The sequence below is a fragment of the Gopherus evgoodei genome, chromosome 1 (genome assembly GCF_007399415.2).
Source record: "Gopherus evgoodei ecotype Sinaloan lineage chromosome 1, rGopEvg1_v1.p, whole genome shotgun sequence".
Taxonomy (NCBI): Eukaryota; Metazoa; Chordata; order Testudines; family Testudinidae; genus Gopherus; species Gopherus evgoodei.
In genome coordinates, this window is record NC_044322.1 from 239,908,241 (window position 1) to 240,052,419 (window position 144,179).

General features: G+C 41.6%; 2 protein-coding genes across 3 annotated transcripts in view; both read right to left on the minus strand.

Annotated features, from left to right (window-relative positions):
• Positions 1-457: 457 nt before the first annotated feature.
• On the minus strand, positions 458-67,343 carry ARNTL2 (aryl hydrocarbon receptor nuclear translocator like 2). Its single transcript, XM_030540715.1, has 16 exons — positions 67,175-67,343; positions 46,441-46,588; positions 41,756-41,794; positions 39,619-39,776; positions 33,931-34,010; positions 32,908-33,000; positions 31,503-31,620; positions 30,581-30,724; positions 28,517-28,757; positions 26,642-26,748; positions 25,689-25,839; positions 19,370-19,428; positions 15,202-15,310; positions 6,447-6,534; positions 4,531-4,639; positions 458-3,527 (listed from the first exon to the last, which is right to left on the minus strand). Exons 1-16 carry the CDS (start codon positions 67,248-67,250, stop codon positions 3,391-3,393), a joined length of 1,857 nt encoding a protein of 618 aa, XP_030396575.1. The 5' UTR covers positions 67,251-67,343; the 3' UTR covers positions 458-3,390.
• A 31,423-nt stretch (positions 67,344-98,766) lies between these two features.
• STK38L (serine/threonine kinase 38 like) overlaps positions 98,767-144,179 on the minus strand; it is a 56,679-nt gene continuing 11,266 nt past the window's right edge. The window contains exons 2-15 of one of the 2 annotated variants that reach the window (XM_030540737.1): positions 123,995-124,200; positions 123,129-123,273; positions 121,738-121,789; positions 119,302-119,424; positions 118,770-118,853; positions 113,789-113,912; positions 112,944-113,098; positions 111,889-111,991; positions 110,987-111,048; positions 108,948-109,065; positions 108,392-108,515; positions 105,239-105,334; positions 103,144-103,235; positions 98,767-101,575 (exon numbers count right to left, since the gene is read on the minus strand). In XM_030540737.1, the coding sequence (XP_030396597.1) occupies positions 101,448-101,575; positions 103,144-103,235; positions 105,239-105,334; positions 108,392-108,515; positions 108,948-109,065; positions 110,987-111,048; positions 111,889-111,991; positions 112,944-113,098; positions 113,789-113,912; positions 118,770-118,853; positions 119,302-119,424; positions 121,738-121,789; positions 123,129-123,273; positions 123,995-124,007 (1,419 nt within the window). In that variant the 5' untranslated portion in view covers positions 124,008-124,200 and the 3' untranslated portion in view covers positions 98,767-101,447. The remainder of the gene's footprint in view (positions 101,576-103,143; positions 103,236-105,238; positions 105,335-108,391; positions 108,516-108,947; positions 109,066-110,986; positions 111,049-111,888; positions 111,992-112,943; positions 113,099-113,788; positions 113,913-118,769; positions 118,854-119,301; positions 119,425-121,737; positions 121,790-123,128; positions 123,274-123,994; positions 124,201-144,179) is intronic. The other variant, XM_030540728.1, reaches the window with a different exon arrangement.

Sequence of the window (144,179 nt, forward strand, 5' to 3'; positions counted from 1 at the left end):
TTTAAGTCATCAGGAACAATGGTTACCTTGACAGTAACATTGTATCATTTTCAGCATTCAAACATTTTTAAACCTTCAGTTGCTATTTATACAAACATTACCACTTTTAAGAAATATTACAAATAAATTGAACCCCCCACCACCACTTAATTTCATACATCACATTGCTCTAATATGTTTTAAAAAGGGGATTCAAAGAAAATGTCAGGCATGAGCAAACATCTGGGCGAGTGGTACTTTTTCAAACCATCAGAACTAATATTTTTCCTCACCAAAAACTGCCATGGAACGTTCAAGCAGCTCATCAAATTGATCCTCAAACTCCAGACACAGACTTTTAGAGACCCCCTTTTCATACCCGTTAAAATAGAAATCCTGGCACAATCTTAACTATTATAGTTCTACCACATCCACCATAAAAACACTGGGCTTTAAACAAACACACAATTACCTCAAATTTGTATAAAATATATTTTAATTTCCCCTCCCCATTTATCATAAATATTTACAAAAGACATTGTACAACGTAGAACAGTGTGAAATCCGCAAGTTTGACAAATGGTTTTGCAAATAGAAAAGCGTCAAGCAAGCAGCTAATGGACACATGTACTATACACGTTGCTGATTACAAAGGGCTCAGCAAACTAGCGGAATAAAACTAGTTCTACAATGGATTTGCCTGTAAGATAAAAGATTTTCCAGGAGTAATCTGGGAGGAATCTCAAAACAGCGGTTTGATTATGCATGGTAATATTGTCTCTCGTAAGAATCAATACTCTCATTCTTCATGGAAGTATCTGGACTCTTCTTTGAACAATCTGGTTTTAAACTGTGTATTTCTCTGAGTTACCTACAGAACTTGTTTTAATTAGAATTTATTTTTACTTTAAATGTTCAATTAGCAAATGCAGAATAAGGAAAACAGCCATTGTGTTTCATAGCTTTCCCTACAATTAAAGTAATAATTAGAATCCATCTTTCAAAAACAATTATAAAAACAGAATCCGATCACAATTCTGAGAAAGAGTCCTGATTTTCTGTGTTGCTCCATATCAAGGGCCAAATTCAGCTCTAGCAGTAAAATTATATCAGATATTATTGACCCCAGGGTCAGAAATGTATACATTTCAGACATCTCAGTAATTTTCTCTAATGTCTATACAGTATACAGCTGTTCCAGTTAAGTATAGGAGTTAATACATCCCAAACAATTATGGTATCCCACCTTTCAGAGACAAATAATTGCGAAATAGAGGAAGTTTGACATCTAGTGGCTATTTAGGGTAATTACTTATTTTTTTTTATTGAAATATCCTAGGAAATTTTCTATACACCATTCTACACTCTTATCTAGATGCATTTCACATCTGCTGAGTATCCACTATCACCTTTAATGTTAGGCACATGTCTACATCAGTTGCAATCTCTTCCATTAAACTAACAGTATTCATAATTGTACATTTAGAAGACACACTACTTACAAACTGAACCTGTGTTTTCAAATTGTAAAAAAATATTCTAAAACAAAAGACCTACACATCTCAAACATTTTCAGTGCTTCTCTTTCATTTCACAAATTTGGAGGGGAAGCATATATGGCATAATCCTTTGACTGACTCACTCATTTATCTGCACATACAGCATGCGAGGTAAGACATCCATATCTGGATACTAACACCATATTGTTTTAATGCAACATATTAACGGGGCTGCACTCAAGGGTGATCTATCATAACTAGACCACATGTTTTGCAAGAAGATTATAAAATTAGAAATAAGAATGCAAAATACAGCAATTATATATTAAAGGATCGTAGCAGCACAAAAAAGTATTTGCAGCTAATATTAAGTAATACAAAACTCTCTTGATTTCTCCAAAATACAAGTACTATAAAAGGTATTATATAATTAAGTGCCCTTTCCACAAAATTTAATACACCCCTATATTGCCACTTGCAAACCACTTATAGCCAATACATACACACACGTTTCTCCCACTACTTTGTGCAGTTACATAACTCAACTGTAGTTCCAGCAATCTCAATTAATAGATAGAGATAAAGGCCAGGATTCTTTCAAAAGTGGCTAGTGAATTTGGATGCCTCAGTGTTTAGGTCCCCAACCTGAAACACCTAATATTGTTGGGCAAAGCTTGCAAAACTGTATTTATATAAGACATTACGCAGGAAAAGGCCATTTAAGTCCAACATACTTTACCACTTCTGACTAGTCTCATTCCCACTTTATTACTTTTTAACGTCTCCAGCTCCTCATTTCCCACTTTTCTCCAGACATAAAATTAGTCAATATAATCTTACATCTGCTCTCTTTAAATAGCTATGCTCTATAACAGTGTTTTCAGCCTGTGGTCCATGGACCCCTGGAGGTCCGCAGACTATGTCTAAGATTTCCAAGGGGATCCATCCCTCCATTCAAAATTTTTTAGGGAACTGCAAATGAAAAGAGGTTGAAATCCACTGCTTTAAACACATATTTCCAAGGCAATAATATCCCTCAAACTATAGTGACCAAGTTGCTTTATTACAGTTACAGTATTACTACATTGGGTTTGTGTTCCATCCCTCTACTAATATATTTAAATAATAATACTTTGTATTGAACTATTTTGTCTCTCTCCTTCCCCACCAGTCACATTTGCGCTGTGGGACAACGTTTAACATTGTTTGTCCAGAACTCTCAAATCCTTTTCCTGGTCAGCATACTGGATAATTTAACACAAATCCTCTAACTTGGTTTCTTGCTCCCAGACCAGTGTTTTTTCTTTTGTTTTTTACTTGACTACAAAAATTGTATACAATACTTCTAAAAAGGGCAAAGAATTGTAAACCGCAGGGTCCCCTTTTGTACTATAGGACTTTATCTTACAATTTTGCAGTGTGGAAACCAAATTTTCAAAGAAAGCTTAGAGGTACAAAAACAAACATATCTCAAAGTGTGCAAGTAGAGAAAGTCCTACAGAAGTGACATGGATAAATACTTTTTCACCCAATTCTCAAAAGAAAATTACAAATAAAAGTTTTTTCTTTAAGTATTAAAACATTCAGATGAACAGAGTTATTCCTATACATTGTACGTATCTTTGGGTTAAAGCTTTTTAGCAAAAATATAACCATGTGTTGTAAGCACTCTAGTTAGATATGGATCAATACAATTTTGAGGTTCTCTGTCATGAAAAAAATCACATTTTTTCTATATGTGCAGAACAAGCCATTTCTTTGTGAACAAGGCATAAAAGTCTTAGCAAATACACAGATAGTAAATATGAATTAAAATAAAAACCTTAAAAATTACCAATACAGTACTTGAGGATGTGCGGTTGTTGTGCATTACAGAATTTTACATTCTTCTCATTTGTATAAAAAAGAACCACTAGGGAGTCCATGGTATATCACTAAGCTCTGTTGGATCCCCAAGGCCTCCTTCAGCTTCCAAGTAATTCATGAAAGAAGCCATGGCAGTATCATCATTTTCACACACTGCATCAAAATCCAGCTGGCAACTGTCACCTAGGAAATAATTAAACAACACTATTTATGCAGCAAAACACTTACAGAACAAGGTCACTTCTCCAACAAATTTACTTTTAAAACAGCAGCTGTCCTTGAAGGCAAAGGGCACTTTACATTCTTACATGTGTTCAAAGATGGGTAAATTGAAGCAAGTTTTGGATTCAGGAGAGATGCTTAGTCAAAAGAATAGGTAACTTGATTTGGGGACTAAATTTATGCCACTCCAGAGGCGCATCTTAAACTTCATGCTAATAAAATGACAAATTTCAATCCATGCCAGTTAACTGGTAAACTTCATGCCACACCGTTTAAGCTGAAAACTTTATTCCAGGTCATGCTACTTAAGCAGGAAGCTCACCTGTCACAGCACACAAAAGAAGAGCTTATCAATTTTTTTCTTCTTGGTTAAAAAAATGGCCTTATTTTAAATAATCAAAATTTCAAAAGACATTGTTGCTTTTAGATTGTAAAAATGAAAACAATGTTTTCCACATTTTTATTTTAAAACTTTTCAGAATTTTGTATTTACCAAAATCTCAGTTTTTGATAGAAAACAAGATTTTAAAATAAAAAGAAAAATGGGTCAGTTTCCGACTATGTGAAATGGAAACAACTTCAAAATTCCAACCCATATTGCAAAATGTTTATGTTTCAATCAGCTCTTCACACACAAGCATCCGTACTTTTTACATAGAGGGTCTGCACATCATGGCAGATTATATTCAGTTCCCTTAATCCTGCACAGCTCCTGTTTCTGGCAGGAAGAACTGCAAAGCATCTATTTGTGAGTCTTGGAGACCAAGAGAACGGATAGTGAACTTCTGCTCCAGGCTCTCACTGCTATCATGGGGTATAATAAAAATAGAAACCATGATAATCTCTCAAAACTGGCAGAATCTTTGAACACATCTACTATACTACCTTGTTGTGATAAAACTGCAACCATTAACAGAGTTTTCTTTAAAGAATTAGCCATGAATTCCAGTAAAAGAGCTCTTACTGAGAAGAGGTTCATTGCTTGGGAATGAAACCGTGCCCTGATTTTGCCCCAACGTCTCCAAGTCCTCCATTTCTGAAGGACATAACTGAATCAACTCTTTATTTGGCACCTGAAAGTACAAAATAATGAAAATAATAAAGTTAGGTTATAAATTGTTTAAGACCACCATACAAAGTAATGAATTTCTCTGAGTCTAAAAACCAATCAAGGCTCACATTTTTCCACTTCACGTGACATAATCTCTACAAGCTTACTGTAACAATAAAAATGTATTTTCATAAAAAATATATCCTAGCTTTAAAAAAAAGATCCACCACATTTGGAATGTGAAAATTTGTTTTAAAAAATACTGGTATTTCTGTTATATTTTAAATCTTTTGTTCAGCATGCTAAGATTTTAAATGGTTTTTAGTGCTTACAAGGAGTCTAGGAGTGCCAGGTTGACAGCCGTGGAAACTGAAGGCTTTTCACCACGTTGGTTTGGCAGTAAACCACTTTTCCGTTAGGGCAGTGCTTTTCAAGCTATCCAATGTGGGGGACCGGTGATTTTTTCTTCCAATGTGCCAGGGACCGGTACCATATTATTATCCTATTTGACACTCTTATGAGGAAACTCGCTGCAGACCGGCAGCCGACCACCACTTTGAGAAGCACTGCTTTAGGGGACTGTCCCTAGGGGCAAGAGGCAGTGATAGCTCTGCCACTGTGGCTATGGAAGCAGTTTCCCATATAGAAAAATGAAAAGAGTCCCAGTAAAATAAGTTTGTTTTCATCCCTAGTCCATGCACTATTCATGTAATGTAAACAGAGTAGCTCTCTGAGCTCTGTTATCTTGGATTCTATGGTGCACATTACAGTAGTGGAAGAGAAAACAACAAGACTTCACTGAAGTAACCAGGAAGAACATTAAGTGACACATTCAAAGACAACCTTTAAATCAACACAATATATAGCTGAAGTGCTGGAAAGTGCTTTTATGACCGTAAGCTGCACTAATTAAAAGGGTAGTTCAATATCTGTGAGCCAATCAGTTCTAAGAAGGACAGACCTACAGAAATCCATGGGTGGAATGGACATCAGGTATAAAAGAGGGAGAAAGGGCAAAAAAAAATCAGTGCAGCACAATGTTGCTGAAAGAAACTCAGAATCAGAGAAGAAAAGCTATGTATAAGTGGAAAGACAGCGACTGGATTCGCAACTATGTTGTTGGAGGGAAAGAAATAAATGATTGGGAGTATGGTGTACACTGATAACTGTAAGGGCAGTTTTGTACAATCTTGCAAGAAGATTCTTTATGCATACCTGCCCCCAGGCTGTAACATCAGTCAACATGACTCTTGGGTTAGATAGAATGGTAGAGAGTCATAGAATATGCTGCTTCTCTACACTTCTCTTAAAAAAAAAAAAAAAAAAAGGATTTAAAATTCAGAGGCTACAACTCAATGGATTACAATTGTTTAACAGTAGAGGGGGGTGAAAGGTATAGATGAATGGTCATAGTAACCAGACATTTATCTTCATATTGCTAAACTGAATTCAGCCTAGGTGAATATTTTTTAACTATCTGATGGCTCCGGGTGGTGGTTTCAATTAATTTCCAAGTTTAGAAAAGTCCACATCACAAAAAAAATACCCTCCCCATATCTAGCATTTTTTGTAGCCTCAGCCCTGAGGGATGGTCCCTCAAGGCTTGAACTGAGGCTCACTGGTGGTGTAGCGAAGAGAAGTTCGTACTCTTGCTGCCCGTGTCATACCGCTTCTGTGAACAGAAGACTTCAATACACAGGATTGTCAGAAACTTTGCACTGGCACGAATTCACATGCAAAAATCAGTTTTAAGATAGATCAAATGTAGGCTCTGAATTATTTGATAGTGACCTTTCACTGAAAGTTCTTGGAGTCAATGATATACTTACATTGCTGCATATTGGAGTTAAAATTGGAGAAGATTTCCTCATAAGATCAGATGGACTTAACTCACCAACAGATGGAGAACAATGTAACCTAAAAAAATATACATATGCATATAGTACAATACATTCACTGTTGAGTATGAGCTTCAATCCCTTCCATTTTAAAATGAGAAACTTATTTAGTCAGAGCATAGCAGTACCCACCAAAAAACCACAGGTGATAAGCTTTGAGACTTCAGACAACACTGTTTTGTCAAAAGCGAAGATTAAATTCTGTCACAGTTTACACACTTCCTGCTCCAAATTTTGGTAAAGAAAGAGGACCAGTGGATCATCACAACATAGGATGATAATTAGTAGAACATATTTTTGCTTTTTGTCAATTATCAAAATTAACAGACTTCAGGAAAAACTGTCACAAACACTTCAGTACAAAATTACTCACTCTGGAGCACATAGCTTCGAAATACAGCTGTTTGGAAATATTGGTACATAATAGGGCAGCGGGGGAGGAAAAAGGGGGAGGATGTACCCTCCACATCTCTTCGTGATATTTGCTTTTACTTCAAGTGTTATTTCATGAAGTTCTAGCCTTTCCTTAAATTATGGCTGGAAAGTGAAAGTTACCTCTTTGAGATGGACTCTGTACATTTGCTCCTGAGAGCCATGGTGATGCAGCACAGATGGTAGAACAATCTTGTAGCAGTGCTGCTGGAGCGCTCCTATGCCTTTTCCTGCACCTCCCCTCACTGTTCCTGGACATTCTGAGTAAGAGGCTATAAAAGGTGGGCCATGCAGCTCCAGCTTCCCAGATTCAAAGTTGCAATTAGGACTCTGCGTTAAAGGGGAAGGTGGGCAGGGAGTGTGAATAGGCAGACTCCTTTTAGATGAGTACCAGTTATAGGGGAATAAACTTTATTTCTTTGGCCTGGGCTACAGTAGCCGGGGGGTAGGGGGGAGGTTTGCACCAAGATAGGCAACTTCAACTTCAGCTACTCGAATAGCGTAGCTGAAGTATCTTAGTTAGACCTACCTGGCCATCCTCATGGCAGCGAGTCAACTGCTGCTGCTCCATCGACTACGTTTACTCCTCCTGCCGAGGTGGAGTACGGGCATCGATTAGCAGATTGATTTATCGCCTCCAGACAAGATGCAATAAATTGATCCTTGATACATCGAACACTACCTGCCGATCTGGCAGGTAGTATAGACACACTCTTTGAGTGGGCTCTGTGCATTTGTCGTCGGATAGTTTGACAAGCAGTACTACAGTCTCTAGAGGGTGAGGTGCAGAGTCCTAATTGAATTATCATTGTAATACTGCTGTACCAAACTGAGCATCAACTAGGACGCTAGATCTAGCGAGTAGTGCTTTGTGAAAGCATGAATAGAGCTTCAAGTTGCAGTTCTGCCTTCTTCTAAAAACTGGGATATGCCTGAGGCATGCCATGAAATCCACCTTTGCTATTTGGAGTGTTATCTAAGCTACAATGGGAAAGAAATAGATTTGCTTGTAGCTTTCCTCTATACAAAACTAAACTATTTCAATAAATGCTGAGATATACTTGGCTGTCCTTTATTATCACTACAACTATATGGAATTAAAGCTTTGGTGACTTTCTAAATTCCTGAGAACCAATTAGGTAGAAGGCTATTGCCCTCTTGGCATCCAAAGTATGCAGTTTTACTACATCTGGATGTGACCAAGGTCTGGATGGACTGATGGAGGTGTGTAGGAGAGTGGACTCAATTGTTGGAGTACCTGCTCACAGGTGGGGTGGGGTGGGGTGGAGCAGCTCTTTTTTTTCCTAATGCCCCCTGCTGATGGTTGCTCTGGTCCCGCAGCAGTCTGCTGCTTCTTGCGACTCAGCCATCCAACCGGGTCATCTTTTATTTCTACTCATTTCAGACTAATAAAAAGTCCAACAAATAGTCCCAATCCTTACATCTGGTCTTTGACCCTCAGCTCTGGATCCCACCATTGCTACATCCCTGCACTCAGAACTTTCAGTTGCCTTTACCCCCTTCTTAGTGGCCTCATGTCACCTTCCCCAGTGACTGTTCAGGGAATCCAGGCCCTCCTACTACACTGGGGTCCAATCCAAGGACCTTGTAATCAGCAGCTGAGGTCTGCTCAATCACACATTTTCTGCTACCTCCCTGGACTTCTTCCTTTTTCCAAGTCCCTTTCTGGGCTCTTGTAATGAGCAATGCCTCCCAGGACTTCTCCCTGGGTGTTTGGTTCTGTCCCTTGGCAGCATTGCAGATCCACCACAAACCTCATGTCAGGGCTCCCGCAAACAGGCTCCCTGCAGTATTCTACTCCCAAGTTCCTTCCATCTAGTAGTTCTACCCCTGTCAAAATCCTCCAGGGTCACCCTCCTGCTCTTGAGTTTGGCCCCTCCCTGGTTGAGCCAGTTCTTCTCCTTTAGTTTGCGGCCCTACATGAGCCTTCTACTCAGTGGGATATCCCAGCTCTAGTCAGTTCCATCACAACTTCCTTTGCGTCAACTCCTGCTCTTCTGCTCTTCACTACCAAGAGGGGGACTGCAGGGTTCCTTTCCCTTTCTCCCTGCAGCCCCCTTATGCTGGGGACCTCCTACTTGTATAGCACCACCCAGCTCTTTCCCAGCTGGGCTTCATCTTGAATTAGGCTTTGCTCACCACCCAGGTACAAGCAGGTTAGTTAACTGGCCTCTTAAGCCCACTTTCAAACTTAGGGTGGGGTATTCATCACACTACCCCTCAAGACTGTACCCTGCCTGCTACAGGGTCTTTTTGCCTTAGGAAGGAACCTTCTTTAAGTGTGCCTATTATTCACCTGTGCATCCCCCCTTATCTTCCAGGAGCATTATCTGAAACTCCAACTTAAACTTCTCTTTAGCTCCCACCTCTCTCTCTTCAGGGCTCCCACAAAGACTTTTCTTCTATTGCTAGTTTTTCTCTTAGATTTGTTGCCTCCAATATCACATCATCAGTCTCAACCCCCTTAGGTGCTTCTGCCACCAAGGCCTCTGGCTTTTCCACACAGCCCTTGTGTCGCTGATTGGGGGTGGGGGGTTTAATAGTTGTCCACAGATCCCATGTATTTTTTAGGGGCAGCAATCTGCCTCTCCACAAACATATTATTCAGACTCTGTATTTACCCCAACTTTCACCCAATTTGTTGCAGTGGTAGTACTCCTCCGTGTTCCCTCAAGCCTCCAACTAAAAGGGTTTAGTTAGTTGTCAGGGCCACATCCACATCTGTTTTACCTGCAACCATTATAATGGCACTGCAGGACACTCACTCCTTCTCTTCCCCATTGCTCAGGCCCCAGTCTCTCTCTAGTTGCTGTTCACTTTCCCTTGAGGGCAATGCCTGTTTAAATGCCCCACTACCACAACAAAAGTCTCCTTGCCCATGCTTTGGCAATAGGTAAAGCCTTTTCAGTTATTCTCATGCTTTCCCCCCTAAAGCAACACTTCATGTCAAAATTTTCATAGGGGAAGGCCTTTCTAATGGGTCTTTCCCTGTCCACCAGCTTAGCACACCACCCTGGTTGGTCCTCAGCACTCCTGGCTCCCAAATAATTTTTCTTTACCCTATGCCTGTGGCAACTGAGTGCTTCCTTTTTCAGGCTCTCCAGCAGGTTTGTTGCTCCTTCTCCAACGAGGACAGTCATTCTGTAGATCCAAATGGCACCTGCCATTTGCCAGCGTTGGTTCTCCAGGAACTGCAACAGTGCCCAGGTCTGCTTTGGGTGCTTAGTCTTTTCCTGAAACAAACCCAGGAAATCTGGCAACCATATACTGTCCCCTCCATGCTCCAGAGCGAGATAGTAGCCCTTTCAAGAAGGCCTCAGTATATACTAACTCCATCCTTCTTTTTTTCTTTCCCCTTTCCTCTTTTCCTTTGCACCAATGACCCTTCTCACTCTCTCCTTATTTGAGGGGTGACTGTTCTGCCTGCATTCTTCGCCTATGTAGAAGAGCAAACTTACAATTGGAGCATCCCCTCACAGCTGGGCATGGTGTAGGAGCTCTTTCTTCTTCAACTTCCCCTGCCAATGGTCACTCTAGGCCTCTTCTAGCAACAACATACGTCCTACGTACATAGTAGAATGAGGAGGAAAGATATTGTTATTTAAAGGCCAGAATACCAATTCTTCTTGACGGTTAGTAGATCTCAAGAGATCTAGCTGTAGATCTAGTGTCATTCAGATTTTTTAAGACTGCATCTGGTTTTGTACTGAACAGACCATCTCCTTAAAAGGCAAGGTCTACCATGTGTGTTCTTATTTCTGGTGAAGGTCAGATGATCTCAGCCATGAATGTTGCTTTAATGTGACTGCTGACATGACTGCCCTGGCTGCTGAGTCTCAGGAGTCAAACATGGCTCAGGACTTTCACCAGCTTTTACTAATCTTCAGGAAGAGATGTGACAAAAATAGCCTTCTCTCACAGATAGTATGGGTAGTTGGACATAACATGATGATTAGAAACCCTAACATCCACTGATGCTGAAGGGAAGACTTTTTTCTGCTGAAGGCATCAAGCTTTTTCCCTTTTTTGTTGGATGGGGTGAAATATGTCTGTCCTTTTGTTCTAGGAAACAGCAGCAACCACCAGTGAACTGGGAGCTGGATGTTTGTGGAAAAGTGAAAAATCTTTCATATAGTACTTAAAGTAGAAAAGTTTATCAGACATTACTTGACCAGTTGCAGGATTTGACCATATAATTTTGGACAGCTGCAATAATGGTTCTAAAATGAGGAGTGAGATTTTACTGCTGGAAGAAACTTCCAAAATAACACGCAGGATGAGAAGTCTCTTCCACTGTGAATATTTTCAACATTGTAGCCATTCTTTCTACTAGTTCATGAAACTGAATATCATCTTCTGATGAAGCAGCTGAGGACACCCCATATAAGAACATAAGAATGGCAATGGTCGTTCTGACCAGTGGTCCATCTAGCCCAGTATCGTCTTCCCACAGTGAATGGTACCAGATGCTTCAGAGGGAATGAACAGAACAGGGCAATTTATTATAGAGTGATCCATCGACTGTCATTCATTCACAGCTTTTGGCATTCAGAGATTTAAGAACACCCAGAGCATGTGGTTGCATCCCTGACTATCTTGACTAATAGCCACTGATGGACCTATCCTTCATGAACTTCTCTAATTCTTTTTTGAACACAGTTGTACTTTTATATCATCAGGAGACACTGGTTAACCGGTTCCATGCCCATGTTCTGGAATTCAGTGAGACTTTCTGGTTCATCTTCTGATAAGAAATCAGGGACTAACATTGGACAAGGGTCCCTCTGAAGTGGAGATGTAGATTGATCCAGATGAGTTCAATCCAACATGCAAAGTTTATCCTGTTCCCTCTGAGGAGAGGGGATCTTTGTAAAGATGGGACTGGTCAGCATTCCTTTAATAGCTAGGCAAAGGCCAGTAAGGTCATCTAACCCAAGGTGGTATATTTCATTCTTGACAGTATTCAGCATCAGATTCTCCATCCTATACTCCTCGGAGAATTATGCACCACCGTGTGTGTGCAGAATTCATGTCCGCTGCAGATTTCTTTGCTTCCTCGCACAAAAATGTCTTGCCAACAGGAAAACTGCAAGAGCAGTTAGGCACCGCTGCGCAGGTACATCATTTCAAGCACCCAGAGGAGAGGTAAATCACTGCAGGGCTGCGGACATCCCAGCCAGTGGCTCCTACCCTGAGCCAGAGTCAGCTGCTAGTCCCAGCTGGGCTGGAGACAGGGGAGGACGGGATTTCCTCTTCCCCTGCAAAGAGTGGCTGAGGGTCAGACCCATCCCCAGAGACCTCTCCCAGCAGCAGGAAGCTCAGCATCGTCCCCTGCTTCCTGCCCCCATCGCTCTTCAGCTGTAGGGGGAGGGGTCACTGTATGGGAGCTGCTCCCCCATCCACCCAACCCACATGCATATGGACCTTTCACACCCAGACACCTCTGCCAATCCTCACCCTATACACCCAGAAGACCCCTAGCTCTCCTTACCCAACCCCTACCCCATTGTACCTCAACCCCTGCATCTGGAGCCCCTTGCACCCAGTCCTCCTCCCTCCAGACCCCCACCCCTGCACCCAGCCCATTCCCCACTGAACTCCCTGCACTCAACCCCCCACCCTGAGCCCCATCCCTCTAAGTCCCACATCCAGACCCCCATGCCACTGACTCCCAACCAGCTGCATCCAGACCCCCATTCCCCCAGCACCCAGACACCTCCCCCCCCGGCTGAGATCCCCACACCTAGACCCATCCACTGAGCCCCAAACGCTTCCACCTGGAAGCCCCTGCAGAGTCCCATTGCCGCTGCACCTGGAACCCCTCCCCCCACCAAGCCTCTATGCATCCAGATCCTCTGACACCTAGACTCTCCACTGAGCTGCCTGCACCCATATTGTCCCACTCAGAATCCTCTCACTCACACCTGGATCCTCCCACACTTGGATCCTGCCTGGTTAAGCCTGCCTGCTCCACACCTGGTGCACCGAGCACAGAGGGACTAGGCTCCAGGGTGTTTCTAGGGTAGGCCCAGGCCTTGTGCTCTGTCAGGGTTGGGTGCAACCTCACCACTGAGTCCATGTCCTAGGGCTGGGGAGGCTACAGGAGATCGCCCACCTTCGCACAACTAGTGGCCTGTGCTTCCCACTGCCCTGCTGGTCCCTTTGCATTTTTTTTATTGATAAATAAATCTTGCACGCTTTTAAAATATTGAGCATATAATTTTTAATTTTGGGTGCAGAATGCCCTCATGAGTAATCCTAATATCCCTGTTGGATAAGAGTATTCTGTTTGTCTAAATTATCTGTATGTTATGTTAGTTTAATGTTTTCTAGCGTATCTGAGCCACTCCTGAGAGAAAAAAAGGGTGGCAAGTTAACAGGTCTGTACTGGCCTGAGTCGTCTGACTGTGGATCCCAATGCAGATTAGAGAGAATTCAAACTGGAGACAATATTAGTCTTGGTAAGTATAGTACAGAAAATGGTGAGGCAAACTTCCCTGGGGACCCTGTAGGAGTCCTGAGGAATGTAGCAAAACTTCAGGGGACACCTGTAACTGGGAAGAGGGTTTTTTACTTTATCCCAATGGGGAAGATGGAGGAGGGATACCCAACGTTTTAATCTTTTTTTTTTTTTTTTTTTTTTTTTTTTAAGATTCCCTTACCTTTCTGCCCAGAGCATCCCTGAACTGGGGTGGCCTTTGGCAGTAGTAGAGTTCTGGAATTGACTTATGAACTTGGGCCACCACTGCAGTAGTGGCAGCAGACAACACTGAGGAGTCTGAAGTTGTGTCTGGAGACTTTTCTGGCCTCTTTTTTTGGGGAAGGGTGGGGGGGCGGCAGATATGTTTGTTACATTGGGGTATGACCCTTCTTTCCAGATTTATTGTCACCTGGCTCCTTTATTTTTGGTTTGGGCTCTGAAGGTCTTGGAATTGAGACCACGGGATCTGAGGGGGTCTTAATGTACAGACTGGCCAGCTAACAGAAGCCAATGGCTGCAGCATTTCTTTTGCTCAGAAAAGAAGGTGCTGGATCCCAACGATTGCATTCCTGAGACCTGGTTCTGTCATCAAAGGTCAACACAGGCAGGAGCCCATCTTGCTGAATGGTCAGATCTGATGGCTGCAGACTCATTGGTACTGTGATGATAGATTTTACCCCAGTAACGGAGGTCAGTAGTTTGGACAGGACTGTATACTCTTAAATCCTTGAAGGAGCTGGGGCTGAAGTAGGCCTATCTGTATTCATGGATTCTAAAAACCTGGAATCAGAAGACTTAGCCATTAAGGCTTCCTGGAGAAGTAATTCCAGAATATTTGGAACTGGTTTTCACATACTTCATGAGTTATCAGGGTGACGGTGTGCCATATGGCACAGCAAGATGGAGAATACCTTCTCCCAGCTAAGTCAAATACCTTGCATGGGTGTCTGAAGCTGGGAACAAAGCAGGAGAAGAAGCACACCTCTTAAATCCTAGCCTTTTCTCTTTTGGATCTGTGGATTTATGCTGAGGCACAGGAATTGACTTAAATGAATTTAAAAACTCTTTATTTAGAAGAAATTAAACATAAATGGTTAATTCTACACCAACAGAGCTAGCCAAGGCACTGAGTTTTGAGTCAATGATTCCCAGCTGGAATGATATGGTGAGGTTCATGGTCTGGCTGCAACTGTGCTTGGAAGAAACTGAGGTGGCTGGAATGCCAGCCCACCATTTAGAACCTCACCCTCACAATATTCAAGAACACTGAGTAGAGGGATGGATTGTAAGGGCTTTCCAACAGCACTGCTACAAGAAGGTTCCATGTCAGAGCTGCACTGATGGCACATCTCTTAAGCATGAGCAGGCAGAGGTCATTTGAAGATAACATTATTTCTAGTCCCCAGGGTGTCTGTTCTAATCTAATTAAAGTGAAGATGTAACAAATCCAGAATAATACAATTTTTAGAAATCTGGGTGAATAAGCAAACTTTTAAAAATAAAGAATGACTAGCAAACTACTGAAAAGGTTATCAGGTCAGTGCTCTGCACTGTCATGCAGGAATCTCAGGTTAAGTTGCTATAACTGGTCTCTAAGGCGGTGCACCCATGCTGAACAAAAAAACACCTACTCATATGACATAAAATAAAAGCAGTACACTAGTGCATTCCCATTTAATTACTTATGCTTCCCGCATCACATTCTACTCTTCTTTGCTTAAAAGCTTAAAATACAATTTCAATTTTCATTACCTTTCTAAGTTTAATACTTTATTTGCAATCTCAGTTCCTATGCTTCCAGCACCAAGTACTGTTCCAGTGGGCATCCCAGGTACACTGGGAAAAGACTGCTTTGAAGTATCTACAATTACAAAAAGAAAACTAAGTTGAAGTTCATTAAATAGTTAAGATATTTTCACTATACAGCAGGAAACAATTAACCCATCTTTTCTCAACCTTTATTAACCTCTTATTTACATAAAACAGATTCCTTACTTGTGTTACTAACAACTTAGAAAGAATTTTATAAATCTAATTTAATTTTCATTGTGCAACTTATCTTTGCATTTCACTAAGCTTGACCAATGAAACTATACATTTCATTTATAATCAGTGTGGACCACTTTAAATCACAATTTAAATTGGCAATCATTTTGCATTTGTATTTTTTAGTTATTTTCCTAAAGAAAGGTTAATTCTCAATAATTAATAACCATTAAAACACATTGCTGTGCAATAAAATATAGCACTACACTAAGCTTTCGTGCCTTTTTTTTTTTTTAAGCGCTAACCAGGAAGATACAGTGTATCTACACAAGTTTATTTAAGCTATTATACAGCTTAATTTACATTTATTCAGATTCTTAATTTTTACATCTTTTATTTATGTTAGAAAATAGTGAACAATGCACTTATTACATGCTGATTTTTTACTTGTAATTTGTGTCAAGTTCTATATGACGAAAATTATAAATTAATTTTTATTAGCTAAATGTGCTGGATATCTAAGAAAAAAGTTTTACGAAGTTTATCAGAACATGTTTTGCATTTAAAACTGACTGATTTATTAAACAAAGGAAGCATTATCTGTAGTTGGTGACTAGAAACAGTGTGTTCAGTTCACTATGTCCTTCAAGATTGCCACTGAACTGAACTGGTTAAATAAACGAAGAAAATATTCTCCCTGCACTTGCACAAGACTCATGCAAATGGGCATACTGGGTCAGTCCAATGGTATATCTAGCACAGCATCCTGTCTGACAGCAACTAATGCCAGATGCTTCAGAGAGAATGAAAAGAACAGGGCAACTGAGTGATCCATCTCCTGTCATCCAGTCCCTGCTTCTGGCAGTTAGAGGCTATAGACACCCAGAACATGGGGTTGCATCCCTGACCATCTTGGCTAACAGCTACTGATGGACCTAACCCCCATGAACTTATCTAATTCCCCTTTGAATCCAGTTATACTTTTGGCCTTCACAAGACCCTTTGGCAATGAGTTCCACAGGCTGACTGTGCATTGGTGAATAAATTACTTGTTTGTTTTAAACCTGCTGCCTATCAATTTCATTGGGTAATCCCTGGTGCTTGTATTATGTGAAGGAGTAAATACCACTTGCTTATTCACTTTCTCCATACCACTCATGATTTCACAGACCTCTATCATATCTCCCCTTATTCATCTCTTTTCTAAGCTGAAAAGTCCTAGTCTTTTTAATACCTCAGCACATGGAAGCTATTCCATACCTTTAATCATTTTTGTTGTCCTTCTCTATACCTTTTCCAATTCTAATATCTTTTTTGAGACGAGGTGACCAGAACTGCACTCAGTATCCAAGGTGTGGGCATACCATGGATTTATATAGTGACATTATGATATTTACTGTCTTATTACCTATTGCTTTCCTAACAGTTCCCAACATTGTATTAGCCTTTTTTGACTGCTACTGCGCATTGAGCAGATATTTTCAGAAAGCCATCCACAATGACTCTAAGAACGCTTTGTTGAGTTGTAACACCTAATTAGCCTGTCCCACTGATTTATCATTCTTCCACCAAGTTTACGTGATGCCTATTATATCAATGTCCTCATTTAATACCAGTCACTCAAGTTCACCCTTACTAGTATTCAGATTTCTAGTATTTGTATACAAGCACTTATAAAGTTTGTCAAGTTTTAGCTGTCTGCCATTATGTGATGTAACTGAATAGAATAGTTTCATTTAACTATTTCTCTTCAGCTCCTACCTGTACTTTAGCAACTTCTATCCTCTCCTCTTTACTAGGATATAGAGAATCCCTGTTAAAGATCCTCCCCAATGGATGTTTCTGTCCAAACCGTGTGCTCCTCTCCACTGTCAGCTTTCTTGCAGCCCTTAGGTTGTAGAGGAGTTTTTAAACTTTTTAATTTTACATGTTAGCAATCTGATTCCATTTTGGTTTATGTGGAGCCTATACAGCAAGGATGCCAAATCTTTGCCAAAAGATTCCCTAGAAAACCTAAACTTCTCCTTCCTACACCATCATCTCATCCACGCATTAAGATCCTGCAGCTCTGCCTAACTGGCCCTGTGTATGGAACTGCAAGCATGCTACCATGAATGTCCTGGACTTTTAGGCAAGAGACCTAGCAGCCTAAATTTGACTTTCAAGATCTCTCTCGTACCTTTCCCTGCTATCTATGTGTACCATGACACCAGCTCCTCCCCAGCACTGCACATGAGCTTGTCTAGACGTCTCGAGAAACCCACAACCTTCGCACACAATAGGCAGTTCACCATGCCATTCTCCTGGTCATCACAAACCCAGCTAGATAATCATCAAATCCCTCATTACTATTATCTGTCTCTTTCTAATAACTAGGATTCCATGTGAGAGGATACCATGACACCATCTGGAAGGAGGGTCCCAACTATGGGATTGTTTCCCTCCATTTCACTTTGTTGTTCTCCTTCCCTAAGGCTTTCATCCTCCTCAACAGCACAGAGGCTGAGAGAATGCGGGTGGGACTGATATGTCCCAGAAAGTCTCATCTATGTGCCTCTTTCTCTGTCTTCCTCAGCGACTCCAGTTCAACCACTCTGGTCTTCAGAGCCCGCACCTGGTCTGAGGGCCACAACCCCCTGCACTGAATGCACACATACACCACCACATGTAATCATACATGCTGTATTCAGTACAACAAACAGGACAGCCCCCTACTCTGCTGCTGGACTTCTGCCTGAATTCTTTTTACTCCTGCAGCTTTTTTTGTTTTTGTTTCCTATTTCTGTCAAAAGCTGACTTAGCACTTCAGCAAACTCTGGTTCCAGGTGCATTGCCTATGACTTCCACCAGTTCAGTGGTTTTACTTTCTTTAAAACTTCAGCAGCAAATATGTACTGCTTAATTGTTTTAAATTTACATTATCTTCATAAATTATAGTAAATTTAGGCCTTAACATAAGTTGCCTGAATTTAAATTTAAATTTTAAATAGTTTTTTTTAAAAAAGCTACATTTCAATAAAAATCTGATTTTAAACAAAAAACTGATTTTAATGTGTTTTTAAAGCACTGATTTTTATCCATCCTGCTTACAATCAATTTCATGTTTTTCTACACATGCACTGTGCTGCAGTTTACTAAACTGCAAAAGGAATGTTTAAAAATTGTGGTTTCTTTTAAAGTCACCTTTTATTAGTCTTGCAGGTTCTGTAACCCTAACCCTCCTTTTCCTTGAAAAAACACAAACATTTAAATATAAATACTCATACGGTCTGTGCTTTGTTTCCTATCAAGAGTGCAAATAGCATAAGAATTTTTTTTTTTTAAAGTAAAATGAAAAAATAAATCAATTATCTGTGTACAAAGCCCAGCTAAAAGAGGATGAGTGAAAAAGAAAAGGTCTGTGGCTTGATGACATAGCAAGTAAGGAAGCAGGTAGACAGCTGATTCTATTTACAGCATATAAACACAAAGATAAATTTATCAGTATCATCCTACATGCCATAATTGGATATAAGTAAACATCTCAACATTATAATACCAACTAATATTAAACAAATATTACCATTATTAAACTCAGAATGCACCATTCAGCTTTTCTTTTGAACTTGGCTCTGTGGAAGCAGTGTATCATTCTGCCTCACTCAAAATCCAGGTTTAGGAGCAGGCGAATAAGGGAGATCAGGCATGTAATCATGATACTTTGGATCACATGGGGATGCAGTGAGCTACATGAGCTAGAGATGCTATGTTTAATTACAGAGCATCACGTGAACTGACTTTGAGAAAGCTTATTGTCCTCACAAACCCCACCTGGATCAGATGGTCACAGGACCCAAATTATTCCAATACCATATACTAATTGCTTATGGAATGATCTTGTAAGAAATGTACATACTACAATGATAACATTTTGTGAACTAAAAACTGTACTTGCCTTCTGAGGACTGGGAACTACAGGGTAGTAATGCTTCTTCTCCTGACTCTTTGTGACCCCTTAGAATTTAATAGCATAGGGGAAAAAAAACAGTCAAATTTAAAAACACAATACACAGTATACTTGGTATTCGAATTAAAGCAGTACATGAAACAGAGTAAAACATGTCACAATTCTGAACACATGACAAAGTTATATATGTTTGATCCTTTTGCACCAGAAAAACTGAATTCCTACTGCTAAATAGCAATGACCTGTGTGATATTGCTTTGTGCCATGACAATCCCACTTTCTGTGGCATCAGGTGAAAGATTTAGCTCCACTTATTTGCCAGTTTTGTTTAGGTTATATTTTACAGCTAGCGACGGAAGCTGGAGCAACAGAAAACACACGGAATTAGACCGTACTTCTCTATCATGAGGCAGCGAGGAATGCACTTCATCTAAAATCTGTCCAGGCACATGACACACCAGGATGGGCAATCCTAATGCGCAAGGGGACCCATGTTTGATCTGCAGATTGGTGAAGCAGAGCTGGCTAGGCCCACGTCTGAGGAAAGTCACAAAAATGCCTCCAAGCACCTCAGGATGGCTCTGTGCTCCCTTCTTCCCAACTTAAAGAGTAGTAAATTCCATACAAACTTCTGCCAGGAAGGGCAGAGAAATAAGGTTTTTTTCTTGTGTCTCTATGGAAAAGCTACCTCTATATTCTCTAGGATGTGTTTTGTGGTTGTGGATGTGTTTCTCTCTCATTCTCAGCCCCAGTTACCAAGGGAATCGGGATAGTTCACTGAAATGGGCCCCATCTCGGGCTGAAAAAAGTTTGGGGGCACATATCCACTCTGTTAGACTGACAGCCACGGAGGAACTTCACCCAACCTGCTGTTGAGACATCAGAGAATTACTACCTCTCCTGATATATATGGCTGGTCAGGCACTGGGGACTGGCAACAGGTGGGTTGGACAGTCATCTTTGCTGGAGGAGGGTTATGTTCCCTTTGACATTCAGTAGGTGTCTGTGGCTGGAGAATCCAGTAAAGTCATGAAGCTGTTAAGGTGTCCATACCACTTACAGATGAAGTCAATACTGGTTGTCCATTTATGTACCTTACCACCTATTGAACTTTGCCAAATTGTTACAGAGGGAGCAACTGTGTATCATTCCCTACAGTACCATGAGACCTTAAGATAAGAACACAAACTAATTCACAGAAACTGAACAAACTCCTCGGGGTGAGAAAAGGAGTTTTGGCTAGCTGGATTTATCACTGCATAATTTTACACTGATGGAGAAATGACTGAACAGCTCAAGTAAAAAGTAAAGATAACCATGATCTTCTATTAACACCCACATGGAAGCAAATAGAGTTAAGGTTGCAAAATGTTTTGTTTCAAATTTTAACATTGAATTTTCACTCATAAATAACTGTGTAAGAAAGCCCCTTTTAGCAAGATTTGGCAATATGAAAACTGTACATAGGTCACAGAATAAATAGTGTCAACTAGGTTGAGGTCTCATGGTGTAGTATGGTAATAGTAACTGACTGGTGCCTCTTATCCAAGCCAATCTGCATGTGCTGATCAAGTGCATAAGAATGAAATAGACACAGGAATTTCAAGTGGGAGGCAGCAACTTAATAAAGTTTTAACTTGAATACCAGGCATTTACTCAGGTCCATCATAGTGCCTCTTGCTAAATAAGTATTCAGGTTTGACCCCCATCTTGTGCTGCCTCAGGTGGTTAACTGGTGCTGTGCGACCAAACGCCCGTCTGTTCCTTTTCTACTGCAGAGACTAAGTATTAAACTCCGAAGTAGAGGGGAGGAGGGAACGGAGGGTGAGTAGTGGAGCACCCACAGGGAAACATCTCAAGGAACCTACATTACTGCACACAGTGAGTAACTTTTTCTTCGAGTGCTGTCCCTGTGGGTGCTCCACTTTAGGTGACTTCAAAGCAGTGCCCTCTGGTGGAAGAACAGGGCTTTGGAGTTGAAGGAGTAAGAGAAGACAGTACAGTGAGCACAAAGAAGGCATCGGATGTTGCCTGTTGTTGTAATGCATAATGTTGCATGAATGTACGGACTGAGGCCCAGGTTGCAGCCCTACAAATGTCAGTGATGGGCATGTTGTTAAGGAAAGCAACAGAGATCGAGAGGGCTCTGGTGGAATGTGTGCGAATCCCCACGGGGGTTGCCATTCACACTGATGGTAGCATAATTTTATGCAATTGGAGATCTGCTTGCAGAGCCTGTGCTTGGCTATGGCACTCTCTTTGGAGCATTCAGTGATGGAGATCACTAGTCTGGGTGATTTATGAAATGGTCTTGTTGAGAGTATGGTGTGGTGTGTTTTTTATTGTCATGAGGTTTAGGGTAGAATGTCAGTAGGTAAATGGGTTGATTAAGGTGGAAGGTTGAGACGACTTTAGATAAAAACTTGGGGTGCAGTCTCAGGATACTTTATCTTTAAAAAAGACTGTATATGGGGGTCTGCCATGAAAGCACTCAACTCTCCTAAATGTCTAGCAGATGTAGTGGCCTCTAGAAATGCCACCTTCATGGAAAGGTGTAGGAGTGAGCATGTAGCCGTAGGTTCAAGTAGGGAACTAGTGAGGACCCCAAGGAGGCGGAGGGATAGCTCAGTGGTTTGAGCATTGGCTTGCTAAACCCAGGGTTGGTAAGTGCAATCCTTGAGGGGGCCATTTAGGGATCTGGGGCAAAAATCTGTTTGGGGATTGGTCCTGCTTTGAGTAGCAGGTTAGACTAGATGATCTCCTGAGGTCCCTTCCAACTCTGATATTCTATGATTTATGGACTAGGTTGAGGCCCTACATGAGCTAGAGATGCTATGTTTAACTACAGACATCACGTGAATTGGCTTTGAGAAAGCTTGTTTTCCTCACACACCTCACTTGGACCAGATGGTCACAGGACCCAGATTAGTCCAATACCATATACTAATCGCTTACGGAATGATCTGACACAGTAGAGACTCATGAGATGGGTCCCTGAAGACAGATGGAGAGGGAGAGCGGGTAGGGGGGTTGAAAAGAAAGGGGATGGAGTAATCAGTTCATACGATTTCTAGCACCCATTGGTTGGATGTGATGGTTTTCCAGACTGGATAAATGGTCAAGAGAGAGTAGATGTCTCCAGCACAGACAGACATGGGGTTCTCGGGCTCTTGGCCAAGGCTTCAAATTTTGTTGCCTGGATGTTGATGGCCACAACAAAGCTAGAGGAGGACTAGGCTGGGTCGCCTTGATGGCCTCTGTTTGCAGCCCTGTGACTCATACTGCTGATGTTGTGAATACGGAGTATGACAGAAATGTTGAGCGTTTAACAACTCCGGTCTTTTCTTGGGTCTAGGCGTATAGATCCCCAGAGATCGCAGTGTGGCTCGTGAATCTTTGAGCATGTGAAGAGTCTCATCAGTCTTTTCGGCAAAGAGTTTGGGCCCTTCAAATGGTAAGTCTTCGACTGTGGATTGTACTTCCTTAGGAAAGCTGGAGAGGTGGAGCCATGAGGCCCTTTGCATCACCTCTGCAGTTGCCACTGAACTTGCAGCTGTGTCTGCAGAGTCCAGTGCAACTTGAAGGGCTGTTCTGGAGATCAGTTGTCCCTCTCATACAAGTGCTGCGAATTGTTCTCTCTTGTCTTCTGGAATAAAATCAATAAATTCAGAAAAACTTTGTGTAGTTATTGTAATGACATTTTGCCAGAGAGGCATTGTAATTAGCTATGTGGAGGTGTAGTATAGCCGAAGAGCAAGATTTGTGGACAAAATGGTCGAGACTTTTCCAGTCCTTATCATGAAGTGTGGTCTTGGGCTGTTGTCTGCCACGTTCACGGACTGCGTCGACCACCAGTGAATTGGGTGTCGGATGGAAGAAGAGGACTCCATCTCTAGAGAGATGTCCAGAGAGCTAGCCACTCTTTTAAATAGGTTCGAATTCATCCCCTGTATCAGGGGGAGAAGGCATAACGTGGGTAGGTGGTGCCCTTTCCTGGTATGTTGGTTCTTCCTCCTCTTCCTCTCCTTCTCCAGCCAGTTCCAGAAGTCCAGGCACCAAAGATGCAGGTGATTGCTATGTGCTGAGTCTAGAAGTGGTGGGTAATCCTTGTTGTGAGGGGTAAATTGCCCATGGGTTCCAGTATGCCCATTGGGGTGGGACAGACATAGGTGGACCCCAGGGTTAGCCATACCATTGTAGATGTTTGGATCAGTGTAGTACGCCCCCTGAAAGGATCCTGATTTGGGTGGCTCATGGTGGGCAGGAGATTGCGGAGGAGAATCTATTTGTCCCTCCTCGTTGTCCTCATCCTCACTCGAAAAAGGTGGCGCAGAGCATGATGGAATGGCAATGAGACTCTGTGCCAAATGTGCTGGGATCATGTCAGGGCCGAGGATGGCAGAGTCAGACGTAGATCTGATTAAGAGATCTTTGTGCCGTATGAGCTGCTGTGGTGTCTGCATGATCTGCACCAGGGGCTGTTATTGCAGCAGTGCCGGGAGCCACGGCACATATGTCGGCACTGTAGGCTGTGTCGGTGTGTACACAGAGCGTCCACTGAGGTTCGAGGACTGAGCCACGGTCTGCACTGGTGCTGCACTGCTGTGTGTTGATTGTGGCTTTGGTTGAGTCGGAGCCGAGGCCTTGGGTTTTGATTTCTCCTTAGCACCTGTGTCTGAGTTGGCTCTTTAGAGTCCTTAGCTCTCACGGTACTGGTGGTGCCAGATGGTCCCACTCTCTCAGCTCCAGGCACTGAAGGTGCAGTCGGTGCCAATGCAGTTTGCTTGATTGCAGAATGGCACTTTGTGGCTGATTTGGGGATGTAGTTACCCACTTTTTAAGACCCTTTTTAGTGGGTTCATCACAAGTCTGTATGGAGGAGGGACCCTTATCAGAAGCCATGGTTGGCGAGGCTTGTCCAGGAGAAGTCCAGGCTTCAGGCTCAGAAGCAGGCCTGAGACACTTCTCCATTTGAATGAGTTTGACTTGCAAGTCTCTAGCCTTTCTTGAAAGCTGGAGTAGTAGAAATGGGATGATATTTAATAGTGCAAAGTGCAAGGTCATGCACTTGGGGACTAACAACAAGAATTTTTGCTATCAGCTGGACACTTAGTTGGAAGTGACAGGAGGAGAAAGTCTTGGGTGTACTGGTTGATCACAGGATGACTATGAGCTGCCTATGTGATGCAGCTGTGAAAAAGGCATCCTAGGATCATATTAGCATCAGGCAAGATATTTCCAGTAATGATTGAGAAGTGTTATTACCACTATACAAGGCACTGGTGAGACCTCACTGGGAATATTGTGTGCAGTTCCGATCTCCCATGTTTAAGAAAGATGAATTCAAACTGGAACAGATGCAGAGAAGGGCTACTAGTATGATCAGAGGAATGGAAAACCTACCTTATGAGGAGACTCAAAGAGCTTGGCTTGGCTAACCAAAAGAAGTCTGAAGGGAGATATGTTTGCTCTCTATAAATACATCAGAGGGACAAATACCACAGAGGGAGATGAATAATTTAAGTGCTAGTGCTGATACAAGAATAAATGGATATAAATTGGCCATCAACATGTTTAGAGTTGATGTTAAGGTTTCTAACCCTCCGAGGAGTGAAGATCTGGAACAGCTTTCTGGAGCAGCAGGGGCAAAAAATCTAACTGGTTTGAAGGGTGTGTTTGGTAAGTTCATGGAGGGGATGGTATGATGAGACTACCTACAATGGCATACGGCCAATTTGTGACTGCTAGCAGCAAATATCACCAGCAGCTAGAGATGGGACATGAAATGGGGAGGGTTCCAAATTACTACAGTGAATTCTCTCTTAGGTGTCTGGCTGGTGGGTCTTGTTGACTTGCTCAGGGCTAACTGATCACTATACCTGGGGTTGAGAAGGAATTTTCCCCAAGATCAGAGTGACAGAGACCCTGGGGGGGGTTTCACCTTCCTCTGCAGCACGGGGCATGAGTCACTTGCAGATTTAACATTAGAGTAAAGGGTGGATTCCCTGTAACTTGAAGTCTTTACATCATGATTTGAAGACTTCAGTATTTCAGCCAGAGGTTCTGTGTTTATTACAGCAGTAGGTGGCTGAGGTTCTGTGGCCTGTGATGTGCAGGAGATCAAAAAACTAGATGATCATGATGGTCTGTTCTGGTCTTATATCTATGATTCAACTAATTGCACAGAGTTTGTATTTTCTAGCCCCGTTTTTCTCGTTAATCTTTTTTTAAATGAATAGCTTTATACTAATGATATTCCTAATTAAGACAAAAAATAAGATGCAGATTCACATCACCAATTACTTACAACACTACAGTGTTGGTTGATACAATGTACTCCAGTTCTTTGGTCCATGGATTGATGAAACTAAACCATTGACTCATCAATGTAATGAAAGTTCCATCTTTTGCTCTGAATTTGTAGGAGTTTGTAAATATTTTTTCTTTACTCTGCAACACTAAATAAGAAAAAACATAAGCAGCTTATCCTGAGCTGTATTCACAGGACGACACAACCAACTTTATAAATTTGTTTTGATAACTACGTTTTGGTAGCCACACAACCAATAAAACAGTTTCAATTTTATACAGTGTCAACAATGTGCTTGGTACTTTCCAGATAAGCACAAAGTCTGGGTTCCAATTAAATTTCAAACTTAGCCATCTGATCAGACATGAAGCATTACCTGGGCTCTTGCAAGTTAACAGTGGGAAGATCTGAGGCTTGGCGGTTCTTTAAATTCAATATTTAATTACATGACTACTATCTGCTATATAGGACCTCTGCTTCATTCAGTGCACAGAGTGAACAGAGATTGAGGCAGTGCGTTAAGGGAACAGAAAGAATATTCTCTTGTGTTTAAGCCACTGGACGGGATCCAGGACAGAGGGCTCTACTACAGATATTATATGTGACACAAGGCAATACTTAATAAGGGCCTTATTTCTAACATTTCCTAACTCGAGTACTTGATTTTCTTTTCTTTTAACATCGCGTTTGTATGTATAGGTGAGTCTCATCTTACGCACATTTAAACATGCACGAATTCAGCTTTGCGCAGTTAGCAAAAACAAAAACAAAAACAAAGAAAAATAATTGAAATACTGTACATGTAGTGTGGGCGATTCCACCCACCATTACACTCAATGTTATTTTGGCTATATGCAATTTTCGCTTTATGCGATGACAGCGGAATGTAACCCTAGCTTAACATGAGACTCGCTAGTAATTTATATAGGGAAGTACCAAGCATTTCATACCTGCTTTGTGTTTATCAGCTAGATGATTGTGATCATCTTGATGGAAGTACTCATAACAAGAAGTTCCTAGAAGCTCTTGCGGCAGATACCCTAAAATTGCTGTTGCACTGTTAGGCAACAAGAAGAGAGCATTCACACATAATTAAAAACACTTAATTCAGCAAATTATGCCAATATCATACAAAACAGAAAACGCATATTTAAAGGGGATGTTTATTTGCGTTTGAAAACAAAATTCTACCACCACAAGTACAGATCTAAGCAAGAACAAAAAATAAACGATGGTTAAGCAGTAGATTACCTTGAATCTATCTGCAATAGAAACAAGATATTAACATTGTTATGTTAGCCAGTACCGTCAGACACAAAATAGTTCAAACCCATATTTCGCAGAGAACATTTGTATCATGTACACATTTAAACAATTAGTATGTACTGCACTGTTAGTTCTACAAGTCAGCTCACTATACAGAGAAGAAGCTGATTTAAATTATTTAGAAATCCCACCGTTCAATGAATCTTAAAAAAATGGATATATTTTAAGTTATTGATTTGAATTCTTCTAGTGAGGATAAAGTACTTAGCTTTGTCTCCAAGTGTTACAAGTCAATATTACTTGAAATAATGGTGTTTTAACAGTTACTTTAATTCTATATTAACAGGCTTCATTCTCACAGATGAAAAGCAGAATTGTCTAGATATAGTACAGTAAAGCAACCTTATAGTATTTCTAGTTAAAGTACTGAGATAAAAAGTAAGAAAAACTGACAACTGAATCCACCATAAAGTATTTTTTTTTTAAACAAACTAGTAACACATGGACAAACTCTCATGCTTATTAAATAATTTGTTGGCATAATTTAAATGTGCTGCATGAATTTTAAGAAGCAAGATCTAAATGCTAACTGCTGACACTTATGTTTAGTTTTCTCAAATTCTAATTGAGATTTGTGATGAATTAGTTTAAAAGCACTGTGATTGACTGTGCTCCTCACACGAGCCCTGCAAGAACTGAATTGGGCCAGGTGGGTCCAATTAGCTAATTAGGCTGCAGACAGGGGCCCTTTAGAGGCTGGGGGCTCACCTGTGCAGGAACAGAGAGGGTATATAAAAAGCCAGGAAGCTGGCAACAGACAGGGGCTGCTAGGAAATTGAGAGCTGCTGGGAAAGGTTGCAGGCAGCAGTCACTCCTTGGGAAGAGGGTTTGCAGCTGGTACATCCAAGGCAAGGAGAGAAACCAGGAGTTGTAGGAAGTAGTCCAGGTAAGGAGGAGTGAGGGCTGGGAGAGGAAAGCCCAGAACTGCTGGGCTGAGGGTCTCTGGACTGGAACCTGAAATAGTGGGCAGGCCCAGGTTTTATCATCAGCCACTAATGCCATGGCAAAGACCAGACGCAGGGAAGTCAACTGGAAGACAATCTAGGTCACTATGGGAGTGACAGATTTGAAGGACCGTACCCTGGAAGGAGGGGAAGGCTCAGTAACCTAGCCAGAGGGCTGAGTCACAAAGATGCTGCTGCAGTTCCTAGGACCAGAGAGGAGCTGCAAACCAGAGAGAAACACAGATAGACAGCGTGATGGTATGTGACCATGTGAAGGGGCATCAGCCTCGAGAGCTAATCCCCAAAGCGATCATGAGGAGGCATCAGATCAGTGTGAGTGATGCCTCTCTTGATAAGCATGATAACATTATGATGTGTGCTTTAATCTTGTCAATAAATTCTTTAGTGTAAGGTAATACAACACTTTTTTATATGATGTCTTACATACCCAAGTCCTGGCTCAACAAGTTTTGTTCTGCATAACAGAAAACATTAGGCAACCTACATAAGGAGTCACTATTGGCTCTTTCTATAATAAGAAAACAAAATGCTTACCGTAGATCTACATAAACAAATTTTCCATCAATGGCAAAGCGTGTAACAAATTCTGTTGGTTTAACCTTTATCTCACCACTCTTTTGTGGAACAATATAAGGATGCAATCTCCCAACTGCAACAAGACAGTTAAAGTTACTGCTGTCTTTTTCTGCATTCTCCTCCTCTTCCACTCCCACCTTTGTAGGAGGCCAGCTCTTCAGATAGCCAGTACAATGGATTGTACGGTACTTTTTGTGCTCTAATTAAAAAAAGTGAAAAAGAAGAGTTAAATTCCCAAATGAAAATTCATTTTAAATTCCTTTTCCAGCTGTTATGTTTGTGCCTACATACAGGTCTGAGCCCTACAGAGCTGTAAATAATGTCACTGAATAGCGTCTTAAATGTTCTCACACATAAGAAGAAAATTAAACCAACAGTTTAGTAATACATATTGCTTTCATTTACTGAAAATATTTTATGCAGTTTCTTTTGTACTGTGAATTATATTAAGCTAAAGAGACATTCTGTAACTTGAATATTTTAATTTTAAAGAAGGAGACTGAGATATGGTTATCGAAGTGTAATTGCTAAGACTAAGAAATTTTCAGCAAAATGTAAACGCTTAATTTCTGTTTCTTGAATTTATAGTATATACTGCAATTCATTCCAGTGGATCTCTCACCATTTAATTATGTAACATTCAGGAACCACTACACTCACCATGAGACGGATGCAGGACTGCAGCTAAGACGACTATAATCATACTACACAAGAGGGAATAGATGGGGATATTTTGCCCAAAGACACCGGGGCAAACTTTTATCATTCCAAAAAGTGCCACGGGATTGTTAGTATCCATGCACTACAAACAGGAACTCTGGGTTTTAGAGTCCTATACAAAGATGCTTTGCCCCAAAGTAAACCCCATGGAACTCAATTTATCTACCTTTGGAAAATGAAAGGCTGAGTCATTTCCATTGGTGTTTCAACATGGGTTTTGGGGCATGTATAGATGTTTAGTTCATTAAATCATTGTTTTCTTAGGTACTGATATATGCAGTTTCAGAATGAAATGCTGGCCCCTTTACAGACAATAGGAGTTTTGCCACTGACTTCAATATGGCCAGGATTTTACACTAAATGTTATGAAAGAGTCAGAGTAAATTAGAATAGTTCCATGGTTAATAACAAAACCAGCTTTACATTTAACATAAAAATGACAAATTTTGGAATCTTTGACAATTTTAGTAAACAGTGCAAAAATCTATTTTAAATATAGAATCTAAAACAAAAGCTTTGTTTAAATAAAGTGTCCAAATACACTGAAAATATGACAAGTGTTTACTATCACTCATGGAAACCAAAAAAAGCTATAAAAATATGGGATGTTAAATGAGCTAAAAATTACACTAAAGAATTAAAGAGACAGAGTGGATAAAGTAATATATTTTATTGGACCAACTTCTTTTGGTGAGAAACAAGCTTTCAAACCGTGCCCTGAAGAAGAGCCGTGTATGGCTCGAAAGCTTGTCTCTCTCATCAACAGAAACTGGTCCAATAAAAGATATTACTTCATCCACCTTGTGTCTCTAATTTCCGGGGCCTGACATGGCTACAATTACACTGCATATTAAAGAATTAACTTTGGTAGTTTTTATAATAAAAGGAAAAATCATACCTGATACATACAACAATGCATTTTTAGGAGAGGGAGAGAATTTTTTTTTCCCCCCACCACTTAAGTTATCCTCTCCAAAACAGCAGATTTTGCAACCCTATTAATAGTTATCTCCTTGACAGATATTTCTTCTTTGCTCCTACGCTTTGAACTGCTCCAGTTCCATTCAGTAATTTTCCTCAGGCTTCAAGATCTCACTGAATCTTTTTTTTTCCCCCCTAGGGGGATAACTAAAGCAGGTTTTTCCGAGATCATAAAAACAGGGTCTTATCATGTATATCTTATTCCCTATAATTATTCTGTGAAGTCATTGCTACCTGTTTAGACCCCGTAACTGATTCAGAACTTAAATATACCATATTTAAAAACAGAAATCCTCCAAACTCAGCCAGACTTGGAGATACCTTTCTGCTTTGCGTTGGGCAAGCATTTATTTTCTTCCTTCACTGTGATCCTACTACACTTTATCCGACAGAAGAAGGAACGCCGAGCACCAGAATGCAGTCGAGTTGATCCAGCTTGAAAATCCATATGTACTTGCAAACCAGCTTGCAAAAGTTGAATAAGACAGTCAGAAAATGGCCTTTGGCCTACAGAGAATTATTTGCATTTAAATCATTAATATAGTCTCCCTTAATTGTACATGCAAAAATGTAAGAGTAACTACGAAAAAACTTAAATGAATTAAATAAGATGAACAAAACATGATTGTGAAAAGTGGAAGGTAACAAAATATTTTAATATACTATTCAATGCTATGCAATCTTATTTAGTAAGTTAAGATTTTAAAAACTTTCAATTTCTATTTGGTAGGGGGCAAGTTGCAAAGCCGCTCATAAAAAACACTATAAAATAGTGATCAGCTGCACAGTACATAATGTTCTTCATACTAGCCAAATAAGACTTGGTTAAATTAGGATTGACACTTAGCATTTTCAGAGAAGACAGTGACTCTTGGTATTGAAGCATTTTATCCCATGCTCGACTACATCAGGTCTTTTGTATTGACAAGACCTATCAAATACAAGAAAAAAAAAGTAGTATGCCTGGTTACAAAAAAAATTCATACCAACTCTTGGTAAATGTCTAACAATGTAAACTTCAATCATTCTTATTACCTAAAATGAGTTCCTTTCTGATGTAGCTATCAACTTGTTTGTGTATTCTAAGCAGCAGGTATGCATTCAAACATGTTTTGTTTGTATAAATCATATGAACGAGTTTGAATATATACGCATGCATGAATTTGCCTTACATAATAACAGAATTTAAAAACAAATGAAGGTATTACATTAAAAATCTGAGTATATTTAAATAGACACTTACTTTTGGCATCTATAAGCTTTTCTCTTGGTGAAGTGTCTGAAGATGATAGTTGCTCCTTCACTTTGGCAACATCTTTTGGATGCAAGTAGTCAAATAAACTTTGTCCAATCAAGCTGGCCTAGTGAAAAAATGTTAATTTAAAAGCTGTGCATCATACACACTATTCCACATCTCCTCACCAAGTAACTTAATGTTCAAGGCTGTTTTAGAAAAGGTCAGTATTCCCAGATTATCTGAATTATTCTGTCTAAACTGTAACATTTATCCATTGAATTTGCTGTCAAACAACAGCTTTGTTGAATTCTTATTTTTGTTTCAATATTTTAATTAAAAGAATATGGACAGTATAGAAATTAGTAAAAAACATGGTAGCAGAAATGCAATTCTCTCTTACCCATTAAGTTAAATGGTAAACTTGGAAAATCATAGAATGATAGAATATCAGGGCTGGAAGGGACCTCAGGAGGTCATCTAGTCCAACCCCCTGCTCAGAGCAGGACCAATCCCCAGACAGATTTTTGCCCCAGATCCCTAAATGGCCGCCTCAAGGACTGAACTCACAACCCTTGGTTTAGCAGGCCAGTGCTCAAACCACTGAGCTATCCCTCTCTCCATTCATTCATGCTGTTTTCCTAGTTCTCAGTTTTTAATTTAAGGGTTGATGGTGTCTCTTACGGCTGGCCAGAAAAGGGTAACGGGGCAGAAAGCCTGGTTTAAACTCTAAAAATGCTATAAGAAAAATGGAAAAGTGGAGGGGGTTCAAAAGTAGATGTGGGTGGCATAAAGGGTTCAAAAAGCTACTCATCAGCCACTGGGCAAAGCAGTTCAGGCCAGAAATTTCCAAGTAAATAACCTGCATCTTGGTAAAAGGGAAAGCACTAGACTGGTCTTCATTCTTTTTCCTTTTCCTGAACTAAAACGAGTCTAGATTGGTTGGTTTCCACACTACAGCAATACAGATGTCAGCACATAACTATTCAATCTTAAAACTGTTGAAACTAAGCAATTAGCAAGTTGAGTTTCAATTTACTTGCACTGCTGAAATACTGGTTTTCTAAAGTTCAGAGAATCACTTCACCGTCCAAAAGCCCAAATCTCTGTCAATAAAAGGTGGAAACAAGAATATCTTCAAAATATATTTTTCTCTTGAGTTGGTATGTAAATCATTTCCTGAAGATCACAGTTTTAAATTAGATGCCAATAATTGCATCAGGAATGTTCATTGCAGTTGCAGAATGCTTATAATGTTAAAGGAATGAACCTTTGGAGTAATTGTGTTGAAGAGAAAGCTAAAGCCAAAAGATTTAAAGAAATCACGCACAAGGAATAGTATTAATAACAAAACCCAAACACATTATCTAGAAACTAATTTCACTTTAATACAAAATGACTTGATTATAACTACCTGATCATAATTAAGTATCTTGCAGACTGATTCAGAGACAAAAAGAATTTTTCCTCTATCACATCCAACCACAAACAGGAACCCATCTGCAGCCTATAAATATAAAAATTAGTCTTTTACAAAATCATACAACACTGATGAAAAACAGCTATATAGAATGAGTATATTAACTAATGCACCTCAATATTTCAGGTGAATTACAATTTATTTAATAAAGAGATAGTATCAGAGGGGTAGCCGTGTTAGTCTGGATCTGTGAAAAGCAACAAAGTCTTGTGTCTGACGAAGTGGGTATTCACCCATGAAAGCTTATGCTCCAATATGTCTGTTAGTCTATAAGGTGCCACATGACTCTCTCTCGCTTTTTAATATAAGAGATGGCAAAAAAAAATGATGGCAAATATTCATTTAGACCATGACACGCAGAGCTAAAAAACAAAAGTGGTTTTGGGAAAGAGCAGCTTAGCTGTAGAACAGCTAAATTTGGAGTTATTTTACAGATTCTTGCTAAGGGTATTATTATATGCAATAGAATAGGCAAACTAGGGCAAATGAAAAAATGTGATAAGAAAATATTATAAGTAAAAACAGCTGCTTTCATAGGTTAATTTCCACATCTTTCAGTAACTGAAGTGTATACTTTGAAAACAAAATGAAGTGTAGAAAATTTGCAGGCATAGTTAATGGAAATGAAAGATGTTTTTGTATAAGTGCACACACTTAGATATTTAGATAAATACAAGAAACATCCATCTCGCACATTCATTATGCAGTTTTTATACAGATTTACGATACTCCTGGGTAGTTTGTACAAACGCCCTATTAACGCATACAGTTTCCATGGCTTTTATAGAAAAATCCTGTGCATATATTCTATTGTTAGAGTTTATAAACTGAGTCTTAGCAAGGATATCACAGCACTGACTTGAAGGAAGAATGTAAGGAAAAGCCTTTTGCAGTCAACTGACGTTAAGCCAGGCTTTAAAGAGGACATCACTTGATACAGGGTTTCTTTTTACTTACCCTAAGGATTAACTGTCTCAGCTCACCATCCTGTAAAAATGAAGGCTTATATTGAACTTCTGCATAAGAACTGGTAGAACCTGCAAAATATCAAGTTATTTATAAATGTTATAAAAGAAACAAAATGTAAACCTTTGTTTCCTTTATAAACAAAGCTGCATTTTAATCAAATTCACATATAGAATATGCACACAGTGCTTTTTAACCATAAAATAGTTTTCTGCTTTCTTTACTGGAATGTACAAATAAACTTTTCTTTTAATAAGTAACTCATTAAACAGTCATAACCTCATCTCAGGAATTCCAGACCTATGCTAAAGCATATGTGTTTGGGATAACACAAGACCAGATGTTTGCAAAAAACTGAAGAACCCTGAGGAAAGAACAAGCAAAAAGGAAACAATTTCTAGGTGGTGACCATTTTAATTAGATCTTAACCAAACTCAAGGTTATGACTTCAGTTCAAAATGAAAGAGGAGCTTTGTAAGTTATGCAAGAACTCATGCATGTTGCCAAAGTAGTATGACACCTCTCTCTCTCAAAAAAAGTTTGTATTAAAGTATATTACTAGGATATTAATTTATAGATGACAAAAATACTCTGCCTTCATCTTTGAGATTTTTCTATACTACCCCTCATGCACAAATAACCTTGAGATGCAATAGGCAAAGTAAGTGCAAAAAGGAGTTGGTACTCAACAACAGCAGCAATTCAGGTAACCAGTGCAAAATTGTAGAATAGATTTAAGCAAGACCACATCCACTAGCATGGAACTGTCAAACAGCACAGGCCATGACAGCCTTACTCCTGAAAAAAGTGCCCTCATACCTTTAGCAAGTGTTCAACATCTCTTGTTTTAGGTCTCCTCAGAAACAGTACCTCTAACAGAACGCTCCCCTTAGAAGCCCTCTACTCCAAACTCCACTGCATCTTCCCTTCCTCAAATTGGATAATATTAAACAAACCAAGAACAGTCAAAATAACTGTCAGTAACATCATAAATTTGATTTTGTATTGCTTCTGTGTAGAACCGTTGTGTTTTTCATTTTAGAATAGATCATTTGTTATTTATCATTCAGAATATCACTAAGTAATAAGGGAAGTGGTGTTTAGAAGAACTAAAGACACTTCTACCTACAAGCAAATGAGAGATTAAACATTTTTGTAGTCCTACCTTTGATAGATGTCTAACTTTATCTGAATCCTGCCCGCATCATCAAACATTGCTTAACATATGAAAAAGGTTCCACCACCCTTCTATATCCTGAGCTCTCAGCATGACCTCTGTGTGTTAAGATCTGTAAGTTTCCCCTTTTCTAAGTACTGTTTGCTGGAGCAATTCCTTCAGTCAGCCACTTTTTGCATGTTCCCCCAGCTACCCAATGGCTCACATGCCATGGCAGATACTCTGGCTTCATTATTTCCATCTATTCTAGATAACTTTAGAGACAAGGGGTTGTTAAACTCTCTGATGAATCTCGGCATGTGTTATAAATGCTTTCCATTTAATACCTAGTATTTTCTCCTGAGGCATTCAGACATGTCTAAGGCCATGTCTACATCTAAAATTTTGCAGCGCTGGTTGTTACAGCTGTATTAGTACAGCTGTATAGGGCCAGCGCTGCAGAGTGGCCACACTTACAGCAACCAGCGCTGCAAGTGGTGTTAGATGTGGCCACACTGCAGCGCTGTTGGGCGGCTTCAAGGGGGGTTCGGGGAACGCGAGAGCAAACCGGGAAAGGAGACCAGCTTCGCCGCGGTTTGCTCTCGCGTTCCCCGAACCACCCTGCAAACCGCAGGGAAGGAGACCTGCTTGCTCGGGGGTTCGGGGAACGAGAGAGCAAACCGGGAAAGGAGACCAGCTTCGCCGCGGTTTGCTCTCGCGTTCCCCGAACCCCCCTGCAAACCGCAGGGAAGGAGACCTGCTTGTTCGGGGAACGCGAGAGCAAACCACGGCGAAGCTGGTCTCCTTTCCCGGTTTGCTCTCGCGTTCCCCGAACCACCCTGCAAACCGTAGGGAAGGAGACCTGCTTGCTCGGGGTTCGGGGAACGCGAGAGCAAGCTGGGGAAGGAGACCAGTTTGATTACCAGAGGCTTCCTCAGGTATTCTGGGATACCTGCTTATTCCACGGAGGTCAAGAAAAGCGCTGGTAAGTGTCTACACTTGATTACCAGCGCTGGATCACCAGCGCTGGATCCTCTACACCCGAGACAAAACGGGAGTACGGCCAGCGCTGCAAACAGGGAGTTGCAGCGCTGGTGGTGCCCTGCAGATGTGTACACCTCCTAAGTTGCAGCGCTGTAGCTCCCTCACCAGCGCTGCAACTTTCTGATGTAGACAAGCCCTAAACCTTTGGTGGCTATCCAGCTTTCACATCCATACATTAGGTGGAGATAACATTTGAGTTGAAGATTAGCAGTTTGGTCTTGAATCAGTGGCTTTTTAATGACCAAATATTTTTTCAGCTGTTGAATGCAGCTGCCACTTTGCTAATTCATGACATTATTTCCTTTTGAATATCCCCTGGGATAAACATTTTGAAAACAGCAAGCCTATATAACTTGCATCCAAGAATCCTAAAAGAGCTGGTTGAGAAGATCTCTAAAATCACTATTAATTTTTAATAAATCATGACGACTAGAAGACTGCTAACATTGTACCCATGTTCAAAAAGGGCAAGAAAGATGTCTTGGATAACTAGTTAGTTAGTTTGACACCAAACCCAGGCAAAATAATGGAAAAGCTGATACATGATTAAAGGATGTGAATATAATTAAGATCAGTCAATGCAGCTCTACAGAAAATAAGTCTTGTCAAACAAATCTGATTTCATTTTTTGATGACACAAACTTCGTTGATGCAGACGTAGATGTATTTAGACTTTTGTGAGGCATCTGACCTCACAACGTTCTATTTAAAAAACTAGCACTATACAATATCAGTACATTATGTTAAATGGAAGAACTGGCTAACTGACAGATCTCAAATTAGTAGTCATCAATGGGGACTCAGCATCAAATGGAAATGTTCCTAGTGGTGTTCTGCAGAGATCAGTTCTAGACCTGATGCTATTCAGTATTTTCATCAATGATCTAGAAGTAAATATAAAATCACTGCTATAAAACTTACTTGACGCAGACCACTGAAGTACCAAATAATGAGGAGGACAGGGTAATCATACAGACTGATGTGGATCGCTTGGTGACCTGGGCCCACTCAAACAAAACATGTTTGAATATAGCCAAATGCTGTAGTCTAGTTGAGGGTAAATGAAGGTAAACAGAGTTTAACCCCTTGACATTTGGGGAACATGGAGTTTAGATTAGTTTACCAATTTACTGATGGCCCAAATGGGAAATTAAGGCAGGCACACCAGTAATACTGCACTTGGCCACAAGTGGATGTGCCAGGACAGCACGCACCTGTTACATAATCTTTGGATGTATGAAAACGAGATTAGCAAGTAGGATCAGGAAGGTGAGTTTATCTCAATATACGGCACTAGTGAGAATGATATTGGAACACTGTACTTCTGGTATCCCTGCTTTAAAAAGAGATATGGAAAAATTGGAGAGGGTAAAGAAAAATGCCACAGTAATGATCTGAGGACTGGAAAAAATCCCTTATAGTGAGTGACTTTAAAGAGTTCAATCTGTCTAGTTTATCAAAACAAAGATCAAGAGGTGACTGGAATGTAGAAAATACCAGGTACTAAAGGGCCCTTTAATCTAGCAGAAAAAGGTATAACAAGAACCAATGGCTGGTAATTAAAGCCAGACAAATTCAAATTAGAAATAAGGCACTTGCTTGACCCCCCACCCCCCATTGTCTAGAGGGAGAATACTATTGCTTTGGAGAGGATGCATCATAGGACAACAGAAAAACTGATTCTCTTGAATAAGTCACAAGAGCCAAAAGTTATGAGACTTTTATTGCAAAAGGAGGAAATTCTGATGTAACTGATGAGTTTAGAAGTTATTTTTTACAATAAGGATTTCACAATCTAGAAGACAAGGTAAAAATAAAACTAGGAGCAGCTAAGAGAATTTAAACAGAACTACTCTGTGTGTGTGTGTGTGTGTGTGTACGTACATATGTACACACACATATGTTGTACCTTATAGATATAACTACTGTATCACTGACAACAAATGAAGTGCATGCAAGAGTTCAAGATACACGCAAAACTACGTCTGGGGAAGAAGACTTAGGGCTTGTCTACATCAGAAAGTTGCAGCGCTGGCGAGGGAGTTACAGCGCTGCAACTTAGGAGGTGTACACATCTGCAGGGCACCACCAGCGCTGCAACTCCCTGTTTGCAGCGCTGGCCGTACTCCCGTTTTGTCTCGGGTGTAGAGGATCCAGCGCTGGTAATCAAGTATAGACACTTACCAGCGCTTTTCTTGACCTCCGTGGAATAAGCAGGTATCCCAGCATACCTGAGGAAGCCTCTGGTAATCAAACTGGTCTCCTTCCCCAGCTTGCTCTCGCGCTCCCCGAACCAGCAGGTCTCCTTCCCTGAGGTTTGCTGGGTGGTTCCGGGAACGCGAGAGCAAACCGCGGCGAAGCTGGTCTCCTTTCCCGGTTTGCTATCGCGTTCCCCGAACAAGCAGGTCTCCTTCCCTACGGTTTGCAGGGTGGTTCGGGGAACGCGAGAGCAAACCGCGGCGAAGCTGGTCTCCTTCCCCAGCTTGCTCTCTCGTTCCCCGAACCCCCAAGCAAGCAGGTCTCCTTCCCTGCGGTTTGCAGGGTGGTTCGGGGAACGCGAGAGCAAACCGCGGCGAAGCTGGTCTCCTTTCCCGGTTTGCTCTCTCGTTCCCCGAACCCCCGAGCAAGCAGGTCTCCTTCCCTGCGGTTTGCAGGGTGGTTCGGGGAACGCGAGAGCAAACCGCGGCGAAGCTGGTCTCCTTTCCCGGTTTGCTCTCGCGTTCCCTGAACCACCCTGCAAACCGCAGGGAAGGAGACCTGCTTGCTCGGGGGTTCGGGGAACGAGAGAGCAAACCGGGAAAGGAGACCAGCTTCGCCGCGGTTTGCTCTCGCGTTCCCCGAACAAGCAGGTCTCCTTCCCTTCGGTTTGCAGGGTGGTTCGGGGAACGCGAGAGCAAACCGCGGCGAAGCTGGTCTCCTTTCCCGGTTAGCTCTCGCGTTCCCCGAACCCCCCTTGAAGCTGCCCAACAGCGCTGAAGTGTGGCCACATCTAACACCACTTGCAGCGCTGGTTGCTGTAAGTGTGGCCACTCTGCAGCGCTGGCCCTATACAGCTGTACTAATACAGCTGTAACAACCAGCGCTGCAAAATTTTAGATGTAGACATGGTCAGAGATATATGGCAATACAAATAATCAACAGCAAGAGACATGAGAGTAAGTAAATCTAAAGAGCAGACATGCTGACTCGGCTGAATTTTTGTTCCTAAACTTATGTTTCAAACGTAACTGCTTCTTTGCCACAGCATTTCACTCAAGTCTTTGCTATCACATTTCTTCCTAAATAACTAAAATGTATGAACAACCTCTAAAATAACATGCAATTTCTTCAAAATTCAATCTTTTGGTAAATATATTTAGTGAACCTGAAAGTTGAATTATCTAAGTATAGATACAGAACAGCTAACAGTTATGTAACTGTAAAGAAATTCCATTGTGTAATTCCCATTAAAGGAATTATAAGATCAGTTTTTAACTTACCTTTTAATGATTTGAAATGCTGCACAGCCATTCGTAATACTGTAAGTTTGTCTAATTTACGTGCTATAGGATTGCACTGAGGTATCATAGCAGATAATTCTTCTATCAAGTTATTCATTTTATCTCTTCTTCGTTTTTCTGTTTGACTATGAGCTTCCCTAAGAAGAAAAGTATTTTAAGCAAAGTTCAAAATGCATACATTTTTCACTAGATTTTCCCCTGTGCTATATACATCAACATTATCAGGGGGACAGATTGTATTGTGAGAAATAACAGCATATCGAAAGAACTTATATACAATGCACATATTTGACAGCTAATCTGACACCTGATGCACCTGAAATATGCAGCAGCTGCTCATGGAAAATGGTGTGATGTGAAATTTTGAAAATAAAACCAAAGTAGCATGAACTTGCTCATAAGTGGTTGGAACAAAAGAGAAGTGGAGACTTTACATAGTGTTCTGTCTGGTCTTTCCCATAATGCTGAATTTGATTTTTACAAAAAACAACATTCCCCTCTATGTATACACTTGTGGCTGCATATTACTTTTAAGGACCAATTTTAAAGAAAATCTCTGGTTTTACAGACAAGTTAATTTTGACTTTTCTTCCAAAGCAACCAATTTTTTTGAAATATCTGGATTAGTTATCCCACAATAGTATTGTTTCTCCTTTTTTTCCCCTCTCTAAAATCTTTGCATTTGCTTCTGTCCCATCCATCTCCAGACTAAAACTTTTTTCCTGATACCAGGTAGTCACTTACTCTGTTTGCCTTTTCCTCTGTGTCTATACAACAGAAAACAGAGACGTTGCTCTAAAGTGTAGCCATAGCTTTACAGTGGCACAGCTGCACCACAGTAGTGCTGCTAGGACAGGCGCTCCAAGCCGATGGGAGAGGGCTCTGCTGTCAATTACTCCAGTCCCCGAAAGTCTCACTAGCTATGTCAGCGGGAGAAGCTCTCCTGCTGATGTAGTGCTGTCCACACCGGCGCTTAGGTCAGTGTAATTTACATTGCTCGGGGGAGTGGCTTATTCACATCCCCAAGTGGCATAATTTATACTGATGCAGTGTGGTATATAACATAATAGACAAACAGTTGGGAGAAGTTCCCAGCTCAGTTGTATAACACCTGGAAAGCCCAAAGAACAGGTAGTTTATTGCAACTGGGAATAGATGGATTCAGGGGACTGGAGGGTGCAGAATGCATTTCACAGCTGCTAATGAACAAAGTTTTATGATTTGCATGCAAGAAAGGAGATTAAGGTCACAAACAGGTTGCCCAATGATGCTTCAACAAAACAACAGTGGAGGAATATACTACAGAACCAAGCCCTAAAATATTCCTCTCGTGAACTACATGCATAACTTTATGTTTTTTGATTAGTGAACAAAGTAATTCAAAACAAAATTAAGAACAAAATGTGAAAATTAACAAAGAACAGGATTTTATATACAGAATCTCACCAATCACTGGGACACCCATTGAGAACTGAATTTTGTGTTTAATAAGTAAACCAAACAGCAATGATAGTATATTACTAGGGACTTGTTGATTTAGTTTGACAATTACTGTTTAGATTTAAATGATCAGATATTAGTTCGAGTAAATAAAAAAGGATGTTTATTAATTATTGTATAAAAGATTTTGGTAATATGAGACCACATTACAGGACTCGGCAATTAAATCTTTGCTGAGAAGAAAGGTGACCAGCAATTTTTGTTTGTCAATGCCACAGTGTGCTGATTAGTGGATTATGGATTAGAAACATTTGACTGTTAAATTACAAAGTTCTTCAAGTCACAGAGGTAGATCCTCAAATTTACATCAGCTGTCCCCTTGTTTAAACATGCCATGAATATATTACATTAAGTAAGATACACCTAGTAAAACCACAAGGTTGAAATTTTCAAAGCCAAGAATGGGATTTAGCTATACAATTTACACTGCAGTAAATGAAAAATTAAATCCCCAATCAACTTTGAAATTTCAGCATGAGTTTAGAAAAAAGTTTAAGAAAATTGGACATTAAGTATTTGAAAAAGCTTATAACAAAACTATGAATTATGATTGTAGATTTTGGTAGATTTAGTGCCAGTAACTGGTAGAAAAATATACTTCGCCAAATTACTATACCTGAAATATTTAATTTTTACATGTTCTCCATCTTCACTCCTAGAAAAACAGAATATAATTGTACATGATATTAACATTTTTTTAAAAAAACAGTACATTAATTTAAAAAGATACAAGAAATATTGCTTTTTACTGCACAAAGTTCTAGAAGTCTCCATTCTTTAGGAACTGTTCCATAACGCAAGACCAAAACCTAATAAACTGCACTAAATTTAACTTTGAATTTTCACACAGTTTAAATATTATAGTCTAATAATAATGGAACACACAATTAGTTTAGGCCCCACATTTGGTCTACCATAAATCTTGTAATCTGGTGAGAAATATTACACAGATTTTTAACACTCATACTACTGCCAAGAAAAACAAACCAACCACAGTACAGGACGGACCTAAAATATTTTGTATTTTGTTCAATCAGCACATTTTTCTAAACATAGCCGTAACATTAGTGATACCAGTGTATAAAAATATAAATGAAACAAATCTATATTGTCTTCTGTCATGAGAAGCTAAGGAGAAATGGTAAACATTTGCCAATGGAATGAAAGTGGTCAGCATACAAAAATTCTGAAAAAAAAGTATTTACAAGTGTAAGAATATACTGTAGCTGGTACATTGTCACTGATCTGAATAACTTGCCCTTAACTCCCAGTCCCCCCGCCCCGCCCCATCTTCCCCATCAACCAGGAATCTTGTCCTAACCCATTCCTTACTTCCTGTAGGTCTGGCTCTTACCCCCTGCATTCAAATCAGACAACTTTCTCTTCCACACTGCCTGGTCTCAGAAGGAGGTCAGTGAGAGCACAGGCTCCTTGTCTCAGTGCACAGAATGCAGCAACCCAGAGCAGCAATTGCAGGGAAAGTCCTGCTCAGTCATGAGCTGGAGAATGATCAATGCAAGTGAAATCTTCAGGGAAATTCAGCATAGCTTCTGAGCACATAATCACAGAAAAGTAGAGTTGAACAGGACCTCAAGAGATCATGTAGTCCATCTTACAGTGCTGTGGCAGGACTACATATACCCAAGCCATTCCTGATAGATGTTTGTCTAATCTGTTCTTAGAAACCTCTCATACTGGGGATTCCACAACCTCTCTTGGAAGCCTATTCCAGTACATAACTATCCTTAGATAATTTTTCCTATTATCTGTGACAGACCATACCCTTATGTTCACCACTTTTACAAAACTCTGATGCATTTTGTACAAAGTATGCCTTGTGAGGTATCATCTGAAAATTCATAATCTACTGAACATTATTGCCTTGATAGAATATGTGTAGCAACATTGTATGTAAAGTTCAAAGATTTTACTGTATGGCATTGCTGAGACATGCTCCAAGTTAATAACAGCAATCCAAACCAGTTCCTCAGCGAAAAAAGGTTAGACAGCACCTCAGTCAGATGTCAATATAATCAAGTGGACTATTACCTGGTAAGGAAGCCATTCTTTGGCAGAAAAAAGAGTGAGTGAGAAATTTACATTTTGGCAGTGGAATAGCAGGGGGCTGCTGTCCAAAACAGATTTGCCGTTGCCTGAACCCAAGCTGGAGAGGATTCTCTCAAAGATACATGCTTTAAGAAGGGGGGAACAGAGGACACACATCACCTCTCCCCTCATCTTTACTCATGCATCATCAACATTTGAAAGACAAAGGAAACCTTAATGAGCTGGGGGAGACTGGTCCTTATTGAAGGAATTCAGCCAGTAAAAGCATGTGATGAGAAAAAACCTTTACTTTGAATTCATTTAGCTTGTTAAGTTAGGTGTCAGTTTGCATTTTACCTTCTATTTCTTCGTAACCAATCCTGACTTTTATGCCTCATTATTTATAATCACTTAAAATCTTTCTGTAATTAATAAACTTTTTGTTTTATCTAAACCAGAGTGTGTCTGGAATAAAATGTCTGGAGCCTCCACTTGAGATAACAGGGTTTGTGCATATCATTTCCTATTAATGTAATGATGGACTTTCTATGAGTTTGTACTGCACAGAAGGAAAGAACTGGTCAGTACCAAGACGCACACTTCTAGGGACAAGTCTGGGACTCTGAATTTGCTGGTGTTACTCTACAATATAATTCAAGAGTGAATGGCTAGAAGCGCTCGTATCATTCAGCTTGGTGTGATTTTGATTGCTATAAGCTGTGTGTGAACAGGCCGAGAATGACTGTTCTCAAAGCAAAGCAGTATGAAACGCACCCTGGTTGTAGGGTTGAGAGGATATAACTGTACAACTGTCCAGATTGTACCCTGGGGAATGTCACCCTAACCTAAATCCCCTTTGTTGTAGATCAAACCAATTAGTTCTTGTATTACTTTCAGTGGACATAAAGAACAATCAATGACTGGCCTCTTCATAACAGCACTTAAGATATTTGAAGACTTATTATCAGGTCCTCAACACAGTCTTCTCTTCTCAAGACTACACCTGTCCAGTTTTTTTTTTTTAACCTTTCATTATAGTTCAGATTTTCTAAACCTTTTATAAATTTATATTGCTCTCCTCTGGAATCTCTCCAATTTGTCCACATCTATCTTAAAGTATTGGACACAGTATTCCAGCTGAGGCCTCATGTAGTACGGGACAATTACCTCCCGTGTCTTACAAACAACACTCCTGTTAGCACACCCCAGAATATTAGCCTTTTTCGCAATTGCATCACATCATTGGCTAATATTCAGTTTTGATTGACTATAGTCCCCAGGTACTTTTCTGTAGTACTAATGCCCAGCCAGGTAGTTCTCATTTTGTGGTTCTTCATTTGATTTTTATTTAAGTGTATTACTTTGCACTTGTCTTTACAGAATTTTTTATGGTTGATTCAGACCAATTCAGGATGCCCCAGCATCCCTTTTCCCCCGCTCCTCTCCTCAGGGCAATGTATGGGGCAGGAACTTCCCCAACTCTCAAGAGAGGCATGTGGGTTCTCCCCAACCATCCCTGAGATACAGCATATGGTGCCATGGCCCACCTCCCTGGGATAACAGCCTTCTATTGCTAGCTAATATAGTTAATTTCTGTAGCTCAAGCTGTCTTGCAGTGCTGAAACTTTAGGGTTCAAACTCTGCGGATGATGCAAGATTTGGGCAGCCAGGAGAGGGTAGAAAGATGAAGGCAGTTTTACAACCAAGTTCTGTGGTATACCTTTTTCTTTTTTTAAAAGACATCTTCAAAATTACATACAATAAAAGTAAGTGAATTTTCTATATAAATAAACCACTTGAAACGTCAGACTTGTTGACATGCAGCCTTAATTCTGCCTCCATGGACTCAGGATAGTGTATGAGCATGCTATTAAAAACTTTTTAAAATAAGAACCTGCCTCTTAAGTGCAGTGGTCCAAAATGAATGCGGAGCAGAATTAAGGTTGCCTGCACAATCCAATCAGGAATTTCCTGACTTTTGAATATATTTTTGTACACAACTGATGTTTAATTTCTGAGGCATTATACATCTGAATTATAGTACACTGTACCAGAAATTTGGCTATATAAGCTGCCTAAACAAATTTTAGTCAGTGAGGTCTAGTTGGCTCAGGGAATTGTCAATAACTAGATTAACAGCACTTCAGAAACTCTAGATTCCTGGTTAAAATTAGTACACAGTAATTATCTGTCATGGGCTTGAAAAATTAATTTTTCGTTGAGTTTGAACTTTCCCATGGAACACTGGAATCCTATGCCATAAATTCTGCAGGAGCTAAAGCTGTTAATTTTTCAGAAATGGATGTGTTTGGACTATTTATTTAAAAACCTTAAGAAGTGCAGGGAACATCTGAACATATGTGACAGTGGAAGTCAAATGTTTACATTCTGGACACAGTAGTTTGTTGAGGTTCAAGAAGAGAAACTGCTTTCACTGGTACAAATGCAGCATGGCAATTTTATTTTTATTTCATTAACATGATGATTCTCAAGCTGTAGTCTGTGGACTAAAAGAAGACTAGAGAGAGCTTGCTGGTCCTGTGTGCTAACTCTCTTCCTTCCTTCCAGCTGCTAAACATTCAAAATACACCTTAAAGTACCATACTTTCCTAACAGTATTTTCCATGCATGGAATAGCTGTAGCTGCCCCAGGGATATTATGTGCTCGTGGATGGGAGAGGAGCAGTCCACAAGATAATCTCAGCATTACAGCATGTTCCACATTATGAAAGAGTTTGAGAACTCCAGCATCAAATCTTTCTAGGTTGCACTTCTGTCTAGATGCTTCTGTGACTGCCTACCCACTTCATCATTATGCCAGCACCATATTTTGCAGTTCTAGGTTTAATAGCTAATTAGCCAACCAACCAGACACTTCAAGTGATATTCTTGTTTGTATTTGTAATAACCCTATGCTCCAGGTTAGCATGCCTTTACTGAAAAAAGGGGGATCGAAAAAAGTTACAGTTTGAAATTCTAGCCCCAGAGGTATACTACCAAGGTCTTGGACCAGAAAATGCCATTACAGAAATCCGCCTAAAATCAGCTCCAGGGAGTCAGGACCCCGTCTGTCTACAGTTCTTGATCCCCCAGGATTTCCAAAGAATGGATGTGCAATATTGTTTTCCTTTAAAATAAATATAATGTAATGGGAAATGCCACAAAAACGTGATGAAGTTAAGCAAGAATAGATGCTTGCCTCCAACTAGTATTGTCTCATCATGATGTAGAGAAGAATAAAAGCAGATCACTTACTGGTTATCAAAATCACTTCCTTTGCGCTTTTTTGGAAACTCAACAGTAAACGTGTTGAGCGAACAGGCAGTGGCAGGGTTGGTTATTGGATTCATAAGGGTGGAGACTGCAGAGGCAACACATTGGCTCCCTTCCATCACAAGATTATCTGTAAATGAAAAAAATTATCACAATAAAGCAGAAGAGTATTATTCGTTCATTTTTATTTTGATCTTAAAAAAACAATTCTCCATGAAAAAGTATCAGAGGGGTAACCGTGTTAGTCTGGATCTGTAAAAGCAGCAGAGTCCTGTGGCACCTTATAGACTAACAGACGTTCTGGAGCATGAGCTTTCGTGGGTGAATACCCACTTCGTCAGATGCATGTAGTGGAAATTTCCAGGGGCAGGTATATATATGCAGGCAAGCTAGAGATAATGAGGTAGTTCAATCAGGGAGGATGAGGTCCTGTTCTAGCAGTTGAGGTGTGAAAACCAAGGGAGGAGAAACTGGTTCTGTAATTGGCAAGCCATTCACAGTCTTTGTTTAATCCTGAGCTGATGGTGTCAAATTTGCAGAGGAACTGAAGCTCAGCAGTTTCTCTTTGAAGTCTGGTCCTGAAGTTTTTTTGCTGCAGGATGGCCACCTTAAGGTCTGCTTTAGTGTGGCCAGGGAGGCTGAAGTGTTCTTCTACTCAGAAGCATCCTACTGCAAGACAAACCCAAGGAAGAAACCAACAGGACTCCACTGGCCATCACATATAGTCCCCAGCTAAAACCTCTCCAACGCATCATCAGGGATCTACAACCCATCCTGGACAATGATCCCACACTTTCACAGGCCTTGGGTGGCAGGCCAGTCCTTGCCCACAGGCAACCTGCCAACCTGAAACGTATTCTCACCAGTAACTGCACACCGCATCATAGTAACTCTAGCTCAGGAATCAATCCATGCAACAAACCTCGATGCCAACTCTGCCGACATATCTACACCAGCGACACCATCACAGGACCTAACCAGATCAGCCACACCATCACCGGTTCATTCACCTGCACATCCACCAATGTGTAATATACGCCATCATATGCCAGCAATGCCCCTCTGCTATGTACATTGGCCAAACTGGACAGTCGCTACGGAAAAGGATAAACGGACACAAATCAGATATTAGGAATGGCAATATACAAAAACCTGTAGGAGAACACTTCAGCCTCCCTGGCCACACTAAAGCAGACCTTAAGGTGGCCATCCTGCAGCAAAAAAACTTCAGGACCAGACTTCAAAGAGAAACTGCTGAGCTTCAGTTCCTCTGCAAATTTGACACCATCAGCTCAGGATTAAACAAAGACTGTGAATGGCTTGCCAATTACAGAACCAGTTTCTCCTCCCTTGGTTTTCACACCTCAACTGCTAGAACAGGGCCTCATCCTCCCTGGTTGAACTACCTCATTATCTCTAGCTTGCCTACATATATATACCTGCCCCTGGAAATTTCCACTACGTGCATCTGACGAAGTGGGTATTCACCCACGAAAGCTCATGCTCCAAAACGTATGTTAGTCTATAAGGTGCCACAGGACTCTTTGCTGCTTTTACATGAAAAAGTACCTCATCCAGAGCTCTGGGTGCCTTTGAGATACACTTAAATCCACAATACTAAAAGTGGTACAATATAAATTGTCAAATGAAGCAGCATTTCCCCTTTCCCCCTAACCCTAATAAAACATCATCTAACTACCAGTCATTAGAACCAATAATACTTAAAATGCATTTGCCAAATGCACAATCCCACCAGCTACAATCCCATTCTATAATACCTCTGACTTCCAAAAAATGCATGCTTATAGATTCATAGACTCTAGGACTGGAAGGGACCTCGAGAGGTCATCGAGTTCAGTCCCCTGCCCTCATGGCAGGACCAAATACTGTCTAGACCATCCCTGATAGACATTTATCTAACCTACTCTTAAATATCTCCAGAGATGGAGATTCCACAACCTTCCTAGGCAATCTATTCCAGTGTTTAACTACCCTGACAGTTAGGAACTTTTTCCTAATGTCCAACCTAAATCTGCCTTGCTGCAGTTTAAGCCCATTGCTTCTTGTTCTAGCATTAGAGGCTAAGGTGAACAAGTTTTCTCCCTCCTCCTGATGACACCCTTTTAGATACCTGAAAACTGCTATCATGTCCCCTCTCAGTCTTCTCTTTTTCAAACTAAATAAACCCAATTCTTTCAGCCTTCCTTCATAGGTCATGTTCTCAAGACCTTTAATCATTCTTGTTGCTCTTCTCTGGACCCTCTCTAATTTCTCCACATCTTTCTTGAAATACGGTGCCCAGAACTGGACACAATACTCCAGTTGAGGCCTAACCAGCGCAGAGTAGAGCGGAAGAATGACTTCTCCTGTCTTGTTTACAATACACCTGTTAATGCATCCCAGAATCACGTTTGCTGTTTTTGCAACAGTATCACACTGTTGACTCATATTTAGCTTGTGGTCCACTATGACCCCTAGATCTCTTTCTGCCATACTCCTCTCTTTCTGCCATACTCCTTCCTAGACAGTCTCTTCCCATTCTGTATGTGTGAAACTGATTGTTCCTTCTTAAGTGGAGCACTTTGCACTTGTCTTTATTGAACTTCATCTGGTTTACCTCAGACCATTTCTCCAGTTTGTCCAGATCATTTTGAATTTTGACCCTGTCCTCCAAAGCAGTTGCAATCCCCACAGTTTGGTATCGTCCGCAAACTTAATAAGCGTGCTTTCTATGCCTACATCTAAGTCGTTGATGAAGATATTGAACAGAGCCGGTCCCAAAACAGACCCCTGCGGAACCCCACTTGTTATACCTTTCCAGCAGGATTGGGAGCCATTAATAACTACTCTCTGAGTATGGTTATCCAGCCAGTTATGCACCCACCTTATAGTAGCCCCATCTAAATTGTATTTGCCTAGTTTATCAATAAGGATATCATGCGAGACCGTATCAAATGCCTTACTAAAGTCTAGGTATACCACATCCACCGCTTCTCCCTTATCCACAAGGCTCGTTATCCTATCAAAGAAAGCTATCAGACTGGTTTGACACAATTTGTTCTTTACAAATCCATGCTGGCCATTCCCTATCACCTTACCACCTTCCAAGTGTTTGCAGATGATATCTTTAATTACTTGCTCCATTATCTTCCCTGGCACAGAAGTTAAACTAACTGGTCTATAGTTTCCTGGGTTGTTTTTATTTCCCTTTTTATAGATGGGCACTATATTTGCCCTTTTCCAGTCTTCTGGAATCTCTCCCGTCTCCCCTGACTTTCCAAACATAATAGCTAGAGGCTCAGATACCTCCTCTATTAACTCCTTGAGTATTCTAGGATGCATTTCATCAGGCCCTGGTGACTTGCAGGCATCTAACTTTTCTAAGTGATTTTTAACTTGCTCTTTTTTTATTTTATCTTCTAAACCTATCCCCTTCCCATAAGCATTCACTATGTTAGACATTCCTTCAGACTTCTCAGCGAAGACCAAAACAAATAAGTCATTAAGCATCTCTGCCATTTTCAAGTTTCCTGTTACTGTTTCTCCCTCCTCACTGAGCAGTGGGCCTACCCTGCCCTTGGTCTTCCCCTTGCTTCTAATGTATTGATAAAAAGTCTTCTTGTTTCCCTTTATTCCCATAGCTAGTTTGAGGTCATTTTGTGCCTTTGCCTTTCTAATCTTGCCCCTGCAATCCTGTGTTGTTTGTCTATATTCATCTTTTGTAATCTGACCTAGTTTCCATTTTTTATATTACTCCTTTTTATTTTGCAGGTTATGCAAGATCTCGTGGTTAAGCCAAGGTGGTCTTTTGCCACATTTTCTATCTTTCCTACCCATCGGAATAGCTTGCTTTTGGGCCCTTAATAGTGTCCCTTTGAAAAACTGCCAACTCTCCTCAGTTGTTTTTCCCCTCAGTCTTGATTTCCTATCAGCTCTCTGAGCTTACCAAAATCCGCCTTCCTGAAATCCATTGTCTCTATTTTGCTGTACTCCCTTCTACCCTTCCTTAGAATTACAAACTCTATGATTTCATGATCACTTTCACCCAAGCTTCCTTCTATTTTCAAATTCTCAATGAGTTCCTCCCTGTTTGTTAAAATCAGGTCTAGAACAGCTTCCCCCCAGTAGCTTTTTCAACCTTCTGAAATAAAAAGTTGTCTGCAATGCAGTCCAGGAACTTATTGGATAGTCTGTGCCCCGCGGTGTTATTTTCCCAATATATATCTGGATAGTTGAAGTCCCCCATCACCACCAAATCTTGGGCTGTGGATGATTTTGTTAGTTGTTTAAAAATAGCCTCATCCACCTCTTCCACCTGGTTAGGTGGCCTGTAGTAGACTCCTAGCACGACATCACCCTTGTTTTTTACCCCTTTTATCCTAACCCAGAGACTCTTAACACTTCCATCTCCTATGTCCATCTCCACCTCAGTTCAAGTGTGTACATTTTTAATATATAAGGCAACACCTCCTCCCTTTTTCCCCCGTCTATCCTTCCTGAGCAAACTATACCCATCCACACCAACATTCCAATCATGTGTATTATCCCACCAAGTTTCAGTGATGCCAACAATGTCATAGTTGTATTTATTTATTATACAGATGAGCTTTCTGTGAGTGAGCAGAAGATCAAAATATTGGGCCTTTTTCAAGCCAGGGACCAAGCACAAACAAAACCTTACATGGATACACATACAGTATATAAAGAAACTCTAAATGACTAACAAAATTTCTACAGCTCTATACTTTAAAAAGCAGCTAGGCATCCTAAAAATATTTTGTACAAATGGAATCGCAGAAATGTACGACTGGAAGGGATCTTGAGAAGTGACAAAGTTCAGATCCCTGCACTGAGGTATGGCCAAATAAACCTAGACCATTCCTGATAGGTGGTTGTCCAATCTGTTTTTAAAAACCTGCAATGATGGGAATTCCACAACCTCCCTTGGAAGCCTATTCCAGAGCTTAACTATCCTTATAGTTAGAACATTTTTCTTAACAGCTAACCTAAATCTCCTCTGCTACAAATTAATCCCATTACTTCTTGCTCTATCTTCAGTGGACATGGAAAACAATCACAGTCCTCTTATAACAGCTCATAACATATCTGAAGACTTATCAAGTCCCCACTTAGTCTTCTTTTCTCAACACTAAACATGCCCAATTCTTTCAACTTTTCCTTATAGGTCAGGTTTTCTAATCTTTCATCATTTTTGTTCTCTCCTCTGGACTCTGTCCAATTTAGCCACATCTTTCCTAACGTCTGGTGCCCAGAATTGTACAAAATACTCCAGCTGGGGCCTCATGGGCCATGAGTACAGGACAATTACCTCCCATGTCTTACATACAACACTCCCATTAATACATTCCAGGATGCTATTAGCCTTTCTCATAACTGCATCCCATTGTTGACTCATGCTCAATTGGTGATCCAGTATAACTACCCAGATCCTTTTCAGCATTATTACCAGCTATCCAGTTATTCCCCATTTTGTGGTTGTGCATTTGATTTTTCCTTCCTAAGCAAAATACTTTGCATTTATCTTTACTGAATTTCATCTTGTTGATTTGAGTCCCATTCTCCAATTTATCAAGGTCATTTTTGACTTCTAATCCTGTCCTTCAAAGTGCTTGCAACCCCTCCCCGGTTGGTGTCATCCACAAATTTTATAAGCATTCTTCCCATTCCATTATAGTACTGGACCCTTGTGGGACCCTACTAGATACGCCCTCCCAGCTTAACAGTTAACCACTAGTAACTACTCTTTCAATCAGTTGTGCACTCACCTTATAGTAATTTCATCTAGACTGCATTTCCCAAGGTTGCATATGAAAATAGGTGGTGGGACTGTGTCAAAATCCTTACTAAAAATCAAGATACATCATGTCTACTGCTTCCCCTTACCTACCAACCCAGTAACACCAGCAAAGAAGGAATTTAGGTTGTTTGGCATGATTTTTGTTTGAAAACTCCATGCTAGCTATTCTTTATAATTTTATTATCCTCTAGACGCTTACAAATTGATTAATTATTGTTCAAGTATTGAAGTGAGGCTGACTAATCCATAATTCTCCAGGTCCTCTGTTCACTTTTTTAAAGATAGGTACTATGTTTTCCCTTCTGCATTTCCTCTGGGTCCTCACCCATCCTCCATGAAAGTAATTGCTAATGCTTCCAAGCTTGCTTCAGCTAGTTCTTTAAGTATCCCAGATGAATTTCATCAGGACCTGCTGACTTGACTACCTCTAACTTATCTAAATATTTCTTTAACCTGTTCTTCCCCAATTTTGACCTGTGTTCCTTCCCCCTTGTTAAAATTAATTGTGTTGAGTATCTGGTCACCATTAACCTTTTTAGTGAAGACTGAAGCAAAATAGGCATTAAACACTTATTAACTTTCCTTCCCAACATAGTAAATTATTTACTACCATTTTCAAATCAAGCAAGAAAAGTTACACGAGTACGTAGGTACCTGTAATTCTTCAAGATGGGTTGGCCATCAGACATACTCCATTTAAGGTATATGTGATGGGTTGGGTCACAGAGATCCCCTTGGGACTGTCACCTGATGGGTTCAGAGGTAGTCTCAGCCCATTTTCCCTGCCAGCTTGGGACTTCAGAACCCTGCCTTGTTGAACCAGGCACATCAGCCTTCTGCAAACACAGGCCTAGGTCTGAATCACGTCCCCAAAGCTGCACACTTAACTGAAAACAGCTTAAGTGCTCCTGTCTTCAGCACCACCCAGATACCCAGTTCCCAATAGAATCCAACCCCCAAATAAATCTGTTTTACTCTGTATAAAGCTTATACAGGGTAAACTCATATTGTCCACCCTCTATAACACTGACAGAGAGATATGCACAGCTGTTTGGTCCTCCAGGCATTACTTACTTACTCTGGAACAATTAATAAGCAAAAGTGATTTTATTAAGTATAAAAAGTAGTATTTAAGTGGTTCCAAGTAGTAACAGATAGAACAAAGTAAAACAAAACACTCAAGTCTAAGCCCAATACACCAAGAAACCGATTACAGATAAAATCTTACCCTCAGAGATGTTCCAAAAAGCTTCTTTCACAGACTTAAACTCCTTCCTGGTCTGGTCCCAATCCTTTCCCCTGGTACAGTTCTTGTTAGCTCCAGCTCAGGTTGTAACTAGGGGATTTCTCATGACTGTAACATCCTTTGTTCTGTTCCATCTCTTTTTATAGCTTTGGCACAAGGTGGAAATCTTGTGTGTCTCTGGGTCCCCACCCCTTCTTTTAAATGGAAAAGCACCAAGTTTAAGATGGATTTCAGTACCAGGTGACACTGATCACATGTCCTGTGAGACCCCAACCCTTCATTCTTCCTAGCCTGACTCTCAGAAAAGCTTGCAAGTAAACAGAGCCATCTACAGATAATTGTCCTGATTAATGGGAGCCATCAAGATTCCAAACCACCATTAATGGCCCACACTCTGCATAATTACAATAGGACCTCAGAGTTATATTTCATATTTCTAGTTCCAGATATTAGAGTGATACATTTATACAAATAGGATGACCACACTCAGTAGATTATAGGCTTTGTAATGACACCTTACAAGAGACTTTTTGCATGAAGCATATTCCAGTTATATTATATTCACACATATTAGCATATTTTCATAAAATCATATGGAGTGCAAAGTCACAGTATACATGTGCCCAAGGTTGGAGTCTTTTGGCAAGCAGTGTCTGCTGTGCCCACAAATGTGCTCTAGAATTCAATGCCCCATAATGAGGGCATAAAAGGACAGAATGGGAGAAATGCCATTGTTTCCTCTCCACAGCAAAATCCAGGTGACACAGGACTAAAAGGGATAGAGGATGAGTCATGGAATATGTAATATGACCAACGCCTCTTTAAGAAGTCCAGTTACTGCATAAGCAAGCAACCTTTCTTTCTTATTCAAATGCTTGTCCTTTGGCTACTTGACTAGTTAAGGTGACTCCCAAGCAGTGGACCAATGTAATAGAGATTGGAGCTCAGGGTATGGCTACACTTGAAACTTCAAAGCGCTGCTGGGGCAGCGCTGTGAGTGTGATCGCAGCACCAGCGCTGGGAGAGAGCTCTCCCAGCGCTGCACGTAAACCACATCCTCTTTGGGTGTAGCTTGTAGTGCTGGGAGCCGCGCTCCCAGCGCTGCGGCACTGATTACACTGAGGCTTTACAGCGCTGTATCTTGCAGTGCTCGGGGGGTGTTTTTTCACACCCCTGAGCGTGAAAGTTGCAGCACTGTAAAGCGCCAGTGTAGCCAAGCCCTCAGAGTCTTAGGACAACAGAGATTCTAACATAGCCTTTCCAAACTCAGAATCTAATCTGAAAGCTTCAATGACAGCACATTGCTTTTGAAAATGTGTGAACAGATTCCCAGGTGTTTGCTTTGCATAGGTCCACAAAAGGAAAACAATTTCAAAGATGCTATAGAGGCTGCCTAACTGAAGGTAAAATGAGCTCTGAGAGAAGCAGGAGGACTCACTTTAGCCACTTCATAACAGGATCTCACACAGATCTCCATCTAAGACCATCACCAGACAAGATGGTTTCCCCTTCATCTTTTCTGCTTTTTAAAGAAAAAAAATCTTGATGCAAAGCCAAAAGATGTTGTCCTCTATGAATAAATGCTAACGCACATCTGACAGGAAATGGAGCTTAGCCTCTGTCTTAGAAGCATGTGGCTTAGTGAAAACATCAGCAGATGAATCTGATGGTTCAAATGGAAGTCTGCGACAACTTTTGGTAGACATTAGGATAATGTCTATGTGACACTTTGTCCAGACAGAACATGGTATACTATCAAGGCCTCACCTTTCTTGAGGAGGTAACTGCAACTAAAACTGCCATTTTCATAGAGTGAGAGATGTAATGATATGCGCATTGCCATTGGTCCAAAGGAAGGCCCATCAGTGCAGACAGAACTAAGTTAAGATCTCACACTAATATCCCACACTTATGGGTGGAAACATCTTAGCAAGACCCTTCAAACACTTTACAACAATGTCAACATCTACTGGAGGGTGATATATGGACTTTCAACCTGCCCTAATTATGATTCAGTCCTTAATTACATGAGAATATGTTATTTTTCTTCAGGACCCCTGCCAATTTAAAGCATCAGATGGATGTACAAGAGGGCAGAAATAAGATTGCAAAAGCACCTGTAAATCTAGCATTTCCTAACATTTGAGTTCTTCACTTTGCCATCTCAAAAATGTACGTTTGACATAGTTGGGGTTTTTTGTTATTTTTTGCATTTGTGTGTATTATTTATATATGATACAGAGGAAAATTCACGTTTCTCTCATGGCTTTTTTTGCTCTCATTTATAGCAGAGAAAGCTATGAGAAAAGTGGGAATTTTTTCTACATTTTATCCTAATTAATAAAATTTCACTCTTAGTCTATGATGACTTTGAATGTGAATACACCCAAATATTTTATATTAAAATCAGTTCCTGAACATTTATTTTTAGCACTGCCCATTTTGTTAGGTTGTGTCACTGTCCAGTCAATAAGACTCCAGGAGAACACTTCAGTAATGAGTAGTTTAATGGGATACTCTGAGAAACATTTTCCACATTGAAATGGCTCCTTCTAACTGAAAATCCAGAAAAAAAAATTCAAACTGCTAAGCATCCAAAATTAATTTTTTTAATGGAAAAATATATGTAAAAGTCATAAGTAAAACTTATTTTTGTTTAAGAAACAATTACAATGCTGCATATTGCAAGTAAGAACTAACGCGCTTTATTACAAATAGACATTAAAACATACTGCAGCATCTTAGAATAAAGTTGGGTTAGAAACAAAATATTTTTGGTTATAGTCACAAGAAATGATATTGGCACAGAATGGGCCCATTACCTTACTCTATTCCTACATTTTTTCTGAAAACTTTACCAAGCATAACATAAAATGATATCAAAGCTCAAGTTTAAAGTCATAAATGACTCTCAGTAATATATGCAACATGTGAAACAGCAGTAGTTGTAGGTAATTAACTCTGTGCAAATTTGAGGTTAAGTAACGTCAACCACTTACAAAGTCGCACCAAGTCATACTATTTAAGCCGAACATCTGTCCAAATGATGCGTTAGACTATGAAGAGAATATCTTTTCCTTGAGTTTATAACTACAACTTGCCATAGGCTGAAACAAATTGCATATCTCAGCCTTGGATAGAGTACTGTACCAGTGGTCCCCAACAACATGGCAGGGGAGAGAAGCTGCAGCCCCACGCCTGCCGGGGACAGAGAACTCTGAGGCTGCGAGTGCCAGTGCTCTCTGTCCCCGGCAGGCTCGGGGCCGCAGCTTCTCTCCAGCTTCAAAAAGAGCCGCAGCCCCGCACCTGCCGGGGACAGAGAACTCCTGGGCTGCGGGCGCTGGTGCTCTCTGTCCCCAGCAGGTGAGGGGCCGCGGCTTCTTTCAGGCACTGGTGCTTTCAGTCCCCGGCAGGTGCGGGGCTGTGGTTTCTTACCTTCTTGTCAACTGCTGCAAATGGACCATTTTGATTACCACTACAAAAAGTTTTTTCTCCTGCTGGTACTAGCTCACCTTAACTGATCACTCTCATATGGTAACACCCATTGTTTCATGGGGGGGGAAGAGTGTGTGTGCATGTGTGTGTGCGTGCGCGCGTCTTCCCACTGTATTTTCCACTGCATGTATCCGATAAAGTGGGCTGTGGTACACAAAAGCTTATGCTCAAATAAATTTGTTAGTCTCTAAGGTGTCACAAGTACTCCTGTTCTTTTTGCAGACACAGACTAACACGGGCTGCTACTCTGAACCTTAAAATTAAGTATTGATTAAGAGTATGAGCTGGACCTATTTCAATCTTTGGAATAAAAATGTTACAGTCTTTCACACAAGTTATGATATGTATAACTTAACAATAAAAGTAAGAAACAATGTATATAGTCATTTGTCTACCACATCTTAAAGAACAAGTATTAGCAAACTGACAGTGGAAATTGACAAGAGTAAGAAATATGAATTACTATAAAATATGTGACTCTATGGTACATTATCCTTCCTATGGGTGCTTCTTGGGGGACAGGGGCCAGAAGCTGTGCAAACCCAGCACTAGGGGTGGGGGGGGGGGGAAGAGAGAGAGAGAGAGAGATTTGGTTTGCTTCTATTTCCTCACAAAAAGTATAGAGAGTGTGGATCAAATACATTTCCCCCTTTTGAACTGATTTTCATGGAAGCTTGAAGATAAAAAAATAAACTCCATACGCTATAAAAACAAATATCACTGTTTCACATCCATTTAAACAACCAAATGCTGTCCAGCTTCCATACACCAGGAGACAAACAGGAAAAAAATACTGACCTATTTTCAGGCAACTAGAATGAACACACACAGGAATAAAAACCCAAACACCAAAAGCAAACTACAAGTGATAGTCAGGGCAGGAATTCATTCTCTCTTCTATGCCTCACAGCTGGTTGGTTACAAAGCATCTATTTCTTTCCTCAGATGGAAATCATGGAAGGGAGCAATATATACATTTTAAAGCAGAAAAAGCCCAAGCTGCTGCTAATTTTGAACCTCATTCGGTTTCAGAGGGTCATGGTCGAGAACAAAGATCATCAAACCTAAGCATATTCACACACAACAGAAACACCACACTTAAGATGATGGATTAAACTAGCACACATCAGAAAGCCGACACCTAACAGACATATTACACACAAACTTTTGAATAACGCAAAGCAATATAAATTAAAAAGTGTATATCAACCACTAAATAAAACAAAAGCAGTGCATTACAGACCAGGGAAAAGGTTTTTAGCCCAGTTCATCCAAGTGCAGATATAGGTCTACAACAGTGATAATAAACCAGATCAGTATGTGACTATTCAGCATAGGATCTATGTGTGGGTGTACATGATGAATAACAAAACAGAATCCAACCCTGCAAATGCTTCCTCATTTAAGACTTCAAGAAGACTGCATGGGCAGGTGAGCTGGCAGCATCGTGACTGTGCCCTGGGCCAGAGAGTGACTATTTAGCCTGGGGGAAAGTATGTCCATTAATATAATCGAAGGGTAATACAACACAACAAATTCAAGAAAAGCAGTGTGAGACTGGGATAATGCATTGGGAATGTCTTAGACACACACATGCAGATGGGGCACAACACAGACACCCAGGATAAAAGACACAGGACACTGCATGTGTGTGTATTTATATACCGTGATACAAAAATACACCCGGGATACAATGCAGACACACACACAGAGAGAGAAACAACCTGTGAAAGCAGAATGAATTATATTGTGAAAATAGACAGGATTAAAGAAATGCTGTCTGTACCTTTAAGCAAAATTGCTGGAATGCTGCAATCCAGGTGTCAGGAATACAGACATTAACATAGAACAATTGCACCGTTTAAGAGCAATTGGTGAAGTATTAGCCTCAGATTGATAAGAATTAGTAAGGAAGTAGGATATGCATGCTGTGCCCCAGGTGAATTTTACTGTTTTGCTTTCTTTGTCCCTTTGTCTAATTCCCACTCTTTTATCTGTATAAATAAGACTGTTTGGGTCTTGCATGGCCACTCACATTATCTGGGTGTTATTGGCAGAGCGCTGTACTAATAAAACAGAGTGGTCTGACAAATTGTGAGTCCTGATTCTAACTTTGACAATTTGGAGGTTCCACCGAGATGGCAACCGTCTTCACTGGGGCCGTGTGATTCCTGACCGTTTTGTGGGACGACTGTGGCAGCTGGCACCTGGGCATTTGGCCCGAGTGGTCCTCCTTCTGAATGGAAGGGTGCACGACCACAGTGAAGTCTACGCCATCGAACCTGTTGGTTCCCACTCTGTTCTGGTAGGGATCCCGGGATCTGACATCAGGAATCTGGTCAGGTAATTATTTCTGTGTTTTGTCCGGACTGAGGACTGTCCTGTCTCTGTGTCTATCTGTCCTCTCTGTGGAGTGTTTGAGTCTGGGTGCCGTCTCCATCCGGGGATCGGCCAACCAAGAGGTTCCTGTCCCTGTGGTCTGAGTGAGTGAAATCTGCACAATCGCAGCAGCACTGCACCTTGGGTAAAACCCTTGATGTGAAAGCAAAGGCGATTGAGGCAGTAGCCTGTGGACTCCTTTTGTGTGTTGCACTGGGTATCGCTCTGACAAACCTGAATTTCCTTCTTGTGTGATTGGTGTGTAAAGTCCTCCTGTATGGGTAACCAGACGTCTGAGTTGGGGCAGTTCCCTAAAGGAATGCTGGCTCATTTTATGTATTTTAGGAAGGGTCCGGACTCCTGTAAATTTCTGGAAAAATGGTCTAGGTTAACTCAGGGAGATCCCAAAACTCAGTGGCCACTGTTAGGATCTTGGGACAAGGACCGAGCAGATGTCTTAAAAGATAAACTTGCCCAATCTAAAACTAAATTGGCAAAAGGAGAGGTTGATTGTTTCATGCAATGGTGGGAAGAGGCAAACTGTAGATGGATAGAATCGAAACTCGCCTCTCTCAAAGATTCAAATGATAAGTTAAAAGCTTTATTGGAAACCTCCTCTCCCACCACTAGACCAAGCGCTCCCCTTTACCCGGTTCTCCGAGCAGACCCCCCTTCATACTCCTGTCTCCGGGTGGGAAAAGACGAAGAAAACCCCTTGCTAGATTCCGGGGACGAGGATGAGGAAGACACATTAATTGGCCTGGAAGCCTTGCATCGGATCAATAGACGGCCACCCACGCCCCCAGCTCAGGGACAACTGTCACCAGATTTCCTGGCTCAGGAACAATTCCCAGAGATCTCCAGTTCAGACCCGTCCGGATCGTCCGGTACTGCCGAGGCCCATTCCTCTGGACTCGCTCTGTCTCATAAAAGCTTGCGCTTGGGCCTTAAAAATATCCAGGCTCCCCTCCGAATCCTGCATACTGGGGGCCAAGACGGGAGTCCCACTTGGAGCTATAAACCCTGGCCTCGCACAGAGCTCCTTTCAATTGTAAAAGGCTTTCCAAAGCCCCAAGAAAATCCTACCAAATTTGCAGAGGAATTTTTGTTAGTATGCGATACCTACGAACCCTCTGAGGCAGACTTCCTGCAGCTGTGCAAGCTACTTGTAGCAGCCCCTAGTGAGCATGAAAAATGGCTCACAGCACAGATTGCCTTGCTGCTGACCACCACTCTACTTTACCAGACACTGGTCCTAATGCTGAATACCAGAAAAAGTGTAAGGAACGAGCTAAAAATCTATTTGAAGCCAACCCTCAGGTATGGACTCCTAAAACCAACTGGACGGTCATAAATGGCTGTAAGCAACGACAGGGAGAAAACCCGGGCGACTATCGCACCCGGATAACTGACACTTTTCTGCAACATTTTGGTATACAGCAACCAGATAGAAATGGACAGGGCACCCTGGCTAGTGCGTTTGTTAATGGTCTCCTGCCTGCTATTGGCATTATGCTAAAACGAATAAGTGTTGGGTGGGAGACCGAAACCATGGACAAATTGCAAACAGTGGCAGATCACTGCCAATGTACTTTAAAAGGAAAGGAAGAACAACCAGCTCAACAGTTAATGGCCTTGCAAATACAGCTTTATTCAGGGCAGGGCAAACAGTACGGGGACGGGGAAAATACCAGGGACAGGGATATGGTCATGGGAGGGGCCAGGGAACTGGATTTTCAGGTCATGGGGATGTTCGTAATTACTGTAAACAGCCGGGACATTGGAAGAATGAATGTCCGAGCTGGCCTGGTAACTCTGTGAATAACCAGCTAGACCCCCTGCCAGCACAGCCAATCAGTCCCCAGCCTTACTTTGCCCCATAGCAATGATGGGACACCGGGGAACCTCGGGAAATTTTAGCTCCTTTACTACCTCTCACTCCCACGGGTGAGTGTGTGTTAACTATCAATGATCTTTCTCTCCCTTTCCTTGTTGATACGGGAGCTTCGCTCTCTGCAGTTCGTACTACCGACCTGCCTGCGGTTCTCCGCTCCGGAAATGTCCGCTCCGGAAATGTCCGCTGTGGGCATTACAGGAATCCCAACCCCTTATCCCCTTTCAAAACCTCTACCGGTCCAGGTTGGTCCTCCTTCTGCAGATCATGCCTTCCTTCTCTCTGATTCCACTCCGGTAAACCTTTTGGGTGGGGATCTGTTATGTAAGCTTGGCTGCACCATATACTGTTCCCCGGATGGGGTCTATTTACAAATTCCCCAGTCCTCCCTGAGTGATTCTGTAGCCTCCCTGCTGTCTGAAACACTCCTTTCCACTCCGGTCCCTTGTTGCCCACTGGTCCCGTCCCTTGAACACCTAATTTTGCAGGTCCCATCCTCTCTGTGGCCAACCCATCCCTCTGAGGTGGGCCGCTTAAATACTGACCCCGTCTGCATTACTGTTGACTCTTCCAAATCCCTGCCTCACCTATCTCAGTACCCTTTAAACCCTGAGGCAGAGGCTTCCATTGCTCTGGTCGTAACTACCCTGCGGGAGCAAGACATTATTGTTCCCTGTTCCAGTCCCTGTAACACCCCTATCCTCCCAGTTCGAAAAGCTGATGGCAAATCATGGCGATTTGTTCAGGACCTTCGAGCCATTAATCGTATTGTCATACCCATTTTTCCTGTTGTCCCAAACCCAGCAACGATCCTGGCTTCTACCCCACCAGCTGCAACTCATTTTACTGTCGCTGATTTGCGTTCTGCTTTCTTTTCTGTTCCAGTTCACCCTGACTCCCAGTACCTCTTTGCCTTTTCCTACAAGGGACAGCAATATACATGGACCACGCTCCCTCAGGGGTATACGGAAAGTCCATCTTACTTTTCCAAGGCATTAGCCAGAGACCTAGCTGACCTTGTTTTCCCATCCGGGTCCACTCTAGTCCAATATGTAGATGATCTACTCCTCTGTTTCCCCTCGTTATCCGCCTCAGAAACTGACTCTTCAGTGCTCCTTACTGCCCTAGCAAACAAAGGTCACAAGGCTTCTCACTCTAAACTACAGCTCTGTCAAGCCTCTGTCACATACCTTGGTTTTCTCCTCTCCCAGAGTTCCCGTACGCTTTCTCCCACCCGCGTCCAGGCTATCCTTAGCTTTCCCCAACCCTGCTCCCCACACCAGGTCCGAAAATTTTGGGGCATGGCTGGATTTTACAGGCAATGGATTCCCCAATAAGCCTCCCTTGCAAAACCTCTCCAGGAACTCACTCAGCTCTCTGTGCCTAATCCCATGCCATGGCCACCTGAAGCAGACTCTGCCTTTGTTTTCCTCAAACGAGGTTTGGCTTCTGCCCCTGCTTTAGGGTTGCCAGACTATTCTAAGCCTTTTACCCTCTTCTGCCTTTTCTGCCATGTGCACTTGGAGCTCTCACTCAGGTGCACGGAGGCAAGAACCGCCCAGTGGCTTATTCCTCTGCCACTTTGGACCCTGTGGCCCAAGGCCTATCCCCCTGCCTGCATGCTGTGGCTGAAGCAGCACACCTAGTCGAAATGTCTGAATCCCTTGTCCTTCGCTCCCCCCTTACTTTGATGGTCACTCACTCTGTGGAAACTCTGCTGTTACAACGCAATACAAGCCACCTCTCCTCCACTCGCCTTACCAGGTATGAACTTCTACTGCTGTTGGCTTCGTATATCACCATAAAGTGTTGTTCTCAATTAAATCCTGCCACTCTCCTTCCCTTGTCTAATGACGGTGATCCTCACGACTGCCCTGCAACTGTCTCTGCTATCACCGGCCCGCGCTCTGACCTTTCTGATGTCCCTCTCCCTAACTCTGACCTTGTTTTGTTTACTGATGGTTCCTGTTTGAGACAGCGAAGGTCGTCTCCTTGCAGGATACGCTGTAGTGTCACTCTCTGAAACCCTAGAAAATGCGCCTTTACCTTCTGTAACCTCAGTGCAAGTTGCTGAATTAGTTGCCCTCACTCGTGCCTGCTTTTTGGCAGAGGGACGCTCCGCCACCATTTACACTGACTCCCACTATGCTTTTGGGGTTGTACATGACTTTGGCACCCTCTGGCAAGCTCTGGGTTTCCTTACCTCTGCCGGTACTCCTATTAAAAACAGCCCCTATATCGCTGCTCTCCTGTATGTAGTTTTACTTCCCTCTTCCCTAGCTATTGTTAAGTGCCCTTGCCACTCCACGGCGGATACTGATGTTGCTAAGGGTAACGCATTTGCTGATGCCTCTGCTAAACATGCTGCTGCCATAGACCCTTCCCCAGATGCATTTCTAGGTTCCCTCTCTGTTTCTATATCACTGCCGTCCCTCACTGAACTCACCCTGCTCCAGGACCCTGCCTCAGAAACCGAAAAAGACTCTTGGGTTGCCCAGCGTTGCTCTCTACATCCTGATTCCCTTTGGCGTTCGCCCACTGGTGCCTTTGTGGCCCCCTTTTCATTCTACCCATCGCTGGCCGCCCTGCTACACGGTGTTTCGCATGTCGGAAAGGAGGGGATGGTCTCTGCTGTAACTAAGGCGGGATGGTGGGCCCTCCATTTCAGCCCGCCACTGTGCCGCCTGTACCATGTGCCAAAGCCACAATATTGGTAAATCTATAAAACTGGCTCAGGGATTCCGGGGCTTGCCCCAAGCGCCCTTCTTGCATTGGCAACTTGATTTTGTACAAATGCCTAAGTGTCAACGATATGAATTTATTTTGGTTATGGTATGTTTATTTTCTGGTTGGATTGAAGCCTTTCCTTGTCGCAAGGCTGACTCACTATCCATTGCTAAATGTTTGTTAAATCATATTATGCCTGCCAAGGGAATTCCTGCCACTCTGTCCAGTGACTGGGGTACACATTTTACCAGACAAATTGTCCAACACCTGGATCGCATATTACATGTCACACACCTGCTGCATTGTCCCTACCACCCAAAAAGTGCAGGTGCTGTGGAAAGGCAAAATAGTATACTTAAGAATAAGCTTGCTAAGATTTGTGACTCCACAGGGTTAAGCTGGCCAGCAGCTTTACCACTAGCCCTTATGGAAATGTGATCCACTCCATCCCAAAGGCATAAACTGAGTCCTTTTGAAATTGTTATGGGACGCCCTATGCAAGCTGTGGCTACCATTACCCCAGTCCCAGACTTGAACTTGACTCACAGTACGCTCCTTCAATATTGCAAGGGATTAATGCAAGCTGTAAGTCACTTCCATTCACAGGTTCAAGCCGCCTGGCCGATGGAACCCACCTCCGATGCCTGCCACAACCTTGAGCCAGGTGACTGGGTCTACGTACGGCACCACCATCGAAAACACACCTTGGAACCTCAGTGGAAGGGTCCTCATCAGGTACTGCTTACTACCCAGATAGCTGTTAAACTATCTGGCATCGCAGCATGGATACATGCTTCACAGTGTAAGAAGACACCCTCCTCGGCGAACCAATCATCACCTCAGAACTGTGCAAAGTCAGTTTTGACTCCAGAAGACGACGTAGAGGAACAGCCTGCAATACCTCACAATCTATGCTCTCGTAAGGGTTGCCAGAAGCAGACGACAACCTAAAGCAAGGCCCACTAAAAGAAGCAGTAGTGAGCCCAGCGCCTGCTGCCTGGTAGACAAAAAACCGTGACTGCGGTTCCCTCAGTTGAGGTTGTCAGAACTAGAAGGGCCTTGCCTCCAACATGCGCCTCTGGTGGCACCTGTTCCTCGGCTGCTGGTGTCTTAAGGTCTGGGGAGCACACAATGACAACGCTTTTATCCAGCAGCAAAGTGTGGATAGCTCAGACCCTTAATATTTCTAAATGCTGGGTCTGCAGCCACATCCCAGCCCACTCTCAAGCTGGTGTTCCTGTCCTGACTATCCCACTCAATTCCCCAGACCTCACTGGAGGACCTCGTCCGTTTAACAAAACACAGAACAGCAATGACACTTGGGAAGCAGTGGGAATAAATGTATCTAAATGGCTAAGTGTGGTGGAGGGAAAAGGTCATTGGTGTTGGGTGTGTAACGGGACAGGGCTGGATCTGGGAAAAAGCCGTTGCCTTCAGCATATTGTGGCCAATGGTGTATGGGATTATTCAAACAAAACTAAAGAGTGGCGGGCCGGGTATGGGGATATGAATTTTTTCTCAACCTGGGATCAAACAGAAAAATCAATCTTCCAATGCCATACAAACACTACCACTCCTCGTAAGGAGAATTACCCTGTTCCCTTTGGAGGATATTACTCCTCATTTGCAGATGACTATGTAACAAATAGATGCAATCGACCCTTCCCGGCCTTAATAGGCCATCATTGGGTTTGTGGAACCAAAGCTTATACTGCATTACCAGCTAACTGGTCAGGTATCTGTTATCCTGCTCGACTCTTCCCACAATTCCGAGTGCTAGGGTCCCTCCCATGAGAATGTCTCCGTAATTTCAGGCGAAAAAGAAGGGACTTACCAGATGCCCAATGGTATATAAATAAAGTAAGCACCTTAACCTGGGGAGAGGCCATTGGTGGTTCCCTTATCCCACTTGGGGGAGCAATACACCATGCAAAAAGACTCCTGAGGTTACAAGCAGTAGTTGAAATAATGGCAAATGAAACCGGAGAAAGTTTAAAAACCCTGGCCAAAGAAACAGGGGCGATCCGACAGGTGGCCCTCCAAAACCGTCAGGCATTGGACATAGTGCTGGCGGTCAAAGGTGGGACCTGTGCTCTCATTGGAAAAGAATGTTGTGTGTTTATACCTGACAATACCAATGAGGTAATAGATCGCGCTAGCCACTTAGAACAAATAGCATATCTTCCCCATGAATAGCCGAGTTCTTTATGGAAGTGGCTAAGTAACCTGTTCAATTTCTCTGGCATAGGAAACTGGTTGTTTCAGGGAGTCCTGACTGTCCTGTTTGGAATCCTAGTGATTTTTGAATGCTTTCAGTTAATCTCCTGTTGTATCCAGAATTATGTCACCCACGTGACTGCCCCAAAACAGAGTGCTAATATGATGATTTTGAATATCGCTGATGAACAAACAGATAAGGAACGGTTAATATGTGGAACCTAGCCCAATGTTGGTCATGGCGAAGCGTGACCAAAAGGAGGGATTGTGAAAGTAGAATGAATTATATTGTGAAAATAGACAGGATTAAAGAAATGCTGTCTGTGCCTTTAAGCAAAATTGCTGAAATGCTGTAATCCAGGTGTCAGGAATACAGATATTAACATAGAACAATTGCACCGTTTAAGGGCAATTGGTGAAGTATTAGCCTCAGATCGATAAGAGTTAGTAAGGAAGTAGGATATGCATGCTGTGCCCCAGGTGAATTTTACTGTTTTGCTTTCTTTGTCCCTTTGTCTAATTCCCGCTCTTTTATCTGTATAAATAAGACTGTTTGGGTCTTGCATGGCCACTCACATTATTGGCAGAGCGCTGTGCTAATAAAACACAGTGGTCTGACAAATTGTGAGTCCTGATTCTAACTTTGACAAAACCCAGGATAAACACACACACACAAAGAATGTGTGTATGTGCACACACACACACAAACCCACCCAGAGTAACACACAGACAGAGAATGTGTGTATGTATATACACACACTTGGGATACAAAAATACGCACACTCGGGAATGCACCCCTGGACACACCCGAGGACGAGGCAGGAGCTCCCCATTCCACCCCCGCCCCGCACGGGGTACAGGGCAGCCCCTCGCTGTCTGTCTGTCTGTCGGGGGGGGTCCCACGCTCGCTGCGGACAGCCCCAGCCTCAGCCCCCCTCACCTGCCGGCGCCGCTTTCTGCTGCTCCTCCTCGGCCCGTGCCTCGGCCATGGCGAACGCCCCCGGCCCTAGCGGCATGGAGCGGGCGAGGCGAGCCCGCCGGACGAACAGCTGCACAACCCCCGCCGCGGACCCGTCCGAGCCCCGGCTCTAAGCACCGACCCGTCAGCCGCGCGCTTCTCGCGAGATCTCCGTCAGAGCGGGCGGGGGGTGTTGTCGGGGCGAGCTTGTGGCCTGGCTCGGCGCCTCGCAGGGGGCGGGAGGTTCTTGGCGGGAGCGCGCACGCGCGCGCTGTACGAGCTCAGCTCCCCCGCTCTCCCTGTCACAGGGCTGCAGGCGGGAAATTATCCTCGTGCCTTTTCCCCGGCCCTCCTCTGCCCCCGGCCGGCCCGGTGGTCGCAGCTCGTCGCTCCCAAGTCCAGAGCGTGTAGCCGAGTAACGTCCAGGACCACAACGCCTGAGCCCGCTGGCAGGGGGGGCTCCAGGCACCAGCATGCCAAGCGCGTGCCTGCGGCGGCACGCCATGGGGGGCGGTCTGCCGGTGCTCTGAGGGCGGCAGGCAGGTTGCCTTCGGTGGCATCCCTGTGGAGGGTCCGCTGCTCCCGCGAATCTAAATACCTAGAGCCGCCCCTGCCTGCTGGGACATGTCATCAGGGCGCTGGGTTGCTCCACACTGCACTTGCAGCCATGAGGACAAGACCACAGTGGGGTGCCAAACCCATGCATTCAAAAAAATTTAAGTGACCCCCCCGCACTCCCTACCAAATAATGACCTGTTAATTCATGGGGGTCTTTTTATTTACCTTTTTTTTTTAAGCATATGAGTGGTTTGCTCAAGTCATGTGATCAAGCCTACCTCCATAAATATGAGGCCCAGAAACTTACATACAAAAAGAAAAGGGTGAGATTCTCACACATTCACATGACTCCAGGAGTTGGGGCTTTGACACAAACCAAATATTGTGAGACTTGCAATAAAGTTGTGAACATTGGGAAAATTGACACAATGAGTTGGAGCCATCAAGTCTGGGAGAGAAATTTGGTCCAAAAAGACAGATTTCAGAACTGTCGGAAGCAGAAAATATCTGGGCCTGATTCAAACGCATGCTATGGGGCAGTGCATAGGGACTAGGAGTCAAGTCTGTTGCTGGCTCTATTGTTATTCTGCCTCAGTTTTCCTAATTGTAAAATAGTGATAATGATACTATGTAAAGTGCTTCAAGGTCTAAGAATGAAATGGACCTAGATCCTGTGGAGTACTGAACATCCTTAATGCCCACTAAAATCACTGGGAATTGAGGAAAATCCACAACTTATCTGAATGGACTCTCACTCAAGCTTCCTTGGCTGTGCAACTTCCTGCACTGAAGTTGGTTGCAATTCTACCTATTATTCACCTAACAGGCAACTTACAGGTGTCAGCTCAACTGGCGTCACATGGCATGCCTTTCTCAGAAATGTGGCTGGAGGCTGAAGATTCATGTTCAAATCACAATATCACACTCTCTCCTTGTATGGAGTTTTGCACTAAGTACTCAACACTATTCATTTGTGTGATTTCACATCAACTGTTTGGAAATAGACATGACACTTTTCTTAGTGAAAATCACATTAGAGATGTCTAATTGTTTCCTCCTCTTCATTTCTGTTGGAATTCATGCTGGTCAGCCTTCCAATCACTTTAGCTATGGGGAGTCTGAGACCTTTTCTTCCACTCACAGCACGGAGGCGGAGAGAGTGAGAGTCTTTTTGCTGCATTAGAGGAAGAGTAGCTGTAAAAGCTCCCTAGGTCACGTGTACCTGGAGCTTTCATTGAACAAAACCCTCAGACTTTGTACTCTGTCAGGAAGTGAGAGCAGGGTTCCCTGAAAACAGTTGGGTGAAAACTTCTGGTGCTAGACCCTCCTTGCAACTTAAGGCCTGCTTTAAGGCCCGATCCTCCAAATGCTCATATGCATAACTACATACAGAATTAGACCCTAAGCAGTCAAACCAGAATGTAAGTGATGAAGATGGCCTTGCATGGGCCCCAATCCTAAGATGAATTGTGCGCATGTCAATAACTGCTGTGTGAATTCATAATGTATTTTACCATATCCAGTAACAAACACGATTCACATGTAAAAACTCTGGCCAGTACCATTCAAAATTTTTAAAAGTAAACTCATTTCTCTTATTCATCGTAAAGACTTATTAGTCTTTTACAGATGGGTTTTGCTTTATGCAGAATGCCAGCATCGGGTGTTGCTCCAAAAGTTAAATTCACATTAACATTATGAAGTTTTCCATAGGAATATTGTCTTTCCACAACTTCAGCCTTATGTGAAAGAATTAATGAGTACGAGACAACTAATATAATAATTATACTTTCATGCAGCTATCATATACCACCAATTCATTCTGTGTGTTAAATCTGAAACAAAAATATAAGTAATTGCCAATATTTATATTGTTATTAGCTAGGTCTTTACCTTTTAAAAATAAAAATAATTAATTCCCTCAGACAATTTAAAATCTGCTCTTTTGGACAGATCCTCTCAATTATTCATTATTATTTTTCCTTTGTATTGCAGAAGCATATAAATGCACCAACTGAAATTGGGACCCATTGTGCTAGGTGGTGTACATACACGTAGTAATTGGAGGAACCATAGAAACATAGGACTGGAAGGGACCTCAAGAGGCCATCTAATACATCCCCCTGTGCTGAGGCAGTCAGGAAACCAGACTTTTTCAAATCTGGGTGGAGGGAAGTTTGTGTCTCAGTTCTTTGTCTTCTGCCTGTACGCTCTCTCAGCTATGACAGGATTTCTATCTCCTGCCTTTCTAATCTTCTGTTTCCCAGTTGTAAGTACAAAAAATCAAATAGTGATTTATATGGTTTTTTTTTGTATTTACATGTGTGTAGTTGCTGGAATGTGTTAAATTGTATTCTTTTTCAATAAGGCTGTTTATTCATATTTCTTTTAAGCAATTGACCCTGTAAGTGTCACCTTAATACAGAAAGACCATTTTTATGTATTTTTTTTTCTTTTTACATAAAGCTTTCTCTTTAAAACCTGTTGGAGTTTTTCTTTAGTGGGGAACTCCAGGGAATTGAGTCTGTGCTCACCAGGAAATTGGTGGGAGGAAGAAGTCAGGGGGAAATCTGTGTGTGTTAGATTTACTAGCCTGACTTTGCATACCCTCTGGGTGAAGAGGGAAGTACTTCTGTTTCCAGGACTGGAAATAGAGAGGGTGGAATCCCTCCGTTTAGATTCACGGAGCTTGCTTCTGTGTATCTCTCCAGGAACCCAGGGAGCAGACACCTGAAGGGGGGAAGGGAAATGGTTTATTTCCCTTTATTGTGAGACTCAAGGGATTTGGGTCTTGGGGTCCCCAGGGAAGGTTTTGGGGGGGACCAGAGTGCCCCAAAACACTCTAATTTTTTGGGTGGTGGCAGCTTTACCAGGTCCAAGCTGGTAACTAAGCTTGGAGGTTTTCATGCTAATCCCCATATTTTGGACGCTAAGGTCCAAATCTGGGACTAGGTTATGACACAAGCTAAGTGAACAAGACTAACAAAACATGGGAGAAAAAGCAGGGGGAGCCGAGGCCCAGAGAGATTAAGTGATTTGTCAAAGGTCATACAAGAAGTCTGGCAAAACCAGGAATCAAACCCAGATAACGACAGTCTCAATCCAGTGTCTTACTTACATTACTGTACTTCAGCTGCTTCCAGGTATGTGTCTGGAGCTTTTGGAACAGAAATTACTGTGTGATTAGTGCACCTTCAAGGTCTGGAACATTCCAAGCTGGCAGAGTTTCAAAGAGTGAGCAATGAGTTGTAGTTGGAGCTGGCTGAAAACAACATCCAGAATGAAGTGAGGCTGGATAGCGTTTATAAATAAAGACCCATTGTTATGATTATTTTATTTTTCTTGCTATTGTTGTCCAAATATAAAGCCATGGTATTTAAACAGAGCATGATTAGCTTATTAGAATCTGGAGACATAACAAAGGAAAAACAACAGTACATTTAAAATGCAGGGGGAAATATTCCACCGCCTAGAATCACAAAGGGAAATGTGAAAAACAGAAAAGCTGTATTTACTTCCAACTAGAGCAGGATACATTACTTATATAAGTACTCTATCAATTGATTATTAACCCTCAAGAAGCTGAGGACACATACTCATGTGTGCATGCATGCTTGTAGTTTGTCTGGTATACTGGAAAATAAAAGCATGACAAGGGTTTAAACAAAAGCAGTATTTAAACTAGCCACTGCAGGAATAGATGAGCAAAGAGAGATTTCTCTGAAAAGGCCATTTGCTTCAAAGGATAGTCTTATGCAATAGAGGACTGGTAGGGTTATAGCTGTCTCTGTCATTTTATAAGCACTTCACAGCTGGTGGCAGTTCTGGTGGTTAAGTATTTCCTTTCTATTTGTGTAGTCACAATCAAGAGATGACACCTGACTCTCTTAAAAGGCAACTTTCTAAATTAAAGAAAATTACACAACCCTACAAAGGGCTCTCATTTTAGCTTTGCAGCTGATCCTGGACAGCAGTGTCACATGTGAAAGATAGAATACAGCTATGTCTGTATTTGCTATGTAACTAATGGTAGCCTTTTGGTACTCTAGGAAGCCCACACTGTAAAACAGAATTCTTGCCCCCTCTTCCTGCTTCCATATCATCCTTTTTAACAATCCCTTTTAAGAAAACAGTTTTGAAAGTTTGGTGTGAAATACCACTTCCTAAGTTTTACTTTGGAATCTTGGGCTGCCAGTGCCTCATGTTCCATCATGACTATTGCTTGTTTGTTCACCTTCACTGCTACAATAATTTGCTCTTTCATCCTATCTTTCATCTCTGGTAATCAAAATACTTTGCCAGCATTAATGAAATAATCCTGTAAGTAAGTATTAATTTAGCCATTTATAAAATGAATACAATGAGGTAGAGAATGAATGAGTTCCCTGGATCTGTGTGCAAAGCTCATCCCATCCCTCCAGATCAGGGACACCAGAATAACAGGTGCACTGAGAGTGGAGAATCAAGTGGCGATCACATTCTGAAAGTTTGCAGTGCCAGAGTGCTATCAGTCAGTTTGTAGTTAGAAAATCCACAGCGGGGGTGTCATAAACACATAGTTAAGGGTTAAAGTCTCTTTTACCTGTAAAGGGTTAACAAACAGGGAACCAAACACCTGACCACGGGACCAATCAGGAGACAAGATACTTTCAAATCTCGGTGGAGGGAGGCCTTTGTTTGTGTTTTTGGGGTTTGGCTTTGTTCTCTCTGGGTCCTGGAAGGGACTAGACGTGCAACCAGGTTTCTTGCCAATCTCTGTGCTACAGTCTCCTATATATTCAGAATAGTGAGTATTAAGGAACAGGCGGTTATACTCTTTTTAACTAGTTTTCTTTATTTGCAAATGTGTATCTGGCTGGTAGAGTTTTAATGTGTATTTGGCTGAAAGTATTTTAAATTGTATTTCTGCTGGAGTAGGTTTTTTCTCCAGTTTCTATAAGTTCACAGACCTTGTAACTTTTACCATCTAAATTGCAGAGATAACCTTTACTCTTTTTCTTTCTTTTTATTAGAAGTTTTGTGTTTTAAGACCTGTTTGATTTTTTCCCCTTGTTGAGGCTCAAGGGAATTGAGTCTGTACTTAACAGGGAAGGGGAAGAGAGGGGGAAGGGGGAATCCCTTTGTTTCAGATTCATGGAGCTTGAATCTGTATTGCCTCTGGGTGAGAGAGAAAGGTGGGGGGAAGGGACATTCCTCCCTTTTTTAAGATTCAAGGAGTTTGAATCATGGTAATCTTCCAGGGTAACCCAGGGAGGGAAATCCTAGGAGAGGCAACGATGAGGAAAGGGGTTTACTTTCCTTGTGTTAAGATCCAGGTGGTCTGGGTCTTGGGGGTCCCCAGGGAAGGTTTTGGGGAGACCAGAGTGTATCAGGCACTGGAATTCCTGATTGGTGGCAGCTTATCAAATCTAAGCAGGTAATTAAGCTTAGAGGAATTCATGCTAGTACCCCAACTTTTGGACTCTAAGGTTCAGATTGGGGAAAGATACTATGACATGGTAGGCAGTGGTGGGATAAGGATCCAAAAGCCAGCGAGTTAAAAGCAAAAGCCAGTAAGATTATTATTTTTCTTCTTTCCCTCTCCTAGCTGTTTGTAAGCAGGGGAGAGGGTTTAAAACTACAGCCAGAGAATTTTTTTTTTCTTTTCTCCTTTCTGATTGTGCAGAGAGATTGCCTAAGGCAAGGCCATTAAGTTTAACAAGGGTCTTTTGTTAAACAATAGGACTCCAGCTGTGAGTCAGCTACACCAGCAGAACACATTTGCATATGAAAGGGTTTTCTTTTGTTTTAATTTAAACGTGAAAGATTAGGTAGAAGAAGTTTAAAAAGGCACTGTTGCTAGGCAACCCCAAGCAGGCCGCAGAGGAACAGCATTTCAGGCAGTAAACAGAAGAGGGCGCACCAGCACAAGAAAGCAGGAACAATGAGCACCAGTGCAGCAGCAAGCAAACTAAAAATAGCTAAACTAAAAGCAATAAACAAACACAACGAACATAAAAGACGAATGGAACTAATTCAGGCAGAAATGGCCAGGGAAGAGGCTGCCCACAGGAGAGACATGGAGAAGAAACAAAAAGAGATGGAGCTCCAAAGGGAGGCCCACTAGCAGGCCATGGAATTAGCAAAAACTAAACAGAACGACACAGCCAACCCTACTAACCCTTCGCCAGTTATTGTTCCACATCCCAAGAAATTTCCCACCTACAAGGCAGGTGATGACACTGATGCCTTCTTAGAAAATTTTGAAAGAGCCTGCCTGGGGTACAACATCTCTGAAGACCAGTACATGATAGAGCTGAGGCCACTGCTCAGTGGACCTTTAGCAGAGGTGGCGGCTGAAATGCCTAAGGAGAACATGAACGATTATAAACTTTTTCAAATCAAGGCCAGATACAGAATGGGGATAACCCCTGAGCGTGCCCTTCGGCGGTTCAGAACCCTAAAATGGAAACCAGATGTGTCATTCCCCCGTCACACCTACCACATTGCAAAGAATTGTGAAGCCTGGATATCAGGAACAAAGGTTAACAATATGGACGAGCTGCATCTCCTGATACAAATGGAGCAGTTCTTAAATGGTGTTCCTGAGGAAATAGAAAGGTACATCCTAGATGGGAAACCCAAAATGGTAACCAAGGCGGGGGAAATTGGAGTCAAATGGATGAAAGTGGCAGAAAAGAAAAAAGCTACTGTCAAGGGGAGCGAATACCCCAGGGGGCACACAGACAATAAACCCTACAACCGAGGGCAGCCCAAGACCCCACCTACAACCCAAGGAAAGCCACAGACGCCCTATTCTCCCACCTCACCAGTCTCCAGTAACCCACCTCGGCCCAGTGACCAGTCAGCTGGACGATGCTTTAAATGTAATTAACTGGGACATATAAAGGCCAACTGCCCAAAGAACCCCAACCAAGTGCAGTTCATTACACCACCATCACACCAAAGATCCCCTGGCCCAGATGCCTCTCAAATACCCTTGGAGCGAAGGGAAATTTTGAGAGTAGGCGGAAAGAAGGTTACCGTGTGGAGAGACACGGAGGCACAAGTGTCAGCTATCCACCAATCCTTCGTCAACCCCAAATTCATCAAACCAAAGGCCCAAGTGACGATTTACCCCTTCATGTCACAAGCTGTAGACTTGCCTACAGCTGAACTGCCTGTCCAGTACAAAGGCTGGTCAGGAATGTGGACTTCTGCAGTCTATGACAATTATTCTATCCCCATGCTACTGGGGGAAGATTTGGCCAACCAGGTGAAGCGGGCCAAGAGAGTGGGAATGGTTACCCGCAGCCAAACCAGGCAAGCTTCCAGACCCATTCCTGTTCCTGAGCCATCCACAGAGGCCCTGTCCGTGTTACCAGAGACCCAGACAGAGGTGGTGGACCCGGATCCCATGCCAACAACTGAAACAGCCACAGTGCCTCCAGTCCCAGACCAGGAACTGGCAAAGCAGCCAGCACCAGAACCGTTGCCAGCACTGACGCCAGTGCTTGCAAACCCATCTTCAACCCCAATGCCGGAGGGCCCCAGCGAGCCAAACTGGCAGAAGCAGCAGACAACCACACCTAAGAGGCTCAGCCAGAGCCTGAAATACCGCCTGGTGCACCAGCGGAGAGCGGTTCACCAGCAACGAAAACAACCCCATCACGTACATCGCTTCCAGAGGGACCAAGTCCACAGTCTAAGGAAGAACTGGTGTCTCCAGCTTCAAGGGAACAGTTCCAGACTGAGCAGGAAGCAGATGACAGCCTTCAGAAAGCTTGGGCGGCGGCACGGAGCACCCCACCACCTCTCAGCTCTTCTAATCGATCCTGGTTTGTTGTAGAACAAGGACTTTTATACAAGAAGACTCTTTCTGGTGGACACCAGAAGAGTGGCATCCGCAAAAACAGTTGGTGGTTCCAACTAAGTACCGGGAAAAGCTCTTAAGCTTAGCCCATGATCATCCCAGTGGCCATGCTGGGGTGAACAGAACCAAAGACAGGTTGGGGAAGTCCTTCCACTGGGAGGGGATGGGCAAGGATGTTGCCAAGTATGTCTGGTCTTGTGAGGTGTGCCAAAGAGTGGGGAAGCCCCAGGACCAGGTCAAGGCCCCTCTCCAGCCACTCCTCATAATTGAGGTCCCATTTCAGCAAGTAGCTGTGGATATTCTGGGTCCTTTCCCAAAAAAGACACCCAGAGGAAAGCAGTACATACTGACTTCCGTGGACTTTGCTACCCGATGGCCGGAAGCAGTAGCCCTCGGCAATACCAGGGCTAAAGCTGTGTGCCAGGCCCTAACAGACATTTTTGCCAGGGTAGGTTGGCCCTCCGACATCCTTACAGATTCAGGATCTAATTTCCTGGCAGGAATCATGAAAGAACTGTGGGAAACTCATGGGGTGAATCACTTGGTTGCCACCTCTTACCATCATCAAACCAATGGCCTGGTCAAAAGGTTTAATGGAACTTTGGGGGCCATGATACATAAATTCGTGAATGAACACTCCAATGACTGGGACCTAGTGTTGCAGCAGTTGCTTTTTGCCTACAGGGCTGTACCACATCCCAGTTTAGGGTTTTCACCATTTGAGCTTGTGTATGGCCACGAGGTTAAAGGGCCATTACAGTTGGTGAAACAGCAATGGGAGGGGTTTACGCCTTCTCCAGGAACTAACATTCTAGACTTTGTAAGCAACCTACAAAACACCCTCTGACACTCTTTAGCCCTTGCTAAAGAAAACCTAAAGGATGCTCAGGAAGAGCAAAAGGCCTGGTATGATAAACATACCAGAGAGCGTTCCTTCAAGGTAGGAGACCAGGTTATTGTCTTGAAGGCGCAACAGACCCATAAAATGGAAGCATCATGGGAAGGGCCATTCACGGTCCAAGAGCGCCTGGGAGCTGTTAACTACCTCATAGCCTTTCCCAATTCCTCCCTAAAGCCCAGAGTTTACCATGTTAATTCTCTCAAGCCCTTTTATTCCAGAGACTTACAGGTTTGCCAGTTTACAGCCCAGGGAGGAGATGACGCTGAGTGGCCTGAAGGTGTCTACTACAAAGGAAAAAGTGATGGTGGCATGGAAGAGGTGAACCTCTCCACCACCCTGGAATGTCTGCAGCGGCAACAAATCAAGGAGCTGTGCACTAGCTTCGCCCCATTGTTCTCAGCCACCCCAGGACGGACTGAACGGGCATACCACTCCATTGACACTGGTAATGCTCATCCAATTAGAACCCCACCCTACCGAGTGTCTCCTCATGCCCAAGCTGCTATAGAACGGGAGATCCAAAACATGCTACAGATGGGTATAATACGCTCATCTACAAGTGCATGGGCATCTCCAGTGGTTCTGATACCCAAACCAGATGGGGAAATACGCTTTTGCGTGGACTACTGTAAGCTAAATGTGGTAACTCATCCAGACAACTACTCAATGCCACACACCGATGAGCTATTGGAGAAGTTGGGACGTGCCCAATTCATCTCTACAATAGACTTAACCAAGGGGTACTGGCAAGTACCGCTAGACAAACCTGCCAAAGAGAGGTCAGCATTCATCACCCATGCAGGGGTGTATGAATTTAATGTACTTCCTTTTGGGCTGCGAAATGCACCCGCCACCTTCCAAAGGCTGGTAGATGGTCTACTAGCAGGATTGGGAGAATATGCAGTTGCCTACCTCAATGATGTGGCCATGTTTTCTGACTCCTGGCCCGAACACCTGGAAAAAGTCTTTGAGCGCATCAGGCAGGCAGGACTAACTGTTAAGGCCAAAAAGTGTCAAATAGGCCAAAACAAAGTGACTTACCTTGGACATCAGGTGGGTCGAGGAACCATAAACCCCCTACAGTCCAAGGTGGATGCTATCCAAGAGTCCAATCCTTCTTAGGCTTGGAGTTACAGGCGATTTGTACCACACTACAGCCAAATTGCTGCCCCACTGACCGACCTGACCAAAAAGACCCAGCCGAATGCAGTCAAGTGGACTAATGAGTGTCAAAAGGCCTTTACACAGCTTAAGGCAATGCTCATGTCTGACCCTGTGCTAAGGGTCCCGGACTTTGACAAACCATTCCTAGTAACCACAGATGCATCTGAGCATGGTATAGGAGCAGTTCTCATGCAGGAAGGACCGCATCACAACTTCCATCCTGTTGTGTTTCTCAGCAAGAAACTGTCTGAGAGGGAAAGTCACTGGTCAGTCATTGAAAAGAAATGCTACGCCATTGTGTATGCCCTGGAAAAGCTATGCCCATACGTTTGGGGACGGTGGTTCCAGCTACAAACCGACCATGCTGCGCTAAAGTGGCTTCATGCTGCCAAGGGAAACAACAAAAAACTACTTTGATGAAGTTTAGCTCTCCAAGATTTTGATTTTAAAATTCAACACATTTCAGAAGCTTCTAACAAAGTAGCTGATGTACTCTCTCGTGAAAGTTTCCCAGAATCCACTGGTTAAAATTGGTCCTTCAAATGTAGAAAGTCTTGTAGTTTACATACTTAGTAGTATATGTAAAGGTGCATGTGTTGTATTAATCTGTTTATTCTAAAGTTCTAGGAAGAAATCACTGCCATTGAGGTTCCCCGCTGTCTGCGATTTGGGGGGCGTGTCATAAACAGATAGCTAAGGGTTAATATCTCTTTTACTTGTAAAGTGTTAACAAACAGGGAACCAAACACCTGACCAGGGGACCAATCAGGAGACAAGATACTTTCAAATCTCGGTGGAGGGAAGCCTTTGTTTGTGTTTTTGGCGTTTGGCTTTGTTCTCTCTGGGTCCTGGAAGGGACTAGACGTGCAACTAGGTTTCTTGCCAATCTCTGTGTTACAGTCTCCTATGTATTCAGAACAGTTAGTATTAAGGAACAGGCGGTTATACTCTTTTTAACTAGTTTTCTTTATTTGCAAATGTGTATCTGGCTGGTAGAGTTTTAAAGTGTATTTGGCTAAAAGTATTTTAAATTGTATTTCTGCTGGAGGAGGTTTTTTTCTCCAGTTTCTATAAGCTCACAGACCCTGTAACTTTTACCATCTAAATTGCAGAGATAACTTTTTGTTTACTTTTTCTTTCTTTTAATTAGAAGTTTTGGGTTTAAGACCTGTTTGATTTTTTTCCCCTTGTTGAGGCTCAAGGGAATTGAGTCTGTACTTAACAGGGAAGGGGAAGGGAGGGGGAAGGGGAATCCCTTTGTTTTAGATTCATGGAGCTTGAATCTGTATTGCCTCTGGGTGACGGAGAAAGCGGGGGGAAGAGGGGGCCATTGTCTTCCAAGCAAGCAAGGGCATTAAGCATATCCTGCTGCACAGAACTGGGACACTCAGTGATCTGTAGGGAATAAGGGGTGGATCTGCAGCAATGGGCTTTCGGAACTGCTGTAGGACAATAGATGGCATATTCCTATTCTGCCATCATCCCACAGAGTATATGGACAGAAAATATTATTTTTCCATGGTGATGCAAGTGGGTCATCAGGGAGGCTTCACTGATATCAGTGTGGGCTGGTGAGAGAAGATACATGACATTCATATCTTTAAGAACACAGGTTCTTTCCAAAACCTTCAAACAGGAACATTCTTCCCCCGTCAGTGCATTCCCATTGGCAATGTTGAAATGCCACGCATGATTCTGGGGGATACAGCCTATTCCTTGCTCCCCTAGCTCATGAAGCCATAAGCCTTGAGAGCATCAAAGACAGATTCAGCTGACAGCTGAACAGGTACAGGATGACTGTTCAGTGTGGTTTTTGGTAGATTAAAGGATTGCTGGCCATGTTTACTAGCTAGATTGGATCTAAGGGAGGCAAACATCTTGATCATTATAGCTGCATGTCATGTACTGTGTAATAGCTGTGAAGCAATGCGTGAAAGGCTATGGGCTGGGTAAAGGGGTAGGTGAACTGTCTGCCTGCTGAATTTGACCTGCAAGATACATGGGTTATTAAAAGAGCCAGCTGTGGGGATATTCTGTTGAAGGAGGCCTTAAAATGGCATTTTAACTGTCAGCCACAATAGCATTGTGGGATGCTTTTATGAAATAGTGTGCCTTCGTGTGTACAGAGCTTAACTATGGGGGGATTAATGACTCCCATTTTGATTTTGTAATGCAGTAATTATGCTAGTTGTAAACTAATATACTCAGTTTCCAAAACTAGAACAGTATTGTATGCAAAGAAGCAGAAAACAACGCAAAAGAAACAGAAAACAACACAAGTTAAAAACATTTTAGCAGCACTGTAAGACAGTGACCCATACTTTAAAACCCCACATAAACAAACATTTATGTATTAAAAACATATTACAATGTTGCAGTCACATTACAACCTATGTAGTACATTGTGGCTGATCCTGTGGTTTTCACAGGTTCGTGTTGGCATAGTTTCGCTGTAATTGCATCTGGAGTGGACAACAGAGGAGGAATACAGAAGTGTCCTGTCAGGACTTAGGTCTCCAGCCATCACACGTCTCTGGGCAGGGACCTTGTTCCACTTCCTTCTGACTGGGCAGACTGCAAGAAATAGGGCAGACAATCCCCCAAACTGGCAGTTTATTCTGTAATTAGATTCACCAGTCAGTAACAAAACAGCTTCTGAAGCTCCATGCTGGTTAACAAGAAGTCAAACAGTCCCCTTTAGGCAATCCAGCCCTTGGCTCCCATCTAGACAGCCAAGTCTAATACAGTGAGGCATTATTGAAAACCGGATTCAACATATGTGAGGTTTACCAATCCCAAAGGACCAGATACTTATCCCCAGGTCAATAAGAGTCTGAAATCTTACCCAATAACCACCCTGATGCCAATCCTTTAGTAACTAAAACCTAAAAGGTTTAATAATAAAAGGGGGAAAAAAAGAAGAAAGTTACAAATGATTAAAAGGTCAATATACATACAAATGATTTCCAGTATTCTTAGATCAAGATCACAGCAGTAATGCAATAAACTGCTGGCTTGCAAAAGTCTCTGGAATCATCCCAAAAGGTCAGACTACAAAGGCAGCTTAGATGTAAAGTCTGTTAAAGTCTTTCCATACATTTTCCAGGGTTTTTCCAAATAATTATTTGGAAAATCTCCATCTTACAGTTTACACTTTCCCGGTTCAAAGTTTAAGCAGGCAAGAGCTGACAGGATCAGGCCCGAGGCTTCTCTTTTATAGCTCTTCTAGCAGGCTGACAAGCCTCCTCCCTGAAATTGTTACAGCAGGACCATCGCCCAAAGAAGAATAGGTAATGTAGATTGCCGGTGGACCATAGCTTGGAAGCTAATCTTCTATTTCCTATGCATACCCAGGTAAACTAGTTAAACTCATTTACATACAGCAATTATCTGGTCCTCCATTATCACATATATAGTTAAGATGAAGACAATGTAGATTAATATTATTAGTTTCCTGCAGTACCTTACACCTTTTATCTTCAGGTTAACTGGACACAGTTGCATACATAATTAAAGCGTGAAAGGGAATTAGCATCTACAAGCTAATTTAGTTATTTTGTTAAACTTCTAACAGAATATAGGAAAACACAGCCAAATACATCTAGCCTTGATTACTATTACTGCAAATGAATGAGTTGATGTGAAATTCTGGGAAATTCACAATACAAGTGAATTGTCTTAATAAAAAGACCTCTTGTTAAGTTGTTATGGGTCAGACACAGGTTGGCTGGTCTGCCAGTGTCACAACAATGTATTGTCAGTAGTCACAAATTACCACACAGCTCTCTGTAAGCAAGCAGAATTATTCTCAAGGCAAAAGCATTACAAAGAAATCATAATGAAAACAATAAACCGATTTAAACACACACTAATCATACCAAGAGTCATCAAACTTATGAAGCCTTAGTAGGCCAAAGTCTTTTCAACACATCTGCATAGGCAGCAAGTTATATGGGCCTGTGGTGTCCATGCTCCACCAATATTTAGGAACATGGGTCCGGCTCCACCAATGTTTGGGCTTACCGCGCTTTGGGGACCCCCATGCTTCAGTGGGATGTGGGGCCAGGGTGGCCTGGGGCCGGTTCACTCGCTGCTGCCACGGCCAGGCCCCCTGCTGGCCCCCCAGGCCACCCTGGACCCCACATCCCCCTGAAGTGCAGGGCCCCACAAAGCATGGGGCCTGGAGAGGTTGCCTCTGCCTGTCCTATGGATGGGACATCTCTGCTTGGACCCGTTCTGGGCACCACGAAAAATTATACAAACCTGGCACCCATACCCATCTGCAAGGGTTGGGGCCCCTCTTAGACAGAAGGTCCTGTCCAAGGCCCTGAGTCAGCTTAAATCCAGTTTGAATCAGTACATCCAAGCCTCCCAGGATTAGTATCTAAGTGATTCACCTTAATCACTGCCCATTGTTTTTGGTTCCTGGAGGAGTTGATACATAAACTATTCATAAACTTAATACAGTCTGTTCTCAAAAAATATTGCATGGATTGCAATATCTGTCACAGGTGTAGGTGTGCTATGGTTCTCCTAGTTTTGCCCTGGCGTGGAGTGGTAGGGGTAAGGATTCATACCATTCTGCCACTCGTTATGTTGGGGGATATAGGGAGCAGCAGTCATGGAGCTTTCCATGGATTAGAAAGGCTGCTGTGAGTGGGATTTCTGAGCATATATCTTGTTAATTCTCTGTAACATCTGTGTTTGTTGCCTGAACAAGCCCATGATGTCCTGGTGCACTTCTCAATGCACCTCTTGGTCCCTTTGCCTCTCCTGCTGCAACTACTCTCTTCATTCTTGGCCCTTCCTCAGGTGACCTCTCCAACACCTGTGTTCATGGTCAGCAGCTGTGGAGGACTGTAGATGCTACAGCCCCGGGCCCTTTAAATGGTCCCAGCAGCCTGCCAGAGCCCTGGGGTAGCAGTGATGGGGATCCATCAGCAATTTAAAGTGCCAGGGGCTCAGCTGCCCCTACTGCCCTGGGCCCTTTAACTTGCTGCCGGAGCCCCGCTGCTGCTACCGCAGGGATCTGGCAGCAGGGCTCCGGGGATGATTTAAAGGTCCCAGGGCAATAGCAGCAGCCAGGAGCCCCTGGCCCTTTAAATCACCACCCAAGCCCCGCTGCCGCTACACCAGGGCTCCAGCAGTGGGGCTTGAGTGGCCATTTAAAGGGCCGCTGGAGGACAGTGGCAGTGGGAGCTCTGGGCCCTTTAAATTGTCCCTGGAGCCCTGCTGCCGGAGCCCAGGGGAGGTGGTGGCAGATCTCCGGCAGCTATTTTAAGGGCCAGGGTGGTAGCTGCTGCTGCAGTTCCGGACCCTTTAAATAGTTGCCGGAGCCCCGACGCCACTACCCTAGGGCTCCAGGGACAATTTAAAGAGCCCGGGACAGTAGCTGCAGCCGGAACCCTGGACCCTTTAAATTGCTGCCCAAGCCCTGCCACCGCTTCCCCAGGGCTCCACTGCTGGGAGCCACAGGTCCTTTAAATATCTGCCAGGGGAAGCTGATCTGCCCTGGGGCATAATGGCTTACTTTCACTTCTGCCTGAGGGTGAGAAAGGCACAGAGAACCCAGCTGCTACTGGTGTCCACAATAGGCTGGGGAAAATATTCTAATCATTTGTCATTTCAGTTTGGTTGTCCTACAAGAAAGCATGTCCAATTTTCATAGTAAATTTTCTGTAAATTAAAATGAAATATTGTTTCTGCTGTGAATGGCTAACTTCGCATTTCTCTACATTCTTCTGTTTCTGTGAGCTCAATTGTTAAAATGTGAGTAAAGGTTCACAAAATGTTACAATAATCTGTAACAATGAATGGGAGACACAGACTCAATTCGTTCAAACAAAGAAGCCTATTTATATAATTGAAGGAGTGTGAAGCATCTCCAGCCGACTTCAACTAGCTTTCTTTTCCCCCTAATATGAATAGAAGTTATTAGCATCATTAATACAATCCAAGAGATTGTCAGACAGACGGTCAAGGAGAGTTAGAAGGGCAGAGGCGTTTCTTATGGAGGGGAAAAGGGATAGTGTTAAAAAGAGTCTAATATTTTACATTTCAAATGCTTTAAGTATTTTCCCTTCTTTTCTGTATCTTTAATAAAAGGATAAAAATACTTTTAATAGTGTGCTTGCATGGGACTAAGCAGACCGTGGTTTCTGTATTCCAAAAGCCCAAACCTTGATTAATAGTGACAGGATCCTATTAACATTGTTGATTAGCTCGGCTCATTTATTCCATTGAAATGAACACAAGCAGTGTATTGGTTTGTGATTCTGGAAAATACATTTTTATAAATGTTAATTTCAGTATAGATACTGATGCTTAATGACATGTAATAAAGACAGTGCATACAAAGCCATACAAAAATATTAGTGAGTGTCCGATGGTCACATTCAAAATTGTTTGTTTCATATAATCGGCACAAAGGCCCTGATTCAAGAAAGCATCAACAAGACTGAAGCACATGCTTGACATTCAGCACATATTTACATTCTGTTCTGAAGATGGGTGAACATAACCATGTACTTAAGTGTTTTCATAAACTGGAACCAAAATGAATCCATGTGGCAAAGCTACACTGGTATATCTGCATAAATGACAGATACTAAATCAGTAGTGTTTGGAATATTGGAACAAGTCCCAAAGGTGCCTGGGTTGAGCAGCAGTCTTCCAATCAATTGATCAAATGAGTGTAATTTGGCTGTAGAACAGCATGCATAAAGTTATCAAGGAATTTAAGGTGTTTAATGGATTAGGACGTATTAAGGATATATAATATGCCACATTGATCTAGAACCTAGTATGCCTCTAAAATACAGGCACCAAATAAAGTCTCATTAGCACTGAAAAATAAAGTAAATTCTAATTGTGCTCAGATGGTAAAATTAGATGATATTAGGAGAATACAGACACCGACCATCCGTGTTAACAATATGGTCATTGTAATAAAACCCAACAAGTTAAGTATTTGTAATAAACCCCAAAATCTGAACAAGGGCATCAAATACAAGCACTACTTCCATAAGAGCAGTTAGTGGGGTCAAGTCTGTACTTCAGAATGTAGAGTATTTTCAGTTTTGAATACAAGCCAAAGGCTGATTTATTAGACAAAATATTTAATGTATATTACCTGCATTTGTTTTTGGTTTTTTAATGGTGCAACAGCAGCCAGCAGAATGTGTGTATACTAACCATTGGCACGCAATAGGGATATACTTTTTTGTAACTCTAACTTGTCATAAATAATAGAGAATAACTCAAAGAATAAACTCAGTCTCTTACCAATATTCCTGTACGTCACACTTCTTTTATTACTATTATAACCTTCTATTGTGTAAACCTCCCCCTTGCTTGATGCCATGTGTCTCAGCATTCAGAGTCTATGCATAGAAGCAGAAAGCACTGCATGGTAAATAAGGAAAGCATCATTCCAATACTGTTTATTGCCACTTGTTTCCCCATTTAAATGTGTTGGGGTTTAAATAAGCGAGGGTTGGTTTTCTGGTTGGCCAACAGTGGCTAGTTCTGAATAAAGGAAAGTGAGTCTGGTCCAGTGGTGCAGCAGGAGACCAGTGTATATAAGTAGACAGTCATTTTTATTCAGATGCGCTGGATCTTGCTTGCTCTGTCTTCTTAGTGGAGCACATTTCTCTCTGCTTAAGCACTAGTGCATCTTGAATACAGCTTACAAGTGCAATACAGGAGGTGACTCCTTATGTAAGCACAAGCAACTTCTGTTTTTCAAATGGCTCACACAAGCTTCTCTTGTTGTTTAAAAAAAAAAAGGCCAAAAGCCTGGAGCAGTTAAGTAGCAGTGTGTCACTGGGCATAAAAGTATCCAAATTACTAGTTATTTGTGTAGGTCTCACAATGTTTGAACAACAGTATATGTTAGTTCTTATATAGGGCAAGAAGAAGGTCTTGTCAACGTCTGCCTAGCACATTACCACAGGGAGTGCATAAATTCCAGGTTGAGGAGACATACCCAACCTAGCTCTTACTGAGCTACCATGCTAAAAACAGAGGTGGAGCCACGGTGTCACAAGCAGGAGGTGCTAGCCACCTGAGTACACACCTACAGTCTCAGATGGGATCTGAGACTGTACTCGGGCGACAAGCCCCTCTAACCATTCCCATTGCTGACTCTGTTTCTATTTTTATCATGCTAGTTCAATCAGAGCTATTGTGAATACGTTTCCTTGAGCTGGAATTTACACCTCCAGCTCAAAGGGAAGGCATGTACACCACCTTTGTGTTTCCCCATCCTGGGGCCAGCCTGGTCCCTGCACAGTTCCCCCAAGGGAGGTGGGGGGGAGAGCTCTTTCAGCAGCTGACTATCACCCAGTGCAGCCATGTCTTCCTCTCCAGCAGATGGCTGTATCAACTATAGGCCACAGGCTTACTCTACAGCAAAAGAATAGTTGGTGGACCCTTAGGTTTTGGCTAAAGTGTTTTTTTAACTTGAGTTAATGATTGCTAATTAACTGAAATTAGCCAACATGTTAGTAGATGTCAGTCTGGATGGTCGCAAACTTTTGTCCCAGGGCATAAACATTTGTGGTTTACCTTGGAGCCAATATACCATTTTTTGGCGTGTCCAGACTAATGTTCAGAAAGGCTAGCTAATGCGGGGACAGTCAGTAAGCAGGGTTTAAAAATTCTAGGGTATACAAACCCTTAGGCAAGTTTAAGTCCGCTGGCATGCCACCAAGCAGTCTTAACTGACATCAAGATCTATCCCATGGTCATTAAAACTTCTGAGACAGTACACTGGGCCACAACATACCATCAGTTTTTAAACAGAATTCCCCAATCAAATCAGTAGAGAGTTCTGCTTCAGAACTGACATGATGATATGGGCCACAGAGTTCTGTCTAAAGAAAAAACAAATCAATGGGACGATATAGTCCATTGTGTTTAGTTTAGACAGCTATATGAGATTTACTAAACGATAGGCCACCAGCACTGATCTTCTGTAGAATAAACCATTAAAAAAACACCTTAAGGTCAGGGGCAAGTTCTCTGTGTAAGATGCATATAGCAAAACTAAACCCTTTAAAAACTCTTCTCTCTCAATAAAAATTCCTAGGGTACAGATATACTGAAAAAAAAAACAAAATAAACCAAAAATAATAATCCGCCACACCAGCATGCAGACTTTTACAGCAAAGAGAGTTCTGCTGCCGTGACCTTGATGTTTTATGCATGAAGTCAGAGTAGATCATCATAATGATGCCTTCTGGCTTGGAAATCTATGAATCTCTGATAAATTCATTGCAGGTTGAAACAAAATGAGCCTGGAAAAGGAGTTTTCCACCCTTATTCCCTCCTTGTCATCTAAATTTTGGATGTTATTAGTGCTAATGAGACTTTATGTGGTGCCTGTATTTTAGAGGCATACTGGGTCCTAGATCCATGTGACATATTATATATCCTTAATACATCCTAGTCCTCGTTGGTATGAAACTGTGAAACTACCATTGGCAGGAAAGCTGAGTGCAGCTTCAACTGAACCTTGTCCTTGTAGAACACGGCGTAGGGCAGCTCAGAGGAAGCTGCTCTAATCTCAGAGACCCTGCAGGCTGATGTTCTCACCACCAGGAATGAGACTTTCCATGAGAGCAGAAGAAGAGAACAAGAGGCCAACAGTTTGAAGGGGGAGCCCTTGAGGCTTGACAGTACTAGGTTCAGGTCCTAAAGAGGGATGGGATTGCAGACCCGAGGATAGAGCTGCTCCAGACCTTTTAGAAACCAGACCGTCATTTCACTGTCAGTGTTTTCTCATGACATGACGGTCCGGTTTCTAAAAGGTCTGGAGAAAAGGTCTGGAATGGAGGGTGAAAGGCTGAAATAGCAGCCAGTTTGACCCGGATGGACAAAAGAGACAGGCCCTGAAGCTTGAGATGCAGAAGACAGTCCAGTATCGACTGCAGCAAGGCCTGTTCAGGCCAAAGACCTTGGTCCATTTCCATTTGGCCAGGTAGGTCGCCCTGGTGAAGGGTTTCCTGCTGCCCAACAGGACCTGTTGGACACGGGCCGAGGACTACTACTCCTCCGCATGCGGCTAGGTTCAGGTGCAGAAGCCTGCCATGGTTCTGTGAAAGCAGGTTTGGCCTGAGTGGTAGCTGCAGTGGAGCCGCCACCGAGAGGGCCAGCAGTGTGCTGAACCAGTGTTGGTGAGGCCACACCGGAGCTATCAGGATTACCCTCACCTTGTCCTGCTTGATCTTCAAAGGGACTCCATGGTTTAATGGCACTGTTGGGAAGGAATACAGTAGAGCTGCCGACCACGGGAGCAAAAAGACATCAGACAAGGAGCCCCTGTTGACCCCGTGAATTGAGCAGAATACATGCCACTTCCTGTTCTGCCTGGACACAAATAAGTCCACCTGAGGAGTTCCCCACCTCTGGAAGTCCATGCTGACCACCTCTGGATGGATTGACCACTCGTGGTGAGATAAGACGGTCCTGCTGAGGTGATCTGCCAACATGTTCCTGGCCCCTGGAAGATAAGCTGAAGTCCCACATGCAGAAGTCCCACAGCCAGAGATATTCTTGGCAAAGGGTTGACAACCAGGCTTCACCTTGCTTGTTGATATAAAACATTGCAGAGGTATTGTCCATCAGGATCTGGACCACCTTGCCCTTCAGATGAGGCAGGAAAGCCTGGCAGGCCAAGTGAACTGCTCTGAGCTCTCTCACATTTATGTGGAATGAGCGATCACCTTGCAACAATCTTGAGTGCTGAGATCACCCAGGTAGCCTCCCCAAACCAACTCTGAGGCATCGAAGACCAAGGTCACAGATGGGGATGCAGCCGTGAAGGGGACTCCATTAAACACCGATCCGAGGTTCAGCAACCATTCCAGGGACGACTGTATATGATCTGGCACTCTGACTATGCCGTCCAGGTCATGCTTGTGGGGGATATAGACCAATGCCAGCCATGCCTACAGGGGTCTGAGGTGGAGCCACACATGCCGCACCACATAAGTACAGGCTGCCATGAAGCCCAACAGCCTCAGGCACGTGTGAGTGGTGGTGAGAGGGTGGGCCCTCACATGCGAGATCAGGTCAGACATAGCTCGGAAACGGGCCTCCGGGAGGAAGGCTCTGGCCTGCATGGAGTCGAATACTACTCCTATGAATGCTATTCGTTGCAACGGTGTCAGTGTCAATTTCTTTTCGTTTAACAACAGACCCAGATAGTGACAAGTGGAACGTACCAGATCGAGGCTCCTTTGCACCTGGTCCCAAGATCATCCCTTGATGAGTCAGTCATCGAGATACGGCTAGACCTGAACCCATTGATGCCTCAGATAAGTGGCTACTGGCACCATACACTTTGTAAATACTCTCGGGCTAATGAGAGTGTGAAGGATAATAGTGTGAATTGGAAATGGCATTGGCCCATCACAAAATAGAGGAACTGTCTGTGTCCTTGGCAGATGGAGATATGACAGTATGCGTCCTTCAAGTCTAAGGCAACATATCAGTCTCCTGGATCCAGGGAGCTGATGATGGAGGCTAGAGAGACCATGTGAAACTTCAACTTCTTGAGATATTTGTTGAGGCATCGCAGATCCAGAATGGGTCTTAGGCTCGCTTTCAGGATTAGGGAATAGCAGGAGTTGAATCCTTTCCCCCTCATTCCTTGAGGGACCTCTTCTACTGCCCCCAGCTGTAAGAGGTTCTTCACCTCCTGAACTGGGAGTTTCTCATGAGAAGGGTCCCTGAAGAGGGATGGGGAAGAGACGTGGGAGTAGGGTGGCTGAGAAGAGTTTAGCCCAAGGATATTATACTGAGATCCCAACAGTCCAAGGTTACTCGTGACCATGCCAACCAGAAGGGGAACGGGCTGTTGAGGAAAGAATAAGAAGGTGGATCCCAGGATCTGAATGGGGTGCTGACCTCGAGCGCACCATCAGAATGCCTGCATCTGGCCCCCTTGTTGTCTTGCAGGGCTAAACTGTGCAGGTGAATGAGAGGAAGGAGGGTGACAGCGTTTAAACCCCATCTCTTTCTTTCCTCCTGTTGGCACCAGGACCTAGGTGGTAGAGGGGGCTGGAATTGTTTTCTCACCTTCTGTGGCATGTGGACCCCCAGCGAGTGCAGAGTGGGTTAGGAGTCTTTGAGGCCATTCCTCAAAGACTCCCGTCAGCTCTGAGAAGAGCTCAGTGCCCTCAAATGGAAGGTCATGGATGGAGGACTGCATTTCCTGGGACAGATTCAAGGATTTTAGCTGTGCCTCATTACCACAGCTGAGGCAACTACTCTGGCAGATGAATTGGTAGAGTCCCAGGCCATCTGGAGGGAGCCTCTTGCCACCACCTTGCCCTCCTCCAGGATTGTGGCAAACTCCTGGCCGAGGTCCTGTGGCAAAGCCTACTTAAACTTGTTGAGGGAGTACCACAGATTAAAGTTATATTTCCCCAACCAGGCCTGATGGTTGGACACCTGGAACTGGAGAATGGCTGTCGAATACATTTTCCTTCCAAAAAGGACTGGTCTCTTGGTGTCCTTATTCTTAGATGTGGCGCTTGCTTGACCCTGCCTGTCCCTTTCATTGGCTGCAGATACAACCAGCGACTGAGGGGACAGTGTGTATAAAGGTATTCAACCCCCTTAGTGGGGACATAATATTTCTTTTCTGCTCATTTGGAGATGGGTGGCATAGATGGAGGAGAAGGACCTTGGAGTATTGGTTGATCACAGGATGACTATGAGCTGCCAATGTGATATGGCTGTTAAAAAAGCTAATGCAGTTTTAGGATGCATCAGGCGAAGCATTTCCAGCAAAGATAAGGAGGTGTTAGTACCGTTATATAAGGCACTGGTGAGACTTCATCTGGAATACTGTGTGCAGTTCTGGTCTCCCATGTTTAAGAAAGATTAATTCAAACGGGAACAGGTTCAGAGACGGGCTACTAGGATGATCCGAGGAATGGAAAACCTGTCTTACGAAAGGAGACTCAAAGAGCTTGGCTTGTTTAGCCTAACCAAAAGAAGGTTGAGGGGGGATATGATTGCTCTTTATAACTATATCAGAGGGATTAATATTAGGGAGGGAGAGGAATTATTTAAGCTTAGTACCAATGTGGACACAAGAACAAATGGATATAATCTTGACACTAGGAAGTTTAGACTTGAAATTAGACGAAGGTTTCTAACCATTAGAGGAGTGAAGTTCTGGAACAGCCTCCCAAGGGGAGTAATGGGGCAAAAGACATATCTGGCTTCAAGCCTAAGCTTGATAAGTTTATGGAGGGAATGGTATGATGGGATAGCCTAATTTTGGAAATTAATTTGGCAGTTGATCTTTGATTATCAGCAGGTAACTATGCCCAGTGGTCTGTGATGGGATGTTAGATGGGGTGGGATCTGAGTTACTACAGAGAATTCTTTCCTGGTTGCTGGCTGGTGAGTCTTGCCCACATGCTCAGGGTTTAACTGATTGCCATATTTGGGGTCGGAAAGGAATTTTCCTCCAGGGCAGATTGGCTGAGGCCCTGGAGGTTTTTCGCCTTCCTCTGCAGCATGGGGCACGGGTCACTTGCTGGAGGATTCTGTGCAGCTTGAGGTCTTCAAACCGCAATTTGGGGACTTCAATAACTCAGACATAGGTTAGGGGTTTGTTATAGAAGTAGATGGGTGAGATTCTGTGGCCTGTATTGTGCAGAAGGTCAGACTAGATGATCATAGTGGTCCCTTCTGACCTTGAAGTCTATGAGATGAGGGAGTTTGCCATAGCATCTTAGAAATCTTGAGAACCCCCTCATGGACTGATAGTGTGACCTCGTGCAAGAGCTGAAGCCGATAGCATGTCAAAGAGGGTGTCTGACTGCTCTGCCAATTCCTTGGCCTCCAGTGTCAGGTTGGAAGCCACCTTAAAGTCATTTGGAGGGCTGGAATGGGAGGGGTCCGCCACCACCTCCTCAGGCAACAAAGATGACAATGGCATCATGGGGAAGGGGGCAGGGCACTTTCCACCTCTGGGGATGGCTCCCTCGGCATCGGCTTTTCCAACCCGTGTTAGAGTCTGCACCGTGTTCTGAGCCTGGTACTGACGATGCAGGGGGTCGCTTGTCCGAAGCAGCTAGGGAGGAGTGGTGTGAATTAGGCACCGGCATCATAGATACGCCCCTATGGGTTCCAATAAGGCCAGTGGCCTGGCTACCACGTGGCCCATGCTGGCCTCTGGAGCTGAGGGAGATCAGTGCTTTCTTGGTGAGGGGCTAAACTCCCACTTTGACTCAGACCAATCACCTTCTGGGGACCAGGTGTGGCTGTGGAAGCCTGCATGTGGATGCTCGCTGTCGGTGCGGGGGATCGGTGCCTGTAAGGCAGCAACCAACGCCCTTCCAAGGAACTGCAATGGAGACCAGCGCCGTGGCGATGAGCGGTGCCACACTGGCAGAGACTGATGTGTTGAGGGCCATCTGGGGGATGGGGACCTGTGCTGGGGCATTTGCTGGTGGTAAGCATGCTGGTGCTGTGAATATGGAGACTGGGGCCTTGAATCGGGCAATCCACGCCCCACGAACGCGGTGCCGGGGATCTGGACCATCTGGTTGGTGACTGGAGCTGTAGGGTCAGAGTTTGTGGTAGCGGAGACAGGGAACTACACCTCTGCTCCAGGGACTGGCGGTGCTCCACTGTTCTTTGAGGTAGCCCCATGAATTGGATTGAGTGGCCATAGCCCATCTGCTGCCGGGCACAGCATTGGTGGTACCAGAAGCCCCATTAGGTCCCTAGCTGCCTGGAAGGCCTTTAGTGTCGAAGGCACTAGTAGGTGCCAGGGTCATCTACTGCTCCCAGGAGTTGGATCCCTGGGTGGGCTAAGGGGTGCAACCGGAGTGGTACCCCCTTGTAGCTCCAGGATGGGCATATGGCCTGAGCTGAGTCCTTTGCTCAATGCCCCCTTTCTCTCCTTTGGTGCCAGGGAGCCACGTTGCTTCTTCTGTTGTTTCTTGGGCACTGGTAAGGGGAAACGGTGTGAGGAGAAACCTGTCCTACGGTCCTAGGGCAAAGTCCTAGCTGGGATTCTAACTTACTAACAAACACTTAAACACTTAATCACTAACTAAGTACTAACAATTATATACAAAGAGACAGTCAATGGGCTGTTAGAAACCGCTATCCACTTGCAAAGCAAGCGAAAGGTGCTCTGACCAACCGTCATGGGTGGTAAGAAGGAACTGAGAGGGCGTAAGGCCGGTGGCGCCCCTATAGCGGCACAGGAGCGCGGACCTCCAGAGGACACCACACCCAGCCCTATGGATACCACTAAGGCAAAAAATTCCAACAACAGTGCACACATAGAATGGAATTGACATGAGCAAGCACTCGAAGAAGAATTGTTACCTATTATAGAGCCTCCAGGACTTTTCAGTGTTAGTACCCTCATTTTAACATGTTGAATAGGCACGATGTAGAGGCATAACAATTCAAGGCAGCTCAAACAGCTGCCAATAAATCCATCTGAGAGACACGAGGGGCGAGGTAGTATCTTTTATTGGACCAACCTCTGCTGGTGAGAGAGACAAGCTTTCGAGCTTACATAGAGCTCTTCTTCAGATCTGGAAAATGTACACCCAGTGGCACAGCTAAATACAAGGTGGAGTAGACTGTTTAGCATAAACAGTTAACACATTCAAGGGACCATTCTCCGCAAAGTGGCCCTTTAATTCCCCTCCAGTCACTGGAAGAAGGGAAAGGCAGCTGGGGGAGAGGTTGTTGGTGGGTTATAGATCATTGTAATAGTAATTTATGGTTCAAATCCATTATCTCTATTCAGTCCTTGATGTTCAGTGTCTCTGTAATATCCTGAGCCTGACATGGCTACAACCTTATGCCCAAATAAATTTGTTAGTCTCTCACGTGTCACAAGGACTCCCCATTGTTTTTGCTGATACAGACTAACACAGCTCCCACTCCGAAATAAAGCCATTGTTATTTTTAAAAAATTGTGTAACTTGCACACAATGGGCCAGATCCTCAGCCAGCATTAGAATAGCTTCATGAAGGGCTCTATGCCAATATACACCAGCTGAGGGACTGTCCTAGTTTGTTCAGTGTCAATTTGCATGTGAAGTTTTGAAATTGCAGGTCTTACTGAAATACCTACTAGTTAGTCTGAGTCACAAGTGACTTCATTGTTTCCTGGTTTTAATGCCAGCAGATTAATTAAAGCTCCACATTAATATAACATTAGGTTCAACACTGTTTGAGCAAAATTGTTTTATGTCAAACCATGAATCCCTGAGCTAGCAACAGGGAAAAACTAGCAGCTGGCTTCTAATTTGTTCAATTTAAATAATAATAAGATATTTTGTAATGTATCCAATATGGATTTTTTTTAAGTACCATATATAAATTTTTTTCTTGGTGTTAAAATACTGTGTAACTGTCTCATCTTTCACAGATCAAGCAAAAATGAATCCCAGAAAATGCCCAAATTCTGTTTGAAAATCCCACTTTAGGATTGTTTTGTTTAGCTGCCAGATTACAATTAAATTAAATATTTTATACCTGGACACTTTCAGAAACAGTGAAATGAATAAGTAAAATGACCAAGCTTAGCAATATCCTTGGGGGGAAATACATTTTTAAATTTTTTTGTCTGATCCTTCCCCCCCCCCAGTTCTTGCCCCCAAATTCAGATTTAAAATGTTTAATAACTGACCACAAGACCTAAATTATGAATGTACCTGTGACTAGCCAATTAAACATTACTTTTTATTTCCTTTTGCCCAGGTCTCCTTTGAGTAATAGTAATCTATTTTTCTGAGCACATCTAAAGATGCAGCATGAAATCCCAGCTCCACTGAAGTCAATGGTAAAATTCCGAGGCCTAGATTCACAGAAGTACTTAGGCACCTAAACCTCAGACTTAATCTGGCTTTTGGCACCTAGGTGTTTAGGCTCCACTGCAATTCACACAACTCCAGCTGAACCCAGTAGGAGCCTAAACTCACTTGGCACCCGTTTTTGCACTAAATTGTTTCCTAGATACCTAAGCTTCTGAATATGGCACTGTTGCCTCCTTCTAGGTGTCCAGGCACCTCAGGGCCAGAGCGATTCACAAAACAGGAGAAGATAGGCATTCAGCTTCTTGTGTTACATCTGGGGCCCAATCTGGTAGGCCTTTTTGGCTTAGTGAAGTACTATATTTTGTACACATGAATAAGATGGCTAATATTTTCAAAGCTGCAGAAAACAGCCGGGGGCAGGGAATGAGGAGGAGGTGTTCCCTCATAACTTTTAGCCCACTGGTTAGGGTACTTGCCTGGATGTGGGAGCAGGACCGCCGGGGGGGGGGGGGGCGCAACTGGAGCAATTTGCCCCAGGACCGGGGCCCCGCAGAGGCCCCCATGAGAATCTAGTATTTTATAGTATTGCAACTTTTTTTTTATGGAAGGGGCCCCTGAAATTGCTTTGCCCGAGGCCTCCTGAATCCTCTGGACGGCCCGGTGTGGGAGACCTCCAGTCCTAGTCTCTCTGCCACTGGATGGGGAGTCATTGGAGAGAGAGAGAGAAAGGGGAGAAGTATGTGAATGGCTCTGTAGCCTTGTGGTTAGAGCATTCACACATAATGTAGGAGACCCAGGATCCAGTCCCTCTGCTCCAACAGCTCTAGTCTATTTGCAACAGCTTCAGCAGGAAACTGAGGGGAGCCACACATCAGACTATCCCATAACCCATTGAGGGCACTCATCTGAGGGGTGGCAGATCCCTGTTCAAAACCCTTCTCCCCCTCAGGTGCAGGGGGACTTGAATCAGGTGTCTCTCACATCCCAGGTGAGTATCCTAACCACTAGGCTAAAAGTTTAGAGGGAGGTCCCATCTGCCACATCCACCAGCTTCTTGCAGAGGTGCCTAAATCCAAAGAGAAGTTCCTGCTTGAGAATTGGAAGCAAAGTTAGGCCCATGTGACACTCTGTACCTCAAAACAGCACACTGGAAACCCCCTATTTGCTACTGTCATATAATTATGTTTTGTACAAAGTAGGCCGTCTGAGGTATCATTTTAAATGTCTTGATCTGAGGAACACTGATATCCTGTTGGATTGTATGTGCTATCATTGTATGTGAAGTTATGAAGTTTTGCTATGTGTGGGTTACTGAAATGTATTGTGAGGTTGGAAACACCCACAAAAAGCCTTTAAGATACGACAGTGGAGTAGCTTGACACGGTGACGGACCATTAAAGGGAATCCACTCTTCCAACAGCCATATCAGAAGACTTCTGAGAGAGAACATGCAGACAACAGACTGCTTGACTAGTGGGACTGCCTGATCCCCAGGTCAAAAATCTGGAAAAAGCTATAAAAGAGGGGAAATGACATGATCACTTGACCTCTCCTCGCTCCCAATTAAACACCAGAAAACAAGTCTGGACTCAGAGGGCAAAGACTTTGAACTGGGGGAGGTGGTCCCAAACCAGGAAAGAGTTCAAGCCCGTGTATTGAAGATCTGTGACCTGTTTGTACCATCTGTCAGAGTGAGAGACTGCTTGATACAAATCCTATTTAGTTTGTAGAATTCAGACTGCAAATTTATTTTTATTTCTTAGGTAACTAACTTTGGTCTCTACACTTGCTATTTATAATAACGTAAAATCTATCTTTCTGTAGTTAATAAATCTGTTTTATATTTTACCTAAAACACTATGTTTTGATTGAAGTGCTTGTGAAATCTCAGCTCAGTTTACAAAGCCTAGTGTATGTCCTCTTCACATCATGGGAAGGGCTGACTGGGTAATGAACTTGCAATGGTCAGAAGCCTGCCCAGTGTAAAACAATAAAGTTCTGGGGTGCAAGGTTGGGGAGCCAGGGGGAATTGGCTGGAGCCTCCTTATAGATGGTTCATGAGTGCCTGGGAGATTATTCATGTAACTCAGTTGGATGTGTCCCCTCTTGTGGATGTGTGTGTAAGTGCAGTACACAGTTGAGGGGGAGGGATAGCTCAGTGGTTTGAGCATTGGCTTGCTAAACCCAGGGTTTAATCCTTGAGGGGGCCACTTAGGGATCTGGGACAAAAATCAGTACTTGGTCCTGCTAGTGAAGGCAGGGGGCTGGACTCGATGACCTTTCAAGGTCCCTTCCAGTTCTAGGAGATAGGATATTTCCAATTTTAAAAGTACCTGCCAGAGGTTTGTGACTTGACACAGCATCACAGTGTGAGAGGGATACCCCAGGTTGGTGGAGTAGAGGGCTCAGTGGTCCCAAGATCCAGTTTGCATACTGGGGATCCCATCACAGCACCTCCCTGCAGTCTTAACTTAGGTGCCAATCTCTGTAAGGGGGTGGGACTTAGCACACACCCCATGGATCAACATCTCCCATTGGCTAGTTTGGGCAGCTCCCCACCTTGAATTCTGACTTTTGTGAATCGCTTTTTAACATTTTGTCTATCCTGGAAAAAAAACAAAACAAAAACCAAAATCCATGGCACCAAGTCTCAGAGCCCAGTTCAACTGACTTGAGCTCACCCTGTGGCACTAAAAATAGCAGTGTGGCTATTCCTGCTTGGGCTCTAAGACTCACCTCCCTCACTGGGTATCAGAGCCTGGGCTCCAGCCCAAGCAGGAATGCCTACACTATGATTTTTGGTGCCACAGTGTGAGCCCAACTCTGAGATTTGCTGCTGCGGGGCTTTATTTTTTCCAGTGTAGACATACCCTCATGTGATCATAGAATATCAGGGTTGGAAAGGACCTCAGGAGGTCATCTAGTCCAACCCCTGCTCAAAGAAGGACCATGAATCACTCTCCATATTCATTGTCTAGGGCAGTGGTTCTCAATCAGGGGTCTGGGGTCCCCTGCAGGGCCACAAGAAGGTTTCAGGGGGCCGCCAACCAGGGCCACTGTTAGACTCGCTGGAGCCCAGGGCAGAAAGCCGAAGCCTCACCTCATGGGGCTGAAGCCCGGGACCCTGAACACTGCCACCCAGGGCTGAAGATGAAGCCTGAGCAGCTTAGCTTCGCGGGGGCTCCTGGTGTGTGGTCCCATGCAATTGACCTGCTTGCTACCCCCTAATGCTGGCTTTGGTTTTTATATGGAGAAAACTAGTTGTTGTGGCACTTGTGGGCCATGGAGTTCTTATAACATGTTGGTGTGTGTGTGCGAGAGAAGCTCAGAAAGAAAAGGGTTGAGAACTCCTGGTCTAGGGAACTCAGGTGCTGGACTGAAGCTTTGTGAACTGCAGTATATTCTTGTAAATTTGTAGGCACCAAAAAACCTGCTAGTTTAGAATAGTCTGAAAACTCTAAAAATGCTTTTAAATGCATGATTATTCTGTGCAGGAACTAAATCTCCCGGTAATATAACTCTAAAAAAAAGAAAGGATCATTGCACACATACTATTATATTGTTACTGTGTCTCCCCAATTTCACCCCAACTCAATTCTGTATCTCATCCACATATTATATCTTGTCTTTTCACTTGTAAGCTGCCAATTATTATATTTTTGTATTGGGCCTACCACAGTGGGGCCCAACCTAGCTGAAGCCTTTGGGTGCTACAGCAATATAAATGTTAAACTATCACCATCACCCTTGGTCTTCTGCTTTTCAAAACCTGGCAATAGTGGGTTGTTAAAATGATACTTCGTTGTCTGAAGTGTTGCAGTAGCTATATTGTGAATGGACTTGCAATAAAAAAGTATGTTTGCAGTGTTGTTGTAGCTGTGTTGATCTCTCTCAGATTCTGAGACAAAGTAGGGGAGGTAATACTTCTTATTAGACCATCTGCTGTTGGTGGAAGGGACAAGCTTTAGCTCTTCATGACCTGAAGAAGAACTCTGTAAAGCTCGGAAACTTGTCCCTTCCACCCCCAAAAGCTGGCCCAGTAAAATATATTACATGTAATCATTTGCAATAGTTGCCACAGCGATGGTATGCACCCGGGAAAGGGAGGTGGTTCTTCCCATAACAAATAGGTAGGGCAAGTTCTCCACAAGAGACTCAATTTACTAAAATGTGGTCCACACAGGAAAAAGTTTGGGAAGCCATAATAAATAGTAATAACTATTTTTAAACACACGGTTGCCGTCTATGTATTGATAGCAACAGCAGCATGGCTAATTCTTTTGACCGAAGGCAACTGTAGCTTTGACTGGTGTATGATGGAATTCAATATGGGCATATCCAGCACTGAAAGCCTTCAAATGTCTTAGAAGTCCTCTGTCGTCTACGCGTTTGGAAAGTAAAATAAAATAACATTATGAACTGGGTTAAAAAAACTGCAACTTTACAAAAGAATGCTATGTTTATTTTCAAATGCTGTAAAAAGCCTCATATAAATCTTTTATAATGCTTCTATGTAACTTTCCCCACCACAACTAATGCAACAGTCCAGGAAAAAAATATAGCAGTTGCCATTTAGACTCAGAGAATGAGCTTTTGTAATATGAACAACATTAAAAGGACAAGGTACAGTATGTTACAATGCTTGTAATTATCCCACACTGTATGCAATGACTTAGGTTTTTAATAATTGACCTATAAAAATAAAATTTACCCAACTCGTCAGCAAGGCAAATTAACAGTGCAAATGCAGTCTCAACAATATTCAATTCTGAATGCTGGCAACATTACTTTGTATTTTTAACCCCTTCTCTCACACACACAAAATAATCCCCTGACCATCATTTACTGCCTGTACCTCAGTTTATTAACCCATGCTGATTCGAGATGGACCCAAGTCCAAAAATTCAGCTGTATTTCAATCCAAACTTCCTCCTCAGTTTGTGAGTAGTCAGATACAGGATTTTGGTTCAGGCTCACCTTTATGCAACTGATGATTTAACAGTTTCTCCTGCTGGAATAGGTTAACTTCCCAGAAAAAAAAAACTTTTATGAATTGTATACCCTATTCCACATTAACAAATCATAGGCATGGAAATCAAAACTTCACATGGTTGCAAACATCAAGCCATTGCAGGATCTTTGGTACTCTGAGAATAAGAAAGAAAATGGCACAATGACAAACACTGTCAAAAGGAGAAATTAACAAGCAAAAAGATATGTTGCACTTCCTTGTTTTTGGAAAGCCAGTGTAGATAAACCTTCTGTTGTCTTTACATCATTACAGTGTCACAGTTTTGCCTTTAAAAAGAATTCCCACTACTATTCTAAAAGCAGTATTCTAATATATTCTTTAATTTGACTTGCTGATTAGATTAAAATAATGCCTTTTTTTCAGAAAATAAAGAAATTCAACTATCACAGTACGGGAGATTATGATGCTAAACATACTGTAGTAACTCTCCCTAACAGTGTAACTCCTATGTGAGCATTCATTTGATTAACCATCAGCAGTTTTATATGCAAATTATTTTTAGTGTTATGACTAAGATGGTGTAGCTTTTCCCCTGGAGATAAACCAATTAATATGTACAGACAAGTCAGCATATTAGGTGTTTGCTATTTCCATGCAATCTCCTTAATAAATTACCTTCATGTCTCTTGCAAAGTTCAATCACATAGGGCACATTTTTTATAAAGAATGGCTACTTACTCTATATTAATTGTGGTTCTTCAAAATGTGTGGCCCACATGGATTCCACTTCTGGGGTGCATGCACCTAATAAGTGTGAGATTAGATTCTTTTGAAGAGCAGTGTCTGTTGAGGCTGCATCTGCGTCCTGGATGTTCTGAGGGCTTAAGGGCCAGAGCTAGCCCAAACATCCCTCAGGGAAGGTGGTCAGGCTGTGGAACATCTCGAACCACAGGTACTGTAAGGGAAGTAACCCTGCTTATGTAATTGTCCACATATGTGCCACTTCTGGTGCCTCACAAGCACTGACCTCACTGTCCAGAGGTCTACTTGCAGTCTGTTTAAACAATAGTTGCAGGACAACTCTGCCAAAGTAGACATCAGATCTGGAGCTCTTTACTAAGGAGTAGTACTGAATGAAATGGTAGCTGCTCTACATAGCTCAAAAAAGGGAATGCCACTTAGAGGAGCGGCAGATGTTGCTGAGGCGTGATGGAATGGGCCCTGATCTGCAGAGGTGGAGCTACAGAAGTTGATTAATAAGGTTAAGTATAGGGTGGAACCTGTCCTATAGTTGGTATGCTCTCACTGCTGAGCAAGGGGAGGAGTATCTTTCTTCCATAGGTGGAGCTACCCTTTCAGGTGTTCTTGGGATTTCTGAAATATCTGTACCAAGGCGAGGGGCTTGTTCGAGGAAAAGAGCAATGTTGTCTCTGGTTGTTTGGTGACTGTTAAATTACTCTGTGCATGGGTGCATGTACACCAGGAGAGGAATCCATGCGGACAAATCACTTGAAAGAGACCTTTACAAATACGGTTGATGGTTTTTATACCGTATATCTAAAACCCACCAGGACAGCAGTAAAATAATGGTGCTGCAACATTAGCCCATGTTGCTTTTTAAAATGATATGTTTTTCTCCTAGGTGGATTAGATGGCTTACAGTACAAACAAAGCCACAGAACACAGAGGCATAATTAACCTTTATACACACATAGGCAGTGCAGTTACAAAGGGATGTCTGACCCTTTTATTCCAGTACCTTTGTATAATAAAGTTAACAAAAATATTCAAATATTAAAAAAAAAAGCCAGCTGGCACTGCCAACTAATTCCTGTAGTAGTCTTAGAAATCCTAATCCTGTAGAATTTCCTTGTGAAGTCGATGCGCACCAGAGTCACTGTATTGATATCTACGCCAAGCAGGACTGGTGATGCAGCTACCTGAGGTTTGGGTTTTTTTGTTTTGTTTTTAATTTTATGGGGTTTTGTTTCATTTCACAACTTCCCAGCTTTCATATAGGAAGGGATAGAGCCACGCTGTGTAAGCCCTTCAAACCTCTTGTAGGTATAATTGAGGAAAACCCAGTCTTTGGATTTGTAGTCAGGTTCTGTGGTATTTGGCACTGGAATGTAGAAGTCAAAAAGAAAATTAGAGAAGTCACCACACAATGTCAGGCAAACAATATTGAAGTTGGTTCTCTCTAGCATTATAAAGACTGCAGGTGAAACCCTGGTCCTAACAAAGTCAATGGAAATTTTGCCATTAACTTCAGAAGGGCCAGGATATCATCCGGCATCTTTGAGGAACGAACGGCCTTTATATTGCCTGCCACAGTAAGATCCTGATCCCCAACTGTGGCCACAATTAAAAAAAAGCAACAACTTTTAGGAGTTCGTTCTCTCTCTCTCACACACACACACACACACACACACACACACACACACGGTATCCCACCAAAAACAGCAGCAAAAATCAGACCTTTCCCAATGGGATTGTACCGCTCTATACTTACACTCTTTTTGAATTTCTTCACTAATTAGTGCTTTTGTGATGTTTGCAGAGCATTTAGGAGAGCAACATTTTACTTTATGAACATTTAATAATATTCCAGTGCTGAACATAGAATTGTCTTGTAAAATAATTATTCAGATTAATGTTTCTATAGTTCTAGGCCAAAATGTTCAGACTTGGTGCTGAAAGTTAAGTTCTCAAGTTCATATTTAGGCATCTAAAGAATAAGCAGCATTTTCTGTGATACTGTGTATCATAAATGCCTATTAAAGTCAATGTGAGTAATAGAACCTCAGAACTTATGAAAAGAAATCCATGTAATTTAATTAGCTGCCTGAATATAGAGTTAGGTACCTAACTTCAGGCATCCAGGTTTGAAAATTCTGGCATTAAAGAAAAGGAAAACCAACTTGCCATTCTATAGGAGCCATTTCAGAGTTACAGAAAAAAAATTAAGATTTTGGGTAAGTGGGATGAGCTAGAAGAATAGTAAAGAGTGTTTGATGCCAACATACAAGCAAGTGTCTCACTCAACACACATAAACAGTATCATTGAAGCCAGTGGGAGCTGAGGGAACCCATCACCTTGCAGATTCAGGACTCATACATTTAAGAATCTCCCGCTAAATGCTGACTGAACTGATTCAAAAGTGCCTATATGACTTACAATGAGAATTAGGCTCCTAAGTCACTTAAGTGTTTAACACTTAGTACTGTTTAACCTTAGTACTGCTGCTTGTCAAACATTTAGATGCTTTTGAAATTTTGCCTGCAAAGAATATAACATTTGCATCTGGCTGAAATTGCAATGTTACCAAACATCTGAAACCAATTAATGCAATACATTTTACCAAAAATGTGGCAATATTGTCTATAAGGTGAAATCCTGTAACTGCTTACCATTTAGGCAACACACAAACACACACCTTTTCCCCCCCAGATTAAAAGCTATCTTTTCACACTCCTTGAGAAAGAGGATTAAGGAAGGGGTAGTTCACAGATTTACGTTGTTTTTTTAAATTTAAATACAGTTCACTAACAAAATTTCCAGATAATCCAAATACAGTGCAGGTCTGAAGTAGTTGGATCAAGATATGGGGAAGATGAATACAAAGGAAATAAAATTTATGGTTATATTTTGGGATGTGTTAGATAAGACTGCAATTTACAAGGTCTCACCTGGCTGTAAAATATCAGATTCAGGAAATTCATCGAAATTGGAAGTGTCATCAATACTTTTGATTTCTATAGGGATTGCAGCTGGCCTCTCCCTACACACACACAAAAAAGAGAACCGAATAGTAAGAAAAGCTTCATTACTTTTCATTTTGCTACAGGATGACAATATCCCCCTTGTAAACATGAAGGGCAAGATTCTCAGCTGGTGTACAATGTTATACCTCCACTGACTTCAACTGAGCTAATGAGCTGCATGATTGGGTGGGATGACCATCAAGGAGAAATATGGGCTTTTACATATAAAGGTACAATATTTATAAGACACAAGTTTACCTGCATCCTTAAAGGATGGTAGCAGCAGTTGTCTCTATAGTTACAGCCCTTTCTCCTTTTCATTCTCATTCTCTGTGATTTCTGTGTATATATTTTTTGTTTGCTATTTTTATTTGCTGGGTTTTTTTAATTTTCTTTTTTCCCCCTCCTCAAATGACCTGGTCAGAAGGCTACATGCTACTTGGGGGTGACCACTGGCTGCTCTCTGGGGATAGGCCACATGTATTTTCAAAGCCATGAATCATATTGTCAGCTTGTTACAGTATGGGTAGCTGTGGGAGCAGGGGGAGAGGTGGCTGGCTTCTAAGGTCTGGCCCACTGCAGCCAGGGGAGCAAACATGCTGGGGGTAGTTGAGTGCAAATCAGTTACCACTCTGATTTCCCTGCCACCACTGCTTTCTGTCCTGCAGCACTGCAAGCTAGTCTGGATTCTCTCTAGTTTGGGGAAGGCTGCAAAACAAACGGATCAGCTCTATGAATGTCAGTTCCCTCCTCTGAGAACAAGGCTGGAATTGCTTGTTTTTCCAATACAATAACTCCTCACTTAACGTTTTCCCGGTTAACGTTGTTACATTGCTGATCAATTAGGGAACAAGCTTGTTTAAAGTTGTGCAATGCTTCCTTATAACGTCGTTTAGCAGCTGCCTGCTTTGTCCACTGCTTGCAGGATTCTCTGGAAGAGCAGCCCCTCCTTGTGGGGATTAGAACCAAGGGGAGCTGGCAGCCCCCAACCCCCCTCAGCTTCCCTAAATTTCCTGTAAGGTATGCGGCTCAGCATCTGCCCAGCAACAGTTCAGGTGGCCTTCCCCCCCACTACCGTGCAGCTCCTGACCTGCCCTCTGCCTTGGAGCTGCTTCCCGGAGCTTCCTGCTTGCTGGTGGAGGGGGTGAAAGAAGAGAAGAGGGGTGCAGATGTCAGGATGTTCCCATTCCTGCCCCTCCCAAAAGTGGAGGAGGGGACAGTCAGAGGGGTCCGGACGGATGGGGAGAGCTTGCAGGAAGCTGTTGCTTCCTGTCTGAACTGGCTGATTAGCTTAAAAGGGCAACATACTTGAAGTGGGGTCAGCATACTTAAAAGGGCAATGCATGTCTTTCTCTCTCTCTCACTCATGCATGCATCCCCCAGCACTTTGAAAAGTCGACACCTATGCAGCGGTACATGTGCTGTCAGGAGGAGGTAGTGGTGCGCTCCAGTTGGATAGTGTGGGTTCATCATCCATGTTCAGTTTTTGCAGGGAAGTGTTTGCAGCTACTGCCCTGCATCTATTATGTTTCTTCCCTCCTGCCCTCAGTCCATGCTGCCATGTAGAGTGAGGCTACATTAACAACGGTCTATTAACCCTTGAGGGCTCAGCTGAGTGCTAGTTCATCATTTAGCAGAAAGGCATTCCCTGGGAAATATCCCATCCTCTTACTCCACCACCTCAACCAAGCTTCACAATCATTCATTGCTGTGCACAATATTAAACTGTTTGTTTAAAGCTTATACTGTATATGTATATAATGTCTTGTCTGGCAAAAAAAAATTCCCTGGAACCTATCCTTCCATTTAAATTAATTCTTATGGGGAAATTGGATTTGCTTAACATGATTTCGCATAAAGTCGCATTTTTCAGGAACATAACTACAACGGTTAAGTGAGGAGTTACTGTAGTTACACTTTAAAATAAAAAGCTAATTAGGATAAGTTATTCCTGCCTTTAACGCATATGAAGTTATTGCTACCAACATTTCCATCCAATATACAAAGCATATCTATATACCTGACATGTCCCCAGTCAACTTCTTCAAAAAATGGATGATCCTTTATTTCCTCTACTCCATTACTACCAATTCTATTTTCTGAATCAATACAAAATCTGAAGGGGGGGGGGAGAAAGAATGTTACAATCAATGCAGAAAAGAGCGTATCAAATAACTCATTGTACAATCCTGCAGCAGGGATTTTATAAAATCCTTTAAATTGTTTTATCTTTGGACTGTTCAACATCCCATTACACCTAGAAAAATCACAGAAATAAAATGTTGTCAGTCATATTATAAAAGGCACAATGCTACAATGGTAATATCTCATATTTCCCTTTCAGCTCCAGGCTTTTGTGAACAAGTTGCTGCCAGAGCTGGTTATTATTCCAAACCGATAACAGGAAGACATTTCATTTCTTGGAATTTCCAGTTTCTCCACATGGTCTGGCCTAAGAGAGATGTCTTGATTTTAAAGTATCCATTTCTGTTAAGTACTCTCTCTTTTTAACCAACCTCCAAAACCTTCTTATCCTCCCACATTAAACAGCAGCATGTTCCACCAGACAAGTCAGTGCTGTGCTGTGATTCAGCCTTCTGGAACTGGTAATTTAGCAACCAGAAAACTGGAGAAGCAAGTGCCTTGTCAAACATCCATAATGGAGAAAACAATAAGGCCCTTTCAAACAAAGAGTCTGGTCCCTTTAGGTGCTGAGCCACCAACTGATCTAATTTGCAGATTGGGCCTTCAGTTTGCTGCATGACAGTGCGCTGCCCTCCCATAAACCCCTTTGCTGACAGACATGCTGCTTTTGTATAAACTAATGTTGCTTCTGAACGTTGATTTGTTTAACTAGATTCCACTTCTGCTTTCAAGTAGTCACCTGTTCCGTACTGAAAGCAGTAGACAATTTGTGCTCAGCAACAATTTTTGTCCAGCCGATGGAAGATTCTCTCCATTATTTCAGGCAACAGAGTTACAAGAGTGTGTGTTTGGCAGTGGCTAACATACTCAGAGCAATTCATTTATATGAAACAATATCCAGATTCATAAAACATTTTACCTGCCAAACCTTCATAGAAACAAAACCTCCTTCTTGCCAGCACAAAGCAAGTTCTGACAGGCATTTCAGTAACGTGACAAGTCATTCAGGTTATAAATTGACTAAGCTATACTCTCACAAGAGTGATATTCTTGGCTTACATCTGAATGGCACTTGTTGAGTACCCTTCTGCCAAAAAATAAAAAAGCTAAAGAAAAATTATTTCTCATCTGATCCTTGAAATCAAATCAAATTCCTACAGGTCAATCAATATTAGGTAAGGAATAAACACCATCACCAAGAAATGGCTTTTGGAAAATGTGATTTTATCCATATAGCCCAACAATCTCTATATTGGAGTTTTCAGGACAAATTACTTAGTGGTCTCAGAGTGCGGCCACCAACTCTTGCTGGTGGCCACTCTCACACTTTTTCCTAAAGCTAATCAAGTATTTTAGGAAAAACAAATAAATATGCACATATACAAGTCCAAATCATTGTAATTTATTTATTGCTAGCTAGTAAGTCAGTTGTGAAAAGTGATATTAACAAACATACAAGTATCACTTACTCAGCCTCAACAAATGTGGGGACAAATTAAGCCCTGGATTGTGGGGGTGTCAGGGAAAGCAGGGGGGACCATGGGCAACTGGGATGGGTAGCTGGGTGAGGCAGCTGGGGGCTGGAGCCTGACGCTGAGGGGAGGGGGCCTGGGAACAGCCTGAAGCTGCACGGACAGAGCCTAGGGCCTGCCACCATGCATCTAGAGCTCAGGGCTGGAGCCGGAAGCCCCACGGCCAGAAGATGGGGAACTCACCAAGTGACTGCTCCTCCAGCGTTGTGCCCCACGTGTCTCCAGAGAGGGACAGGGTCCAACCCCTGCTGGAGGCCCCAGCAACCAACACTAAGGCAGTGCATCCAGGAGCAACGGGGAGTGGAGGGAAGGAGACACTGCTTTGCCCCTCTTATTCCCCATCACAGCCCAGGAGGCTGTGGTTGCAAAAAAAGCCCATGGTGGCCACATGCAACCACAGTGGCTGCATTTGAGAAGCGCTGATTAAGTCAAACTCCATTATACCTGCTGCATTGTTTTGTTGGCTCTGAATTGATGTGCTTTACGTGCTGGATGCTGTTCAGTTTTTCCAGTTCCACAATGGATAACTGAAAATTTGATTTTTAAAACATTCTTTTCCCTTCAGATCTGTTCTGTCTCTACTGCTGGAGACAGACACACCAAGACATTTGCAGTTGCATTATTCCGATTCCCTCATTGCAAAGCATTCAGATGAGAATTTGGAACAAATTTTTGCGAGGTACAATTGAAAAACTGAAAAATTGAAATATTTACCAAGAATGGATGAAGTGGATATGAGAAAGGGCAAAGTGGGAGAGGTACCTGGATGGGGTCCTTCAACTTCTCTTTCAAACTAAAACTTTCTCTGTGTCTAAAATTAAAAGATGCTTTGATCTTCCACTTGATTGAATAATTTCTCCCAGATAACTGTGGACCATTATTAATAATTTTTATGGTGCTTGTCACAAAAGACTGCTCCTAAAGTTGTATCTTTTAAAAGGTAGCTGTAATAAAGACTAATGCAGCCTATGCAGTCCATGCATCTAATGCTTTACAAGACCAAGTATTACACAGAAAATCTATCATCACTGTTCTTTCCATGCATCCTCATGATCCTCCCTTTATTCCTCCCGATCCTCCCTTTATTCCTCCCCTCTCCCTATCTCTTATATTCTTTCAAGGCACAGTCATACAGTCCTAATACAGACAAACTTTCATTGAATGGGGGTTCTGTCAGCATCAGCACAGCAGGATCATTTCTTTAATACAGATAAATTAGTGTAATTCAGGACTTCCCTCCTTAGGGCCTACTCTTGCTCCCATCAACTTCAGCGGAAACTTTTCATTAACTTCAGTGGTAGCAGAATCTGGCCCGGCGAGCTGAACTTTCTGTTCCTGTAAGCTTGGCCTCTGGAAATGGTTATATGGGGAGAAGGAGATGAGTTCGCACCTTTCCACCCTGCAGAAATGAGTTTCTCCACACACTGGAAAATGAACGTAATGGAAGAGGATCATGTCTATGGGTCTGAATGGCCACAAAAGTTTTAGTTACTAACCTCAGAATTAAGTCCTTTGCTTTTTCTGAAATGGGCACCTCTGGGGGAAATACCAATGTTTCTTTCCAGTTCATAACTTTCCTATATGTTTCTTGTGGTGTTTCAGAGCAGAAAGGTGGATACCCTATATAAATGGAAAAAAGCTTAATGAGCTTTTCCAACATTAGAAAAGTGTACCCAGGCCCAGTCTGACAAAACAAAATCATTTTGCTACCTCTCCCTCAAATTTCTGCATGGCAATGTCAACTAAAAAAAATTCTCTCCTTGAAAACTACAAAATATCTTTGAAATTGTAATATTAAAAGGTTAAGGGGACTGAATCTGTAACATTTTTTAACAGTGAGGGTGATCAAATACTGGACCAAACTACTAAGGCTAAAGTCTTCAAATTAAGATGCCCTTGAGCTACTTAGTTGAGCACAAATTGTTGGGCTCAGTAAAAAAAAAGTCACTAGATGAAACTCTATGCCTTGTGTTATACAGCAAGTCAGACTCAGTCATCTGATGGTCCCTTTTGACCCTAAAATCTATCTCGGGGTTGGTAACGATAACATACCTATTAGCATTTCATACATAATCACTCCCAAAGACCACCAGTCACACAACTTGTTGTACCCAGTCTGCATGAATACTTCTGGAGCAATATAATCTGGGGTCCCAACAGTAGAGTATGCCTGGAAAACAAAAAAAAAATAGTAGGGGTTGGGTGGGCTCTGTATATGGGTTATACACTCACCATTTTAAAGTTCTGCGAAGGGAAAAAAACAACTCACTGGAATTAATAGCTAGAGTACTGCTATTTAGTAGAAAAAGGATAAGTAATTTGATAAGTCACAATACATAAAAACCAAAAGAGACTGTTCATTTAGATACACAAGCACAGAACCAAAAATAACTGTGAAGTTAGACTGCCACCCCCGACCCCCAAGTGTGAAGAGTCCATAGTACATATAGTACATACAGACTGAAATATCAATGATTTCTTAGATCACATTTCTTTAAACATTGTAACCTATGTATTACTAGTAAATTACAAAGAAAAAGTGTTCATTCAACATCTAACTCTCCTGAAACACTAACTAACTGTTCTCTATATGAGCGTGTCTGCACTGCGGAATTAACTCAGGCTCTTATTTCGGTGTTTCCCCCAACGTGGCTTCCATTCACACACAAAAAAAGTGAGGTGTACTTTGTACCTGGGCTCACTGGCCCATCCTGGGGTGTAGGTTAAAGCTAGAGCTGGTCAGGAATTTCCTGACAGATGGAAAGTTTGAATTTCACTCATCTCTACTTAAAGCCCAAATGCTAATTACACTCAGGCTGGTAACCTGCCTAGGATGCAGGCTCAATCACTCAACTGCTGATAGTTCTCCGATGCCTTTCCACAGATCCCCCTCCGTGCCCAGAAAGATAGATGACAAGTTCTCCTACAATTCACTAGGAAACAATCAGAGAGCGTCTCATTTTACTGCAGTGCAAAGAACCATGGGATGAGACCTCAGAAGTCCTAGTGCCTCACACAAGCGAGTGCAGTGCCAGTGTTGACTCAGTCAAGTGGACCTGCTCAAGTATGGCTTTATGGTTTGGCTGCTCAAACCCAAACGAGACCCACCCAGGGACTCACACCCAACTGCCAATCACCCAAGTTAACCATGCAGTGAAGACACAACCTATAAAATTATAAAACACACAAGTAAATAGGTGTTTTGAAAAACAAATGTTTCAGATTTTTTAAACCAGCTCACCCTCTAAGGTAAATTTTATGAAGTCAAGAAATGCCAAAGTTAAGGGTCAGAAAGCAATGTTTGCTTGGCTGTACTGCACACATACAATGTTTATTATTTTTTCTAATTATAAATATTTATTAATATTTTCAAATACAGAAGAGACACACTTGTGTTATTATGTTATGAGTTTAATATATTACAGTTTGTGATTTACAAAGCATACAACTGAGTTCATATAATTGAGTGTACTATGTGGTTGAGTTACCTTTGCTGTTGGACTGTTTCTGAATGGCCTCACTTAGGCACTGATCATGCAAACACTTGCTGTTAGCATTAATTCTGTGTATGATGATAGCACTTAGAGAACCCAACTGAGAGGGGGCCCCACTGTGCAAGGTAATATACAAACATATGTAAGAGGCAATCCCTGCTCTGAAGAGTTTCCAGTCTAAATGACAAGACAAATGAAAGGTGGGAGGAGAAACAAAAGCACAAAGTAGTGTACTGACTTGAGAGCAGGTCCAGTGGCAGAGCCAAGAACAAGTGCTCAAAGTGGCAGATCTGTATAAGTTTCCATGACTCCCTGCTATGAACATTTATACCATCTGAAGATCAGCCCTCAGGTCTTGTGACTGAATTTGGTGCCTTAACCACTAAACCACACTGCCTCTTGACTACAGTGGAGATACTCACACAACGTTAAGTACATTCATGTTTGTGTGATCTGGGCCTTTGAGATTTTAAGGCAGCAATTTGAACATTAATGCAGATTTTTAAAATTTGTCTCATGTTTGTCTTTACAAAGAGGTATGTGCAGACAACTTTATTTCTACAAAATTTAACTAGGTTCCACTGTGAAGTGACTCACCAGCTGTCGTCTGTTCTTCTTCCATGTTTCTGCTTTTCTCTTTGAGTTCATATTCTGAAATGCTTATTTACAAAATAGAATTATTAGACTTAAAAGATTTGTGAAGGAGTACCAAAAAAAAAAAAGTCAGCCTGATTGATTACATGTGGTTTTTACACAATAATCTTTTTGTACCTTTAAAATGCTCTATTACAGATTTTAATTTTTTTGGTAGAATTGGAGAGGGAAAAGGGAGGTTATGTCAAACAATTCTAAGCTGCCAGGATGGGGAATGTTTAAAGTGCAACAGTAACAATAATGATATTTGATACAATGATCCAAGGATTTCTTAACGTTTTACCAACACTAACTGAAGCTCAACACCTTTATGACAGGCCTGGTAATGTATATACACTGATTACCCCTTCCACCAATAAAATACAGGCACTTCTGACCATGGCAGCGATTGCAGAGCAAAGCTGTAAGTCAAGAACAAGGAATCCGAATTAAACCACAGAGGGAATTTACATCAGTAGCATGTAATTAGTTACCTACTGTTGAAATGTGACCATGGCAAATAGGATGACACCCTTACCATTATGAAAAGTTTCATGAGATCATTACTGATCTCAGCTAGAATGTCATCAGTTGGAAGAATATTTCCAGCAGCACATGGTCCTCTAACATTATGGGGAATGGGTTTAATTCAGATTCAGAGAAAAGTGTCACCAACAGAATCACCAACACCATCTTCTTCCTCTAATTCCTAGTATTCGGTGTACTGTTCTCCCGTTCAAAAAAAACCAACTCAACCCAACACAGTCTTGCTTATTCTGTGAAACCTAACAGGCTTACAATTACATTATAGAATGGCTGCAGCCTAAAGCCGTTTAACACTTTAACTAGAACACCTTTACACTTACAAAAGTCACTTGGCGGATTGTGTGTAAGGTTCCTGTAGAATTCAGTTCGATGAGCTTTCTTTAAACCAGTGCATAGTCCAAAATCAGATAGCTTCACATGACCCTACAGAATCAGAGAAGATACAAACATTGTTGGAAAAGTTGAGTGTTAGAGGAGAAATACCTTTTAACAACATTACCTGCTTGTTTCAGAAATGCGTGAACTGCAGATTTGTGCAGCATTATAATGACTGAATCTTTATACACCAAGAAAGAATGATTTTTCTGAGCAGGGGAATCATTGCATCTTTTTTGTAATGAATGAACTTTGCTTAATTATTCCAAAGAATGTAGGAGTTTTGTTTATTTGATGCTTGGGGTTGGAGGGGAAAAGAATGGAAAAGTACAATATTGTTTACTAGGAAGTCTCAGTTAGGATGAAATATACTTAAACAATTTTGATATTGTGTTTTAATCCAGTTTTATAGATGGATTTAGAAAGATTTGAGGTGGTCAACAGACTCACTTAAGGTAACAGACCATTTAGTCTCCTGGCTCTCAAAATCTTGCTCTAACCAGTAAATCTCCCTTCTGATCAGTTAACAGAGAAAAAGCCAAATAAGATAAGATAATTGCATCAAAAGTTACAATGATCATTTAAAAGAAAATGCTACAGAAATGTACAGTTTGTCAGTATATTTTGTACTTCATGCTTTTCTTAAAGTCTCAGACTGCAACAACAATTAATGTATATGAATGTGGTTTTAGCCTGAGAGTACAGTCTGCACGTACATTGGACATTGTGGATGGGTCTTTTCTAGCGTCTAAGAAGATCCCCATTTTACTTTACTGAAAATGTTTACAACAATGTAGTGCTACTTTTGCTATGCTAACTGTATAGATGTTCTACAACATAAAATACGGGAGGCAGATTCTGACTTCACTCCCTCCAGTTTAAACACTAGTGTAATGCTAATGGCTCCAATGGAGTTATTTCTGATTAACACTAGTGTAAGGGAGATTGGCATCATACAGTAGAAGCTTAAACTTAAATAGTTTACAAACAAGTTACATGCCTTGGCATCCAGCAAGAGGTTATCTGGTTTAATATCTCTATGGATGAATCCCAGCTGATGAATGGCATCTATGGCCAGCACAGTTTCAGAAATGTAAAATTGTGTTTCCTCTTCTGTTAAAGTGTCTTTCTTCATAAGTAAGGTCATCATATCACCTACCCACAGAGAAAAACACATCAGAAAGACCAGTGCATTTTAATTACCAAGGATAGTCCTACTGGAAATAGCAGTAGATTCCATTAGAATCCTACATTTGGCTTCTGAATGTTTCAGCTGCAAGGCCAATACTCCAAGGAACTGCTAGTCCAATAGACTCATTGTTACTCTGCTTCAAAGCCTGTTTGGAAAATTGGACCTAGCAGGAACCATCTGAAAATTATTAACTGGATTTTTAAGTAGGGTACTCAGTGAAGTGGAGTCACTTGAATTTAGGGTGACCAGATGTCCTGATTTTATAAGGACAGTCCTGATTTTGGGGTCTATTACCCCCATCCCCTGTCCTGATTTTTCACATTTGCTGTCTGGTCACCCTAGTTGAATTATGTATCTCCTAAGATATACCACACAGTAATTGTTTTCAGTAATAGCCACTTTCACAGTTTTTGGCATCAGTAGAGAACAGCAGAACATCTGATTACAGGAATTATTTAATCCAGACCCACAACTATTATTACAGATGTTCTAAAGGCTCAAAAAAAATGCAGGAATGTGGCTATCACTGACACTGGAACTTAACATAGCATAAAAATCCCATGAGCATCAAGAATTTAAGATTGCTTTTGTCATCAACTACATAAAAAAGGAATAAATACTTTAGTCACTGAACTTATTGGTTTGCTTTTTACCTCCAGGTAGGAACTCCATGATCAGGTAAAGATTCCTTTTATCCTGAAAACTATAAAACATTTTCACCACCCAAGCACCATCTGCTTCGACCAATATATCTCTTTCTGCTCTGATATGGGCCACCTACATGCACAGATAATAAACAAATTGTCATTAATATCAAAGACAATTATTACTTTAATATTAAATTGTATTTCTAGTTACTGTACCAATCACTGCATTGTTCACAATCTCTGATGAAGAAACTGTTTATAATCCTGTGTCAGGGTGCTGGGCAACAGCAGCTGAGCCAACACTCTGGTCACTGTAACTAATTAATTACTCTAGAGTAGACCTCATTAAGAAGAGCTGTGCCTAACTGATGGGCTGAGGAGAACTAAGAGGCTAATTAGTCCATCAGGCAGATGATACAACAGACACAGGAAGGAGGGAGGGAAGAGAGGGGAAGCAGAAAAAGGGAGAGAGATCTCGAGATCTCCCCTGCTTCCAGAACTGAGGTCTCCCTAAGACAGTAGGCATAAGGCTGTAGAGTCGGCTGAGCGCCTTTGTACAGATCTCTCGAGAGCCGCTCCAGCCCTAGTCTGCCAGGTCCCAAAACTCCGGTTTTCAAAGTCCAAACCCAGCCATTCTCAGGCTGGTTCTGGCTCGTTTAACAGGTTGATTAGCTTGTGCTGTCACTAATTATTGCTATATCCTTTCAGTTACCATTATGGGTAGTTCGCAAATGCAAGTCGTTTTTTGCACAAGAGAAACTGAACGGCTTGAAATGATAAATTTTCGTAACCTCGCTATAACGCGACCCTGCATTTATCACGATCGAATTTTTTGGACCCCAATTATCACATGATAATGGGGTTTCACTGTACCTACAAATGTCTGGAATGTAATTTGAAAGTCAGTGTGAAAGCCCGGTACAAGTATCGGGTAAAGTGTAGGATCTTGTCAAATTATGAAACAGAGGAAAAGTGATAGGTGGAGTATTATTATTGACAATAATTATCAGACCTCTCATTTATGTATCCCAAGTGAGCTGATAACTGTTTTGTATAATAATAGGTTCCTTATAGCATGGTTGAGGATGAATCTTCTCTAATAAGAATGGGTTGGTTGCTAAATTAACCACATCTGTAGAAATGAGAGATACATTGGTACTGCGAATTTCAGCAGCTTTTACTTTAGAGCCTGTTTGTCTGGCAGAAGATATAGGAAAAATACAAGTGCCTGAGCTACAGGGAAATATCCCAAGTGATATTCCATTGGCTGAATACAACTTACTAGCAAAACTTTTGAAAAATATTAATCAACTGTTCACAAAATGCACTGAGAAATATCCTAGGCTTTGGAACTCTTACCTGAAAACAGTCTACAGAGTAGTACAGTTGGAAAAGCACCTTGATGTATTATTTTTGTCTGCACCACTGTCAGTTGGGAGAACTGTGGCGCTGTAAAGGGGGAGCATTTCAGCAGAGAAGAGGCTTGGTGCAGAAAGACTATATGGTATGAGAACTCAGCAAGGGTCACTAGAACTTAAGGATAATGCAGCTAAGCGCTCTATCCCACTGTGCACTGTGGGTTTCCTAATTTTAAAAAAAATTGAAATATGAAGAGCTGAACAACAATCCCTGACAGCTGAAGGTTTTTCATGCATCAGATACAAGAAATTATTAAAAAGAAGGAAATCTTACATGTTTCCAGCTTTCAGAGCTATTTTCACCAAGCAATAGAGACCTGAACTTTAATGCAATTTTTTTTTACGCCCCTCCTTCCGCCCAACTCTACTGGCCAGAAATATTTCTGTGATGACAGTATACTTCACATTCCTCATTCTGTCACCTCTCCACAGCAGCCTACTCACTTTAAGTTATTTGCCTATCCCTAGTTAAACCATCCCATATTACTATCTTGAAAAAGATTGTTCCTCACTCCCTCCTTTTCAGAATGAGGATACTGCATACAATTAAACTTAGTTTAGAAACAAATCATGATGATCTCCCCCAGTGTCAGCTGTAGATTTTATTGCATTTCTCTTCAATGCGTTGTTCCTACAGAACACATTACTCAGTGGAACATTCAGCAAATGTATGCTCCCTACTCCCTGTGAGTATGTTTATACTGTTGCTGTGGATGTAATTTCTGGCTTGGACAGATGTACCTGCACCTGCTTTGATAGAGCTAGCACTAAAAATTGCAGTGTTGTTGCATCTACACAGGCAGTGGCACAGGTTAGTCGCCTGAGTGTATAACCCAGGAGATAGGGTGGGACTGTACTTTGGATATTAGCCTGTGCCACCACCCCTGCTGCCATAGCTATTTTTAGCACATTAGTTCAGCCAGAGCTAGCGTGGGTATATCTACCTGAGCCGGAAGTTACACTTCTTGCTGTAGTGTAGACATAACCTGTGGCATTAAACATACTTGTTATGTTTCAGTCATGTACCTATTCAAAGGAACATCTATTTAAAACAATGGGATGGACAAAACATTTGACCAGCAGAGGGTCTAACAGCCATACCTCAATTTTTAATTTGGGCCAAGAATTTATTTTCAAGAAACCTCTTGCATATAGAGTACTGATAGAATGCCCTGTAGTTAAGACCCTTCTTTTTCAGTTTAAACTAGGGCTGTCAAGTGATTAAAAAAATTAATCATGATTAATCGCATGATTAATCATGCTGTTAAACACTAATAGATTTATGTAAATATTTTTGGATGTTTTCTACATTTTCAAATATATTGATTTCAATTACAACACAGAATACAAGGTGCACAGTGCTCACTTTTCTTTATTTTTGATTATAAATATTTGTAATAAAAATAATATTTTTCAATTCACCTAATACAAATATTGTAGTGCAATCTCTTTATCATGAAAATTCAACTTACAAATTTAGAATTATGTACAAAAAATAACTGCATTCAAAAATAAAACAATGCAAAACTTTAGAGCCTACGAATCCACTCAGTCCTACTTCTTGTTCAGCCAATCACTCAGACAAACAAGTTTGTTTACATTTGCAGGAGATAATCCTATCCTCTTCTTGTTTACAATGTCACCTGAAAGTGAGAACAGGCATTTACATGGCATTGTTATAGCCAGTGTTGCAAGATATTTACATGCCAGATGTGCTAAAGATTCTTATGTCTCTTCATGCTTCAACCACCATTCCAGAGGACATGCTGACGATGGATTCTGCTTGATAATGATCTAAAGCAGTGCAGACCGACACATGTTCATTTTCATCATCTGAGTCAGATGCCACCAAGTGAAGGTTGATTTTCTTTTTTGATGGTTCAGGTTCTGTAGTTTCTGTATCAGAGTGTTGCTCTTTTAAGACTTCTGAAAACATGCTCCATACCTAGTCCCTCTCAGATTTTGGAAGGCACTTCAGATTCTTAAATCTTTGGTTGAGTACTGTAGCTATCTTTAGAAATCTGATATTGGAACCTGCTCCATGTTTTGTCAAATCTGCAGCAAAAATGCTCTTAAATCAAACAACATATGCTGGATCGTCGTCAGAGACTACCATAACACAAAATAGACGTCAAAATGTGGGTAAAACCATGGAGGAGAAGACATACAATTCTCCTCCAAGGAGTTCAGTCACAAATTTAATTAACATTTTATTTTTTTTTAAACAAGCATCATCAGCATGGAAGCATGTCCTCTGGAATGGTGGTCGAAGCATGAAGAGGCATATGAATGTTTAGCATATCTGTTATGCAAGTACCTCGCAATGCCGGCTACAGAAGTGCCATGCGAACGCCTGTTTTTACTTTCAGGGGACATTGTACATAAGAAGCAAGGCAGCATTATCTCCCATAAATGTAAACAAACTTGTTTCTCTTAGCGATTGGCTGAAAGTAGTAGTCTGAGTGGACTTGTAGGCTCTAAAGGTTGCATTGTTTTGTTATGGAATTCAGTTATGTAACGAACAAAAAAAAATTTGTAAGTTGCACTTTCATGATAAAGAGATTGCACTACAGTACTTGTCTGAGGTGAACTGAACAACACTATTCCTTTTGTCTGTCATTTTTACAGTGCAAATATTTGCAATCAAAAGTAATATAAAGTGAGCACTGTACACTTTGTATTCTGTGTTATAACTGAAATCAATTCATTTTTAAAATGTAGAAAAAAAATCCAAAAATATTTGCTAAATTTCAATTGGTATTCTACTGCTTAACAGTGCGATTAAAAATGTGATTAATGGCAATTAATTTTTTTTAAATTGTGATTATTTTTTTTAAAGTTTTAAATAAGTAGGAGAAAAGGAAGAAGTTGAGTGTATGTGCTGCAAATGGTATGGCCCAATTATTAAAATGTAAATGTTTTTAGGCTAATAGTTCTAAGTCTACAACAGTAAACTGTTTATTTGAATAAACAATTTTATTTGGGGACTAGAGATATATTGTTTTTTTAAACTCAGAGATAACATTGTGTTTTGAGTTCTGTTTTAGTTTTGCACTAAGCCACATTGATATACGGAATTCAAAGCATTAATCTACTGAATACTTTTTTCTCCTGTCTTTCCGTCCACCTAAATAAAACCTGATATTTACTCTGAAAAATTATTAATACTTTTTTGCACTGATTTCATCTGTTTTTGTTGTGGTGGTAATAAATACTGAAAAATTCCCAGGAAAAATTAAATTAATTTAAAATGAAGGGCCCTATCTGTACTATAAAAACTGAAGAAAAAGGGCATTGTCCCTGCCCCCAGGAGCTTATAAATACAACACTTTTCAAAATGCCATTACACTACCTTATTTTCTAACCTTTATTATTATTATTTGTATTACCATTGTGCCTAGGAGCACTAGTCATAGACTAGGAGCCCACTGTGCTAGGCGCAGAACAAACACAGGACAAACTGATGGTTCCTGTCCCAAATAATTTATAACCTCATTAATTTCCTAGTATAAGCAACAGAAACACAAAAGGTATTTATTATAAACCTAGGAGCATTCCATTCCACAAACCTGCTCTTTTTCCAGCATATCAGCTTTTCTCAATATCTTCATTGCATAAATATGACCCGTATCTTTCTTCTGGACTAGGCGTACCTAAAATTAAATAGAAAACCATAATTCTAATATATCTCACAAAATTGTTAATTTTAATATCTTGGAGGATTGAAAATTGTTGGCATTTAAAAGATGCATTTGATTTTAAAATCAGGAAGACACAGGAAAGAAACAAACATGATATAATCCATATTATACACTTTTACACCAAATCAGAAGTTGTCTTTTTAACTTTAGTGATCAATAGATTTTAGATCTCTCTTTGAGATGATCAGTATTTTCACAAATTCATAGTCAAATCAAATATCATGTTCTTTAGCTCAAGGATGCTAATTTGTACAGTAAAATCTTAAGGGCTGGTCTACATTTGCAAATTTTCTGAAATAGCTATTCTGGAATAATTCCCTATGTGGACACTCTTATTCCAGAATAAATATAACTTTTTCTGATGTAGCTTAACCCACTTCTAAGCAAACAGGACACATACTTCCCCAAATGCTCCTCTTCCTATAACTTTCAGCGATTCAAAGTCATCTAAGCCAAGCCTCGTCCTCTTCAGTCGCAGGAATTCTGTTTCTTTGCGTGCATGCTGTGACCGACGTAGTTTTTTCTGTGCAAACATATCACGTGATAATTACAAAGTTTATTGTAAGTTAAGTAACATACATAACTGAAAATATTTTGAATACATAAAACTATATTTTAGAAAAAGAAAGTTTTAGACCACAGGAAATGTAATTCTCCATCAGATCTCTGGTCTATCTAGTCCAATATTCTGTCACTCACATGACTTGCACCAGATGCTTCAGAGGAAGGTGCAAGAAACCCCACAAAAAGCAGGTGTGAATATTCTGTCCCCCCCGGAAGAACTCATCCTAGTAATTAGAGATTGGCTTCCACACAAAAAGAAGAAAACAACCAAAAAACCCCCCACCAGCTTCAGTTCTCCATGTTTACAACAATAACATTGGTATTTCATTCATGAACAATTATAGAGAAGGTGGGGAATTTTTCAATGAAATTTTTTTTGGTTAGAAAGTATTGATTCATCAAAACCAATACTTTTTGCAGGAAAAGGTCTGTTAAAATGGTTTTGTTTTTGTTGTTTTACTTGAAAAATTTTATTTCATCATCATCTTAAAAATGGAAAATTCTGGTTTCCCTGTTCAAAATGATTTTTTCTTATTTGCAATACAAACTAGTTATACTAACAAAAATTAAATAGCTGAAATTGAAACAAAATATTTTGAAATAAAGGAAACATATTTCAATTGGCCGAAAACAAATTTATTTTTTTTTTATTTTCAGTTTACAAAAATATTTGAAATTTCAACTTTTCATCCAGATTCAGGACAGAAAATGTTTTCAAAATCTTCCATAGGACTTGCCCAGCTCTTACTGCACCTGTACTCCAGCCCCATTGTGTGTTTTTTGTGCTACTTGAGTAAAGAGAGACAGTTAAAAAAAAATTAGACAAGTCTAGGGGGAAGTTTAGTTACTGGTTTCCACTATACATAAGAGAGAGGAAAGAGACTTTACTTAAAGTACACACCACTGTACAATGACCTAAATAAACCCAATCACAACTCTTGAGGTTGGGTGTGAGTGGGAGGACAAATACCAGCTGATGGCATTTCAAAGTATTTTTTCCAGTGAGTCTTCAAAACTTGACCATTCACACTCAAGAGGTTGAAATCTGCTACAGATGCCACTGGGTAAAATCCACTGGCCCAGAAGACAATTCTACTTTGAGGGCTGGGCAGGTGGGAAAGGTCAAGAAAAGCAAAAGCACAGGTTCCATGACTTGGACAGGGGGAGAAAAGGCAAAAGGCAGCAATGGGCAGCCTGCTGGGCAGCAGAGATCAATATTAGGCAGGCAACTGGACGGTCATTGCAAGTCCCAATATATTTTAATATATGAAAGTGTCAAAGGGCTTCATTCTGAGAGATGCTGAGCACCTCACCTTCCAGTGATGTTAACAGGAGTTTAAAGGTGCTGAGACTCATGAGGGTCAGGCAATGAAGTCATAAATTTTTATACTATATTTTTATTATCATTTAAAGCCACAAGATGGCATTATATGCTCCCTTGCTCTCTACTCTCTCTCCGAAGAGAGATGTTATGTTAAATGCACCAATTCAAGAACTGTTTGAAGTAGATTTTATTGTATTCTTATTGCATCACGTAAAGTGCAATACAAGAAACAATTATGTGAATGACCACAGCAAGGCAATTTAATGGAGGAAATGTTGAAAAGATCCAGTGGGTGTGATTCTCTTCTCACTTACATTGCTGTGAAGCAGGGTTAACTCCTTTACTGCTATAAAGCTGGTGTAAGGGAAGGAAAAGCTAGGCCCAGTGTTTTAAAATACAAAGATTTGGTTCAGTGAAAATATAAAGCCACTGTGGCAAATTCAGCCTTCAGGTGAGAATATGCAACTCCCATTGACTTCAGTGGAACTAGTCACATGCTTGAAGTTGGGAACATAGTTAAAAACCTTACTGAATCAGAGCCTATAACCTAGATCCTCTCTTCTGTGTATTTTGTCTTCTGCCTGTATCATCCAAGTGTTTCTGGCCCTTTTTTCTTTCCTTCCCAACTCCTAACTGAATTTCAAACAGATTTGTACTCCGAAAAACAAGTGTTATGTTACATTCTTCTTGGGTGCCTCGATCAGATTGGATTATAAGTACTGAACAGGGGTGTGAGCAACATTTTTTTAAAATTAAAAATATTAAAGCTTATTAATGGCTACACACTAAAATATGCTGTTTGTTTACAACAGCAAAACTTATATAATAAATAAAAAAATCATGTTGGATACTAAGATTGTTAACAGCCAAGCATATACTCATCAAACACCAGCTTTGAACAGTAACCATGAAAGATAAAGCCTTCAAATGTATTTCAATTGGTATTACCTCTTCATCTGCCAGGCCTTCTTCTTCCATGGCCACTTCTAGCTTTTTCTGCCTGTATAGGTAGACATACAAGTACACATTTAAAAGAAAAAGAAAAAAAAAATATATCAGACAATACAAAAATTCCTTCACTTCACAGATCTCCCCTCCTTATCCTCGACACAAACTGGAGAATGGAAGCGTAATATTAAAAATTTGCAATTTTAGAGTTCTCAATGAACCCATTTCTTGGAAAAGATATCCTGTATAAAAACAAGGGATTTGAACTATTGTTTAAAGAGAACACCATGTACCTATGTCTGTCAGCTCTCTAGTCACAGAGCTCCCATTGACTTCAGTAGGAGCTCCACACAAAGGCATACATGACGATATGCCCCAGTCAGCCTATGTCAGTTATTATATTTTGACAGCACCCGATGTCTGCATAGCATTTCACATAAAAGATGACAAAGTCTTTGCCCCAAAGAGCCATCTAAGGTCCCAGTCCTGCAAACACTTACGAACATACTCACTTGTGCCTTTACTCACATGTGACCAGATCTGTTGAAGTCAATGGGTCACATGGGTAAGTTTATATAGGTGCGCAGTATTTGCAGGATTGGTATCTAATGGTTCAAATCCTAGATACTTTCACCTTCATCACTTTACTCACATGTGCGGTCCCATTCACTTCAATAGGCTCATATATGGGAATAAAGATTTTGAACAATGAGTGCTAGGATGTTAAGTTCTAGGGTTTAATTTTGAGCCCTTCTCTAGTTAAAAATCAAGACTTTTCCCCATTTTGAGAAATATAGCAGAATCTCCTAAATAGAACTCCCCAGTGGACAATATATCCTCCCAACTGGGAGTGAGAGGCCCAATTAATAGAGTACCAACTAAATAAGAAGCAGCTCAAAAGATACTAAAACCTGTTCTTTGGTTGTATAACCTCAATAAAAAAAAATTCTGTTACAATAGAAACAAATATTTCATTTATTGAAACATAGTATTCATTATAATAAAGACTTGGTATTTTGACACTTTAATCAGTAGCTTTACATTGTGATGTAGCTGGAAACTAGGGATGGAGGATATAGAGGTTAAAATGAAGTTGGTTGGGTCTATACTAGTGCTTCTGCAATTAGTACCACCAACACTAGTGCAACAGTGAGAGATTTTAACAAATATGCTAGCCAAAACAAGTTCTTAGTGCTGAGATATCTATACATTGTCAAAAGACTGTCCCCTCAAATGGCTAATAATTTGGTTAGAGATAAATACAAGTTCCTAAGAAAAACTTTGTGCAGGGACTAAAATGACTTTAAAAGCACATACTTGGTCTGTAGAAACCCCACACAAGGCCAGTATAAATAAAAAGTTAAAGGTGTGAAAGAACCCAGCCACAGTACCTGGTTTCTCTCTCTTCATGCTGTAAAATTAGGTTGCTGTAGAAGTTCTCCAGTGTAAGTTTGGCCACAGTCACTCTCTCCCGGGTGTGGTTGCTCATGGGAAAGGATGTTGTAGTCCCTGCAGTCATTGCCATAGTAACATGTACTGAAACAGAGCACATGAAGTTACTCAAAAAAACTTTTTATTCCCCCCAGAAAAATCAGAGGCAATGTGAAATTCATGGGGAAGACACCTCCCTTCTATGTAAACAAATCCAAAACCATAATATTATGAAGTTAGAGAGACTTAGTAGGGGAGGATATGCTACCCACTCAGCAAAAAATAACAGAAACCATTCTACTGGCAAAACAAGGAGTGAATCATATCAGAGAACCATGCTGGCTACAGGCAACTAACCCTCATGTACTTGTCATGCATTAACAGATTTACCACTGGCTGACTAGAGTCCTGCCCAAAACAAATATATAAAAATAAAATAAGTCTGGGGCAAGAGGAGAGATGCCATCCATGTAGCTCTCTAAATGTAATATGTATGGATGGCACAAGAAAGTTAAGATTGAAGAAATGTAAATCCTTGCCAAAAAGAAACGGTGAAAATGACAAATGAGCAAACACAGAGAAAGATAAGATAAGCCAGGCATAAAAATTTGATTGCCAACTATCTTAGTTCTATTAAATCGGTTTTAAAAGTGAGTACTGGCACTTGGATAATACAGTATCTAGAAATCATCCCCTCAAAAAGGCAACTTCCTTAGTTTATGGAGAGATTTTTCTTACTATAAGAATAATAAAAAAATGGATCATGAAACTCCCTTTGCTGCAAATGATCAGACTCTGAGGGAGTTTTCAATCACAAGGCAAATACCTTTCCAGGTCATCTCCTTCAGGCCTATTTACATGCCATATTGACAAGTTGGTAAAGAAGAACTGTTTAGGACATTCAGAAAGGTGTTTTCAGACAAAGTTCCTCACATGTGGAAATCATTGCAAGAGGGTGTTTAGGCCTTTTCAGGCTGTGAGGGAATCCTCCTAGATCAGCACACAGTCATTCCAGGTTTGCGTCTTAAATACCTGCGGGACATGGGATGTGGTCACTGAGGGGCAGCAGTGGTTGCTAGGAAGCAGTCTGGGGGCTGGTTAAAAAGACCAAAATCCCACCTCATTCTGCTGACTGGTTTTAGGGCTGGTGTTCCAGGAGCTGAAACTCCCTACAGCGAGGGTGAGCAAAGCCAGCTCAGCTCTCTCAGATCCAGGGGAGCAGGGCTGTTAGGAAGTGTTCTTTTCTCCTAGCAGCCATGTTCTAGTCCTGGGCTGGGCAAAAGCATGCTGGGAAATAAAGTAGTGTATAAGCTCTGCCTTTCCCCAAAAGAGAGACAGACCTGGGAGAAAGCATTCTGTGCTGATGGCTCCTTCCTGAAAAGTTACTTTGTATAATCCTTTTGCTTCACGAAGGGATTTTGAGTCAGCCTCCTCTGACAAATACCCAAACCCTGTCTGATCTTTGGATATATATTGTAATACTTTTTTTTTTTTGTGAACTGATAAAAAACCCCAGACAAAGGTAGGCTTTTATAAAATCCATGAACATGCCTTTTTTTGGTCTGACCTGTCACACACACAATTAGGTAGCTTGCGAAGATGGCATTTGGTCTTGTTGACTTTGAATTGAATTTTATGTGGTAGTAAGACATTGTCTCTTTGCTAGAAAAGTACCTGATGTGCAGCAAGTAGAGGAGTTTTACAATAATATGTGGAAAGTATTATTTTAACTGTGCATTTTGGACTATGCCCATGTGCCACTTATGAGAATAATGTGTGTGTATTTATACCTACACAGCGGGGATACTGATGAACTAGCAATACAGCAGATTTTACAATCCTGTAGCTACTTCTGAATTTATCAGTATTTTATCTCCTTTGATTTTCTCCCAACAAGACCTACTATCTGTTCAGTTAACCTATTATAATATCTTTATTAACTACAGATAAATGCCAGACCAAAAAAATTACAAGAGGTTATCCTCTCTTACTCTAGTACCACCAGATGCACATACTCACTCTCTCTCTCACGGTAGCAAGTTTTCCAAAAGTCAGAAAACTGATCTACAAATTCTCTAGCCGTTTCTATTAATTGTATATGCTGTTTCAAGTCACTCCGCCGATAGGTGGAAGTCTTGATTAAATATAAGCGTACTGTATTCCTATTGACTGGTTTCAGAGTAGCAGCCGTGTTGTTCTTTTTGCGGATACAGACTAAGAGTACTTGTGGCACCTTAGAGACTAACAAATTTGTTTGTCTCTAAGGTGCCACAAGTACTCTTGTAATCCTATTGTGTCCATACACATTGTAAGAGTTTCATTACAGTACTCTACTGACAAAGACAGTGAAAGGGAAACACAGACCAGGTGGTTTTACTACTGAAGTTCAGTATTTGCACATATTCAAACTGAACAATTCCAATTACCTCTCCAGATCTGAACACAGAGTGATATCAGTGATCAAATTATTTGCAGGAATGAGCCAATATGGCAAAAACAGCCTTTTGATCCTTTAGGAATTTTGGCACTGAATGTATTGTTAACCCAGGCTCAAAATGGATTAAAACTTTGGTTAAGGTATAAAGACTTTTCAGTTGCACCAGACGGGTATTCATCATTTGCAAGTCTAGTACTCCTAGTTGGCTAAAATAACAATATAGTTTTGTTTCCTGTTCATTTGTTTTCTCCATGCTCCTATACACTCAAATGCAGACACTACAAACAAGGAATCTCAGTCACTTGATTTCATTAAGCCTGGAAAAAGGAGATAACAATTTTGGCACTACAGCACTAGACTATAAATAGAATGGTTGATTCTAATTGAGAGTAGTTCTAAAATAAGAAAATACAGAAGAGCTCCTGATTAGTAAGTTAGCGATCTCAGAGAAAGCTATTTAAAAGATAAGAAGCTTGCCATTACTGTCATAATATAGCATAAAGCAACCAAGAAAAGGGGAGAATTACTGCTGCAAGTGTCCATTTCCAAAATGCTGTTTGCCTTCCCCCTGCCCCATCAGCCATTTCTCTATTTTGCAATTAATTCTTTCTTCAGACTAAAGTTTAGAATACATTTTGCTTACATTGTGATAGTCACATTCAAGTAGCTAACAGTTCCAGCACAGTAAACAAAATCATCCCCAAACCATCCTCTCAACTAAGGGTCTAATCCTAATCAACTCCTGTGATTCTCATGAGTGAGAAATGAAGCAGCACAGAGATCTTGCAGGAAGTGCACAGCACCTTTCAGAGTTGTGCCCTAAATGTCCACATCCGCGCGCACATACACCCACCCACCCACTCACTCTCTCAGTTGGGAAGAGGCAAGCAAAATATTTAAATCTGGCCTTTATAAACAACTGATGCGGGCAGAGGGTGGGGTGGAAAATTCAAAGGAAGCCCTGCTCAGAATTTTGGCTGAACACTGCATTCACTGATCTCACTATATCAATCAAAATGTTTTGAAAAAGGTGCCACCCACATTTCTTGGAAATGCCCATAAAAGAGCCATTAATCCACCCAAGATCATGCCTTTTACATAATGGAATCATTCAATTCCTGAAGTGCCATCAGAGTTGCATTAAGTTTACGGAACTACAAAGAACACAGCATTTAAACCAACTAGTCATATTTTGCTTAAAGCCTACTGGCTGAGAAACTCAAAGCCCTTTTCAACATACATGTCTATTACTCTGGAAAAACTGATATAAAAGATTATGACTTAGAGACATCGCCACAATCTGATCAATATGAACCTTTACATTTACTACTAGTAAAAATTGCTTAATCCACACCATCTCCACCCTTTTAAATCTAAAATCTTTTCTAATTGGATTGTGAAAGGAAAACTAAACACCAATTACTACCTCTTCTGTCTACTCTCAAATCAGTTATATGGTTGGATTTAAATCTATGTCAGTTCCCAGCTAAATTCCTGAAATCACTGCTCCACTGGTGAAAACCTCCACATAGCACAGTTTCTGCTACACAAATGGCCATGCAAAGCCCCCTGCCTCAAAACTATTATTCTTCAGTGTTGACATGGACACTGAAATTTTGATTAAACCAAAACATATTCGAGCATCATAGTGTCCATGAGATGGAACCACTTGCTATAGGAAGCCAGAAGAGGAAAGCTGGAACGATAAAGCAACTTGAAAGCGACTGCCCTCTAATGAAACTGACCTTCAAGAAAGTTGGTAGCATTTCCTAGCAAGAGAGAAATGAGCACACAAAGCCTGTCTCTCTTATATTCAGAGCACTGCATCATCTCCAGACGTCAAAGATTCTGATGAGATCCAATTCAGAAAGGCCAGAAGAACTTAAGGGTGGGGTAGCATTAGATCTTGTGGGTAGCTGCCAACTGACAGCAAGCATGGAGTTGTCGAGTCCTGAGTCACTGCATGATAATTACAGCCCCACTGCTACTTACACAAAATAGCTATTTACACTGAAGGTGTGGATGGCAGAGGGAAGCGGGAAAGACGATCTAGTGGACGGCACACTGGCCCTGGACTTAGACTCAGGAAATGTAGGTTCAAATCCTGGCTCAGCCAGAGACGTCCTGTGGTACCTTGGGCAAGTCACTTAATCTACCTTGTGCCTCAATTCCCCATCTGTAAAGTGGGGGTAATACTTCTCTACCTCACAGAGATGTTATAAGGATAAAATCCATTAATACTGTGAAACGTTCAGAAACTACGTTGACAGGGCCATAATAAGTACAGACTAGAGAGAATAACCATGACCTCAGATCCTTCTCTCAAACCTTTCTGGCTCCTTGTGTTTTGTTTTGAATATTTTTTTTATTTCTATCTTTTAACGGAAATTCATGCTTATGAAAAGGTGTTATAAACACTGAAAACTGAAGACATCTATTCACTCAACAGGCACAGCATGAGCAGAGGAATGATATCTTTCTCAAATACATTTCTTATATTCTGGGGACACTATAGTCTCCAAGCCCATTCGACCCTTGATATCTCTAGGAGAGGTTGCCAGCAACAGGGCGAATTAGTGAGAGTTGCAGTGGTAGTTTTCTTGATGTGGACAGTTCTCCAGCAAGAACTGGACTAAGGTTACCAGTCTCATTAAAGATAAACCGCCTGAACAACTGCATTCGATGGTACTATTTGCTACCACTCATCAAATTAAATGGCATTTGAACCAGACAATGCAAATATTCTTCTCAGCCGCTACCATTTTTGCAAACTGTATTTATGAAATTTTAAAAGTTCATTTTTAGCTGCTCTGAAAGCCAAGGAGGATATTTACTAGATGGACATTGTTGCTAAGGGAAAATAATAGACAAATTGGAGCCTCTTGAATTGAACACAAAAACTTCTGATTTTCTTCCACAATTTTAACAAACATATGCCAACAGTACTACACATTAAAATGAGTTATTCAGACAACTGGGTCTCTCACATTTTAGTGAGGAAAACTTTTGAAACCCCTTTCTGCTCTTTTGAGTTTAAAATGCAATGCTTATGCTGGAGACCTGAGGATAGGGAATGCCTGTTCCTGTGACAACTATGGCCCTTTATTAAATGGTCAATAAAGACTCACTAATGCAAGCCAGTACGCATTGGCGCTTCTGATTCCTAGAGATCATGGGCCTAATTCTCCGCTGATGTAAGCAGTCAAGACTGCACTCAAATCATGGAGCCATATCACTTACATTACACATCTGTGTGTAAGGACAATACTGAGAAATAGTTTCTTGCTTCAAATCATAGCTTCCACAGTGCTCTCAGTATAATACATTTTGTTACTTGATCTCAAGTTTCTCCTGAAATCAGGTATGCCAACTGCAGTTTCAAAGAAGACAGGGGGCATAGAAGGGAAAAGGCAAAGAGGAGTTAAATAGAGTTATGCTCAGGGAGTCATTCAAATGTAAAAGCACACAGTCCAGCAAAACAATCATCTTCAGAAACCCAGGTATCACCACTATATACAACAATGAAGTGTCAGCTCTTTGAAGAAGAAACCACATTACCTTTACTGTTGTACAGTTGCTTGACCAATGACAAATGTAATAGCTGAGCAAAATTGAGCGCCAAAACAATGTTGCCTAGTGCTATATATTTTTTAAAAATGCAAAGTGCTATCTATGAAAATAGCAAGGAAAAGGTAAATTAAGAGCTTCAGAATATGAAAACCAGCTCTCCCCTCTCTAAATTATTCAAATCCTTTTTAAGAGACACAGAGGCAGGAGACCAAAACAAAACAAAACCAAACCCACAAATAACTACATGATTCACACCAAAAGGCAGTGGGCAGGGACAGCTACAATGGATGAAGCAATCAAAGAGTCAGCAGCATGAGGTGATGTGACATGCTAGCGAGACACGGGGGAGGAGAAGCAGTAACCCGGACACCAGAGGCAGCTTCCAAAATATGAAATCAGCCCCCATACTAAAAGGTTACCACTTCTGTCTTAGCTTTAGCAAAGCCTGTCCATGAATATCCTAAAGATGAAACTGAGGCAGAAAGAAGTCAGCTTGCATTATTCATCCTGAAGAAAGGTGTGTCTTTGCATTGTCATTTGCCACTTGTGCAGAATTTGGTATTTGCGTTGCTCACCTTTTCGCTCTGCACATTCTTTTGCATCTACTCTTTTCTTGCACAGACTTCAAATCTTCATGTATATCAAACTTATTAAAACTTGATCTTCACCAACTCAATGTTTCTTTCTACAAAGGCTTAAAAATCCACTACTATAGCTGCATGACAATCCAGAAACTGGAAAAAAAAACGGATCTAAAAGCTTTGTTGTATTAAGTCTCAGAGCAGTATGCAGACTAGAAAAAAATTGCACCTTGATGGACTAATGTGGTCGTGGACATGTCAATTGTGGAGCAATGTTTTGCAAGCTGTCTGGGGTAGATGATAAGACTATACCAGTGGTGGGCAACCTGTGGCCCGTCAGGGTAATCTGCTGGTGGGCCACGAGACAGAGTTTACATTGACCATCCGCATGCACGGCTGTCCGCAGCTCCCAGTGGCCACAGTTTGCCATTTCTGGCCAATGGGAGTTGCAGGAAGTGGCATGGGCCAAAGGGACATTACCCAATGGGCTGCATTCAGTCTGCGGCAGCAGGTTGCCCGCCACTGCTCTATACTAATGAAGAATATGATTTCACATTTTTGAGTGAAATAAAAGATATAGGACCTGATCCAAAGTCCACAGAAGTCAACGGAAAGACTCCCACTGACTTACATGAACTTTGAATCAGACCCATTAAGAATTAATCTTATTCTGGTGACCTGGGAAATATTAACTGCTAAAGTATTGCTACCCATAAGTTTAGTTAGCAGATCAGTAAAACTTTTCAAACGCTTCCTTTTGGGACACTGACCAGCATGATAAAAAAAATTATATCCCTACATAATTCATGTTTCACAATAGCACCATCCTTCAAAGCCTCTAATTTTGTTTCCCCTTCTACTTTTAAGTAGCAACTTTTACAGTCAGATATAACAAATCAGAGGCTTAACACATACACTTTTCCTTCCTTGATAATATTTCCATACAGGTCCTTACTGATATCTTAGGAATGTGTTTTTACAACCGTCTAAATTTAACAGAAGGGAAAATGAAACCCAAAACTTCAGTACACAGTAATGAGAGGATTAGTTCACTACCATTTCCTTTATTTTTAAACGTTCATTTACTTTACTTATTTCCCCCATTACCCAGATACTCTGTAAGTATCTACATGGGGAACAAATATTGAGTAATGCGTTCTTCAACCTAGTAGATAAATGCATAAAACAATCCAATGGCTGGAAGTTGAAGCTAGACAAATACAGACTGGACATAAGGCATACATTTATGACGGTGAGTGTAATTAACTACTGGAACAACATACCAAGGGTTGTGCTGGATTCTCCATCACTGACAATTTTTAAATCAAGATAGGATGTTTTTCTAAAAGTTCTGCTCTAGGAATTATTTTGGGGAAGTTCTATGCTTATGTTAGCCAGGAGGTCAGACTAGATGATCACAATGGTCCCTTGGAATCTATGAATCTACAAACCATTTGTCATTATTCTCCAATATGTATTAAGCTATCTGTAACCAGATTCACATGAGTTTTACTATCTTGAGCTAGAGAATGAATTATGTTTGTTCTATCTGAGTGAACACCAAGCAATGCAGAGTAAAATTAGTTCTCTCAGAACAGGCTTTACTATTTAAACATGAAAAGCACTCAAATGTTTTGGCCATTTTAAGTAATTCTTGCCCTCCCTGTGGAATGTCCATAATAAGTCGCTCATTATAACCACTTACAGTTAAAACCAGATATAGCTCCATGACTCGTCTGGCCACAGCTAATACATCAGAACAGTGGACACTCCCAACATCTGAACTCTAAGATTGAAAAAAATCTGCAGAAGGTATTCATAGACATGTAGAAATGAAAGATGAAAAAGACCTATTAGACAGATCATTCAATCCATCAGACATCACAGCTCTGTTAATGGAGACATTGGGAATTCTCAGAATACTGAGAATGAGAGCCTAGAAAAGAGCTAGGAATTTAACCAGTTAAATTTATCCAAATGCCCATCCACTGTGTTCAGCATGGAAAAAGTAATTTTTCTGTGAGTAAGGCCACATCTACACCAGTGAGCTTACAGTAGCACAGCTATACAGATGTAGCTGCACCGTTGTAAGATCGGTCAAGTGGCTGCTCTATGCCGACAGGAGAGAGAGCTTTCCCATCAACATAAAATCACCTCCATGAGCAGTAATAGCACTGAGCACACTGCCACTTAGGCTGGCGGAATTTGTGTCACTCAGGAGTGTGGGGCTTTTTTCATACCCCCGAGTGACATAAGTTTTGCCAACATAAGTGGGAGTGAAGACATGGCCTTAGATTTTAGAAAAACTTTAGTAAGCATCCGAAACAATGGGCTAAATTAAGAGGGGATCTGTAAGATAATGTAACTTAGATCCATCCCCTTACATTCAGACAGACTCCTAGAACTACATATATCCTGTCTACCCAAGTGTAACAGGGGGGTCTTATCTAGACTAGGAAAAAAGGTGTTTTGAGTTAGATACCAGGATTTAAATCATACCTCAACACCTAGAGTAGCCACAGTTTAACACTGTCACAGCTAACTGTATCAACCATAAGCAGCTAAATCTAGGAGAAAAGTGTTATCATCCTACATCTAGCCTACAAAAAAGTTGAGGTTTGTAAATACTCAACATACGCTCACCTGTTTTTCCTCATCTACAGGACATACCTTCATTAAACCACAATCAGCTAACATGGTTGTGGTGGCAGAAAACAGTATCTATTCTAGGTATTGATTCAAAAGACCCCTTTTGTTAGCAACATTATTTTTAAAAAAACACCTTTTTTCAAGTCAAAACAGGCACAGAGTACAAATGAGTTCTAAGGGACTTTGTCCAAACTCAGGAAAGACTAAGTAATACCACCTTACTCACTGCCTTTGAATTTGGCCCAAGGAAATTAATTTTCTTTTTCATTACAACATACTACCAGTAATGATAAGGAAATATTCCCAAATATGGAATATAAACTGAATATTGGAGTTCTGTTGCACTTAAGGATTTCCTGCTATTCAATTAAGTACAGCAGCAGCAACCTCCTGAAAATAACCGTCTGTGATTCACTACTATTCTACTTTCAACGAGCAGCAAGCAGGAGGACTGATAAATGCAAATTCATTTCCCCAACAGGAAAACATACTGGGCGGGTAAAAGCTAGGTACAAAAAAAGGTTAATCTTTCATCCAGCTCAAGTAGTAAAGAAACATTTGACTCAAAATACCTCAGTATTTGTTTTGGTTAGCAGTGGAGTTGGTGGTTACCTAAAGTTTAGAACCACTAAACTACCAATAAGGTCGCTTCAATACCTAAACATTTAACAATACATACATATTGCAATTATAGCCTCTATATTCCATTATCAGTAGTGGTCCTCTCTATTCCCATGAGAGCAGTACAATTTTGAGACATCATGTATCCAATATATATAGTCAAAGCTTTACTGTTCTGCTGAAGTCTTACCAAGCTCAGTCTCTTCAGAGCTTTTCTCCTGACAAATTATTTTCAATAGAAAGTATTGGCTCTTTGATTGGACGGGCGCACTAAGATTTCAAAATGCTTTGCAAATATTAATGAATATTTGCTGTGAGATAGGTAAGGATTATTATCCCCATTCTAGAAAGAAGGAATCTGGGAATATGGCATCTGTACCACCACCACGACAGGTCATAAAGAAAGGCCACTATGACAGGGAATAGAATAAAAGGTCCTGATTTTCAGAGGTGCTGAGCATCCATATTTCAGCCAATTATAATGAGAGCTGTGTATTCTCAGGGTGATGGCATCTTGACTTCCAATCCTGGGCTGTGTTAATGTGTCTCTCTCAAAGGTTACTCTAAGTTTTGAAACAAACTTAATTTTGTTTAGAAATTTCATTATTTTTGGCAAGCAAGAAAGATTACGTAGCGCTTTTTCTAGAAGATAAATACAGTTGTGTGCACTGAAACTGCACGTCACACATCACCTTCGTTTACGATATTTTTTCCTCCTTGTCATACGACTCATCTTGGACTCAACCTGAAGTACAAAATATGGGTAGTCAAATTCCTTTTAACACAGTTTGAAAAGAGTGAATTGCTCTCTGGTCCAAAGCACTTAAGCATGTGCTTAATCTTAGGCTGGCGCTTATGTCCAACCCTATTCAGCAAAACATTAATTTTAAGCCCCACTGAATTCACTAGGACTTTAAGCACACGCTTAAACATTTTGCTGCAAAATCTGGGCCATGAAATAATTAAGAACAAAGCAAGATCAACTCTTCAGAGGCCTCTCACAAACTTGCTCTTTCTTAATTAATTATGGTGTTTCTGGTTCTAAGGAAAACAACACTCATTTCTTTTTAGACCCTCCTTCAAAAAGAATGTATCACTTCTCACCATGAATAAACTGTGGGCAAGTATTTAAAAATATATATATTTTTTACACAGATAACCTTTCTGAGCCTGTGATACCACATGGTGAAAAGACATCACCTAACAGATTGTGGGCTATGTACAAGACTATAAAAATAATAGTAAAAATAGTAAGAGAAGTGGCTTCTGATAAGGGAGTTTTATGGAAAATGGCCTGACACTGGAATTCCGTTCTACTTGTGATCCAACAGAGCCCAAATCTGTTGATCTTCAGGGCATGCTGCAAAGACCACCTGTTTTCCAAGGAGTTCAGGGAGGCAGCAGCACAAGCAGGACTGGAATTTATGGTCTGAGAAGGGTATTGTTGGGGCTTGATTTTTTGGTTCAATATTTCTGTTGTGGAGGTTAAAAGACCACTGAATTTATTCTTGTTTGTATGGTTGCATTTTCAATATATTCAAAGTCTTCCAAGTCTTGGACAGGCACTTTCAAATCATATAAAATAAAATAAATGCAATAAATACACATGGTAAATCTATGCTAGCAAAGGAGAGGAGCTCTAAAGGAGAAACAAAGTAGAAACTGGATGAGTTGCTTGGGCCTGTTTTACGCAGGTGGTCAGATTAGATGATCTAATGGTCATTTCTGGCTTTAAAAATCTATGAATGCAGCTAGAACTGTTGCTGGGAGCTGGTTCAACTCCCACTGCTGACAGATTCTTTTCTGATTATGATTTTTGGAGTAGGAGCCAGTTAGTGGATAAAGCAGATGCTGTGCAGAGCAGGAGCCTGCTGGAGAGATGAGATGTGGGACACACACAAATGTTTGAAAGAACCTTCCAAGTGCCTGGACCTGGAGCTGTGGAAGTGGATGTGGTGGGTTGAGCTCCTCCCCACCCCCTCACATACAGCCAGGTTCGGCCACAGAAGAAAGATTATTTCAGGAAGGGACCATGAGACTAGCAGTGAGGTCCCTACAGCAATAAAGACAGCTGCAAAGGGAAAGACATTTCCCTCCTGTTTTAGTATCAGGAAACTCTAGAGTATAAAATCAAGGGCAATACTATTCTAATTTTGCACTCTGCTTGTGATGCTGAGTGTAGCTACAGTGCTACTGTCTGTCAAAGACATTCTTCAGCAAGGTGTTACAGGCTCAGAAAGGTAAATGGACTCCAACTTTTATTTTCAGATCTATTTCAGAGAATCCAAGGGCATCCCCAGCAAGGTGTGGGTTTTACCTCTGAGCTCTCCAATGATTGGACTGAGAGAAATTTTATTCTATTCTATATAGCTTCTTATACTGCTGTCATGACTGTAGTATCTGAGTGCATTAAGTAACATGACAACACATCTGCCACACATTTGTTCTCTCATCCTTCCCCCAGGGACAGAAGTGTGTGCAGTGGAGTGTTTTGCTTTGACTTTTTTTTTTTAAAACACGTGCACAGACACACATTGCTATATGAACAGGAGTACCTGTGGCACCTTAGAGACTGACACATTTTTGTTAGTTTTTAAGGTGCCACAAGTACTCCTGTTCCTTTTGTGGGTACAGACTAACACGGCTGCTACTCTGAAACACATTGCTATGTTTATATTGGAGCAGACAGGTCAGGAAGGGCAAAGCTACGTCCATGCTATAAGAGTGACAGCGGCAAAGCTGCAGCATTGCCACTATAGTACAGATGCTTCCTGGGTCAATGGAAGGGGTTTTTCCATCAGCATGGTTAACAGATTTCTCTGAGAGTCAGTAGATAGGTTAACGGAAGAATTCTTCCATCAGCGTAGCTGTGTCTACAGTGCGGGTTAGGTCGATCTAAATACGGAGCTTGAGGCATGACATTTTTCATGGCCTTGAATGACACAGCTAGGTTGATCTAATTTTTAAGTGTACACCTGGCCTTAGAGGGAAGGTGCTACGGTTTGTGATGGGCCTTCACTTCTGTGGGACTTCACTCCAGTCTTGGGCTTGCCCTGGAGATAGCTCAGTCAAATGGGTGGCTTTTTCCTTTATATTAATCTCTACCACTCAATATTTCAATCAAACTGTCTCCCCGTTAAATGACTGCTGCATGCCAACGTGTGGGCAAGTACACACAACATGAACAAAACTGCCCAATGACAATTAGTTACATTCTGTTTAAACCAACTTTTGCCTGCTCGCTGTGCAGAGGAGCACATTAAAAGGCTTCGAAAACACAGCAAGATTATGAATACATTCCCATGTCCCTCTAGTTCAAACTATAGTAACAAGGGAGACCATTCTTTTGATTAGCCTTGTATTCAGTGAGATCAATCATATTTAAAAGTTAGAGACAGTCTCCTAGATGATATCTCATATATTGTACCTCTCCATATTATTGATGAGCTGTTATATATTGTTGATAAATAACTATGGCCACTTTTACAAAGCCTAAAAAAGCTTTCTAGCATGTGTTGTTTAGTTTTTGCATGCTGTTCAGAGTCTACACATGGACAAGCCAGATCAAACAGTGGTGTTGACATGGGGCAGAAGCCTCCTCCATGCATTCAGGGTTGACATTTCTTATGTTTTGATCTGGGCAGCCTGATCATACAACCTAGTGTCTGCTAACCAGCTTGTCACTAACAAAAGCGATGGCTGGAAGAATATATATGTTTGATTTAAGACACAACAGCAGGAATGTCCAACTCCAATGGCCTTCTTCAGCTCTTCTTACACATTCCTTATCCTGGCAAATCTCCCATTGTCTTTAATAGGAGATTTACCTGCAAAGGTAGTACTGAATATGTCATCTACTAGTGATAAAGTTAGACAATCCCTACTGCAAAAACAAAAACACATGCCTGGGTCCTGGCTGCTGATACTAGCATTTAAGAAATAAACAACTGAAAAGTTAGCTCTGTTTTAGATGCATATTATGCATGTACAAAGAGAAAGGATGCTTCTGTGGTTAAGACAAAGGAAACTGTATTAAGTAACTTAGAAGATTTGGGTTCTATTTCAACTCTGTCAAGGATTTCCTGTGTGACTATAGGCAAAACACTTACGCTGTGCCTCAGTTTACTCATGTGTAAAATAGGGATACCAGTTCTCCACCTCACAGGGACATTATTAATGAATCCATTTTAGAAGTTCTTAAAATGATTTATAGTACTTAAATTGGTTGGAAACTCATTTCTCTCTTGGGGCGCTGGATTAAATGTTTTAGCGCGTATCCTGCAGTGGGACCCAAATGGGAAAACCCACCAGATCTGACTGCAGTGACACGAAGCTATTATCAGTATGCCTATCCCACCTGAGTCATCATTGTATATATTGGTGCATATTTGTGTATTTTTTTGATCGTGTGAGAGAAGCAATTATGATACTTTGCTCTGAAAAGTGTGTATTACGTAGGTGCCCCGAGCACAAGATGAGCACATATTTTGGTTTCATAAAGTGAAACAAAGAAAAGATGACAAAAGGAAAAGAACTTCTCTGAATATTAACAATTTAATGCAAGTGACCAGTTAAGTTTGGCAATAACATTTCCCGATGTGGTTACATTTTCCCTTGGCTAAAAGCAAAATGTTGCCACTAGGAGTTCAGTAGAATATATTTAACTGAATGTCTCTCTAATCAATGTTTACATCTTCTTTTACTCATATGCAAACAGTGTTAGATACTTCAAATCAGCTCTCTTTAAAAATACTGCCAAATGCATGACACCTGGATCTTTTTCAAGTTTCCTTGTAAAGACATATGTGTAACTAGATCAGAAATATAGCTCGCTGCAAATATGTTTTTAAATGGTGAGAGCGAGCATTTTTATTTCACAACACAGAACCTAGCACCATTTTCCCTTTATGCATTATGAAGTAACAAGCCACATTATTAAAGATAAAGAAAACGTTAAGGCTGATAGTGTGGAGCTGCTCCAAAATCAGGGTCAAGCCGTATGACTTCTTTATATTTATGATTATTCCTAGATGATAAAAAGGAGTGCTGGAATTATAAATTTTACTAAAAACTATTTTAAAAGGGCTCTTGTGGTCAGAAGAGCGATTGCGTGAAAGTAGCACTTATTTACTCAACCAATCAGCTCCCCATTTGTATTCAGAGGCCAATCTGCTTAGTTTAGAGGCAAAAATACGTTTTCACTAATATGAACCATCTTCGCCCTTAGATATCAAGACAGCTATAGGAAAGGGAGCTGGATTTTATTCTAACTCACGCATCCTCAGACAGTGGTGTTGAAACATTTTTTACAGTGGGGGTGCTGAAAGACTGAACAAAACTGTAAACCCCTGTATATAATGAAAACCACTTCAAGCCAGGGGGTACTGCTGCACCCCCGGCAACCCTAGTTCCAGCACCCGTCTTCAGACTAACTAAGATCCTTAGTGGGGCTATAAAAGCAGCGCAGCAGCTGCTGCGGTGGCAGCTCCCTAGAGGGAAGGGTGTGTCTTCTCCTTTCTCAGCTTGTTGAAAGTTGAAAAGGTCTCCGGTGGTTGTTACTGAGTGTTCCGAGTTGCTTTGTTCTTGCTTTGAATATTCTTTGTGTTAAAAAAGTCAGAAAGGTACTTTAACTGAACTATAGTCTGGGGGTTTATTTTACCTCCTCAGTGGCAGATGTTTAATTTCTTTAGACTCTTCCATCCAAAAATCTCAAAGCACATTGCAAATACACCGCTACCTCAATATAATGCCACCCGATATAACACGAATTTGGATATAACACGGTAAAGCAGTGTTTCAGGCGGGCGGGGCTGCGTACTCCTGTGGAGCAAAGCAAGTTTGATATAATGCAGTTTCACCTATAACGTGGTAAGATTTTTTGGCTCCCAAGGACAGCGTTATATCAAGGTAGAGGTGTATTAACTAACACAGCCATACAGCACATCCCTTATATGGGTGGGTCAGTAGTATTATTCAAATTTCTCTACTCAGGAAACTGACCTTGAGAGGGCTAAATCCTGTAGTTACCAGAACTCTATGGGTTTCAAACAGGTGTAAATTAGGGCAGGATTTGGCCAGAGACACCTGCATCACACAGGATGGCTGTAGCAGAGCTGGGAATGCCCACTCCCCTGTCTTCATAATCGAAAGTCAATACTGGGCATATATACAGTGCTTACCATCTGTAGAGATCAAAGCATTTCACATTGGAGGATAAAGAACTCTATTCTCATTTAATAGATGGGGAAACTGAGATACAACAAAATTAAGCGAATTAGCCAAAATCATGGTATGAGCCTAGTGTTCAAGACCCAATCTCTAGTTTTCTTTCCATGTATTTATGTTTTGTATACAGTGCCATCGTCACACGGCCATACTTTGTCCAAGTCATTAGACATACAACACAAAGAGCCAATTTTAAATCTTGATAGGAGAAAAGGAAAAAAAGTTTTATTTGAAGATTTTTAAAAAAAAATCAAGCAAGCAAAATACATAATTTATCAAAACTACATAGTCAGCAAAGGAAGAGTTGAGAAACTGAATCTCTAATCCCAGATGTCACCAACTGCTCACAACGAAGAACTGAAAGAAGGTCTACATTTGAACCTTTGGGAGAGGCAAGCTATTTCTCTGGAAAGATATCTGCATATTCTCATAATGAAACATGTTTGAAAAGTGAAGTTTGTGCACTTAAGGGGAAAAAAACCCCAAACTCTAAGTATCTATGGTTGCTCATAAGATTTAGCATTCAAAACTAAGATATAGAAAAGAAACTCTAGAATACAGTTTAAATAAGAAAAGACTGAACAAAACCAACCAACCAAAACAAAAAAAAAAATAAATCAACCATTTAAATGAAGACTAGTCTAGATTCTTCATGAGTACAAGTGCATTAATTCCAAGGGAGTCTCATCTGCTTCTATCACTTGTGTCTCTTGGGCTGAGAAGTTTTAGTAACTGTTATTAGGAAGCAGATTCTGATGCTCTTCCAGAGACAGTTAAGAACATTCCAACTACATCATGTACAATATACAGTCTCTGAATTAACAAGATTTTGTTTGCAACTGCAGTGATATTTTATCAAGGTTATGCCAACAGAATATCAAAGGAAAAAGGAACATTGTTCAAAATCATTTTTTGGGCAGCAGCAAAGCAGTGCATGTACACTGCACAGCACAGCTGGGACTTCACAGCAGCCTTGCCTTCACTGGCTTTTTTCCTGGAAAATTTTAATCCAAACTCACATCAAACAGTTAAATGACTATTTTTAACTTGTACTTCACTTTAGAATATTGGGTAATTTTAAGAGGGACCAGATGGCAACAGATTCAGAACCTGAATGCACAGGTCATGTAATAAACTAGACTATTTCTCTTCCTTCCCCACCGACTGAAACGGATCTTTGATTTTAGTTTGTTAGAAATTCAACTAAATTGCAAATACTACAGGTACAGTTCAGATCAGTGGTGGGAAACCTACGGCTGGCAGGCTGCCAGACAGTGTGTTTACATTTGCACAGCCACCCGCAGCTCCCAGTGGCCGCGGTTCGCCGTTTCTAGCTAATGGGAGCAGCGGGAAGCAGCGCAGGCCAAGAGATGTAATGGCTGCCGCTTCTGTTGGCCAGGAACGGCAAACCGCAGCCACTGGGAGCTACAGGTGGCAGTGCAAATGGAAACAAACTGTCTGGTGGCCCGTCAGCAGATTACCCTGTGGCCTGCAGGCTGCAGGTTGTCCACCACTGATTCAGATCAATGTTGGTGGAACTTGATCATTGGTATTGAACTCTAACATGGACATTCTTTGGCTGAAATGACAAAAGCTTATTAGCATGATTAATCTTAGTGCAGTTGGCTTTGTTAAGCAGATGGAGATATACTGAAGAGAACAAAGAGAATGAGTGTCCTATGAGGAGGGTTTCAGTCCTTTTGAATGTTGGGTGTTTAGTGAACTGCTCCTAAATTAGGTGAATTAATTAATTATGGCTATGAAATTTGCAAAAGGCAGCTTGAGGCTCTTAAAGGGCAAATAAGAATTGTATTTCTAATGTAAAAAAAGGGGCAGATGGAGAAAAAGTAATTTAAAAAAATCCTTTCAAGGTTCCCTTTATATTTCATACACAAACAAAAAAGATCATTTGAATCCATTGCATGTCATTTTTTAAAAGTAACATGCAATCAAAATGCAAATTATTTCCTTTGTCAAAAAGCTCTTGTTCCAATCCTGTTCCCACTGAAGTCAATGAAAATTTTGTCAGATTTTAATGTGAGCAGGATTGGGCCCTATATCAACAGACCAAACTTTTTTCTGGGGAAACAGCAATTCCCTTTGAGCAACTAACCTGAGCCACACAGGACTTTTGGAGGTGTCAAAAAACAACAGATATTTCTCTCTCCCCCTCCCGCAAGTGTTTTTAAAATACTTTCTTCTGCTTCTTTAGTAAATACTCATTTAGAGCTTGTCTACACTACTGCTTAGGTCAATGTAACTTACATCACTCAGGGATGTGAAAAAGCCACCCCTCGGACAACACAATTTACATCAACCTAAGTGCTGTCCACACCACTGCTAAGTTGGTGAGAGATGCTCTCCTGCCAACATAGCTTCTGCCTCTCGTTAAGATAGAGTAATGCCAACAGGAGAGTTCTCTGTCGGCATAGTGTATCTTCACCAGAGATATTAGAATGTAATGAATGCAGTTTCCCCTTAAAATAATATTAGCTAGCTAAATTTTGCATTATTTAAATAGGGGTTTGAGGGGAAAAAAAAAGATTCCCTTGGCCTTTTCTCCCCCACCCCCGTCAAACACATAGCATATTATATTCTTTTCTTTTAAATCGGGAAGAAAACCCAAGAAAAAGCATAGGCAGGTGCCGAAGTTAATTGACCATGTGCAAAATAACACTTTACATGTATATGGAAAGTCTACTTATTGTAAGTGACTTCATCTTGTAAATCAGACGTTTTGTTGACAAGATGATCACCACCCTTGAATACAAGGAAGCTGCACCCAAAGTACAAATTCAATCATTCCAGACAGGAGTCTGACCTTCCATCCAAGACAAATATGGAATTTAATCTGTATTGCACCGACTGTGGTTTATTAGTTTGCAATATCTGGACATCATTTACTTTACCATTCAAAGTATTACTTAACCAATCTTTTTGCAGTAAAACCCAGCCCTGCTGCCTTGGCAGCAAAGGGCAAGGGGGAAAACATATTTAGATTTTCCTCAGTCATTGCAGAATCTCATCCGGCATACTGCAGCTGCAGACAAGGCAGATATATATACACTGTAGCTCTCTCCTCTAGTATATTCTAACCACTCTGCATAAGGGCACAATACTTTTTCATTGTTCATTGTCCAGCAACAGTTTTTAAAGATGATATTTTAGAAGTCTATGGCTAGACTGCTTTTCACGAAAAAAAAAAAGCATTTAGATTATGGAGACAAGAAAACATTGTTATTTTTAGGTTAAAGCAGTGGTGCCCAAACTTTTCCTCTTTCCCTGCCCCCCACTGCCTGTAATGGAATGTGCCCATGCCCCTGCACCCCCTGCTAGGAGCAGAGTTGGGCCAAGCCAAGGCTAGGAGTGGGGCCAGGGCAGGGGCCGGGAATGAAGCTATGGCTGCAGGTGCAGCCAGGGAATGGGGCCAGAACAGAGCTGAGTGGTGCTCCCTCACTGCCACCAGTGGGGACTGGCTAGCACCCCACCACACACCCCTGGACATTCCTCTACACCCAGCTAGGGGGGCAGGGACCACTAAACTAAAGGAATGTCCTCACCCTATGTGTGGTGGTCCTTTGTTCTGGCTGGCTGGGAGAAAACAGGCAGGAACCAGGTGGGGTAGGCAGGGAGGTTAGGTTAAAATGTCACAACTAAGTAACTGAAAAATATGGCAGGTCAGGGTAATCCACTGGCAGGCCGCGAGACAGTTTGTTTACATTTGCGCAGCCGCCCACAGCTCCTAGTGGCTGCAGTTCACCGTTCCTGGGGGAGCTGCGGGAAGCGGTGGCCAGCACGTCCCTGACACTGTCAAGTCAAATTTGACCCAAAATTTCATAGAAAAGTTTCAATGACATTTTTGAAAAAGAAAGAGTTCCAACAATTTTTTTTAAAAGCAAATAACTTTTTCCTTGCAATGTCTGCTACCCAAAAGCTGTACTGTACTGCACTGAATTCTAGTGCTTAAAAACCAGAACGTAAAACTGACTAGAACTGGATTGTAAACAAAAGTGAAATTGGTTATTTTCCTTTCATTGCCAGATCTGATAAAAGTAAACTGTATAAATCATGAAAAATAAATTAGATTTTTAAATTGTTATACAAATTAAAAAAAAAAATTAAATTAAATTATTGGTTTTTTTTTTCCTTTTCCCATTTCTGACTCTCCAAAATTTATAAAATCCTTTCAACCAGCTAATGGACAATGGTCACAGTGTCATATCAGGCTAACTGGCACTTCATACATTTTCAATTTTAAAAATAATGAATATATTTGATTGTAACCCACTCTCTTCCTTATAAATCACTGATAGACTTGTTTTGATGTCCACACTCTGAAAAGACTTATGCAAATACACATTAACTTTAAACCATCTCAATAGGACCACTGGGAGTGTAACAACATTCCATGTTTACCAAAACTAACAAGTAATAGAAAGTCATCCTGAAATAAAGAGGATATGTGTTAAAATAAATTTTTTATATAAACAAGCCAAGTCCATTTTATATTATTCATCCCCAATGAAACTAAGTCACATGGTTAAAGTGAAATGAGTGTTTGAAAGACAGGGATCTTAGGCAGTAAGCTTTCAGGGTAGGGGCAGTGTCTCTGAATGTGTTTTAAACAGCACTTAACACAATGGGGCATGCTCCCATAGTATAAAATATTAAATCAAGGGATAGTATTTATACCACACTCCTTGCTGTGATAGCCGAGCATCTTAATAGTAGTAAGATGTCTTGGGTGAAATCCTGCCCCTATCTGAAGTTAGCGGGAGTTTTGCCATTAACTTAATCGGGTCTAGAATTTCATCACATACGCAGAGCTCCCACTGAATTATGGAAGATTCACATGCAAAGGGTTTAAGGGATCAAACTGATTAGTAGGTGAAGCTTTTGATAGGATTCCCACAGTATTCTTGCCAGCA

Excerpts from the sequence above, each read along its gene's own strand:
- ARNTL2 (XM_030540715.1), bottom strand. The coding sequence starts at position 67,250 with ATGCCGCTAGGGCCGGGGGCGTTCGCCATGGCCGAGGCACGGGCCGAG. Across the intron at positions 39,777-41,755 it reads GTAAAAATTAAATATTTCAG|GGAAGCTCATAGTCAAACAG; the intron begins GTATAGTAATTT and ends TTTTCTTCTTAG. Across the intron at positions 4,640-6,446 it reads TAACTCCAATATGCAGCAAT|GTGCCAAATAAAGAGTTGAT; the intron begins GTAAGTATATCA and ends TTGTACTTTCAG.